Below are 144,179 nucleotides of genomic sequence, written 5' to 3'. Positions count from 1 at the left end.
TCAGAGCATATGTCGAGTGGCTAGAAATGTTTTTCACTGCAAATAGTTTCGTCGAAGTCCCCAATGATGAAAACCAGGTGGTGTTAGAAAGAAAACGGGATATTTTCTTGACTGAAGCAGATCCCAAGGTGTATGAAACCCTAAAAAATTTGCTTGTTCCAGTCAAGCCGAAGTTAGACCACTGATGGAGATTCTAGCACTACAGTCCAGAGCCCCTAGAAATTGCTGAAAGTTATAATTTTGGAATTCAAAATCAATTAACTGACAAGGGTATCAGTGAGTACATTGTAGTATTAAAAAAGCTATCCATTCACTGGCATTTTGGAAACTTTCAGGACCGAGCATTGCGTGACCACTTTGTTTGTGGGATGAAAAATGAAGTAATCAGAAGAAAGTTGTTGACAACCTCTAACTTGACTTTTAATATAGCTTGTCAGACAGCTATGTCGATGGATATAGCCGATCAATACTCCCAAGAATTTCGTGCCATTTCCAGTTGTCAGACATCCGAGGTGAATTGCCTGCAGATTAAAAGTAAAAAGCAGTTTGGCCCCAAGGCCTCAGCAACTGGCCAAGGCAACAGCGCATTGAAGTCGTGCTATCGGTGTCTGGGATAGCACATTGCTCAAAGCTATCCATATGTGAAGGTAGAGTGTTTTTACTGTAATAAAACTGGGCATCTTGCAAAGGCATGCTGACTGAACAGTAAACCGACTTTCACGGCTGTAAGTAGAAATCACCAGCGATTACATAACATTGAAGAGAAGCAACAGGACGAGGAGGTTCTGGAGATACACGTCATCAAGAGCATGAGGGTATCTAACAATGATTCGCAAAGTATTGTCATCCAAGTAGACATTGCAGGAACCAGGATACACATGGAAATCGACACTGGTGCATCCATGAGCGATGTACCGGAATCGCTATATCTCGACAAGTTGAGTGATTTTCCACTGGAGAAATCGAAGATAGAGCTGCGAGGCTACTCAGGGAACAAATTCCTGTTGTAGGACGTATCACCATACCAGTGAAATACAAGGATCAGTTTCAGAGCTTGCCTCTCATAGTAATGACAAGAGACAAGCCTGCCTTGATAGGTAGAAATTGATTGGGATCACTGAAACTGGATTGGAGTGAGATTTTTCGTGTTGAAATGAGATTTGCATCGAAGGATGATGTCATCAAGCAGTATCCAAAGGTGTTCCGTGAAACAGGCAGTTCGATCCAAGGCTTCAAGGCGAGTGTCAGAGTACAGAAGAACACTAGACCAGTCTACTGCAAGCCACGTCCTGTACCATAGGCACTCGAGGGGAAAGTTGAGCAAGAACTCAAAAGACTAGAAACTGAGAACAATACCTTTAAGGTCGATCAAGGTATTGTTGATCACTGTAATGCTGATGCTATGTCCAGGTTGCCATCTCCATTACAAGTTACACCCAATAGGGAAGAAGTTTTCAATTTTTCATACTTGATGAACTGCCAGTCACAGATGAAGAGATTGGTAGAGCAACCAAACATGATTCAGTTATGTCAAAGGTGTATGATTACATTGCAAATGGCTGCCCAAACCAGGTATCAGAGAAATATATTCATCCATACTTCGTTCATAGGAATGAGTGGATAAAGATTGTATCATATGGGGTACAAGAGTAGTTATTCCAAATAAGTTCAGGTCCAAATTGTTAGGAGAAAATAAGAACATAAGAAATAGGAGGAGTAGTAGGCCATTTGACCCCTCGAGCCTTCTCCGCCATTCAATAAGATCATGGTTGATTTGATCATGGATTCAGTGGCACTTCTCTGCCTGCTCCCCATAATCCCTTTATTCCCTTATCACTCACAAACCTGTCTATCGCTGCCTTAAATATATTCAATGACCCAGCCTCCACAGCTCTCTGGGCAGAGAATTCCATAGATTTACAACCGTCTGAGAGAAGAAATTCCTCCTCATCTCAGTTTTAAATGGGCGGCCCCTTATTCTGAGACTATGCCTCCTAGTTTTAGTTTACGAGATCATCTTGACCAGCACGTGGGAATGTGCTTGACCAAGAATTTTGCACAAAGTTACTTATTGTGGCCAGGTTTAGATAAAGTTACAGAGTACATCGTTAGTCAGTGTACAACATGTCAATAGGTAAGCAAGGAACCACCATCAGTACCATTATAGCCATGGAAATGGCCTCCCAGGTGTGGCAAAGGTTACATAATTAGATTTTGCTGAGCTAGAAGGACAACAATTGTTTATTGTGATTGATAGCCATTCGAAGTGGGTAGAGGTGTTTCCGATGCGGAAAGTAACAAGCAAAACACTAGACAATTTGCAAAGATTGTTTTCTTCATATGGCATCCCAGAAGAAATTGTGTCTGATAATGGGCTGCAATTTGTTTCAGAAGAATTTGCAAAATTCATGAGTAGAAATGGGGTGAAACATATCAAGGTTCCACTGTACCACCCTGCTTCAAATGGTGCAGCAGAGCGCATAGTACAAATTGTAAAATGTGCTCTCATCAAGCAAATGTTGGATCCAATTCCAAAGAAATGGCAGCTGTTGTTGGATCACAAATTGGCAAATTTTCTAATTACTTATCATAATACTCCTCATAAACCTACTGGTAGAACACGAGCAGAGTTGTTTCTCAAACGACAGCCACAAACCAGGTTCTCATTGTTAAAGTCAAACCTGGCACAGTCAGGAGAAGAGAAACAATGAAGACAAAAAGAGAATCGCGATAGAGGTAGAGTGAGAGAGAGAAGTGTGAAATTGAATCAGAAGGTTAGGGTGAAGACCATCACCATAAATGGTTAAAGTGGTTACCAGGAAGCGTGGTGAAGATATGTGGTCCTCGCACATATTTATCAAGATGTTTGATCATGGAAAGGTTAGGTTTGTTCACATTGATCATATTTTACCTACAGATGTGGAAGGAGTTGAAAGTTGGAAAGTTGGAATGATTGGAATGATTCAATTATTTCAAATGAATCAGATAGCTTTGTTACAAGTAGAGCACCAGTAGCAAATTCTACATCAGATGTTCTAGAAACAAGTCCAAGGGGATCTAAGTCTGAGTTGGAGTCAGGCAGACAAAAAGTCTGAAGTTCTAGAGAGTTCAACTGTAGATCAAGGGTTACCCTTGGAGAAAAATTCTCCTCAGGCTCAGCCTAGAAAGAGTCGAAGTTTGACACCAAGTTTGGAAAGCTCTGTTCAAGAGCAAAGGTATCCTCTTCGAAACAGAAAACCAGTGATTAAGTTTGATTTGTAAATATGGCAAAATAAGTCCATATCTTTTGTTGTGTATAACTATGCAAGTTATGTATAATGATTATTTCGTTATGATTACTGCTTCATTAAGGAGGGAGACATGTAATATAGAGCATCCCCCTAGTGGACTACTGTGAAAATGCAACTGCTGATGTAAATACAATAAAGGATCATGTGACAAGGTTACATGACAAGTTCCTGTAGAGCCATATTGTGTGTAGTATGCTTAGTGGGATGGGGTCGAGAACACTCGAGTCAAAGGCAGAGTCTCATAAGACCATAAGAAATAGGAACAGGAGCAGGCCATATGGCTCCTCGAGCCTGCTTCGCCATTCAATAAGATCATGGCTGATCTGATCATGGACTCAGCTCCACTTCCCCACCTGCTCCCCATAACCCCTTATCTCCTTATCGTTTAAGAAACTGTCTATTTCTGTCTTAAATTTATTCAATGTTCCAGCTTCCACAGCTCTCTGAGGCAGCAAATTCCACAGATTTACAACCCTCTGAGAGAAGAAATTTCTCCTCATCTCAGCTTTAAATGGGCGGCCCCTTATTCTAAGATCGTGCTCTCTAGTTCTAGTCTCCCCCATCAGTGGAAACATCCTCTCTGCATCCACCTTGTCAAGCCCCCTCATAATCTTACACGTTTCGATAAGATCACCTCGCATTCTTCTGAATTCCAATGAGTAGAGACCCAACCTACTCAACCTTTCCTCATAAGTCAACCCCCTCATCCCCGGAATCAACCTAGTGAACCTTCTCTGAACTGCCTCCAAAGCAAGTATATCCTTTCGTAAATATGGAAACCTGTTATGTATTTAGGCTTGGGGTCACCAGACACCAGGGGGCGCCACCGTCGGAGGTCATCGGGCTGTACGCGCGCGTGCGCAGTCACTGGCATATAAGCGTGGGTACCATGTCACGCGGGTTACTTTGGGCGCGAATAAAGTTGGATCAGGTTTGCACCTGAGGCAGTTTACAGTAACAAATCTTTCATTCATTACAAAATCAAAACTGCATGTATTGAGGAGATCTTCGAAGTGCTCCTTCCAGCGGGCCCTGACTGCCTCAGTGTCCTTGATGAGTGTTTCCCCGTTCTTGGCCAGCAGTGGGGTGGGGCCTTCAGTGTTTGGCCCATAGGTGGCTTTGACTGCGATGAAGAATCCTCGCACATCGGCGTGGCCCTGGACATCGTGGACCACTTCCCATATCTCGGGAGCCTCCTATCAACAATAGCGGGCATCGACGACGGGATCCAACACTGCCTCCAGTGCGCCAGTGCAGCCTTCGGCCACCTGAGGAAAAGAATGTATGAAGACCAGACCCTCAAAACTGCCACCAAGCTCATGGTCAACAGGGATGTAGTAATACCCGCCCTCCTGTATGGCTCAGGGACATGGACCATGTACAGCAGACACCTCAAGTCGCTGGAGAAATATCACCAACGATGTCTCCGCAAGATCCTACAAATCCCCTGGGAGGACAGTCGCACCAACATCAGCGTCCTAGTCCAGGCCAACATTCCCAGCATTGAAGCACTGACCACACTCGATCAGCTCCGCTGGGCAGGCCACATAGTTCTCATGCCAGACACGAGACTCCCAAAGCAAGTGCTCTACTCAGAGCTCCTTCACGGCAAATGAGCCAAAGGTGGGCAGCGGAAACGTTACAAGGACACCCTCAAAGCCTCCCTGATAAAGTGCGACATCCCCACTGACACCTGGGAGTCCCTGGCCCAAGACCGCCCTAAGTGGAGGAAGTACATCCGGGAGGACGCTGAGCACCTCGAGTCTCAATGCCGAGAGCATGCAGAAATCAAGCGCAGGCAGCGGAAAGAGCGTGCGGCAAACCAGTCCCACCCACCCCTTCCCTCCACGACTATCTGTCGCACCTGTGACAGAGACTGTGGTTCTCATATTGGACTGTTCAGCCACCAAAGAACTCACTTCAGGAGTGGAAGCAAGTCTTTCTCGATTCTGAGGGACTGCCTATGATGATGATGAGTATGCTGAGTGATTTTGTAAAGAATATATCACAACCACTGGCCTGAATTTCTATGCGACTGAATCTTTTCAAGCTGCAACAGCAGACCTATCGAACATTTCACAGTTTGTCATGCATAGCTCCATCCATCAGGTGACAGATGCTGTGTATGAGGAGGAGGGACATATCCTTTCCTATGAGCAGGGAGAAGCAGTTGGAGCGGCAATCCGGATTCATCAGGATTGCAGGCTTCCCCAAAGTTCAGGGCGTCATAGACTGCACCCATGTCACAGTGAGGGCGCCACAGAACAATCCCAAGGTCTTCCGTAACTGCAAGGGATTCCACTCCCTCAATGTCCAGCTGGTGTGCAACCACAACCGCAAAATCATGGCAGCAGATGCCCGGTATTCTGGCAAAGTTACGATGCTTTCATCCTGCGGCAGACTGGTGTGCCAATTATATTTGCTGCCCCAAACCAAGATTGCGGCTGGCTCCTTGAAGACAAGGGCTACCCACTCTGCACTTGGCTGCTGACTCCCCTTCGCCACCCCAGGACTGCTGCACAGCAATCTTATAATGACTGTTATTCAGCCACCAGGTGCATCATTGAGCAGACCATCGGATTCCTTAAACAGAGGTTCCGATGCCTGGATTACTCAGGAGGAGTGCTGCAGTACTCGCCTGAGCAGGTGCCCCTATTCATCGTTGTCTGCTGCATGCTTCACCACCTGGCAATCATGAGGGCACAACAATTGGAGGACGAGGTATCAGTACCACCTGAGGAGGAGGACCAGGAGGAGGAGGCACAGGAGCACGACGTGCCGGAGGAGGAGGAGGAGGCACAGGAGGAGGAGCAGGATGCAGGTCGTTGGCCACGCAGGAGCGGCATCACCATCTGGACCCTGCAAGGGAAGTCCTAAACTGTCTCATTGCTGCTCGTTTCCGCTGAGTTCATGCACACTTTAGCCTTCATCTGTGCATCTCCTTGGGCAAACCAATGAGCCCTTTCACACAGCATTCCCCACAGATATTCAAACCCAAAATAAAGATTTATTACACAAGAAATAATGGTGCAAAAAAACATCCACATGATCAATTCTCACCTTTGTGCATTTCCATATAACCCATCTTACGCAGACCTATTATGCCTTACGTCTCCCCTTTGGCTGCATCATGGCTCTGGGAAGGCTGCTGTGTTTCAGGTGTAGAAGCTACAGCTACAGGGAGGTCTCGGCTCCGGACTGGCGTGATCCTGAGAGAGCACATCAGGATCTTGGTCTGATGACCCGGCGCCACTCCCCCGGGGCAGCACCTCACCATCCCCACCAATCGGCTGGAGCACAGTTGGGTGGGGTGGCAGGACACTGGAAGGTCCCAGTGGACCGTTGTGGGCCCAGCCGTGATGGTAGCAGTCAGAGCTCGCGTGGCATCCAGCTGAGACTGCGTGAGAGCAGACACAGTCTCGATGCCACCACACACGACAGCAGTAAGACACTCTGTGGCCTGCTGCTGAGAGTGCATCAGAGCTTTCTGAGCTTCCAGGCCAGCAGCCATCCTGTCCAATACAGCACTGAGACGTTAATTCCCTTCCGCCTGTGCTGTAGTGGCAGCCACCACATCACCCACGACATGTCTCATCACATCTGGATCCACACGGTCACTCTGGGAGCACACTGGCAATGATGGGCTCCATCGTCAGCGCAGAGCTGTCCGCAATGCGGGGAGGCAGACTCCTCTATGCTCCTCACCACTTGTGACAGGCTATCGAGCTCCATTGCCATTGCCCCCAACATCTGCGAATGCATGGCTTCCATCCTTGCTTCAAAAGCCGCCGCATCAAGGGGCTCGTCTGAATCCTGTCCAGCAGAACTCATGTGCGACCTCGCCCCCGGAGAGATGGCACCCGAGGTTCCCTTTGCCCTTCACCATGCTGCAGCCCGCTAGACCCCGGTGCATCACCCAGTGCAGACCCCTCTCCTAAATCCAACGACCGTCTACTCTCAGTATCTGAACTGGCGCGTGCGAGTGTAGGAAGCAGTGGCATGGTGCTGGCAGCAGTGTCACCCTCTTCATCGCCCTCATCGGACACACCGCCAATGTTTGCACTCAGCTCAAGCGTATCACTCTCACTCTGGCTCACACTCGGCTCAAGCGTGTCGGTCTCACTCTGGCTCACACTCGGCTCAAGCGTGTCGGTCTCACTCTGGCTCACACTCGGCTCAAGCGTGTCGGTCTCACTCTGGCTCACACTCGGCTCAAGCGTGTCTGTCTCACTTTAGCTCACACTCGGCTCAAGCCTGTCGGTCTCACTCTGGCTCACACTCGGGGTATCATCTGCAATCATAAATGACACAAGGGTTCTGTGAGAGTGAGCTGGGGCATTGCACCACGCAGCAAGCAACTTCCACACAATCATCACTAATTGATTGGTAGACACTTGGACATTCAGGGAGAGATGGCATTAAAGGAAGGCCTTCATTTACCGATGCTGCCCCAGCAGTATCCACATTGCCGGTGGCCACAAGGAGGGCAACATGTGGGCCCACTAGCCGTTGCACGCCTCAGTGAGCTGCTGGATATCGCGTCGGAAATTAGTCCAAGTGTTGGTTCATTACATGCAGGTGTAACTGTCACATGAAAAAGACCCTTCATTGTGAGTATGCACACATAGATATAGATACCTCAGCAATCAAATGGTGTTTCAGTGACTATATAGTAAAGGTGGGAAATAAGAGTAGGTGAAGGAGAGGCTCAGAGATGGAAGGTCAGGAGTTGGGGGAATTATGTTGTTAAACCTTTTGACGCATTGGGTAGCAGTGCAGTCATGAATTCAGGGCCCCGACACCTCGACAGCGATCTCTCGCCACGCATTCACAAACACCGCACGACTGGGTCTTCCTGTGTTCGGATACAGTAGGAGCCTCCTTCCCTCCACAGCTTGGACAAGGGTCTCAATTTCAACATCAGAGAAGCAGCTGGCCCTCCTTAAAGCTCTTGCATTAGCCATTCCGTCAGAAGCACCAGAGACAAACTCAATGCTCAAGGCCTAGCTGCAAAACCTGCCCTTTAAGAAGGCCAGAGAGCAGTTGCCTCGCCATCAGTCAATGGGAATCAGCGGAATTTCTGAACCTAATCAGTCAGTCCGCTCCCACACCGCTGCAAGAGCCCATTCCCGCCACCAACGCCGCCCCACTCCTTTTTTTTCCTCTAAGTGCTGAATTTTGCTCTAATGACCTCCCCATCCATTGGGATGGTCGGTAATGCACGCCAAAAAGCAGTAGGTACGCCCCGTTTCAGGCGGAGGGCAATTTAGGCCCCTTAAGTTTCTATATTATCATCAACAGCAACAGTTTGCATTTATATAGCACCTTTAACATAGAACAATATCCCAATGTGCTTCACAGAAGTGTTATCAGACAAAAATAGACACCGTCAAAGAAGGAGATATTAGGAAGAGTAACTAAAACCTTCGTCAAAGTTGTAGGTTTTAAGCATCCATGAACACTTGTCCATTTTTGCCACTGAAAGAATAGATAACATATTTTGTTTATTAATTGGAATAAAATATTGAGCATATGGTAGGCCACATACCTGCTTGTTACTGGTTATTAAGAATGGCACAAAAAGGCAAGTTACTTGCCTAGTAATAGGGCTTAGCACAACAGTTTGTTATGTTTGGCCTGTAGACGATCTTGGCTGAAGAAGCTAGCCATTGAGAAAAAGAATATGATGTGAGAAGGTGCTGATAGTTAAGAGTTAATTGGCAAGGATTGTAATGAAAAAAAATTCTTCTAGCATTATGGTTATTTGGGTCTGTTGAACTATATTTTAATTATTATTCAAATTGAGGATAAATACAGATACATGGATTTACAACCACATAAATTTAATTTGGTACAGCAAAACAAATGTTATACAATCTAATTCAGCTTGTATAACAACAGGTCGCACAATTGGTTAGTGAAGGTGCACTGCTGTTACTTTGCAACCTGCTCTCAAGGCAGAAGCCCAGCCTGTCATCAACATCAACAACAACTGGTATTTATATAGCACCTTTAATGTAGTAAAAGGTCCCCAGGCACTTCACAGGAGTGTTATCAGTCACATATATAGCAAGTTTATGTTAATTAAAACTGGATCAAGCCATCAAACTTTACCAATGATTTAGTTAAATTGACATGTCAGTTTTATTCTTTAAATCAACAATTCATTCAATGTTTGTCAACCACTTATAAAGATAACTTGTTCCTACTTGTTCTCTTTCAGCCGGAGGGCAGGGTAGCCGCAACATGGATTTCTTCATAGCTGCTATCGGTACACCTATGCACAGCATTACTGGATGAGATGCACCTAGCTCACAAGCCTGTTAAGCACTTAATAGTTAGCCCCACACTCCTTATTCATCATCTGGGTCTCATGAGATTTGACCATTTGAAGGCTGCTTCATTTCAATATTTGCTTCCTTTCATTTTAGAACTCCGTGGCACAGTTGAGAGATTGGGCTGCTCACACTTTACTTTCACACCAACCGCTAGATGGTGCGCAACAGTGGTCAAGATGATTATTTTCTCCCCCTCACTTGCATTTAAGAAATACGTGGGGCAGCGGGGAATTGCGCAGCGCCCCGTTTGGGCCGGTAACCCCGAGGCGGGATTTCCTGCGCCAGGCCTGGAAGTCCCGCCCCGCGACCTAAATTCAGGTTACCGCCCCCGAGAATAAATGGAGTTCAAAATATCGCACTCCACTGGCTCTGTGGGGCGAGAGCGGGGCGGAAGGGATCAGTAAGGGCCGCAGCGCTCCGCGGTGGGACGCATAGCGCATAGCGCTGCCGCATGGACAGGGCCCTCCCCTTCATTAAAGGGAAGGGGCAAGCTGCTGACTCTGTGGGGGGAGAAACGGGTCCATGCCTGGACCAATGAGGAGCGGGGTGCCGTGGCTGCAAGATCACGACATACACCTCGCGATCCAACATGAACCAGGCCGCGACTGGTAAGGCAGACGATTTTATTTTTCAAAGTGCCAGCTCCCCTCTAAATTTCACCCCGCGAGTGGCCTACAGCCTGTTACGCATGCCCTGAAGCATTCCCTGGCATCACCCGGCACAGCTTCAAGGGGCGCTACCAAATGTTCGCTCCTGGGCAAAAATAGGTCGCTGTCGCTGTGTAGGGTGATGTTGTTGGCATCGGCAACGCAGCAGAGCGCTACTGGTTATCGCCACCACTAAACTACTGCAGAATTTCGCAGGAGTCGTTAGCACTGCCGTGCCCGCGCAAAAATTCATTTGCGCCCCGCTAAGGGGAGGCACAAATGTCCCAAATTTCTCCCCCTTAGCTTCCTATTACTGCTTCCCCCATAACAGTATAGTGAAGGCCACAAATGTGTGAGAAAATTATAATCACATCCTTCCATTCTGTGTCACACACATGCTGCACTAATGTACCACACACACATACAAAAATACTGTGCTTTTCCCACCCAGGTTAAGAACATAAGAAATCTTAAAATGAAAAAATTGCATTCAGCTCATGGAATCTGAATTATATTTAGAGTATGTTTAATCTACCCTATTATGCTATTTGTCTTACACATTTGATCCTGCAGTAAATATTCTCTGATTCCCAAAGATTATCCAGTATAACTCCACAGTATTAATTTTACTTCATTTTTTCACAATTATAAAGTTGTCATTGGAGGCTTGCTACCCTCCAGTTGCAACTTTCCCTTCCTCTTCGTCCCAGCAACACAGAAACCAACACATGGAGTATTTGAAAATCTCAGCTACTATATCCCAATCATTTTCCGTCACCTTCCTGACTACTTTATTTTTGAAAGAGCTACTCCATAGAACGGTAACAACTTTTGCTGGGTGTTTGTTCTATATCCGTAGAGGAAAATAAACTTTCTTCTGATGTTTAGTCTCAATTAGGGCTTCTAAATTTAAAACCATATCTTCTTGTTCTGTGCTTATGTACAAAGTCATTGAACCTTCTTATCTCCATTACTCTTTAATCTTTGTGGGTTCTGACCTATATTGTTGACATGGGCAGCCTGCCTGAAAATCTCTGCCAATGAATTCTTTGGCCTTTGGCAAGCTGCTGGAAAGAAAGAAGAAAGAACTTGCATTTATATAGCGCCTTTCAGATTCTCACCTCCCAAACCTGCGACCTCTACCACCTAGAAGGACACTTCCATGTTCCCCTCCAAGTCACACACCATCCCAGCTTGGACATATACTGCCATTCCTTCATCGTCGCTGGGTCAAAAACCTGGAACTCCCTCCCTAACAGCGCTATGGAAGTACCTTCACCAAACAGACTGCAGCGGTTCAAGGAGAAGGCAGCTCATCGCCACCTTCTCGAGGGCAACAAGGGATGGGCAATAAATACTGACCTTGCCAGAGACATCCATATCCCAAGATTTAAGTATGAAAAAAATGACAACTAATGAACTACTTCAGAAGTGTAGTAACTGTTGTTATGTAGGCAATTTGTACACAAGGTCCCACCATGATAATATGTATAGTAGTTTTTTTTTGTCTCGGCTTGATTTGGTAACAATATGGAAGTGCCTAGATTTTAACTGGAGTTATGGCATCCCTCCCCAGGGTAACTCGAGCAGGAAGAGTTGGAAGCTTCTTCGGGAGACATTTTGCTTGGTCCTCACTCACCCCACTGCTTGTGGGATTTTCTAAAAGTGATGGAGGACATATAATACATCCGCATTCAACAATATATTGCCTGTCATTTGAGCCGTAGCAACACTGTGTGTAAGGAACATCTGTTCATGCCTGACATTCATGTGTTGTTATGGAGGTGATGGGGTGTATTTCAATTTTAAAGAGCAGAAAGCCTGTGCAGTTGATCACAGGGTGATTAATTACGCAAGCTAAGGTTTTTTTTAAATTTAGCAAACCTAGCAAACTTCTCCACCAGCACAGGGTCAGCTGGTTACACTATGCTGCAGCCAGTCTCTGTCCACACGCCCCCCCCCTCCCCCACCCACCACCCCCCCCCCCCCACGCACCCCTACCCCCATCCCCCAATCCCTCTCCTGAACCGGCTCACAGGCTGACTCTCTGGCAGAGGGCAGAGAACTCACCAAAATTATACAAAGCGGCTGACCCCGGGAATTCAACCAGGGTCATAAGCATTGCCAGGGGTGGACAGAACTACCGCCCTGACACAGATGCACCAGAGTATTGCAAAAACAGAAATAAAAACAGCCCAGGAGTATAAAGCCAGCATTAGTTATAAAAGAACAAACCTGTGTCCCGGCCGAATGCAATACATATGCTAAAGAAAGAAGGACTTGCATTTATATAGCACCTTTCACGACCACCTGAAGCGCGTTTCAGCCAATGAAGTACGTTTGAAGTGTAGTCACTGTTGTAATGTGGGAAATGCGGCAGCCAATTTGTGCACAGCAAGCTCCCACAAATAGCAATGTGATAATGACCAGATAACCTGTTTTTTTGTTATGCTGATTGAGGGCTAAATTTTTGCCAGGACATCACTACTCTTTAAAATAGTATCAGGCGATCTTTTACGTCCATCTGAGAGAGCAGACGGGGCCTCAGTTTAACGTCTCATCTGAAAGACGGCACCTCCGATAGTGTAGCACTCCCTCAGCACTGCACTGGAGTGTCAGCCTAGATCTTGTGCTCAAGCCCTTGGAATGGGATGTGAACCCACAACCTTCAGACTCAGGCAAGTGTGCTACCCACTGAGCCACAGCTGACACTGTTGTAAGGTCGGATGGATGGTCCAAAAATAGGGGCCATAAATATAAGATATTTAGCAATAAAACCAACAGAAAATTTAGGAGGAACTTCTTTACCCACAGAGCGATATCTTCTACCACAAGGAGCAGTTGAGGTGAATAGCATAGATGCATTTAAGGGAAAACTTGATAAACACGTGAGGGAGAAAGGACTAGAAGGTAATGCTGATAGAGTTGAGGAGGCTTGTGTGGAGCATGTCATGTATGTACATTCTGTTTGTAGCCACCAGATGGCATCATTGTTGGAGGTCACTGAGTAGCACGCATATGGTGCTGCTCAGGTATAAAAAGCCAGCCATTTTGTGAGTCAGGCACTTTGGGTCTAAATAAAGCAAAGCCAAGGTTGTACCTTGCTTAGTTAAACAGTACTCAGTTTGAATCTTTATTGCATACATAACAAAGCATAAACACCAGCTTAGACCAGTTGGACCAAATGGCTTGTCTCTGTGCTGCACATTCTATTTAATTCTACTTTTTTTTGAACTGTGGGCTTGAGGGGCAGAACCAAAGCTACTTTGAACAAACAAACACAGACGGTATGAAGTGTTCTGTTAAATGTATAATAGCAAATTATTTTTGAATCTGAGGCTCAGTTATGAAAATCCACACAAGACAAGCAACTGGTGAAAGGTTAGCTAACTGGCTGGATCTGTATATTAAGCTGATTTGGTAGAAGGCAGCAAAATCAACAGAAATCTTCCCAGGAAAAGGTAAGGTAAACTAGCTGCTTCCTGCAATCAGAAAAGATTACAAGAAAGAACAGGACTATGTATATAAAAGTTAGCTATAAAACAGCTTAGCATTTTTTTTAAATTGTACACTCAAGGAGTTAGATAATCAACTTTCTACAGTAAATATCTAATTTTATTATATCAATGTTAGATTGTTCATTTGTTTCTTTGTTTAATTCATTTATTTAGTATTTTTTTATCTTAAAACGAGATGTGATGTGAAGCTCTACTGTTGTTGAAGGCTAGAGAGAGAAATTATAGAGGCAAAGGATAAATTCCAGTAACTTGAAAATATTTAGCCGACAAGGTTTGCTGTTCGTTATCTCATTACTGATAGCTTACCTCCATTTCAAGCTTAGGATAGACATGAGAATATGGGATTCACTCAGGAGAGTGATCTAAGATATGAGCTGAAATAATCGAGAGTATCAAAGCTGGAAATGACCCAGAAATGCAACACCCACAAACAGAAAATGAAAGAATGACCATATAATCTATCTGCGATGGTGTTGGTTGGGGATGGGGAATGTGGGCAGGACACCGGAAGAACTCCCTGCTCTTCTTCAAATAATGGGATCTTTTATTGGCGGGAAATTGTGTTAGGGAAATTGATGGGATTGAAGGCCGATAAATCCTCGGGGCCCGAAAGTCTGCATCCCAGAGTACTTAAGGAAGTAGCCCTAGAAATAGTGGATGCATTGGTGATCATTTTTCAACAGTCTACCGACTCTGGATCAGTCCCCATGGACTGGAGGGTAGCTAATGTAACACCACTTTTTAAAAAAGGAGAGAGAAAACTGGTAATTATAGACCAGATAGCCTGACATCAACAGTGGGGAAAATGTTGGAATCAATCATTAAGGATGAAATAGCAGCGTATTTGGAAAGCAGTGACAGGATCGGTCCAAATCAGCATGTATTTATGAAAGGGAAATCATGCTTGACGAATCTTCTGGAATTTTTTGAGGATGTAACGAGCAGAGTGGACAAGGGAAAACCAGTGGATGTGGTATATTTCGACTTTTAAAAGGCTTTTGACAAGGTCCCGCACAAGAGATTGGTGTGCAAAATCAAAGCGCGTGGTATTGGGGGTAATGTACTGATGTGGATAGAGAACTGGTTGGCAGACAGGAAGCAGAGAGTCGGGATAAACGGGTCCTTTTCAGAATGGCAGGCAGTGACTAGCGGAGTGCCGCAGGGCTCAGTGCTGGGACCCCAGCTCTTTACAATATACATTAATGATTTGGATGAAGGAATTGAGTGTAATATCTCCAAGTTTGCAGATGACACTAAACTGGGTGGCGTAGTGAGCTGTGAGGGGAACGCTAAGAGGCTGAAGGGTGACTTGGACAGGTTAGGTGAGTGGGCAAATGCATGGCAGATGCAGTATAATGTGGACGCATGTGAAGTTATCCATTTTTGGGGGCAAAAACACGAAGGCAGAATATTATCTGAATGGCGGCAGATTAGGAAAAGGGGAGGTGCAACGAGATCTGGGTGTCATGGTTCATCAGTCACTGAAAGTAGGCACGCAGGTACAGCAGACCGTAAAGAAGGCAAATGGTATGTTGGCCTTCATAGCTAGGGGATTTGAGTATAGGAGCAGGGAGGTCTTATTGCAGTTGTACAGGGCCTTAGTGAGGCCTCACCTGGAATATTGTATTCAGTTTTGGTCTCCTAATCTGAGGAAGGACGTTCTTGCTATTGAGGGAGTGCAGCGAAGGTTCACCAGACTAATTCCAGGGATAGCTGGACTGTCATATGAGGAGAGACTGGATCAACGGGGCCTTTATTCACTAGAGTTTAGAAGGATGAGAGGGGATCTCATTGAAACATATAAGATTCTGACGGGACTGGACAGGTTAGATGCGGGAAGAATGTTCCCGCTGTTGGGGAAGTCCAGAACCAGGGGACATAGTCTTAGGATAAGGGGTAGGCCATTTGGGACTGAGATGAGGAGAAACTTCTTCACTCAGAGGGTTGTTAACCTGTGGAATTCCCTGCCACAGAGAGTTGTTGATGCCAGTTCATTGGAAATATTCAAGAGGGAGTTAGATATGGCCCTTACGACTAAGGGGATCAAGGGGTATGGAGAGAAAACAGGAAAGGGGTACTGAGGGAATGATCAGCCATGATCTTATTGAATGGCGGTGCAGGCTCGAAGGGCCGAATGGCCTACTCCTGCACCTATTTTCTATGTTTCTATGTTTCTATACCCACCTATGCAGGTAGCTCAATGCCTCATCTGAACAATGGCACCGATGAGGAGGCAGTACTGCCCTGAAGTGTCAGCCTACATTTTGTCCTCAAGTTCTGTAGTGGGGCTACCTACAACCTTTTGCGCCTTGGAAGTGAGGGTGTTATCTACTGAACCAAGTTGATACTTAAGGAGATACAAGTTACCATCCAGATAACAGGTCCATGTCTGTCCCCTCCCTGCTCTCTTAAAGATGACAGGCCCCCCACCTTGTAAGGCTCAGTCTGAAAACTGAGAAGAAGCAGGTGCTCTGTGGCACTGAGCACTAGTGGTCGGATGCTCTGCCACATTGTTTTGTTTTTTGTGCCTCAATTATATAATGGATGTGGTTTCACGCTGTGTTGGGTCTGATGATGCTCTAATTCCACTCATGACCGCACTTAAACAATGCACACAGAAGTCTCAAAACACAACTTTAACTTTCTGGCTATGGACCTTTCCTGATGTCAGAGAATAGCCCACACAGACCAGCAATGTAGGAAAACACAGACAGTCTGAAAACAAATACACCTATGGCCAGGGCTATTTGGAGCCCAGTGGTATTAAAGAGTGAGCAAATGTGCTTTTCCTCCGGCATAGACCTGTTGGGCCAAATGGCCTGTGTCTGTGCCATAAACTCCAAGCACTAACCCAGCTGATGAGGTGTGTATCTGTACCAGAGCAACTTGTTTTTATTACAGTGCTCCATTCAGAATCAGTGCTATAACGTAAATGCAGCATTCATTCACATTCTTTCAGCTTGGGAACTTTTTTGTTTCTTCTGTGTTAGAGCTAATGCACTTAAGTCAAAAGGATTTGAGACAGCAACTGAAAACTTCTAAATATTATATACGAAAAATGGACACACTCATAATGTAACAGCAGTAATGAATGAGAATCTGGATTCTGGCACAGCAGACTCCCTTTTTCGTTCCAACCCTCATGTTATCCTAAAACAACCCCTGCTGTGCTAAAAGCTTTCTCTTTCATTATTGTTGCATTACTAACAAGTGCTGTGTCATAAAAAGTTTCTGTCTTGCAAGAGTAATACTCCTGCTTACAGCAGACTATTCTCAACTGTTGCCATGGATACTCATAAGAACATAAGGAATAGGAGCAGGAGTAAGCCACTTGGCCCCTTGAGCCTGCTTTGCAATTCAATAATGTCATGTATTCAACCAGCATTGTAACCCATGTATAATCTGACCTAAGTTGTACACTGTGAGAACACTGACCACTAGGTGGTGAACTTGTGGGAGACACTCCTAACCTGGACCTTCAGATATAAAAGGGGAAGCTCCACCCATTTCCAGCACTTGAGTGCTATGAAATAAAGGACAGGTCACAGACTGACCTTCTCTCAAGCATGGGCCTCGTGTGCATTTATATTGTATAGTAAGGACGTATCAAATAAGATCATGGCTGATCTGATCTTGGCCTCAACTCCTCTTTCCTGCCCGCTCCCCATAACCCTCGACTTCCTTAACATTCAGAAATCTGTCTATCTCCACCTTAACTCATCTTTTCATCCTACCCAGTTGAAAGGTATTGCCCTATCACAGCATCATACAACTTCACCTTTTAACTGTATCAATGAGATATTTAATCAACAAATACTTGAAAGGGAAGACACAAAAATACAATTCACACCATACGCGAGAGTAGAAGAGTTTTACCCCACAGTACCTGACATGTGGAATAGACTCCCAAATAAAGCAGCTAATGCCATATTGAGTAATACATTGTTACAATTCAGGCTAATTCCTAATGCTCTGCTGAAAAGTCAACTTCTATAGGCAAACCTGCACTTCCTATGAATCACAATTGACTGACAAAATACCTAGGATAGCAGACCCCAGTGTGAAGGATGAACACTTTCACTGTCGGAGTATGCAGTGGATAAAGAGTGCAATGGCACCCGTCCACATCAAACCTGCAGAAAATTGTTAAGCTGCCATCCGGCTCAGGCTCAAAGATTTTAAATTGTGTTTATTGAGAAGTAAAATTACAGAAACAATGTTAGATCAGCAAATTAGATAGAATGTTTTACTTAACTTTACACCCTCTGTTGCAAAATGATAAAAGTTACAAAGTCTTAGCTGTTCTTTGAAGTAACTTTTGATCATACATCGATAACAAAAAGCTTTATGTGAGAAATGGACCTCACCAAGTCCCTCATTGGGCCCTGAATCCACAGCAGCACAGTAAATTGAGAAACCGAAGAACATGGTACATCATCCAGTCTCTAAGTTTATCTTTCCTTTTCATATCCAAGCAGGTACAAAGAAAGATAAAACTAAACGTTATGGCCATATTTTCCTCTTTTTGAATAAAGAAGAAAAAGAAAGGCTTGCATTTATATAGTGCCTTTCACGACCACCGGAGCCCCCCAAAGCGCTTTACAGCCAATGAAGTACTTTTTGAAGTGTAGTCACTGTTGTAATGTAGGAACACTTGTAGGAAACGGTTAAATTACTTTCATAGATTTCATAAATTATAAGAAAACCAAATCGAAATAGCAGTGCAGACGCTTCTGCTGTGGACGATACACATGCAATGAAAGAAATCTGCCCAATCAGGATATGTCTGTAACAATTTTCCTTTGACTGTTCAAGCTCTCGGCTGCTATAGATGATGAAAGTTTTGGACATCCAACGGCAGGATGCACAAATCTTTAGAAAAATGGGCCAAGAGATTGGCTGGGAAGTCAATTTCACTGCCTGGGGACTGTAAGTTCCAAATAGACATGATGGTGGAAATTCAGTCGCGCCCATTTTGAGGCGTTAATCCAGGCGGAGCAGTGATTTTTGCGTCTTGAAAAAGTTTGCACCTCCTGCCGAGAAATTTGCTGTAATCGGACCAAGGGTTGAAGGGTCGCTAAATCAGCTGTTACACACTTGACCTGGGGGTGGGGTGGGGGGGGGGTGGCGGGTGCTAATGAAAATGCTGGCTCTAAAATTTGCCGAACCATTGCGCACGCTCCGAAGTCCGATTCATATCCCGGGAAAAGCCGAGTCTTAAAGGCGCGGCAAGGTAAGTATGCGCATGCGCAGCTCCGCCTCATCACTGACCTTAGAGCGGGAAAATGGAGGAGCAGGGAGGAAGGCGGAGTGCGCACTGTTTCTCGGCCATGGCCCTTGAGGCCTTGCTTGAGGCTGTTGAGAGGCGTTACATCCTGGAGGGGGACAAAGGCCATCACCAAGGGTGTTCAGGAGGCAGTGGAGAGAGGTGGCCCAGCACCTCTCTGCCCGCGACATGGTGGTCAGGACAGTGACTCAATGTCGCAAAAAATTCAACGACGTCACTAGAATCATCAGGGTGAGTACCCTTTACATTAACCTTTGCAATGCGCTCATGTGAGTCTCACTGTCTTATACAATGTAAAGGCTTCACACTGCCCACCCGTTCTCCATGTGTACCAGGCCATGCTCCTCTTTGCTGGAGATACCCTAAAACCTCTCTATCGTCTCACCAGACATGTCCCGCCCATCCAACCGTCTCTCACCTTCCAGCTCCCAACTCAGCCTGAGGGCACCCACCAATACCTTTTAACTCTTCATGTGTGGTCACAGGCCCTCCGGCTCATACTTACTCATAGCTCTTTGTCCCCAAATTCCCCCTTTGGCACATCCACTCTGCGCTGCCACGCAGGCTGAGATGCAGAGATTCACACCTCGCGACATTAGTATTGAATCAATTACTGTAGATACATGTGGTACACGAGTAGCTACCGAGCCAGTGACAACTTCTGGTTTAGGTCATTGCTGGCCAAACTCGCCCACAACAGGCGAGAGCAGCAACGGTTGGGAGGAGGGGAGCCAGACCTCCAGGACCTCACCGCCATCGAGGAGCGAGTGTCCGCCCTCATGGGCGCACCAGTCGGGGTGATGGTGGTCGGAGAAGCAGAGCCCCCACAGGACACTGACGGATTGTCAATGAGATGTCCGTTTTCTGTGAGACCCGATCCTTGAGCCCACGTGCCTTACAACATGTAGCTCCAAAATAACAATGTCCTCTCCTCCGTGCCTTCCTGCCCCCTCCTCAACTGCTACCCACACTTGTGTTGCTTTGTGCTTACAGATGATGAGCCAGATGAGCCGCAGCCTGCCCTTCAGCCACCGTCATCACACAAGGGGGAGGATGAGGAGGACGTGGCGACATGTGTGGCCACAGACCGGGACCCGTCCTCAGTGCCCGCGACTGGCGAGACCAGCTTGGTGGAGGAGCCCACGCTCCTGAGATTCCCAGATCCTGTCGCTCCTGGCTCCAGTGGCCTGCAGCAACGCACTGCACGAGGGGAAGCTCAGGGGCCAACTCTCTGGAGGGTAAGTCAGCCTAGGAGTCCTGCTCAGAATCAGGCAGATGAGGACCTGGATTTTGAAGCTATGTCCAGGGCGTCCAGGCAGATGTACTGTGAGCTTATGGGAGCATTGGGGAGGGTGCTGCAGGGCATGCATGCACTTGCTGTGAGTGTGGCAGAGGTCGCCTCAAGCATTGCCCATGCCTCTCAGCAGTGTACTGAGCCCATCCTTGCCCGGTCAAACCGGGAAGCAGCCTCAACGAGTGACAGTGCGGTGACAGCGCGTGCCATGGTTGACGTGATAGCAGCCATGACATCATAGTCCGAAGCCACGAAAAGTCTTTGTGATGTCATGAAGAGACTGGTTGCTGGCATGCGCTCTCAGACTGCCGCGTTTCAAGCGCTCCCTGCATTTATGCAGTCTCAGAGTGATGCCATGCAAGCAGTGACTGCTGCCATCCTCTCTGTCATTCCCCACAGTCGGACAGGGAACGGACGGTGCCGCAGCAGGTCAGCAATCTGTGGGGGTACATATTGCTCCTGATGCTCTGGCTCTGCTCTGGAGGAGTGGCAGTGAGCTGCTGGAAATGGAATGTGCTGTCCTTCCTCACGATGATAGCATTTTGGCTCCCACCACTGCCATTCCGCCTCTGCACCTTCCACGGCCTGTACCCCAGCCATCCAACACTGTTGCCACCCATCCTGAAGCAGTGCAGTCAGCAGTTGGGCCTTCCAGGCCCAGACCTGGTCCAGGGTGTCATCGTAGGCCATCTATCCTGTCTCCCTCAGACACAGAGCATCCCTCAAGCGGCCTCACTGAAGCCACATTGAGGAGGAGCAATAGGTATGGAAGGGGGTGTGAGGCAGAGGGGTGGGAAATGTGCCCCCATGCGACCTTTGTACATATGTTCTGCATGATAATGATGTTTTGTGGTCTTTGAAGGGGCAGCAGCTCTAGTTTTTATTATTTGAGATTTGGGGTTTTTGGGGTTGTTTGAGGGATGTTAATAAATAACATGTTACTTTGACCATCTCCTTCTGACCCTGGTGTCTGACTTGTAATGGAGATGTGGCATTATCGTTGCATAATGCGCAATCATTCTTAGCTACATCCCTCAGCTTCCTCCATTGAAGCAAACCGATGCCTTATGAGTCGCTGCCGAATAGCCCTGGTGCTGCCAGCATTTGCACACTTCTCCTCCATGGCTGCTGCTGGTCCTCGTCGTGTTGCTGGACATTCAGGGCATTGCCAGGCTCCTGTTCCTCCACCTCTACCTCCTGAGGTGGGTCTGCAATCGCCAATGGCAAGGCCTGGGCCCGCATGATGGCCAAATTGTGCAGTGTGCAGCACATCACAATGAATAGTGAGACCTAGTGAGGGGAATATTGAGAGTTGCCTGGCCCTAAGCTCTGGAACTTCCTCCTTAAACCTCTATGCCTCTCTACCTCTCTTTCCTCCTTTAAGATGCTCGTTAAAACCTACCTCTTTAAACAAGCTTTTGATCATTGGCCTTAATTTCTTCTGTGTTGTCAAATTTATCTGTTTGTCGGTAACACTGTTGTGAAGCGCCTTGGGACGTTTTACTACATTAAAGGCGCAATATAAATAAAAGTTATTATTATTATTAAAGCAGTCCAGGCATTGGAATCGCTGCTTCAGCACCCCTATTGTCTGCTCTATGATGTTGTGGATGGCGGCATGGCTGTCATTGTAGCGTTCCTCCGGCTCAGTGGTGGGGTTGCAGAGCGGGTCATTAGCCAGGTCGCCAGGCCGTATCCCTTGTCCTTGAGCAGCCAGCCTCGGCCTTCCCATGGTGGCTGAAACAGTCATGGCACAGTGTTCTCCCGGAGGATAAACGCATCATGTGCGCTTCCAGGACAGCGAGCTTTGACTGCGAGGATGCGCTGCGTGTGGTTGAACACCAGTTGCACATTTAGGGAGTGGTATCCCTTCCTATTTCTGAAGACCTCTGCATTCTGGAGTGGTGCTCGCAAGGCCACGTGCATGCAGTTGATTGCTCCTTGCACCCTCGGGAAGCCCACTATCCTGGCAAACCCACATTGCTCTTCATTTTGTTTCTCCCTGGTCATTGGGAAGTCTATTCTACGTGGGTAGAGAGCCTTTGTTACGTCGCGGATGCAGCGATGTGCTGCGAATTGTAAGACACTGCATATGTCCCATGATGCAGCCTGATGAACCATGACCTTCACTGCGACGGGCAGTGCAGTCCTGGTGCCGATGTGAGGCTGCAGGTCTTCCTGCAAGAGATAGCATATCTCTGTAACTATCTCCTTTCAGAAGTGCAGCCTTCTGCCACACTTCTCGTCAGACAGGTCCAGGCATGAGCATTGCTGCCACTAAAGCTGTGGGGGGGTATGGCCTCCTGCCCCGATGTCTAGGGGGCTCTCCTCCTTCGGCCGCCGACATGGCCAACAGCCCTTGTCTCTTCATGCCGCCATGCCAGAGCATGTAGAATGCAATGCTGGCGAACTAGTAATGCCCCCATTAAAATTTTCAAAATACTTTTTCTCAAGCTGTACTGTTATGTCTGTCTGTCACTGCAAACTCGGAGGCTCACCACTGTGCTGTGTGTAAATGTTGCACTGACTGTGACCTCCGAGGGGAGCACTTCCTCATCCCTTTAAGTAGCCACCAGTTAACGATTGTGGAAGGCTGTACCGACTGTTTTTTCAGATGTGATTAGTGGCGGTTGCTAAATGAGGTGGCCGCACCTAAGTTAGCAGCGGGGCACAAGCAGGGACGTTGCACCAGGACTGACTTGATGATCGGACTGATAGTCAGCAGCAGGCGCTAGCGTTTTGCGACCCCGGTAAACCTCAATTGGATTTTCCTTGGGGCGCTGAAAGCTGCGCACCCGGTCGGTGTCGGGACGCTATTACGCTCGCATTAACACCCCTTCTGGCCGCTAACTGAGGCGCTACACAACCGAATTTCCACTCCAGAATCTTTGAACGAATGTGATGTTTCAGTCAGGTGGGGGGCAGCCCACAGCCTCGGACTGGACAATAAAGGGTTACATTTTCATCTTCGCCTGGGCAGTAATCTTGGAGAGCGGATTGCCCGCCCGGAGTAAAACATGCCCGACTTTCATCCCATTGAAATCAAGTAGGTTCTATAAGGGGCAGGCGATCTGCCCAGGCAGGATTACCACCTGGGCAATGAGGGTGAAAGTTTATCCCAAAGAATGTGGCAAAAAATAACCTACTGGAGTAGCTCAGTGTCAACCACTGTGAGGACTTGGGTAAGGGTCCAAATATGCAAAAATGTCACCTGATCTTTATAAAGAGTGAAGAATATGTATGGGTGATGCATTCAAGTCTTAGTTGTTAAAGATGTCCATGAAAATTTATAGTAACTGCACAAAGAATGCTATGAATTTCCAACCGACAAATCAGCCAATATAGAAATAAAGGAATATATATATAAAAGTTGAAAGTGGGAATTGTTTTACATAAAAGCAAGACGTATTTTCCTTACACAGAGAAATATTAAGGAAGATAATACGATTTTAAATAATAGGTCAGCGCAAACCACATTACTTATGTCTGGGTAAGAGAACAGTTTGCAGGAAGGAATTTAAATCAGCCAATTTAATTTAAACTGCTCTTATGCTTAAAGGCCAAACTCAGACAGAACAGGAGAGCAAGGAGTGTAACAGGTATTCATAGGAGAAACTTTTAATCACACAAGATCTGAGAATAGTAAAGGGAAGCTTTGGAAAGCATTGTTCTAGAGCTTGAAAGAATGCATGGACCACCTGATATATGTTAGAGTTGTTACGTATTTAACCCCTTGTAACCTGCATCACACCTGTCCACCACAGGGCCTACCTGTTGGAGTCCCAAGGGATCCCAGCATCCATTGCGAGCACAGTATATAAGCAGGCCACCCACGAGGTACCTGCACTCTGGAACTACAATAAAGGAGCTAAGGTCACATTTGCTCATTGCACACAGTACTCGGTCTGACCAGTTATTATGAGTATAACAATTGGTGACGAGGTAGTGAACCGTGCAAAAATGCAAAGAACAGTTGGCATCCTGGAGAAGTTCTCAGAGGGGGATGATTGGGAGGCCTTCGTGAAGAGACTCAACCAATACTTCGTAGCCAATGAGCTGGAAGGGGACGAGAATGCGTCCCAAAAGAAGGGCAATCCTCCTAACTGTCTGCGGGGCAACAACCTATGGCCTCATGACGAATCTCCTAGCGCCAGCTAAACCAACAGAGAAATCCTACGAAGAACTGTATACACTGGTCCGGGAGCACCTAAATCCTAAGGAAAGTGTTTTGATGGCGAGATATCGGTTCTACACATGTCAACGATCAGAGGGCCAGGAAGTGACAAGCTACGTCGCCGAAATAAGGTGCCTTGCAGGACATTGTGAGCTTGAGGGATTCCTAGAACAAATGCTCAGCACTGTTTGTACTGAGCATCGGTCATGAGACAATCCTTCGCAAACTGTTGACTGTAGAAACTCTGAATCTGAGTAAAGCCATAACGATAGCCCAGGCATTTATGTCTACCAGCGACAACACCAAGCAGATTTCGCAGAACAAAGATGTTTCGACCAGTACTGTGCATAAAGTAACGTCGGTTTTGAGCAGAAATGCACATGGCAGAATGTACACACCGGCTGCTGTGGCCCGACCTCAATTGATCCAGAGTTCGCCATCATCTGTTAATGCGAGGCAGTTAACACCCTGTTGGCGCTGCGGGGGTGATCATCAGCCCCATCAATGCCGCTTTAAGCACTATGCGTGCAATGGCTGCAGAACAATGGGACACCTCCAACGAATGTGCAGGCGAGCTGCAAACCCTGCAAACCCTGCAAACCATCACTTTGCAGAGGAAGATCAATCCACTGTGGAAACTCGTACGGAGGAGGCAGAAGTGTACGGGGTACACATGTTCACGACGAAATGCCCACCAATAATTTTGAAAGTTGAACTGAACAGTATTCCAGTGTCTATGGAGCTGGACACAGGTGCAAGTCAGTCCATAATGAGTAAAACGGCCTTTGACAGGCTGTGGGGGAAGAAGGCACACAGGCCCAAGCTCAGCCTCATTCATACCAAACTAAGGACTTATACAAAGGAACTAATCCCTGTAATTGGCAGTGCTGAAGTCAAAGTCTCCTATGATGGAGCAGTACACGAACTCCCGTTGTGGATTGTGCCAGGGGATGGCCCCACATTGTTTGGCAGAAGCTGGTTGGGGAAAATCCGCTGGAACTGGGACGACATCCGAGCGTTCTCGTCAGTTGACGACACCGCATGTTCCCCAGTTCTAAGCAAATTCCCTTCGGTATTTGAGCTAGGCATTGGAAGTTTCTTAGGGGTGAAAGTGCAGATCCATTTGGTTCCTGGTACATGACACATCCACCACAAGGCACGGGCGGTACCGTACATGATGCGTGAAAAAGTAGAAATCGAGCTGGACAGGCTGCAACGTGAAGGCATCATCACTGGTGGAATTCAATGGCTGGGCCAGTCCGATTGTCCCGTTACTCAAGGAGGACGGTACGGTTAGAATTTGAGGGGACTATAAAGTAACGATTAACCGTTTTTCGCTGCAGGACCAGTACCCGCTACCCAAGGCAGACGACCTATTCGCGACCCTGGCTGGAGGGAAGACATTCACCAAGCTGGACAGACCTCGGCCTACATGACACAGGAGCTGGAGGAGTTTTCGAAAGCCCTCACTTGCATCAACACCCACAAAGGTCTATTTATTTACAACGGGTGCCCGTTTGGGATTCAGTCAGCTGCAGCGATCTTCCAGCGGAACATGGAAAGCCTGCTAAAGTCGGTTCCTTGCACAGTGGTCTTCCAGGACGACATATTGGTTACAGGTCGGGACATCATGGAGCACTTGAAGAATCTGGAGGAGGTTCTTAGTCGGTTGGATCGTGTGGGGCTCAGGTTGAAACGCTCAAAGTGTTTTTTCCTGACACAGGACGTCAAATTCATAGGAAGGAGGGTCGCAGCAGGCAGCATCAGACCCACCGACGCCAAGACGGAGGCCATCAAGAACGCACTGCGACCGCAAAACGTGATGGAGCTGCGGTCGTTCCTGGGACTCCTTAACTACTTTGGTAATCTCCTACCTGGGTTAAGCACCCTGATAGAACCCCTGTATGCGCTATTGCGTAAGGGAGACGACTGGGTATGGGGGAAGTCACTCGAGGCTGCCTTTAAAAAAGCCAGAAATTTACTTTGTTCTAACAAACTGCTTGTTCTGTATAACCCATGTAAACGATTAGTGTTAGTTTGCGATGCGTCGTCATACGGAGTCGGGTGTGTGTTACAACAAGCTAATGAATCGGGGATTTTGCAACCGGTTGCATATGCATCCAGGAGTTTGTCCAAGGCCGAAAGGGCCTACAGCATGGTTGAAAAAGAGGCTCCGGTGTGCGTTTATGGGTAAAAAAAATGCACCAGTACTTGTTTGGCCTCAAGTTCGAGCTTAAAACTGACCACAAGCCGCTCATATTGCTATTCTCGGAGAGCAAAGGGATTAATACCAATGCCTCTGCCCGCATCCAAAGATGGGCGCTCACGCTGTCGGCATACAACTATGTAATTCGCCACAGACCGGGCACAGAGAACTGCGTGGATGCTCTCAGTCGGCTACCATTGCCCACCACCGGGGTGGAAATGGCACAGCCAGCAGACTTGCTCATGGTCATAGAGGCATTTGAGAATGGGAAATCCCCCGTTACGGCCCGCCAGTTCAGGACCTGGACCAGCCAGGATACTTTACTGTCCCTGGTAAAAAAACTGTGACCTCCATGGGAGCTGGTCCAGTGTCCCAATGGAGATGCAGGAAGTGATTAAGCTATTCCACAGACGTAAAGATGAGCTGTCCCTGGAGGCGGACTGTCTCCTGTGGGGCAATCGCGTAGTCTTGTCCAAGAAAGGCAGATTCACATTTATTTGTGAACTGCATAGCACCCCCCAGGCATCATGATGATGAAAGCCATAGCTAGATCCCACGTGTGGTGGCTCGGCATGTGTGCGCCAGTGCAACACTTGCTCTCAGTTGAGCAATGCATCCAGAGAGGCACCGCTAAGTTTATGGTCCTAGCCATCCAAACCGTGGTCAAGGATCCATGTAGACTATTCAGGCCCATTCCTATGCAAAATGTTTTTGGTTGTCGTGGATGCTTACTCAAAATGGATTGAATGTGCAATAATGTCTGTAAGCACGTCCACGGCCACCATTGAAAGTCTACGAGCTATGTTTGCCACACACGGTCTGCCTGATGTCTTAGTCAGCGACAATAGGCCGTGCTTCACCAGTGCCGAATTCAAAGAGTTCATGACCCGCAACGGGACCAAACATGTCACATCCGCGCCGTTCAAGACCGCATTCAACAGCCAGGCAGAACGGGCAGTTAACACCATCAAGCAAAACTTGAAATGCCTGTTGGAAGGTTCCCTGCAGACCTGGTTGTCCCGAGTACTGCTCAGCTACCGCACTAGACCCCACTCACTCACAGGGATTCCCCCAGCCGAGCTGCTCATGAAAAGGGCGTTTAAAACAAAGCTCTCTCTGGTCCACCCTGATCAACATGATCACGTGTTGGACAAGCGGCATCAAAAAAGTGTGTACCATGACTGCGCAAACTTGTCACGTGATATTTAGGTCAATGATCCTGTGTTTGTGCTCAATTATGGACATGGTCCCAAATGGCTCGCTGGCACGGTCACAGCCAAAGAGGGGAGTAGGGTATTTCAGGTCAAACTGACCAATGGACAAACGCACAGAAAACACTTGGACCAAATTAAACTGCGGTTCACCAACAGCTACGTACAACCTGAAGAGGACACCACCAACTTTGACCTTCCAACACACACACAAGTGGCAACTGACATCACAGTTGACCACGAAACAGAACTCATCATCCCCAGCAGCCCGGCAAGGCCAGTGAAGAACTGACCAACCCAACCACACCAACATTTGTACCGAGATGATCGACAAGGGAGCACAAAGCCCAAGATCATTTCACCTTTTAAATAAGTGTATTGTTGACTTCACAGGGGAGTGATGTTATGCATTTAACCCCTTATAACCTGCATCACACCTGTCCACCACAGGGCCTACCTATTGGAGTTCCAAGGGATCCCAGCATCCCTTGGGAGCACAGTACATAAGCAGGCCACCCACGCGATACCTATACTCTGAAACTACAATAAAGGAGCTAAGGTCACACAGTACTCGGTCTGCCCATTTATTATGAGTATAACAAGAGTAATCATATGTTTTACATTTTTATCATTAAAATGTCCATATACATCAACATCCTGGGGGTCATCATTGACCAGAAACTTCACTGGATGAGCCACGTAAGTACTTTGGTTACAAGAGCAGGTCAGAGGCTGGGTATTCTGTGGCAGGTGTCTCAACTCCTGTCTCCCCAAAGCCTTTCCACCATCTACAAGGCACAAGTCAGGAGTGTAACTGTTGTGTATCTGTAAAGCATGCACTCCCATGTTCCGCCACCAGGGAGCGCATCCCCTGAAGTCCCAAGGGATCCCAGCATCCCTTGGGAGCACTGTATGTAAGCCGGCCCCTAAGGCATGTTCCTCACTCCGGTGTGTCTTAATAAAGACTGAGGTCACTGTTACTCCCTGGGTGCAGTCTCATCTGTGTTAGGAACACAATAACTGGCGACAGGTATATGAATCCAACGCAAAGTTGCAGCAAACTGTTGGCATCCTGGAGAAGTTCCCGGAGGGTGAGGACTGGGAAGCCTATGTCGAACAACTAGATCAGTACTTTGTAGCCAACGAGCTGGATGGAGAAGGAAGCGCTGCAAAAAGGAGAGCGGTCCTCCTCACGGTCTGCGGGGCACTGACCTACAGCCTCGTGAAGAATCTTCTGGCTCCGGTGAAACTGGTTCCGGTGAAATCCACACATAAGTCGTATGAGGAGCTGTGTACACTGGTTTGGGAGCATCTTAAGCCGAGGGAGAGGGTGCTGATGGCGAGGTATCGGTTCTACACGTGCCAGCGATCTGAAGGTCAGGAAATGGCAAGCTACGTCGCCGAGCTAAGGTGACTTGCAGGACAATGTGAGTTTGAAGGCTACCTGGAGCAACTGCTCAGAGACTTTTTTTGTGCTGGGCATTGGCCACGAGACCATCCTACGAAAACTTTTGACTGTAGAGACACCGACCCTCAGTAAGGCCATCGCGATAGCACAGGGGTTTATGTCCACCAGTGAAAACACCAAACAAGTCTCTCAGCACATAAGTGCTAGCAATGCTCATAAATTAACTGGAACTGTGTTTGCGAGCAGAAATATGCAGGGCAGAAATCATGAATCTGCAACTGCCAGCAGGCCTCAGGTGACCCAGATGACTCAGAGTCCGCAACAAAGGATGAATGCAAGGCAATTCACACCTTGTTGGCGTTGTGGAGGCTTCCATTCAGCCTATTCATGCCGCTTCAAAGGCATGTTTGCAAGAGCTGTGGAACAATGGGGCACCTCCAACGAGTTTGCAGATGAGCTGCAAGCTCTGCAAAGCCTGCTAACCACTACGTGGCAGAGGAAGATCGGTCCATGGTGGATCAAAGCAATTTCGAGCCTCAGAGAGAGGAGGCAGATGCTGAAGTACACGGGGTGCACACATTTCCGACGAAATGTCCACCTATAATGCTAAATGTAAAATTGAATGGCTTACCCGTAGCCATGGAACTGCACATTGGTGCTAGCCAATCCATCATGAGTAAAAAGATTGAGAGACTGTGGTGCAACAAGGCACTCAGACCAGCCCTGAGCCCCATCCACACGAAACTGAGAACGTACACCAAAGAGCTTATCACTGTCCTGGGCAGCACCATTGTCAAGGTCACCTATGAGGGCATGGAGCATGAACTGTCACTCTGGATTGTCCCGGGCGATGGCCCCACACTGCTTAGAAGGAGCTGGCTGGGCAAAATCCGCTGGAACTGGGATGACATCCGAGCACTATCACATGTCGATGAGGCCTCATGTACCCAGGTTCTTTACAAATTTCCTTCCCTTTTTGAGCCAGGCATTGGAAACTTTTCCGGGGTGAAGGTGCGGATCCACTTGGTCCCAGAGGGACGACCCATTCACCACAAGGCGCGAGCGGTACCTCACATGATGAGGGAGAGAGTGGAAATCGAGCTGGACAGGCTGCAATGCGAGGACGTCATCTCCCCAGTGGAATTCAGCGAGAGGGCCAGCCCGATTGTTCCAGTACTCAAAAGTGATGGCATGGTCAGGATTTGCGGCGATTATAAAGTAACTATTAATCGTTTCCCGCTACAGGACCAATACCTGCTACCTAAGGTAGACGACCAATTTGCAAAGCTGGCAGGAGGCAAGACGTTCACCAAGCTCGACCTGACTTCGGCCTACATGATGCAGGAGCTGGAGGAGTCTTCGAAGGGCCTCACCTGCATCAACGCGCACAAGGGACTGTTCATCTACAAAAGATGCCCGTTTGGAATTCGGTCGGCTGCAGCGATCTTCCAGAGAAACATGGAGAGCCTACTCAAGTTGGTACGGTGGTTTTTCAGGACGACGTATTGGTCACGGGTCGGGACACTGTCGAGCACCTACAAAGTCTGGAGGAGGTCCTCCAGCGACTGGATCGCGTGGGGCTGCGGCTGAAGAGCTCGAAATGCGTCTTCATGGCAACAGAAGTGGAGCTTTTGGGGAGAAAGATCGCGGCGGATGGCATTCGGCCCACCATTGCCGAGACAGAGGCTATCAGGAACGCGCCCAGGCCACAGACATCACGGAGCTGCGGTCGTTCCTGGGACTCCTCAACTATTATGGTAACTTCCTACCGGGGTTAAGCACCCTCTTCGAGCCCCTACATGTGTTATTGCGTAAAGGTGAGAACTGGGTTTGGGGAAAGAACCAAGTAATTGCTTTTGAGAAAGCCAGAAACATTTTATGCTCCAACAAGCTGCTTGTATTGTATAACCCATGTAAAAGACTTGTGCTAGCATGTGATGCATCGTCGTACGGAGTCGGGTTTGTATTACAACAAGCTAACGTTGCGGGGAAGTTGCAACCTGTCGCCTATGCCTCCAAAAGCTTGTCTAAGGCCGAGAGGACCTACAGTGTGATTGAGAAAGAGGCATTAGCGTGTGTGTTTGGGGTAAAGAAAATTCATCAGTACCTGTTTGGCCTCAAATTTGAGCTAGAAACCGATCACAAGCCCCTCACATCCCTGTTCGCTGAAAACAAGGGGTAAATACTAATGCCTCAGACCGCATACAAAGGTGGGCACTCACGCAATCAGCGTATAACTATACCATCCGCCATATGCCAGGCAACGAGAACTGTGCAGATGCTCTCAGTCGGCTACCATTGCCCACCATGGGGGTGGAAATGGCACAGCCTGCAAACTTCTTGATAGTGGCGCAGCCCGCAGACTTGTTGATGGTCATGGAAGCGTTTGAAAATGATAAATCACCTGTCACGGCCCGCCAGATTAGGACTTGGACCAGCTAAGATCCTCTGCTGTCCCTAGTAAAAAAAACTGTGTACTGCATGGGAGCTGGGCCAGCATCCCTGTTGAAATGCAAGAGCTAATCAAGCTGTTCCAGCGGTGAAAGGACGAGCTGTCCATTCAGGCAGACTGCCTGTTTTGGGGTAACCGCGTAGTGCTAAATAAAAAGGGGCAGGGAGACGTTCATCTCGGATCGCCACAGCATACACCCGGATATAGTAATGATGAAAGCGATAGCCAGATCCCACGTGTGGTGGCCCGGTATCGACTCTGACTTAGAGTCCTGTGTACGGCAATGCAGCGTGTGTGCTCAGTTGAGCAATGCGCCCAGAGAGGCACCACTAAGTTTGTGGTCTTGGCCCTCCAGACCATGGTCCATGTTGATTATGCGGGCCCGCTTCTCGGTAAAATGTTCCTGGTGGTGGTGGATGCTTTTTCAAAATGGATTGAATGTGAAATAATGTCGGGAAGCACCGCCACCGCCATCATTGAAAGCCTGAGGGCCATGTTTGCCACCCACAGCCTGCCTGACATACTGGTCAGTGACAACGGGCCATGTTTCACCAGTGCCGAATTTAAAGAATTCATGACCCGCAATGGGATCAAACATGTCACCTCGGCCCCATTTAAACCAGCCTCCAATGGGCAGGCAGAGCGGGCAGTACAAACAATCAAACAGAGCCTTAAACGAGTCACAGAAGGCTCACTTCAAACCCGCCTGTCCCGAGTATTGTTCAGCTACCGCACGAGACCCCACTCGCTCACAGGGGAGCCCCCGGCTGAGCTACTCATGAAAAGGACACTTAAAACCAGACTCTCGCTGGTTCACCCCAACCTGCATGATCAGGTAGAGAGCAGGCGGCACCAACAAAATGTAAATGATGGTCGCGCTATTGTGTCATGGGAAATTGATCTGAATGTGTATATGCTAAACTATGGGCATGGTCCCAAGTGGATCGCAGGCATAATGATAGCTAAAGAAGGGAGTAGGGTGTTTGTAGTCAAACTAGACAATGGACACATTTGCAGAAAGCACCTGTACCAAACGAGGCTGCGGTTCACAGACTGCCCTGAACAACCACAGCAGACACCACCTTTTCCGAGCCCACAACACACACCCAAAGGATCAACAACACCACCCCGGACCAGGAAATCAAACCGATCACGCCCAACAGCCCAGCAAGGCCAGGTTCACCCAGCAGCTCTGCAGGGCCAACAACACGCCAGCCCAGCAAGGGCACAACCAACACACCAGAACAGACATTGATACCGAGGTGGTCCACAAGGGAAAGAAAGGCTCCCGACCGCCTCACCTCGTAAATAGTTTTCACTTTGACTTTGGTGGGGAGTGATGTTGTGTATCTGTAAAGCATGCACTCCCATGTTCCGCCACCAGGGAGCGCATCCCCTGAAGTCCCAAGGGAACCCAGTATCCCTTGGGAGCACTGTATATGAACCGGCCCCTAAGGCCTGTTCCTCACTCTGGAGTGTCTTAATAAAGACTGAGGTCACTGTTACTTTAACCTCCCCGTGTGCAGTCTCATCTGTGTTAGGAACACAATAGTAACGGAATACTCTCCACTTGCTTGGATGAGTGCAGCTCCAACAACACTCAAAAAGCTCGACACCATCCAGGACAAATCCAGGACCATTCTGATTGACATCCCATCCACCACCTTAAACATTCACTCCCTCCACCACCAGCACACCGTGTCTGCAGTGTAAATCATCTACAAGATGCACTGCAGCAACTCGCCAAGGCTTCTTTGACAGCACCTCCCAAACCCGTGACCTCTACCACCCAGAAGGACAAGGGCAGCAGGTGAATGGGAACACCATCACCTCCCAGTTCCCCTCCAAGTCACACACCATCCTAACTTGCAACTATATCGCTGTTCCTTCTTTGTTACTGGGTCAAAATCCTGCAACTCCCTCCTTGGTAGCACTGTGGGAGTACCTTCACCACACAAACTGCAGCGTTTCAAGAGGGTGGCTCACCACCACCTTCTCAAGAGCAATTAGGGATGGCAATAAATTTTGGGCCTTGCCAGTGACGTCCACATCCTGTGAATGAAAAAGAAATTGCACAAATGGTTCCTATTTTATGTAATGAAAGCACAATTACACAATCACATAGGGTTAAAAATTCGTTCTAGCCCAGTTTGAGGTGGTGACATTGCCTGGGCTCACCTTAGCGCCGGGCGATGTTTACCGCCTCCAACCGGAATATTCACTATTAGCACCCCAAGAGAGGAGGGAAGCGTTAAGGGAAGCAATGCACGCTACTCTTCGGGCGCTACGGGGCAGGTGCGCTGCGGGATATTGAAGTTAGGAAATTGGCATCCTGGCACCTAAAGGGGAGGTCAGCTGGACCACCCGAACAATGAGAGAACGTTGAAGGGAACATTGGAAACATCCGCGGCAGTATGTCAGAGCTCACAGAATCACAGCAATGTTCAAAGATGTTACACTGAGCATCCATCTGCTCCTACTTTATAATATCGCCCCGGGACCTTCCACACAACGCCTGCTCTCCCTGTCGGTGATGACACCAGGCACTACGGCAGGTCAAAGGAGTGAAGTACATGTCACTAACGTGTTGTTGCACACTCACGTCGTCACCAAGTGGGTGGTGCTAGAGTGCACAGCGCTAATTGATAGCGCCGCCTATAAACCACCAATAAAGTTCGCGGCAGGCAAGTGCTTCATGGCCCGCTAGGGTCCCCTCTCAGGGGATAACGGGTGGTGTTAAGAAAACACATTTTTAGCCCTAGTATTTACAGAAAAGAAAAAGGCCATTCGGCCCAATTGGTCGATGCTGGTGTTTATGTTCCTCCTCCCACTCTTCTTCATCTCACCCTCTCAATATATCCATCTACTCCTTTCTCCTTAAATGCATCTATGTTATTCACCTCATCCACCCCATGTGGTAGTGTGTTCCACATTCTAACCACTCTCTGGTTAATAACCAATAACTGAATAGAAAAGTACATTGTAGATTGTGCTCAAGTGCTTCTTTGTTGGTGTCATTAAAACACAATACCCAAGGAGTGCTGACCACATATCTTTCTCCAGTTTCTCTCGATCCCCCCTTATGACCTTTGCGAGCTCATCCTGTCAATGAGACCCACTTCCTGCTCCCCCCCTTGACCCTATTCCCACCAAACTACTGTCCACCCAACTTCCTTTTCTGGCTTCCATGGTAGCTGACATTGTTAATGGTTCTCTCTCCTCGGGTAATGTCCCTGTCTCCCTCAAATCTGTCGCCATCATTCCTCTCCTCAAAAAAAAACCCTTGACTCCTCCGTCCTTGCAAACTACCGCCCATCTCCAACCTCCTTTTCTTCTCCAAAGTCCTTGAGCATGTGGTCACCTCCCAAATCTGTGCCCATCTTTCCTGCAATTCCATGTTTGAATCCCTCCAACCTGGTTTCCATGCCTGCCACAGTACCGAAATAGCTCTCATCAAAGTCACAAATGACATCCTTTGTGACTTTGATGAGAGCTAAGCCATTGTTTGACAAATTTGTTCGAGTTCTTTGAGGATTTAATGAACAGGGTGAGTAAAGGGGAACCAGTAGATGTCATGTATTGGGATTTCCAGAAAGCATTCGATAAAGTGCCACATAAAAGCTTACTGCACAAGATAAGAGATCATGGGGTTGGGGTAGTATATTAGCATGGATAGAGGATTGGCTAACTAACAGAAAGCAGAGAGTCAGGATAAATGGGTCATTTTCAGGTTGGCAAACTGTAACTAATGGAGTGCCACAGGGATCAGTGTTGGGGCCTCGACTATTTTCAATTTATTTTGATGACTTGGATGAAGGGACCGAGGGTAATGTAGCCAAGTTTGCTGATACAAAGATAGGTGGGAAAGCAAGTTGTAAGGAGGATACAAATAATCTACAAAGGGATATAGATAGGCTAAGTGAGTGCACAAAAATTTGGCAGATGAAGTACAATGTGGAAAAATGTGAAGTTATCCACTTTGGTAGGGAAAATAAAAAAGTAAATTATTATTTAAATGGGGAGAGATTACAAAATGCTGTGGTACAGAGGGATCTAGGGGTCCTTGTATATGAAACACAAAAAGTTAGCATGCAGGTATAGCAAGTAAGTAGGAAGGCAAATGGAATGTTGGCCTTTATTGCAAGGGAGATGGAATATAAAAGTAGGGAAATCCTACTACAACTGTACAGGGCGTTGGTAAGACCACATCTGGAGTACTGCATACAGTTTTGGTCTCCTTATTTAAGGAAGGATATACTTGCATTGGTTCACGAGGTTGATTCCTGAGATAAATGAGCTGTATAACCTATTTCCACCTGCATAACATCGCTCATCTCCACCCTTGCCTCAGCTCATCCACTGCTGCAGCCATCATCAATGCCTTCGTTAACACTAGGCTTGACTATTCCAATGTACTCCTGGCTGGCCTCCCACATTCTACCCTAAGTAAACTAGAGGTGATGCAAAAGTCGCCTTCCCGTTTACCAACTCGCACCAAATCCTGCTAACCCATCACCCTTGTGCTCGCTGACTTATATTGTCTCCTGGTTAAGCAATGCCTCAATTTCAAAATTCTCATCCTTGTTTTCAAATCCCTCCATGTCCTTGCCCCTCCCTATCTCTGCAATTTCTTCCAGCCTCACAACCACCCCGAGATGTCTGCGCTCCTCTAATTCTGCCCTCTTGAGCATCCCTGATTGTAATCGCGCAACCATTGGTGGCCATGCCTTCTGTTGCCTCTTGAACTCTCTTTCCTCCTTCAAGACGCTCCTTAAAATCTACCTCTTTGACTAAGCTCTTGGTCACCTGCCCTAATTTCTCCTTATATGGCTGGGTCTCAAATCTTTTTATCTCATAATATGCCTGTGAATTGCCGTGGGACGTTTCACTATGTTATAGGTGCTATATAAATACAAGTTGTTGTTGTTGTTGTAGAACATAATGGTGATACAGGGTTAGCAGTGATGGGCTTTTTCAAGGGCTAGCGGGTGCAATCCAGAGGCCTAGCCTGCTGCCTGCCCATTCTTGCATTATCTAGGATACAGATCTCAGTAGGCATGCTTTCCAATGGAACATGTCACAACTTACGGTGCTGAGCAGGCACTTAGCCCCACACCCACAACAGTGCAACAAATAGATGGCGAGTTGTCTGCATTGTAGTCTAACATTGAGCATGAAGCAACGCCAGTGGTCATACAGTGCTGCGCACAATAATGTGGGATATAGTCATAGCAGATAAATGTTCCACTGCTGCTTTGGAGGATTTGGGGGTCCAAAATTTAAAAAAACAAGCAAGGCTAGCTTTGACTCATTTGGCGAATGCTTTCAGAAAACCACCAGGGAGGAACTTAAGAACCTCATGCAGGCTTCTACACTCAGATAAATTAGTGGGTATTTTGAAGAGATGTTCTCTAGCAGTGGAAGGCATGAAAAAACACAGAAAGAGTTGAGTGACAGTGATTTTAGTGGCAGTTCGAGGGCATCAGCTAGTCCTGTACAAGTGGCTGTAGGCACTACCTCAGATAGCAACGATTGCACAGCCTTAATGGAGATACATTAGAGTTAGGTGGAGGTGAAAGTTGTGTGCTTACTGAATCACAGGCAGCTTGCTGCTTGGATCGACAGTCATCCACTACTACGATTAGTTGAGCTAGGGAAGCACTTAGAAGCAAGGCCCACACACAAGCGATACCAACAGAAGTATATGATTCATAAGAGGCAAACACAAAAAAAAAACACATTGAAGATGTACATCACTTATATTCATTTACAATATAAAATGATCTTACTTTTAATTTATATTGTATTATTTTATTATGTAGAAAAAGGAGCATTTTTTAAAAATGTAAATCGAGCAGTAGAAAAAGCAAAACAGTTAAAGGAACTAGCACTTCCCTGGCTGTAAATATGTCCAACAGAAAGCTATAATGACAATTGCAGCAAGAAGTGTATGCAGGTGGGTGCATAGTGAAATAGTGCTTCAGTTGTCTCCTTAATGGAGCAGTGAGCAGCATTCTGACTGAATCCTGTAATGTCCCCATGTAAGGATCCAGTGGATTAAAACCTGAGGGCAGTTGTGGCCTTTCCCACATTACAACAGTGACTACACTCCAAAAGTACTTCATTGACTGTAAAGCGCTTTGAGACATCCAGTGGTCGTGAAAGGTGCTATATAAATGCAAGTCTTTCTTTATTGCCACAAGTAATGCAGTGCAGGTGACTAACTGTCCTTGCAGGTCATTGTCGGCCAAGGGGCCCACTCAGCCACAGCCTTGCTGCTGACCCTGAGCACCATGTGATGTCCCTGCGGCCCTGTGATGTCGCCGTAGCTGCAACCATCACAGTAGTCCTGTTTCCTGTGGTAATTTGTTCGGCAAATGTGTGCCTCCTTTGCCCTCACTACTCCCAGATCGTCCTCAATTGTTCCTACTCTGGCAATGGCTGCTGCACCCCTGTGTTGGGAGATGAAAAATCCACAGTTCTATTCTGCTCTGTTGGCCCTTCAAACTTTAAAGTCTTTCCTTCCCTCAATATATGTAACTCATACATCTGAACGTGAGCTGAGGACTTAAGTTTTATTTTGCTCATTACCCTCCCCCGTACATTTCTCTTGGGTGGAATAGAATAGAACACGTGTACAAAGTTAAATTAGTCAAAAGTGAATTTAAAACAGATGTTAGAACAAATGCTTCTACTAAAAGAGTGATAAGCGTTTAGAATAACCTATCAGGTAAGTTAGTGGAGTCAAAGAGACTAGGAGAGTTCAAAGTGTAGTTTCATGCTAGGCTAGGTGAAATACTAGAGGGACAAACTTGATGGTCTAAATGGCCCTCTCTTGCCCTCGGCTTCTTTGTGTTCTTCAGGACTTAACAAGCTCATTTTTATCAACTCCTTTTAAAGTGGAAGCAAGATTGCAAGTAATGACAAACACTGAAGAAACGGTTGATATTATTCTCTACAAGTCTACTCTACCATTAAATTTAACACTAGGACAAAAATATTGGGCTAGAACCTCCACTTTTATTGCCTGCTTAATGCCCACTTAATGCCCATTTTACTGCTGAAATGACGTATAACGCCCATATATCGCCCATTCTGGCACAAAATAGAAAGGGCCGTTTTTTTTAGGAGATTTATCGCCGAGCGTTATTTTCCCAATGGGCTTAATGCCAAGAAAAAATATCACTGTCCGCCCACTTTTTGGGGGCGGAATCAGCAGAATGGGCGAATTCAACGCCCATAATATTGCCCAGCGTTACATTCTGCACGGAGTTAATGCCAAGATTCAATATTAACGCCCGCCCACTTTTTTGTCATAAAGAGCATATTTACCCAAATTAGCGGCCATGGAGATCGTCCACTGTCAATTTCACCACCTTGCACACATATCGCCCAATATATCGCTCGCTCAAAAAAACCACGCACAAAAAGTGGAATTAACTGGCACTGTTAAATCCCACTCTTACATGAGGAGCTTATATCGGAAAGATTTGCCTGAAAGAACGCTGATGTGAATGACAATGCTGACACACTGCTGTGTGTGTGCAGCTCAGACATCAATGGTGCCCATCATCTTGGTGCCAGTTAACGTTTATGTTGATTGATGTTAAGTTGTATTTAACCCTTTCATGGTAAGGAATCACCAGTGTGTAACGGTCCAGCTCTCTGAGACAATGCGCTCCAAGGTTATGTTCAATAACAAAAGTTTAATACCAACATTGGTCTGAAATCATAAGTGTCATGTATGTACTTTTGGGATCATTAGCCACTAGATGGCATCACTGTTGGTGCCCATTGGGCTGCACGCACGTGTGTGCAGCCTAAGTATAAAAGGCCAGCCATTTTGTATGTTAGTCACTTTTGGGCCTTAATAAAGCAGAGCCAAGGTCATACCTCTTGGAGTTAAACAGTACTCAATCTAACAGTTATTGCTTACACAACATTTGGCGACGAGGCAACAAGAACCATTGCCTACAAAACTGAGCACATTTGGATTGTTGGAGCGATTTGTGGAAGGAGAAGATTGGACAGACTTTGTGAGCCGTTTGAGCCAGTTCTTCATGCCAACAAAATGGAGGAGGTCGCCGATGCAGATCGGCACTGGGCGGTGTTCCTCACGGTCCAAAAATTTATGGTCTGATAAAGAATATACTCCTGCCTATGAGTACAATAGAGAAGACGTATGAAGACATATGAATGTATGATGGTTACGGGACCACCTTAAGCCAGACGAAGGCATCATCATCTCAAGATACAGATTTTACATGCACGTTCGCTCAGAAGGCCAGAATGCAGCAGAATTCGTTACCATCCTGAGACGTCTAGCGGTACCGTGTAAGTTCGGGGCTGTGTTGGCAGACATGCTGCGGGACTTCTTTGTAATCGGCATCAACCACGAGGTAATCCTACGTAAACTACTGGCGGTGGAGACACTGGACTTGAACAGGGCCATCACGATTGCTCAGTCATGCATGATGACGGATAGAAGTCTAAAGCAGATATCAGTGAAAAATAAAAACTCGGCAAGTACTGTAAATATGATTGATTCAGCGTTCGGCAGAGCAGCACATGGCAGGGCCTACCTGACTACGTACGTGAAACCTGTGGCTGCCCAAAGTCCACCAGCAGAAATGTATCCAATTTCTCTGTGTTGGCGTTGTGGGGGATATCATCGGCACCAGCAGTGCCGATTTAAGTAATATAGTTGCAAAGACTGTCTGAGAGTGGGCCATCTCCCGTGCAAGTGTCTGCAGATGAGCAAGCGTGCTGCGACATACCACGTGGAGGATGATGGTCAGACTAGCGCAGACCTGGATTCGCAATCCGAGATACCAGAGGAGGAAGTGTACTCATTCCCAACTAAGAACAAACCGAAAATGATCAACTTGAAATTTAATCAGGTGCCGGTATCGATGGAACTGGACACGGGTCGAGTCAGTCGATAATGAACCAGAGGGCATTCGACAAGCTGTGGGATACTAAGACTGTGAGGCCCAGATTGAGTCCAGTCAATGCCAAGTTCCACATGTACACCAAAGAACTCATAACGGTGATTGGCAGTGCCACAATTAAAGTGTCGTATGACGGTGCAGTTCACGAGTTACCGTTATGGAGTTACCAAGGCAATGGCCCAACGCTGTTCGGCAGGAACTGGCTTGAAAAAAAATCAGATGCAATTGGAACAACATCAAGGTGTTGTCGTCGGAGAAAGATACATGTGCCCAGGTACTGAGCAAGTTCCCCTCGCAGTTCGAACCAGGCATCGACAATTTCACGGGAGCCAAGGTGCAGATCCACTTGAACTCGGATGTAAGACCCGTCCATCATAAAGCTCGGGTATTCTGTATATGATGAGGGAGAAGGTCGAAATTGAACTGGACAGATTCCGGCGTGAAGGGATCATATCACTTGTTGAATTTAATGAATGGGCCAGCCCCATTGTTCCTGTGCTGAAAAGTGATGGCACAGTCAGAATCTGTGGAGACAAGGCTACGATCAACAGGGTTTCGAAACAGGATCAGTATGCGTTACTGAAGGCTGATGACTTGTTTGCAATGCTAGCCGGAGGGAAGTCGTTCACCAAACTGGACTTGACGTTGGCCTACATGACACAGGAGCTGGTCGAGACGTCGAAGAGACTTACATGCATTAACACATGTAAAGGACTGTTTATTTATCACAGGTGCCCTTTTGGAGTTCGCTCGGCTGCAGCAATATTTCAGAGGAACACGGAGAGTCTACTGAAGTCCGTTCGCAGAACCGTCATGTTCCAAGATGACATCCTGATCACAGGTCGTGAATCTGAGGGACATCTGAACAACCTGGAAGAGGTTCTACATCATCTGGACAAAGCGGGACTCAGACTGAAACACTTGAAGTGCGTCTTCATGGCACCAGAGGTCGAATTACTGGGGAGGAAAATTGCAGCTGACAGCATCAGGCCCACGAACGCGAAAACCAAGGCCATCAAGAATGCACCCAAGCCGCAGAATGTGACAGAGCTGTGTTCATTCTTGGGTCTACTCAACTACTTTGGTAACTTCCTACCTAAATTGAGCACCTTATTAGAACTACTGCACATGCTGCTAAGAAAAGGTGACAACTAGGTGTGGGGTACGTCTCAAGACAGAGCTTTTGAGAAAGCCACTAATCTGCTTTACTCTAACAAGCTGTTTGTACATTATATATATTTGGACTTTCAGAAGGCTTTCGACAAGGTCCCACACAAGAGATTAATGTGCAAAGTTAAAGCACATGGGATTGGGGGTAGTGTGCTGACATGGATTGAGAACTGGTTGTCAGACAGGAAGCAAAGAGTAGGAGTAAATGGGGACTTTTCAGAATGGCAGGCAGTGACTAGTGGGGTACCGCAAGGTTCTGTGCTGGGGCCCCAGCTGTTTACACTGTACATTAATGATTTAGACAAGGGGATTAAATGTAGTATCTCCAAATTTGCGGATGACACTAAGTTGGGTGGCAGTGTGAGCTGCGAGGAGGATGCTATGAGGCTGCAGAGTGACTTGGATAGGTTAGGTGAGTGGGCAAATGCATGGCAGATGAAGTATAATGTGGATAAATGTGAGGTTATCCACTTTGGTGGTAAAAACAGAGAGACAGACTATTATCTGAACGGTGACAGATTAGGAAAAGGGGAGGTGCAACGAGACCTGGGTGTCATGGTACATCAGTCATTGAAGGTTGGCATGCAGGTACAGCAGGCGGTTAAAAAAGCAAATGGCATGTTGACCTTCATAGCGAGGGGATTTGAGTACAGGGGCAGGGAGGTGTTGCTACAGTTGTACAGGGCCTTGGTGAGGCCACACCTGGAGTATTGTGTACAGTTTTGGTCTCCTAACCTGAGGAAGGACATTCTTGCTATTGAGGGAGTGCAGCGAAGGTTCACCAGACTGATTCCCGGGATGGCGGGACTGACATATCAAGAAAGACTGGATCAACTGGGCTTGTATTCACTGGAGTTCAGAAGAATGAGAGGGGACCTCATAGAAACGTTTAAAATTCTGATGGGTTTAGACAGGTTAGATGCAGGAAGAATGTTCCCAATATTGGGGAAGTCCAGAACCAGGGGTCACAGTCTAAGGATAAGGGGTAAGCCATTTAGGACCGAGATGAGGAGAAACTTCTTCACCCAGAGAGTGGTGAACCTGTGGAATTCTCTACCACAGAAAGTTGTTGAGGCCAATTCACTAAATATATTCAAAAAGGAGTTAGATGAAGTCCTTACTACTAGGGGGATCAAGGGGTATGGCGAGAAAGCAGGAATGGGGTACTGAAGTTGCATGTTCAGCCATGAACTCATTGAATGGCGGTGCAGGCTAGAAGGGCCGAATGGCCTACTCCTGCATCTATTTTCTATGTTTCTATGTTTCTATGTTTCTATGCAGCTCAGCAAAGCTGAGTCTGTGGTCATGGCCGTCTAAACCATGGTCCAGGATCCACATAGACTTTGCAGGTCCTTTCCTGGGGAAGATGTTTTTAGTTGTGGTGGATGCATATTCGAAGTGGATAGAGTGTATAATCATGTCATCCAGCACATCCACAGCTACCGTTGAGAATCTCAGTGTCATGTTCACGACACATGGTCTGCCTGACATCGTTGTTAGCGACAATGGATCGTGCTTCACCAGTCAGGAGTTTCAAGAGTTCATGAAACTCAATGATATCAAACACGTAAGGTCAGCACCGTTCAAACCTGCATCCAATGGGCAAGCAGAATGTGCTGTCCAAATCATAAAGTAGAATATGAAGTGAGTAACCCAAGGGTCATTGCAGACCTGTCTGTCATGCATACTGCTTAGTTACAGGACAAGGCCACACATGCTTACCGGGGTCTTAACTGCTGAACTAATGATGAAGAGAGGTCTTAAGACCAAGCTATCTCTTGTACACCCTGACTTGAATAATCATGTAGAATGTAGAAGACAAAGTCAGCAAGGATATCATGATCGCGTAGCTGTGTCACGTGATATTTCTCTAAATGATCCTGAATTATGGTCAGGGTCCCAAGTGGATTGCTGGTACTGTCATGGCCAAGGAGGGCAACAGAGTATTTATTGTCAAGCTCAAAAATGGGCAAACATGCAGGAAACATATGGATCAGACAAAGCTGAGGCACACAGATGAACCGGAACAGTCGGAGGAAGAGACAATCGACGACCAACCAACCTACCCCCAGTCATCAGAGGACTCAGTGCTCATCAGTGAATTGAGACTTTCAATCACTGACATGTTCAATGAAAATGGACTTTCAATCCCTGACATGGCCATTGCCACTCCTACCAAGTCAGCCACCCAGCCACCAGTCACAACAGACTCTGAACACTCACCCAAGGCTTGAGTTGAACTGAGATTGTCAACCCGGGAGCGTAAAACACCGGACCGTCTCAATTTGTAAAAGACTGTGTTAATATCTCAGAGGGGGGTTATTGTCATGGATGTATTTTTGGGATCACTAGCCACTAGATGGCATCACTGTTGGAGGCCATTGGGCTGCATGCACGTGTGTGCAGCCCAAGTATAAAAGGACAGCCATTTTGTATGTTAGTCACTTTTGGGCCTTAATAAAGAAAAGCCAAGATCATACCTCTTGGAGTTAAACAGTACTCAGTCTAACAGTTATTGCATACACAACAATATGTATCACAGCCAATAACACCCAACCCTTGCCCACACCCCACTTTTTCCACCAGTGACATAAATCACATGTTCAACATGTCCACCAACACAGAATGCAAAGCAGGAGCGTGGTCCCCAGCCCCCGTACATTGCAACAAATTGCATACACCCAGATGGAGATATAATACAGCCATCACCTGCACACATGCACCTCACTTTCCTTCCCCCCTCTCCTTCTTCTCCCCACCTCTACCCCTTCCCCTCCTCGCTCCACGGTGCCTGGCCGAGGAGCTTCTCGGGCGGTGCCTCATTAAGGGGGATGAAGGCAGATGCGTTGGTTGGACGGGTACAAGAATGGAGGGTGCCAAGGGGGCAACATTCCCTGATTCAGAACCAGGATCTTGGTCCTTGCTCTCATCTGGCGTTCGCAGTGGTGATGTGGAATCTGGGGGTGGAGTGCCGCGCTCGGGGACCACTGGGTGGCCTGTGGCAGCAGTGTTCCTGGCTATCACATCCAATGACTCTGCCATGGGCGGAATGTACTCGCTTATGGTGGCCAGGTGTCGGGATTTGCCCCCCAATGCTTTGATGAGCTGGTCACCAATGCCTACAGTCCTCCTGGACAACTGTACCATCTCTCCGCTGTCATGTCGCGCTCGTGGAACAGATCTGCCGCATCCACGAGGCCTCCGCGGGGTCGGCGCCATCCTGGGGACAAATGGGGTGCCCTGTGGAGAAATGCTTGGGGCCAGCACCTCCAGAGTGGAGGCGAGAATGATCGGAGGACCTTGGGGTGGAATGGGTTCTGGAGCGTGGCAATGCAATTTTTTCAAAGTCCGCCCTCTCATCCGTCGAGAACAGACCCAGCGGATTGACGGGCAACAATCGGAGCTCCTCAGCACCAGATGTAGTAGGATCGTCCGCCGACTCCTGCCCCGCGCCCCCACCTTCTGGCCTCTGTGGTTTTGCCTGGGGCCGTGCTGCTGGCTGAGCTGCAAGACACAAATGAGGTTATTAGAGGAGAAGGGGGTGCTAGGGTGACAAGGTGAGTCCAGCGCTACACACAGCATATGCACGACAAAAGCACCACCGCTCTCAAAATCATCGCAGACATCACATTTCATGACCATCAAAACATTGTGCATTGCAATGATTTTTAATAGGCCAGCATTATTTCTATGACACTTTTAGAAATCATCTATCATATATGATTGTTCGGATATGAGTTGGTGAGGCATCTATTGACTTAACATCACATAATGGTGTAAGCTTTACTCATGTGGCATCACTTCAGAGTCTGCAGATATGTCCGTGACTGTCCAGGGGTGCTTCCCCACGAGTGCTGGCACTCACTTTTCCATCTCTGTGATGTCACTGAGGACTGGTGGCCCCCCCCCACCCGTTTGCCTCTGCACGGGCCTCATCGTCGATAGCTTCTTCTGTAAAAGGTGCCAGGATGGCATGAGATCATTGCGTGATATCATTGCTAGGTACTGTCACAGAGACTGATACAACACATAACTGAAAGATGAAATCATGATTATTATGATTATTGTCATTCTTTACCTAAAGATGTATACCGTGACCACAGACTTTGAGTAAAAGTGCAAGACCTCACATCTGCTGATAGTCACTCATGACTGTTACAAATCAAATTATATAAATACATAAGTACATGTAAATCAATGCAATACTTACTCTTGCGGATCCTACAAGGTCATTCCATCGTTTGCGGCATTGGTTGCCCTCACGCACCTCTTTGGCCGCTGACGAGACCACCTCTGCTATCTCGGTCCATATCTTCTCGTAGGCTTTTGGGGTGGGCTTCCCACGCTCTCCCTGGGTCAAATCACCCCAGCGTGATTCGACCTCCTGCAGGAGGGAGACATTTGCCTCGTCCGAGAACCTCCTGGCTCTTTTGCGGCCTCCAATGTGCTCCTCTCCCACCTCAATGCTCTCTCCAGTGTCAGTCATCAGAGTGTGCTGTGATGCCTCCTCCTCTCCCTCCGTTACAGGGCAAATTCAGTCAAATATGTGGCTGGTAACAGCTACTTTTTGTTTGCCTACTTGCTGTGAAGCTCTAATGTCTCCTGCGATGCTGAGGATGTCGTGAATAGCACATTTAGTGAGTTGGTCACACCGCAGGTAAAGGTTACATATCCAGATAGGGAATGGGTGACCATCAGGCAGAGCAGTGGAAGGAAGGTAGTGCAGGCGTCCCCTGCAGTCATCTCCCTCCAAAACAGATACACCACCTTGGGTACTGTTGGGGGGATGGCTCATCAGGGGAAGGCAGCAGCAGCCAAGTCCATGGCTCTGCTGCACAGGAGGGTAGGAAAAAGAGTGGGAGAGCTATAGTAATAGGGGATTCTATTGTAAGGGGAATCAATAGGTGTTTCTGCGGCCGCAAACGAGCCTCCAGGATGGTATGTTGCCTCCCTGATGCAAGGGTCGAGGATGTCTCGGAGTGGCTGCAGCGCATTCTGGAGGGGGAGGGTGAACAACCAGCTGTCGTGGTACATATAGATACCAACGATATAGGTAAAAAACAGGATGAGGTCCTACAAGCTGAATTTAGGAAGCTAGGAGTTAAATTAAAAAGTAGGACCTCAATGGTAGTAATTTCAGGATTGCTACCAGTGCCACGTGCTAGTCAGAGTAGGAATTGCAGGATAGCTAAGATGAATACGTGGCTTGAGGAATGGTGCAAGGGGGAGTGATTCAAATTCCTGGGGCATTGGAACCGGTTCTGGAGGAGGTGGGACCAGTACAAACCGGACGGTCTACACCTGGACAGGATCGGAACCAATGTCCGAGGGGGAGTGTTTGCTAGTGCTGTTCGGGAGGGTTTAAACTAAAATGGCAGGGGGATGGGAATCCATACAGGGAGGGAGAGGGAAGTAAAAAGGGGGCAGAAGCAAAAGGTAGGAAGCAGAAAAGCAAGAGTGGAAGGCAGAGAAATTGAGGGCAAAAATCAAAAAGGGCCACATTACACCATAATTCTAAAAGGACAAAGTGTGTTAGAAAGACAAGCCTGAAGGCTCTTAGTCTCAATGCGAGGAGCATTCATAATAAGGTGGATGAATTGACTGCACAGATAGCTGTTAACGGATATGATGTAGTTGGGATTACGGAGATATGGCTCCAAAGTAACCAAGACTGGGAACTCAATATCCAAGGGTATTCAATATTCAGGAAGGACAGACAAGAATGAAAAGTAGGTGGGGTAGCGTTATTGGTTAAAGAGGAGATTAACGCAATAGTAAGGAAGGACTTTAGCGTGGATGATGTGGAATCTACATGGGTAGAGCTGTGAAACACCAAATGGCAGAAAACATTAGTGGGAGTTGTGTACAGACCACCAAACAGTAATAGTGAGGTTGGGGACAGCATCAAACAGGAAATTAGGGATGCATGCAATAAAGGTACAGCAATTATCATGGGTGACTTTAATCTACATATTGATTGGGCTAACCAGACTGGTAGCAATACTGTGGAAGAGGATTTCCTGGAGTGTATTAGGGATGGTTTTCTAGACCAATATGTTGAGAAACCAACGAGAGAGCAGGCCATCCTGGGTCTCGTGTAACGAGAGAAGAGTAATTAGCAATCTGGTCGTGCGAGGCCCTTTGGGGAAGAATTAACTGTGTCACTCTCCATCTTAATGAAGAACAGAGACTAGGGTTCTGAACTTAAAGAAAGGAAACTTCGACGGTGTGAATCGTGAATTGGCTAGGATAGACTGGAGAATGATACTTAAAGGGTTGATGGTGGATAGGCAATAGTAAACATTTAAATATCATATGGATGAACAACAACAATTGTACATCCCTGTGTGACGTAAGAATAAAAAAGGGAAGGTGGCTCAACCGTGGCTAACAAGGGAAATTAGGGAAAGTGTTAAATCCAAGGAAGAGGCATATAAATTGGCCAGAAAAAGCAGCAAACCTGAGGACTGGGAGAAATTTAGAATTCAGCAGAGAAGGACTAAGGGTTTAATTAGGAGGGGGGAAAAAGAGTATGAGAATAAGCTTGCAGGGAACATAAAAACTGACTGCAAAAGCTTCTATAGATATGTTGAGAGAAATACTGAAGACAAATGTAGTCAGTTAGAATCAGGTAAATTCATAATAGGGAACAAGGAAATGGCAGACCAATTGAACAAATACTTTGGTTCTGTCTTCATTAAGGAAGACACGAATAACCTCCTGAAAATACTAGGGGACCAGGGGTCTAGCGAGAAGGGGGAACTGAGCGAAATCCTTATTAGTCAGGAAATGGTGTTAGGGAAATTGAAGGGATTGAAGGCCGATAAATCCCCAGGGCCTGATAGTCTGCATCCCAGAGTATTAAGGAAGTGGTCCTAGAAATAGTAGATACATTGGTGGTCATTTTCCAACATTCCATGGACTCTGGTTCAGTTCCTATGGATTGGAGGGTAGCTAATGTAACACCACTTTTTTTAAAAAGGAGGGAGAGAGAAAACAGGGAATTATAGACCGGGTAGCCTGACATCAGTGGTGGGGAAAATGCTGGAATCAATTATTAAAGATGTAATAGCAGCGCATTTGGAAAGCAGTGGCAGGATCGGTCCAAGTCAGCATAGATTTATGAAAGGGAAATCATGCTTGACAAATCTTGTAGAGTTTTTTGAGGATGTAACTAGTAGAGTGGACAAGGGAGAACCAGTGGATGTGGTGTATTTGGACTTTCAAAAGGCTTTTGACAAGGTCGCACACAAGAGATTTGTGTGCAAAATTAAGGCACATGGTATTGGGGGTAATGTATTGACGTGGATAGAGACATGGTTGGCAGACAGGAAGCAAAGAGTGGGAATAAACGGGTCCTTTTCAAAATGGCAGGCAGCGACTAGTGGGGTGTCACAGGGTTCAGTGCTGGGACCCCAGCTATTTACAATATACATTAATGATTTAGACGAAGGAATTGAGTGTAATATCTCCAAGTTTGCAGATGACACTAAGATGGGTGGCAGTGCGAGCTGCAAGGAGAATGCTAGGAGGCTGCAGGGGGACTTGGACAGGTTAGGTGAATGGAAAAATGCATGGCAGATGCAGTATAATGTGGTTAAGTGTGAGGTTATCCACTTTGGTGGCAAAAACAGGAAGGCAGATTATTATCTGAATGGTGACAGATTAGTAAAATGGGAGGTACAACGAGAGCTGGGTGTCATGGTGCATCAGTCATTGAAGGTAGGCATGCAGGTACAGCAGGCAGTAAAGAAAGCAAATGGCATGCTGACCTTCATAGCAAGGGGATTTGAGTGTAGGAGCAGGGAAGTCTTACTGCAGTAGTACAGGGCCTCGGTGAGACCACACCTTGAGTATAGTGTGCAGTTTTGGTCTCCTAATCTGAGGAAGGACATTCTTGCTACACTTTGGGAGGGAGTGCAGCGAAGGTTCACCAGACTGATTCCCGGGATGGCAGGACTGACATATGAAGAAAGACTGGATCGACTAGGCTTATATTCACTGGAATTTAGAAGAATGAGAGGGGATCTCATAGAAACATATAAAATTCTGATGGGATTGGACAGGTTAGATGCAGGAAGAATGTTCCCGATGTTGGGGAAGTCCAGAACCAGGGGTCACAGTCTAAGGATAAGGGGTAAGCCATTTAGGACCGAGATGAAGAGAAACGTCTTCACTCAGAGAATCGTGAACCTGTGGAATTCTCTACCACAGAAAGTTGTTGAGGCCAGTTCGTTAGATATATATAAAGGAAGTAGATGTGGCCCTTACAGCTAAAGGAATCAAGGGGTATGGAGAGAAAGCAGGAATGGGGTACTGAAGTTGCATGATCAGCCATGATCATATTGAATGGTGGCGCAGGCTCGATGGGCCGAACGGCCTACTCCTGCACCTATTTTCTATGTTTCTATGTTTCTATGTTTCCTTCCTCCCAAAGCAGCCACACCACACCCAGCGACACCTTCAGTCCCTCTGAGCTCCCTCCCTCTCTGTCTCCTCTTCTGCACATATCATGGTGACCCTTGACCTCCAAAATCATGGGAATCGAGCGTTGCCATGCCGTTGCTAAGGATGGCCACACTTTGCGGCAGAAGGTCAAAAAATGTAACGCTACCGCCCATTTGACATCGCTCACGGTAACGCCCATTTTCAAAAATGAAAACTAGGTGTTTTGAGACTGGGCGATTAGCCAGCGATCTGAAAATCCTTTTTGACCGCCCACGCTGGAAATAATGCCCATTTTTGGGCGATAATTACAAAAATGGAGGTTCCAGCCCTATGTCCTTAATAAGTAACCCTGTTAGTGCTGGTCTCAGGTAAGGCCAGTTTCTCTCCTGGTGCTAATGTAGGAAACCTCGCACTATTTTGTAAATCTTAAGAGAAGAATTTACTTCTTCCCCCACCTTCAATCTGCTCCCACACTGATGTGAGTCGACCTCTAGGAAGCATGCAAGAGCAGGCTATGGACGTTTTCTTTTTCCTCCCACACCGACAGGAGCTGAGGGCAGGAAGGTCAGTCGAGTTCGGGGTCAAAGCTGTGTTCCTCCACCGCACGACACCATGGCTTTGAGCCCTCATTTCTGTGCAGGAAGTGGCCTGCCTGCTATCAGTTAATTTGATACGTGATCTGGCATAATTGGAAAGAAATGAAATTGTATTGATATTGTTAGATCAAGTGAAAATTACAACAAAGTGTTTTTCTGACACCACATCTGTTCGCTCAAGTAATTAAAACGTTTCAGCGCTGGTTAGAAAAGCTCTATATTTGTATGCATCATGGCAGATTCATATTAAGAAAAAGGTACCTGAGACAGTGGGAGGCATTAATCCTACAGATACTTGCAATCTGACTCAACAAATGTTAACAGTAAACATCAAGGTAGTGCACTAGTCTGGTTTAATGAATAGTCTTAAAGCTGGATTGACTGAAATGTGATCAGACTAGTGATGGTAATTACTATCAGTGGCAGCTTACCGCAAGCAGACCTTTTGACGTAGTTGACTTTTTGAGCTGCTCACACAATATCACTAAAAATATCTCAACCGGCACTTTCATTTAGAAACCTTCAATGATGCTGCATACTGTCCTCAGCTGGTCATCCTTGTGTTAAAATTTATTCTATTGTGTACGTTTTTTAAAGTAATATTTGAAATTAATTTTTACAATTTGGCAGTTCCTTAATTAGTTACTACAGCTTTAATATTAAAGAATTTCAATGGACACTTCTTCCTCACATACTGACCGCAATGAGTAGAAGGTACTGCACTTGTGTGAGTACATTTGACCAAGGCATGCTCATATGCGATAAAATTTGGCCTGCTGCAGGCGGGCAGACAATGTCTCAAGTATTGATATTAGCTGACTAATGCCCAGCCGGCGCAGTGTTGTGACTCATCTTATTCTTATCTCGGGTAGTTTTCATTGTGGTCATACTGTATGCTGCAGCCAACATGATTTGGATCTTTTTTTACTCGTTGAAGAAGCATTTTCTTCCCCCCACTTATCTTTCCACAGGTCAGGAACAACACAGCCAGATGCAGAGTAAAGCTCCTTCTATTCGTGCCCAAAATCATGCCTTAGCTCCTACTTCAGAAGAGCCAATAATATAGCAGCAGCAAAGAACTTTATTGCTTCTCTGAATGCACTTACCAACTTGTGCTGACTGAGTGCAGTTTTGTGTTGTGGCCCAAGCATAATAGGAACTACGACTGCTGTACATGGGATGGTTACAGCCAGCAAAGAGAAGAGACACAGACATTCAATGAGGTTCAATTCAAACCATTTTTTAAACATACATTTATTGCTCTTCAGATCTCCGTTGCTATCGCTTCCAGCCATGAGGTCAGGTTTAGGACAACCTCAAATCAGATTTGTGATTCATGAATGCAATTTTTTCCTTTTTTCTGTTTGTATCCCCCCCAATTTTCCTTACCTCTCCACTACTCTCCAATGCTCTCCATTCCATCCCTCTCATCTCCCCTCTTTTACACTTCTTTACCTTTTCTCTCCTCTTTTGTTCACCCCTCTCCTCTTGTCTCTCTCCTCAGTCCTCATTTCGGCCTTCCATCAGTTACACCAATTGCTGCTGTGTTGTGTAGCCCCTAATGGATTATGCAAGTCTACAATATCAAAGCCCCAAATTGAACTCATGGTGGGCGGGGAGCAAGGTGGGAGGGAAAACCCTGTGGAGAGTTCAGCATTGGGCCCAGGTCATTTTAACTCCTGGGCTTCAATTGAAGCAATGTCTCCCACTCGAAGCCGGCAGGAATGAAGTTACAGCCAGCGGATGAGAGTGGGAAATTGGCCGAGAGGCCAATGCCATCAGGGATCCATGGGACCGGTCCCTGGCCTAAGGTTAGTGCTGAGAGGGGGTGGAGTCTTCAAAGAGCTGCGGTTGTTGGGAGGGTGAGGGAAGCCCAGGGGTAAGTATGCTAAGTGGGATTTCCTATGGAGCCCAGAGGGCCGCTCCTGCTCCTTCGGGCTCACAAAGGAATTTGCACAAAAATCCGCCTTTTTGGGCCACTCTGCAGCATCCCACTAGATTTCACTGGCAGGTTTGGCGACGTGCGGGCATTCCGATTTCAGCAATCAAAATCGCATTGCGGCGTCGATTATATCATCAGGTTATAACTTGTGAATCTAAAGTAGGTGCCTGCCTTCCTGGGGCAGGCGGCCCTCCCAAACAAGTTAAATTAAGCAAAAAAGGCATTGAGCAGGAATGCGTTGGGAACGTGGAGCCAACCCCCAACCCTCATTTTAACTACACGCCCTTCCCATTTGGATGTTAATGAAGTTGTTGTAAGTTTTTTCTGTCTTCACAAACTGTGGCGATCTCCTGAAGGAACCTCTTTTAATATCGTCATGTGTGGAGATTCCTGTTTATTTTTCCGAGGAGAGATTTTTGGTTTCTCAAATATGGAAGTGAGACACTGGATTTTATGGGTTAATTCAGAGGTGCTAGTATCTTTTTTAACAGAGGAAAGGCTGGAGCCATGTGAACAATAAGGAACCAGTTGTCTCAATGGGCTCTCTCGAAAAGAATGGTGAGCCAGCAAATCTGTTATCTTTATCAGACTGCGACAAATGGAGAAGTTAGTAACACATTCAAATGATTGCAGAGTTCACAGCTGATATGTTGAAATAGTCGCCCTGCTTATGATCTTAGCAGGAGTTGTCTGACAAAAATCCACAGCCTGAAAGCTAGTAGCTGGTTCAATTGGCAAAACGACCGGCCAACCCCCAGACAGGGATGGAGTCAGAGGTCAAACCAGATAGGGAACTATTTAAGAAACACATGGTCCGGGGCCAGTTGCCAGATCTGCTGTGAGAAAAAGAAAGACTTGCATTTATATAGCGCCTTTCACCAGAGATCTCAAAATGCTTCATAGCCAATGAAGAACTTTTGGAGTGTAGTCACTGTTATAATGTGGGAAAGACGGCAGTCAATTTGCACACAAGCAAGCTCCCAGCAAACAGTAGATAATGACCAGATAATCTGTTTTTGTGATGTTGATTGAGGGATAAATATTGGCCAGGACACCGGGGATAACTTCCCTGCTCTTCTTCCAAATAGTGCCATGGGATCTTTTACGTCCACCTGAGAGAGCAGGTTTGACATCTCATCTGAAAGATGGCACCTCCGACAGTGGCAGATCAAAGCCCGTTAACCTCAAAAAGAGAGACCATCAGGCCCAGAGCAAGCCTTGGTGTGATCTGGTGAAAGGGCTGACCAAAATAAACTGTTAATTATCTCACTAACAAGGACAGTGTGGCATGTTTTAATATTTTTGTAATCATGAGGAGGGAGTCAAATTAAGTTTATAAAGGTGTGATTTGTTATAATTGTGTGTTCACTTACTAACTGTAAAGTAAAGCAGCTTAATGATTCCTATCTGGCCTTGTCTGACTGAAGTGTTTATCGGTCTACTTTTTGGAAGATAGGAGAAACACACATGAGGGCACGTGTGTGAATTATGATATCCAATTCCTATAACAAAAGGGTTTCATTGTTACAATCCCAGTTCATGCTATTGTATAACTATTTATTGAGCAGTACTGACAAACTCGTGATTTTAAGAGACACGAGGTCTGTTTACAGGAGAAACTAGTTAGGCCGAACCTCAGAGAATATCTAATCTTCCCCAGAAATATCACAGGAGCACTAATCACTAATCTGTCTCCAACCCGTTTATGGAAGCAGTTTCCGCGATCCTGCTTCGATCTCAAATGGAAGTATCTCAGGTGGAGAGGTGAACTCAACTGTTGAAATGCACCCACCACTCAGGAATCTGCCAGCAGCCCCAGTCATTGCTCCCCAAACATAGCTTTAAAAACTTATGAATTCTACCAAATACATCCAAATCCTGCAACTTTGTTTGACATATGCTGATTACTCAACATAATTCAAACTCTTTGGGAGTAAAAAGTTATTGAACGCAGATTGCTAACACAAAGGGCCATGAACCCCAATCCATATGCGAAGTAATGGACAGCAACTAGTCATCCAGCGAGCCAAACAGCGGCATTGGGTGTGACTAGGTAAAGGCTAGCCCCACCTCACCACCCAGATTTCAACAGGGGATTTACCCACTGTAATGTACTTGCTTCCTGGGTTCTTTGCTTAAGAATTCATAGCAACACATTGCTTTTTAAGAACTAATTGGTTTATTAACAAAGGTTTAACAATCACACTACACATTATCAGTTCATCCACTAGGCTCACAACTGCATACCTCATCGTGGATGACCGAGGCCCAACTGACTGGGGTTTTATTGAGTCTTGTGAACATCACGTGACTGGCTAAGCCACTCACAATGCAACAGCTCTAAAAACCTGTGAGCATACTCACAGGTGCATACATTACACCCACAGGATGCAAATTGCAATCTCAAAGGAGGGTGAAATTGTGAAGGGGAAGGAGAACTTATTTTAACTATGGACACAGTTATACATATTGTTGCACATGTGCAAAAAGTGCAATGAACCCTACATAGAACACTTCCACTGCAGAAAGCAGAAAGGAATCGCCCCAGTATCTGGGGGCCCCCTACCAAGGAAGGCACAGCTGGAGCCCACAGCAAGCCACTGAGTTAGACACAGTTAGCTCTGGACATCCAGAATACCAGCCTATCTCCACCATAGCTGAACTCAATTCATGTGTCCCTACAAGTGCAGCTCACCCACTGTATAAATTAAATGGGCCTCCAATATATCACCTATGCTACTGAGAAGCCAACGAGGCAATCTGAGGGGCCACATTAGTACCCAGAAATACTCAGAGCAAATGGAAATGTACAAGACAAAAGACACCAATTGGAGAGCAAAGACTGAGGGGCTGAACTTCAGGTGCACCATAAAGCTGGCGCACCTATGGGTTTTGGAATGGTACTTACCGCTGGAACTCCTGGTACGGTAAGTAGATCCATTTTTAGGACAAAGTCCTACAGGAAATGGATGATGATGGGGGCGGGCCTTAAATTCAAAGCCAGGCTGACTGGCTGAAAATGGATCGGTCGGGGCCTCTGGCACTGTCAATCAGCGGTGGAGTTGTGGTGACGTCACAGCTCCGTTAAAGGGGAGAGATTCTATCATTTTTTAACTTTGGTCACTGGGTCACCAGGGAGGGTGTCAGCCAGGCCAGTGGCCTGGCACCCAAGAGGATGTGCCAGGCTTCCCATTGGCGGTCCAGCTGAACCCGGAGGCAGTATTCTGCCGGCCGATCGGCAAGTCAGCTGGCAAACATTTTTCCATTGAGGTCGTAGCAGTTGGCTCCCCCTTTAAGGGCGGCCATGTTGCCGGTCCGTACACAGTGCGGAGATGATGCACCGGCAGAAAAACCAGCCGGGGGCACCGCGCGGTGGGGAATCGACGGATTCAGGAGAAAATCGATGGGTAAGTATTTTTGTTGCTTTTTTATTATTTTAATTGGTAGTGCAACCACTCAGGCAGGATGTGGTCCAGGCCAAAAAATCCCCGACCTGAATTTAGGTCGGGTGGGCCTGTTGACCCCAAAATGGCGGTCATTCAATTTTTAGGAATGGTTGCCGCAAATGGGCATTAACGGGTCTCTTTGAGACCCTGAATTTCGGCCCGTGAGTCTTGATACAGAGCAGAGGCAAACAAAATAGTTAATTGTCAGTAGGATGAGAAAAATTCCTCAGACACATCAGGGTAAAACGTTACAAGCAGGGGGACAAACCAGAAAATCTCCTAGCACACATCCTGCAGCACCACCCACAGAACAGAGCAGTTCCATCAATTAAGAAAGTATGGGGCAAACTAATCTTCCCCGGAGAGCAATTTTCAGACCTCTATGCTTTGCTGGATACCGCAGAGTTCCAGGCCATAAAAAACATCCCAGCATCTTACCAACCTCCTCCTCTCCCAAATCACCCAGGAAGCAGCACATTCACTGTGCTCACCAGTCTTAGCTAAGGTGATTCAAACAGCAATTCAAAGACTCCAATCCAGAAAAGCCCCTGGACACAATGGCTATTCAGATATATTCTATCCAACTCACCAGTGTCTCTCCAACTGCAACTCTTTTGTGACACTTTCATGACAGCCTCAATCACAGTAATACGTTAAAAAAGACTGTAGTTTGTGGGGATTATAGGGCTAGAACCTCCACTTTTTTTGCATGCTTAACGCCCACTTAACGGCCATTTTACTGCTGAAATGACGTGTATCGCCCATATATCGCCCATTTTGGCACAAAATGGAAACTGGTGGGCATTTTTCGGAAAACTATCGGCAAGCGTTATTTCCCCATGTGCTTAACACCGCTAAAAAATATTACTGCCCGCCCATTTTTTGGGGGCGGAATCAGCAGAATGGGCGAATTCAATGCCCATAATATTGCTCAGCGTTACTTTCTGCACGGATTTAACGCCGAGATTCAATATTAACGCCCACCCACTTTTTTTTGTCGTAAAGAGCATATTTATCTGGCCATGAGATCGTCCAGCGTCAATTTCACCACCACGCACACATATCACCCACAATATCGCTCACCCAAAAAAACGCCCAGAAAAAGTGGAACTAACCGGAATGAATCACAGCGTTATGGACACCATGTTCTAGATCACATGTAGCGTCCTTTAAAAGGCTGCTGTGTTTCAATCTCAGCGGAGTTCGGATGTACTCTGCAGGTCGTTGGAGTTGATGTGAATATCTGTAAAAACATCCTGACCATTCCGATTGGAATTGAAGAGGTGTCTTTGTCAGGGCATTCCTTGTTTGTGACCAATCTGTGAAAAACAGAGAGCTACTACAATGGGGCCTGTCCTTTGTGCGCGTCACCCGCGCCATGACAGGAGCTGACAACTGCTGGATGGCCCACCGCCTGATCCGCTCCATCATCGACATTAACATAGCCCCAAAGCAGAGGAGACAGCAGAAGCAGTGCCGCAAAAAAGTCAATGCCGAGGCACTTAAAGACCCAGCTAAGAGAGCCCTGTACAGCCAGCGCCTCACAGCTAACCTGGTGTGCCTTGATGACCCTGAGATGCTGAATGCCCACAGTGCTTGGTCTGCCATCCAGGCCTCCATAACCAGTGCCTGTGAAGAGACACTTGGTCACTCAACCAGAAAACATCAGGACTGGTTTGATGAGAATGATCAGGAGATCCAAGAACTAATAGATCGCAAGCGCAGGGCATTTCTGAGCCTCAAGCAACAACCCAACTCGGGAGCAGCAAAACAACATTACTGGCAGCTCAAGGCTGAGGTCCAACAAAAAACCCGGGACCTAAAGAATAGGTGGTGGATGGAGAAAGCACAAGAAATACAACAACTGGCCAACAGCTATGATGTGCGAGGATTCTTCATTGCAGTCAAGGCCACCTACGGTCCAAACTCCCAAGGCCCCACCCCACTGCTGGCCAAGAATGGGGTAACACTCATCAAGGACACCGAGGCTGTCAGGGCCCACTGGAAGGAGCACTTCAAAGATGTCCTCAATCGAGACTCTGCCTTTGGCTCGAGTGTTCTCGACTCCATCCCGCAGCATGCGACCCACCACCACCTCAGTGAAACCCCAAAGTTGCACGAGGTAGGAAAAGCCATAAGACAGCTCAAAAACACCAAGGCTACGGGAGCGGATGGTCCCTGTTGAGGCTCTAAAGTATGGCGGAGAGGCGCTTTTGGCGCGGAAACATGACCTCATCTCTCTCATCTGGAGGGAGGAGAGCATGCCGGGAGATCTCAGAGATGTAGTGATCGTGACCATCTTTTAAAAAGGGGACAAGTCCAACTGCAGCAATTACAGGGGAATCTCCCTGCTATCAGCCACTGGGAAAGTTGTCGCTAGAGTCCTCCTCAACCGTCTTCTCCCTGTGGCCGAGGAGCTCCTCCCGGAGTCACAGTATGGATTTTGTCCCCTACGGGGCACAATGGAGATGATCTTTGCAGCATGGCAGCTGCAGGAAAAATGCAGGGAGCAGCCCTTATACATGGCCTTTTTCGACCTTACAAAGGCCTTTGACTGTCAACCGCGAGAGTCTATAGAGTGTCCTCCTTCATTTTGGATGCCTCCAAAAGTTTGTCAACATCCTTTGCCTCCTCCACGTCGACATGCAGACTGTGATCCTTACCAACGGATCCATTACAGACCCAATCCATGTCCGGACCGCGGTCAAACAGGGCTGCGGCATCGCTCCAACCCTCTTCTCAATCTTCCTCACTGACATGCTCCACCTCACAGTCAACAAGCTCCTCGCTGGAGTGGAACTAAACTACAGAACCAGTGGAAAGCTGTTTAACCTTCGTCGCCTCCAGGCCAGGTCCAAGATCACCCCAACCTCTGTCGTTGAGCTACAGTACGCGGACGACGCCTGCGTCTGTGCACAAACAGAGGCTGAACTTCAGGACATAGTCGATGTATTTACTGAGGCATCCGTAAGACAAAGGTGCTCCACCAGCCTGTCCTCGCCGCATAGCACTGCTCTCCAGTCACCAAGATCCACGGCGCGGCCCTCGACAACGTGGACCATTTCCCATAGCTCGAGAGCCTCTTATCAACAAAAGTAGACATTGACGAGGAGATTCAACACCGCCTCCAGTGCGCCAGTGCAGCCATCGGCCACCTGAGGAAAAGAGTGTTCGAAGACCAGGCCCTCAAATCTACCACCAAGTTCATGGTCTACAGGGCTGTAGTAATACCCACCCTCCGGTACCATGTACAGTAGACACCTCAAATCTCTGGAGATATATCACCAATGATGTCTCCGCAAGATCCTACAAATCCCCTGGGAGGACAGGTGCACCAACATCGGCGTCCTCATCCAGGCTAACATCCCCAGCATTGAAGCACCGACCACACTCGATCAGCTCCGTTGGGCAGGCCACATAGTTCGCATGCCAGACACGAGACTCCCAAAGTAAGTGCTCTATGCAGAGCTCCTTCACGGCAAACGAGTCAAAGGTGGGCAGTGGAAACGTCACAAGGACACCCTCAAATCCTCGCTGATAAAGTGCGACATCCCCAGTGACACCTGGGAGTTCCTGGCCAAAGCCCGCCCTAAGTGGAGGAAGTGCATCCGGGAGGGCGCTGAGCATTTTGAGTCTCAATGCCGAGAGAGTGCAGAAATCAAGCGCAGGCAGCGGAAAGAGCTTGCGGCGAACCAGTCCCATCCATCCCTTCCCTCAATGACTATCTGTCCCACCTGTGACAGAGTCTGTGGCTCTCGTATTGGACTGTTCAGCCACCAAAGAACTCACTTCAGGAGCGGAAGCAAGTTTTCCTCGATTTCCGAGGGACTACCTATGATGATGATGATGACTTGTTTAACAATGAGCCACAAGGTCAATGCTGGATGCTTGGTGACAAAGGATATGGCCTCGCCACCTGGCTGATGACGCCCCCACCCCCCCGCGTGACACCCACACCGAAGCCTAGAGGCGACACAACGAGAGCCACAGAGCAACTCGCAATATCATGGAGAAAACCATTGGAGTGCTGAAGCAGCGCTTCAGATGCCTGAACCACTCAGGAGGCGAGCTCCAATACCACCCTGAGCAGGTAGCTAAATTCATGGTGGTGTGCTCCATGCTGCACAACTTGGCTATCAGGAGGGGACAAGAATTGCCTGATGAGTCTGACAGTTCACCTCACCAGAGAGAAGAAGAGGAGGACGAGGAGGCGGACGCTGACATTGGCCCAGACAATCAGGCTACGCTGAAGCCATGCCCTCGCTCCCCCTGTAGACCACATGAAAGGGCCCATGGTGGTACGATAGCTGTAAGAGCCTTACGTCAGGAGGTCATCAATGATCGCTTTGCTTGAAAGAACGTTGGTGTTATTTACAAGGCTGACACACTGCTGGGTGTGTAGGTCATACATCAATGGTGGGCATCACCTTGGTGGCAGTTAAAGTTTAAGTTGATTGAATTTAAGTGTGAGTATACCCCTTTGATGTAAAGGAATCACCAGCGTGTAATGGTGCAGCTATCTGAGCCAATGTGCTACAAGGTTTTGTTAAATAAAAAACATTTAAACCGAACATTAGTCTGAAATCATCAGTATTTCTGTACAAACCAACCCTTCCCCCGCCCCCCCCTACCCCCGCTTCTCCTCCCCACCTCTACCCCTTCTCCTCCTGACTCCAAGCCATCTGGCTGCTTGGAAGGATACGAGAGAGGACGGTCCCAAGGTGGGAACGTGCTCCGAGTCAGAAGCAAGATGTTGCTGCTGGCTCTCATGTGTGGTTGGCAATGGGGGTGCGGCACCTTGGGGTGCAGTGCAGCGCTCCAGGACCACTGGGAGCCCTCTGCCACCAGTGTTCCTGGCTACCAGCTCCAGAGCCTCCTCCATCACTTCCATGTTATATCTTATTTGTTGGACAAAAACTCGGTGACAACTGTATCCTTGGTGCTTAGTAGGCTTTTTGATACTGGTGAATCTCCGTCGTTCCTCCCACAACAGCCAAACAAGCACATACCACAGCCACATATGCTTTCAGTGCCTCTGAGCTCCCTCTCTCTCTGTCTCCTCTTCTGCGCATGTCATGATGACCCTTGACCTCCTGAATCGTGGGAATCAAGCATTGCCATGCCATTGCTAAGGACGGCCACACTTTACGGCAGAAGGTGAAAAAGATTTAACACTACTGCCCATTTGATATCGCTCGCGGTAATGCCCATTTTCAAAAATGGAAACTGGGTGTTTTGAGATTGGGCGAGAAGCTGGCGATCTGAAAACCGTTTTTTAAGGCCCACGCCGGAAATAAAGCCCGTTTTTGCACACAAGTGGAGGTTCTAGTCCCAAGACTCCATTGTTGATCGAGAGGGCACTGTGAACATTTCTTTTACAAGACAGCAAATGTGTACCTGAAAGTGCAATATCTCCTGAGTAAATTAAGATTTTTTGGGGGCCGTTTGGTACAAATATTGCAGATTCCACAGGTGGATTAATGAATCTTCCAACATTTATATTGGTTAAGTGGTTTCTTCACTGTTTAAGGGGCATTAAAAAAATCATTGTTACAGAGGCATTGTGGCTGGAATTTTGGCTTTCTCACATTCGCAGGAAGCACACATTTCAAAATTGCCCATTCCTACAATTTCATTAACATAGCGAAAATAACAAACTACTACCTGTACCTGTACTACTCTTTTTCCATAGGATAATTTCAAATGAATGCAGTTGGCCAGAAATCTGCATAAAAACAGTCGAAAAGCATGTAGACGGACTCCTTGACCTGAGTATCTCCTCTTCCTGGTGCGGTGGTGTCTCATCCCGCCAATACTTTCTGACGCACTCACCTTCTGCTCCACCAAGAAGCATACAGTGAGCATGGAGTTTTATGTGGTAAATGAACAAAACAGAGGGCAAAGGACAACTCTTTCAATCAGAAGTGTCCATTAAAACTGTGCTAGATGGTTGCATTATAGGGCAACTTTATTCAACTATAGGTATTCTTCTCAAGCCTCATTTTTGGAAAGCGCAAGTAAAATTATATCAGAGGCTTTGTATTGATCAAGACTAATTCAGTAGGTGCATTCTTCCCTAATGTAAATGATTGTATCTCCAAGTAATACAAGGCAATCAGAGATTTCCCTTCTGTAAACAATGTAAGTTTGATCCCAGTGAACAATTTTAAACCACTTTTAAGGACTGATAATTCATTTTAACAAGGTTATGGAAAATTCTTATAATATGCAAATTCACACCTTCGTTCAGTTTTAAATTCAGTAGCTGCTCATGTCTTTCAATATATGGTGAGTTATGAGAATAATTGTTATTAATGCCCAAGTGCTAGTGGAGTCATTTACAATATCATATCATATTGAAGGAGCTGAGCTTCTGGCTTTAAATCAAACTTTCTCCAATTATTTTTCTTTGCATATTTTTTACATTTTTTTCTTTGTAACAGCGGGAACAACTAAACTACCCCCCATCTTATTATCTCTGCAGAATGTCTTCATTTGACAGGACTTCCAATGGGAGTATAGATACAAGTAATTCATTTCCAAAATAGTATTAATATCTCTAGGATCCTCTGAAACTAGGAAAATGGGCATCAAGGTTCTCAAAACGAATACACAAATGTCAGCCATTGTGTTGCATATGCAGCTTTTCTTAAAATCTGGAGAACTGGCCCAAGAGAAAGGAACCAAGAGGAAAACAGTAATACCGAAACCGAGCACACGGAGGAATTTGGTATTAAGCTCAATATTGAAAACATAAAGAAAAATATTGGGCCAGTTTCACTGACCTTACATATTTAACTTTAGTGCATTGTATCTATATAGGAGAAAAGGAGGGGTGGAGAGTGTAAAATAACTTAGAAAGAAGAAGAAAGACTTGCATTTATATAGCGCCTTTCACGACCACCGGAGGTCCCAAAGCACTTTACAGCCATTGAAGTACTTTTTGATATGTAGTCACTGTTGTAATGTAGGAAACGTGGCAGCAAACTTGCGCACAACAAGCTCCCACAAACAGCAATGTGATAATGGCCAGATAATCAGTTTTAGTGATTCTGATTGAGGGATAAATATTGGCCAGGACACCAGGAATAACTTCCCTGCTCTTCTTTGAAATACTGCCATGGGATCTTTTGCGTCCATTTGAGAGAAAAGACGGGGCCTCGGTCAAGAACAAGAATCAAAGCTTTTTGACCAATTTATGATTAAGGATAGATACTGAAAACATTAACTTGTCCTTTCATAAGAAGATAAGAACATAAGAACTAGGAGCAGGAGTAGGCCATTCGGCCCCTCAAGCCTGCTCCGCCATTCAATGAGATCATGGCTGATCTTCGAGCTCACCTCCAGTTTCTCGCCTGATCCCATTTTCCCTTGATTCCCTTAATATTCAAAAATCTATCAATCTCTGACCTGAATATACTCAACGATTGACTATCCACAGCCCTCTGGGGTTGAGAATTCCAAAGATTCATCACCCTTTGAGTGAAGGTATTTCTCCTCATATCAGTCCTAAATGGTCTTTTTATTCTTTTTACTGATGCTGATTGACCTAGTCCATATTTCCAGCTTTGCAGTTTTTTTATTATTTGATCCATCAAGTCTGTTCCTTGCACAGATTTACACAATGTGTTGAACATTGACTTCAACATTGTCAGACCTTCATTGTCTCCTCTGTTTTCCTGTTGGAATTCTCCCATTGTTTTCCCATAGATCTTGGGCTGTTTCTGACTGTACCTTTCTAATGCTTTTGTCTTTCAATTGCTTGCATGCCTAACCTATGTTGAAAAGTATATCCTTTGTATAGTGTACAACACTTTACACCTCTTTCCAACATGTTAAAAATCTGCTAATAACATATCTGAAACATTAGCTGGATTTTTTGTAAGTAGTCAGCAGATTTGAACTTTACCTTGTTAGCCCTTCCACTTTTTAACTTTCTTGGACATGTCCAGGCATGTCCTTGTCAGCCCTATTTCAGGGGCTTCTGCAGTCTGATTGTGCCAGTTCTGATGAAGGTTTACAACCAAAATGTTAGCACACCAACTTGGCTCATTTTGTAACGATATTGGCTCCAACTCAGAAGATATGGCTTTAATGCCCACTCTAGGACTTGAGCCCAACATAGGCTGATGCTCCAGTGCAGCACTAAGGGAGTGTTGCAATGTCAGAGGATCTGTTCTTTACATGAAATGTTAAATCCAAATTCTAACTGGCTTTTCCAGTGGTTCAGACAGGTGTGAAAAATCTTACTCCTACTAATTGAAGAACAATAGAAGTTCTCCTGGAGTCCTGGCCGACTTTTCTCCCTCAACCAAAGACAGATTAACCGGTCATTCAACAACAACAACTTGCATTTATATAGCGTCTTTAAAGTAGTGAACCAAGGCACTTCACAGGAGTATTATGATATAAAAACTTTTGACACCGAGTGGCATAAGTAGAAATTAGCGCAAGTGACCAAAAGCTTCGTCAAAGAGGCAGATTTTAAGGAGCGTCTTGAAGGAGGAAAGAGAGGTAGAGAGGTGGAGAGATTTAGGGAAGGAATTCCAGAGTTTAGGGCCCAGGCAGCTGAAGGCACGGCCGCCAATGATTGAGCGATTATAATCAGGGATACTCGAGGGCAGAATTAGAGGAGTGCAGACATCTTGGGGGATGTGGGGCTGGAGGAGATTACAGAGCTAGGGAGAGGCGAGGCCATGGAGGGATTTGAAAATAAGGATGAGAATTTTGAAATCGAGGCATTGCTTAACCGGCTGCCAATGTAGGTCAACGAGCAAAGGGTGATGAGTGAACGGGACTTGGTGCAAGTTAGGACACGGACACCCAAGTTTTGGATCACCTCTAATATACGTAGGGTAGAATGTGGGAGGCCAGCCAGGAGTGCATTGGAATAGTCAAGTCTAGAGGGAATGAAGGCATGGATGTGGACTTCAACAGCAGATGAGCTGAGGTAGGGGCGGAGATGGGCGATGTTATGGTGGAAATAGGCGATCTTAGTTATGCAGCTGATACGTGGTCGAAAGCTCATTTCAGGGTCAAATATAACACCAAGGTTGTGAACAGTCTGGTTCAGCCTCAGATAGAAATTGGGGAGAGGAATGGAGTCAGTGGCTAAGGAACGGAGTTTGTGGCAGGGACCGAACACAGTGGCTTCAGTCTTCCCAATATTCAATTGGAGAACATTTCTGCTCCTCCAGAACTGGATGTCGGACAAGCAGTCTGACAATTTAGAGACTGTGGAGGGGTAGTGAGGTAGTGCTGGGTGTTGTCAGCATAGATGTGGAAACTGACACAAGTTTTCGGATGATGTCACCAAGGGGCAACATGTAGATGAGAAATAGGAGGGGGCCAAGGATAGATCCTTGGGGGACACCAGAGGCAATGATGTGGGGGCGGAAAGAGAAGCCGTTGCAGGTGATTCTCTGGCTCATTATTTTTATAGGGTCTTGTTTTGTACAAAATGTCTGCCACGTTTTGCCTGCATAGCAAGATGCAAAGTATTTCAAATTAATTCATTGCAACTGAAGCACTTTGCGATGTCTCTGAGGCATTTTATAACTGCAAGACTTTTTTTCGTTTGCAGTACATTCCCATTATTTTCTGCTTTATTTAAATCCTTAAACTAGTGTCATAGGGGCTAATCTTGACTTTAGATGCTAGTGTAAAATGTGCAATGTCAACTCAAGATACCCATTAAACACCTCTCTTGATTTTCGCTTCCATTGACTTCTATTGTGTAGATGGGACCATTAGCATGTTCAGGTGGGTACCTCAGAGGTGCCCACTCCAATCTGCCCTCTAGGTTGCCCCTGAAGCCCTTTCTGGCTGCTACATATTCTACATTACAAAAATGACTACACTTCAAAAGTACTTCATCGGCTTCAAAGTGCTTTGGGATGTCCTGAAGTCATGAAAGGTGCTATATAAATGCAAGTCTTTCTTTGTTTCTTTTCTCTTCTTTACCTTCTCTGCTCTAAAGGAGATGAGGTTTACCACAGACTCAGCTGTGCATCTGCTGGTGCTTCCCCAGGTTGGACGAATTGTCCAAGGCCGTGTGGCACATGGGGCAAGAGTATTTGCCAACAGAATGCTAACTACACTTCAAAGTAATTCATTCTGAGATGTGATTAAGTGCAATATAAATGCAAATCGTTTTATTGGGAGCACAAAGATTTGGCAGTATAGTGGGGTATCAACAGACAAATCGCAGGATGCCTCACTATTTAAAACACACATACGTGCACTTTAAAACTCCTGGGGATCCTCCACACATACAATTATTTTTGCAACAATTCTTTGTTGCATGGTCACATCAGCAAAAAAAAGTAAGCTTTGCAAACTATCATTTGGAGTGGGAACTGTCTCACAAGTTTCACGCACTGAGGTCAAAACTGCAAGAATTCCGTTTTGACAATAAATATTTTTTTCCTCGATCTGATGCAACTTGATCACAACCATCGAATCTGATGAAATTCCCATTGCTGATTGGATGATCAGCCTCCAGCTGCTTGCATGTTGATTGGCCAGCTCGGCCCCCTTCCTCCTGGAGACAGGGGCGGGGGCGGCTGATTGGCCAGCGGTGACGCGGAGCCAAGCAGAAGCGCGTTGGTGATTGGCCGAGGGGCGGGGAGGTGGGCGGAGCCCCGTCCCCCTGCCGGGCACGGGCTGAGCGGCGATTGGAGGGCAGCCGTTTGAGCGGCAGGCCGGCGCCTCCTCCCGAAGGAGGTTGTGTCCTGACTTGCACGGAGCAAAAGACCGGCTTTGCGGGACAAAGCCCCCGGCTCCAGTGAGGCAAACAAGAGAGAGAGAGGGAGGGAAAAAAAAGGGGGAAGGAGAAAAGGAGGAAAAAAAAGCTCAATGCAAAGAAAATGATCATCAGCATCAGTGAAGAAAACGACAGGAACCCCGAGAACATGGCAGCGGGGGAATATTTAAACCGCTGTCAGAGGATCTCCAGACAGGTAACCGTGCAAAAAAACCCCAATATAGATAGGAACAAAAGGAGCAGGAGAAGCAGCGGCAAGATCCTGCTTTCTGTTAGATTGGGACAGTGACAGGCTGGCCACCAGCCACCCCTCACATTCTGATCTCATTTATTCGCACATTTCTCTGTGTTCTCGCAAATCTTTCATTTGCACTCTTTGAGTCCGGCGACTTGCAAAAGCATTCATTGAAACTTGTTTTGTCCAGTTGCATTGGCGTTTTCTTTCTCTTCTTGCTCCCCCTCTCCTAAGTTAACATTAGTCTTCTTCCTCCTAATGCAGTGTTCCTTATTACCTACCTCCCCCTCCTCTTTTTTATTTTTCGTCTTTCACAATCACAATGAAAAAAAAAACCAAGGTGCATTTTTATGCATTTTCCTACTAAATCGATCTCGCTATTGAATTATGAAATGAATGTTCGATTCAGTACGGTTGCAAACTTTGCAAAAAATTATTTTTTTTCTGAAGGCATTGTAACTGTTTTTCTTCCTCCTTCACACCCCCCGCAAGTCGACATTAATTGTGTATAAATTTGCAGAATCTTTCCCATTAAGTGCAATCACTTTCCTCGATTGCATTTTGCATTACGTTGGCCAATTAAAGTGTGATTGCAAAATGTAAAAATAGTCATTCTAAAATTACAGCACTGCAAATTCCACCGCATCGAAGTGTTAACTACTGCTCGAGATAGCAAACATGTCTTATGTGTTGCTTATTTTAAATATTCCAATTCCATTTGGTTCAGGAGCATGATCCCCCTCTCCCGGGTTGTAATGCGGTGGTCCTATACGAATCGATTAAAATGCAATCTGTTTGCATCATCTTTCCCCCTTTTTTCCTCCTTTTTCTTTGCAATTTTTTTTGTCTCGCTGTTCGCTGTAAAAGAAAGCATTTGGCCAACGTCGATGCCAATCAAAGTTGTTTTTCTCTTTGAGCCGTGCCGGCAGTGCGAGTTCTGCCAGTGCAGGGGGCGCTGTGGTCGAGCTCTGCTTGTTTACATCATTGCTGGATTTAGTCCAGTGTCCTTTGTGATTTCATTTAAAGCTGCAGTGCCCCCCTTGCAACCTGCCAAATTCTGCAGTTCAGAATCACCCACTGACAAATGCTTGTGTATTCAGATTGATTTGCAAAGATAGACAAATAGATTTATTGTTGCAATACAATTGCATTTTTTTTGTAGAAAAGAGGAAAAATTCCTGGAATGAGATTTAAGCTGCTGAGAAGTGACACCAGTGAGACAAAGCCTTATTTTTTTCCACTGTGTATATTTTAAATTTCTATGCTCAGGAAAAAAGGCATGCATCAGTTTAACACATACCATTCATTAGTGTGTGCTTTTTTTTGTTAAAGTTACTTTCCGTTCTGCAGTTGCTAATGCAACTGTCTTTCATCTTACCCTCTTTCCTTATTCATTTTCTCATCCTTTGTGCACTCACTGTGATTTCTCTCTCGATAGTTTTTCTTGCAAGCTTGTCACAGATGGAATCCAGGGTTTAAAAAAATATCTTGGACTGTTTTCTTATTGAACTGAATCCATTATTTTTTTCAGTCACTGTTTCTGTGTTTTAATTAAATGCCTGGTGCAGAATTGTTATGAAGTGTTGCTGGAACAAAGCTCTGGTGAAATGTTGAAGCCTCATTGCCTGTTTACTAGGTCATGCTGATTAAGATTACCACCAATCCTGTTTTGAACTGAGCGGTCCAGTTTTTGAGCTGACAGATCCAATTTCTAAAATGGAAACGGGACGCCTAAAATGTTTCTTATTAAAAACAGTAATTTTCCCACTTATTTAGGACTTGGGAGCATTAATTATTAAGGCCATTAAAGTTTTCATTGAACTTTCATCATAGCAAACATCTAGCCACCCACTATGTTACATCTTGTCCAGTTTTGGACTGCGTGGAAAGTCATAATCGTAACAGTGCTTCAGGATTCTAGGTTTTGACCATTTAAAAGGACAAAAGCACCTGAGGGGAAACACCACTCGGTAAGGATGTATGCATTTTGGTTTCAGACCTGGCACCCACTGCACTAAGCTTGGGGTTTGAACAGTCCTTGTGCTGTTTGAAGGTCACCGGGTGCAGTTGAAAAGATGGTGGCAGAATCATAGTCTTAGATACCGTGGAGTGAATTCCATCATTAATGGAAACAGCTTATGAATTCCTTAGCTGTAAACAGAATTGCACCACTATTGTCCCCTTAGACACCACCACCATTCCCCTCCCTTTTCTATGTTTCCCCACTGACCTACACTAGTACTGCATCTTTTAAGAAACAAACTCGATGCCCAGTTTTCTCCTGAAGATGTTGACTCTTGCTGCTAATTGGTTCTATGGGCTCCAGAAACTTCTGATACCTCATGCAAATTGAGTATTCGTTATACATGAGTTTTGACGTTCAGCATTGGCAGGCTTTTTAAATCTGCGGATGACATCACAACCAATCCAATCCTCGCACAGCATTCACATATGTAAACGTTACTGCAGGGTCATCGAATGGCAATCAGGGCCACGGAATCTGGCAAATCTTTTCACTGTGCCCTGCTTAAAGGCACTCAAACCAATTGTAGTGCCCTTACAGCCACCCCATCATCTAACTCAGCACAAAAAAGGAATGGAATCTTGGGCCTAATGTGGCTCTGCACTAAAGTAGGCAGTGTGTTTATCACCCAAGCTATTGGGGGTGCCCTTGGCACCAACATCATCACGATTATAGCCCTGATCTGAGGGATTCTTGTCATCCCACTCTTTTGTGCTGATCAAGACTATGCTTGTCATGTGTTCATTGCTGTTCTCAACTAACAAGAACCCCAAATCCAATATTCCAATTACACATTCATTATTTGTAGTGAGAATATTATCTACTGTGGTGATGTAAGTTTTCCAAAAACCTTGGGTAGGATCTGCTTGCCTGCTGTGGCAGTAAGTACTTACTAATCAAATATGGCTATTACCAAACCATTATCATGGGGGTAATCACATTCATTAATAATAATTAGCATTTATGATCAAGGCAAAACATTAGGAATATTTAACTCCCTCCTCCCTCTTGAATATATCCAATTAACTGGCATCAACAACTCTCTGCGGCAAGGAATTCCACAGGTTAACAACTCTCTGGGTGAAGAAGTTTCTCCTTCTAAATGGCCTACCCCTTATCCTAAGACTGTGTCCTCTGGTTATGGACTTCCCCAACATCGGGTACATTCTTCCTGCATCTAACCTGTCCAGTCCCAGATCAAGGGGTATGGAGAGAAAGCAGGAAAGGGGTACTGAAGGAATGATCAGCCATGATCTCATTGAATAATGGTGCAAGCTCGAAGGGCTGAATGGCCTACTCCACCTTTTTTCTATGTATGAATGTTCAAAGTGAGGCTGGATGCTGTAATGGGAGATTTAGGGGACTAGAGAGACAAACATTGATGGGCTGAATGGCCTATTCTCATCCTTGACATTTCTTGCGCTCTTTAATGTAAGAAATGCATTTGACAGTTAATAATATATGATTTAAACAACTTAACTAGGAGTGACCTACCAACGAGAATAATTTGATCCCCACCAGAAGTAAATGTAGGAAAGTGCCATGGAATAGCAGATGTACAAGCCATATTTTCTAGAGGAGAAGCATCATATTTTTAACAATTTATTATTAGAAGGATAAAAAGTAAGCGATTTCCTCTTTAAAAACAATTTACCCAGCCACAGCTGAAGTAGGTCAAATCAAATGAATACAAATCCAGAAGTATAAAGAGGAATACAGAGCCATCTCAGTGACCTTCAAAGCAGTCCCTTAATAAAGGTTTATGAAAAATGGTGGATATATGTCACACGTTTGTGAGCGGGGTAGGAAAGAACTGATTACTGATGGAAAAAAATGAAGCAGTTTTCAACGTGATGAGCAAGGAAGACAGCATGTCCAATACGGCTTCCAATTCTGGTAAGTTTTCTTGACAAATTATTACACCATGTAATTCACTGTCCCAAACTTTCAACCACAAATAACATCGGTTACCATGATATGAATAACATTAGGATAGGATGTAAACATATTTATAATCATGATTGTCAGCATTTGACTTCATTTCACAAAATTTGGTCATCAAAATTAGTTCGATATCTTGCTGTTTTAATTTTCAAAAATAACCCTCAAATCACACACAATCAAAATCATATATTCATAAGTCATACGTTCATATCTACACAGATCATCCACATTCCCGAACTCATCCACTACTGAAACTTCATAAGAAAATACTATCATCAGACAAAAGGAAAAATTGAAAGAGAGGAGGGACACTACTGCCATTTAACCTCTTCACCGCCCAAAGGAGCCAGGAAAAGACAATGTTGGGACATTGTAAGCTTAGTTGCAGGATCCTCGTCCCAACCACCTCACTAAAGGATGGGGCCTTCTCTTGGGCACCTTGGAAACGTGAAGCGACACATCAGCCACGGGGGTCAAGAGTTCTCCCGTTCAATTTCAGCCACCCACCCACATCTTGAGACAATGAGGGGCAAGGAGCGTCTCAAAGCCTGAGGGCTGTGAATGTTTGGAATGTTGTGTAGATCTTATGCTAACTGCATCGCAACATTACATAATTGTATCATATTATGCAAATTTGCAAGGGCACAGCTAGCTGAACAGGCTTGGCTTTGGGTCAGTCTGTTGACTGCATTAGTCTGCACCAGGCGTGCTACTGTGTCCAGCTCCGGACTGTCGCCTTTCAGAGATCCTTGAAGTCCTCTGATGGTCAGAATGGCTGGATTGTTGAGGAACTTTGGATCATATGCAGCTCATCTCCCTGTAGACAATCTTTGTAGTGATGTCTCTCTTCCCAATGTTGTAATGTAGTTGACCACCAACTTTCTGATACTTATGTAAAAGTCTCAATTATAGCTTATTTACTTTTTTCAGTGACTTCATTAAATAAAATAATTTTTGTCGTTGATATGTTTAGGCCTACTCAATGCAGAAAAACTGGTTACTATATAAAAAAAAAACCTGGAAATTTGCTGTTGGGATGAAGGGCAGAAAATAAGTATTCTAGCGACTTCCTTTCTGCCGTAAAATCTGGTAGAAAAGACTTAATTATACCTTTTCCATCTACCCCAAAGGCATAGTGGATAAATGCATCAATAGGTGTAGTTCTTAGTGACACAAATCAGGAAGGTCTCTGGAGAAGCCCCTGGTCTGTGCTGATAAGCAAGGAAATCACCCTCCGCACCTCCAAGGTAGGAGAGGAAAATGGGGGTTTTCACACCTGGTCGCCATTCAGTGACTCTTGCTGGAAAGTGTGACTGCAACGTACTCCATGCTCCAAAAGCCTGCCAACGTTGAGTCTAAACTCAAATGTGAAGAATTGGCAATTGGGTGAGGTGCAAGGTGACTACTAGTGCCGGTGGTGTTGTACTCCAGCAAGAGCTAGCTCCTGGAGGAGGAGGAGGAGGAGGAGGAGCAGATGGTGGGGGAGGAATCTTTCTCCAGCAAGGAAATGCTTGTATTGCTGCATATCAAAAAAGAAGCTCTTACAAGATCCTCGTTTGGTTAATTATCTCTGCATCCTTTTTGATCGCTGATTTTTGAGGAGCGTCCATACTGACATCTTCCTTGATGCTGGTGTTAAAATGCAAGTTAAATGGGATAGTTTTCTAGCCAGTATTGAGTCTGCATCCAGAGTGGGAAGAATGTCCATTTTGGTGATATCAACTCGGCTGGATGGTGATTGGCTGGATCTGTCATCCGAGTGGATAAGGGGGATCTTCTAATCGGGCTTGACATTTTGGGGTTGTCACTAAATCTTGTTATGTTTCTTCCCCCCCCCCCCCCCACCACCTCAGTCACATTCCCCATTTGAAAAAGAATCTGTTATCCTGAGTCCTGCAGTTTTGGTTTCTCAAGTGCTCTGACAAATGTATTGTACCTTTTTGTCTTGGTTCCTCCTTTCCTTAATGTGCATGGAAGCGGGATTACTGGGACATTGTTGCACAATGGATAAATGCATCACTAGATATAGTTCTTAGTGACACAGACCAGGAAGGTCCCAGGGCAAGTTCCTGGTCTGTGCTGATGTTAAGCAAGGAAATTATCCTCCGCACCTCAAGGTAGGATTATATGATTGGCTATATACAGTGCACTTTCTATTTGTCATATTTTGTAAAGCCCCTTTAAGCCAATATTATTGGGGCCTTTAGATACATTATTCTACCTTCAAATATCTTCTATTGCACCATAGTTTGTCAGTGAATCTGGATCGTTCCATAAATCCCAGCTATTTTGTATATAGCAGAACATATCACAGCAGATTTATCTAATGTTGGTCTAACTGTGTGGGAGATACTAAACATAGATGCTGCCGGACCTGCTGAGTATTTCCAGTATTTTTCAGTTTTTGTTCCATTTTAGATGTGCTGTTTAGCGCATGGAAATAAAATGCAGAAAATGGCATTTTGCTTTATCTTCAGCAAAATCTACTGACTTAATCACTGACTTAGCCACTATGCAGGTATTCGTTATAACTGCTTCATTTTTTTTTTACTCGTTCACAGGATGTGGGCGTCACCGGCAAGGCCAGCATTTATTGCCCATTCCTAATTGCCCTTGAGAAGGTGGTGGTGAGTCGCCGTCTTGAACCGCTGCAGTCCTTGTGGTGAAGGTACTCCCTCAGTGCTGTTAGGGAGGGAGTTCCAGGATTTTGACTTAGCGACGACGAAGGAACGGCGATATATTTCCAAGTCAGGATGGTGTGTGACTTGGAGGGGAATTTTCAGGTGATGGTGTTCCTATGCACCTGCTCCCCTTGTCCTTCAAGGTGGTAGAGGTCGCGGGTTTGGGAGGTGTTGCCAAAGAAGCCTTGGCGAGTTGCTGCAGTGCATCTCGTGGATGGTACACACTGCAGCCACAGTACGCCGGTGGTGGAGGGAGTGAATGTTGAAGGTGGTGGATGGGTGCCGATTAAGCGGACTGCTTTGTCCTGGATGGTGTCGAGCTTCTTGAGTGTTGCAGCTGCATTCATCCAGGCAAGTGGAGAGTATTCGTTCACACTCCTGACTAGTGCCTTATAGATGGTGGAAAGGCTTTGGGGAGTCAGAAGGTGAGACACTCGCCACAGAATACCCAGCCTCTGACCTACTCTTGTTGCCACAGTATTTATGTGGCTGGTCCAGTAACGTTCCTGGTCAATGGTGACCCCCCCCCCCCCTAGGTAGTTGATGTTGGGGGATTTGCGAGGTAATGCCATTGAATGTCAAGGAGCAATGGTTAGATTCTCACTTGTTGGGGATAGTCATTGCCTGGCACTTGTGTGGCGTACATGTTACTTGTCACTTATCAGCCCAAGCCAGAATGTCGTCCAGGTCTTGCTGCATGCGGGCATGGACTGCTTCATAATCTGAGGAGTTGCGAACGGCATTTAACATTGTGCAGTCATCAGTGAACATCCCCACTTCTGACCTTATGATATTCAGTGCATAAATGCAAACTTGTTCTAAGTATACCAAAATAACTGCAGTGAGACTTATAGCAGATTGTTGCGTTGTTAGGATTTTGAAACAGTCCATTTTACCAGTGTGTCCAATTTTCAGCACTCCATTATTGGAGACAATTTGGTGCAGTAACAGTTTTCTGCTTCTAGATTTCTTTAGCATGTTTTGTGGATAGTGACTATTATTGCTGGTTCTGAAATTCCTTTTGCGGGCGGGTTTGGCTAATCTCACGCCTTAACTCTGCCGACATACCAGCGGAGACCCAAGGTCAATGGCAGAGACCCGCAATTGTAAAGAACAACCACTTCACCGCCATCTTCTCAGGACAACTAGGGATGGGCAATAAATGCAGTCATGCCAACTTCACTCACATCCAGAGAACAAATATAAAAGAAGGCCTCAGATTTTCTCCAGGGTCGTGATACTGGCGGAGTTTGTGGGGTTAGTGGGAGGGCATCTCATTTGCACAGGACAGGTGGACACAAGTATTATTTTGGCTGGATTTCTGGCTCTCACCTGGCCCATGCTGCAGGAAACTCCAGTACCTGTCAGCAGGGTGGGGAGTTGACCAGGCCTCTTAACCTTGGCACTGGTATAATCAGTCAGCTGTTTTTTTTTTAAAAGAAAAATATTCTTTAGGGATGAAGACTGCTTGCACCAAGTCCCCACTGTTGCCAGGAGTTTCCCTCGTAACCCATATACCTGCCCCCTTACAAGGCAATTGACAGGCCAGGGCAGTGACTCACTAAGCCAGAGATTCCCAATGTTGCCCACTGCACTCCATGAGTTGAGGCCTCAAGGGCACATGTAAGCCCACATTAGTTTCCATTGTCATGTTTTTTCATACCATTTCACACATTATCCAGATTTCTTTATTTTACTTTCACGGCCCAGTACCATAACCACGATATAATCATTACTAAATGCCCTAATGGCACGATCCTTGTTTTATCTAATTGCTATGTCAGTTAACCACTTGACAGTTGGACAAAAAATAATATTTTCATGAGCTTTGCAAGTACAGGAGAGTAATTGAAACAGTGGTGTAATTTGTACACCAATGTGTCCTTATTTATATATATCTGGTGGAGAATTGAATTGGTGGTTTTGGTTTGGATGTAGACTGAGATGATCAAGTGCTTAGAGCTCTCGGTCTCCTCGATAGCAATTACTTAACACCGTCCCATATTTTGCAGGTTGTCATTTTGCAACAATATGCCACTAACTAAAAGAATCAAGGGGGCTGCTGTGTCTTCCATACATAATATGTGAACAAATGTGCATCTCCATTCACCCTCTGAGTGCATCCACCAATCTGCTTATCAGGGCATGGACTATTTTTTAGGCAGATACTTTTAGTTCACATTGTATTTGTAAAGGTTTACTAACGGAATCATTGCATATTATGTATCATCAGAGCTAAAGCGGAGCACATGAAATATAAGTTGTATAAAATGAAAATTGAAAAATTACCTAATGTTATCCAGTTCACTATTCAGTGTTTTGTAACGTTACGATGACCACTTTGTCCACACTTTCTTTGGCTCTGTGCAATGTGTCTTTGCATGCTTATAAGCTACATTCAGATATTTGTGCTTTCTAATTTCTAGTAACAAGATTATTCTATCCTTTGGCTTTCCGTTGACTACTTGACTTTCAAAGGATGTTGCTCTTGTGATAATCTGGTACAGGTTCATGGCTGTACATTATTCCTTTCTGAATCTGATGGAGACTTTGAAGAGCATGTTAACAAAAGGCATCTTTCATTGGTGGCAGACATTGAAATGCACCATTGTGATTTCAGTCCAATGTGCTTGAAAATCATTTAAGGTTGCCCTCAAACTCTGGCCTACCTTGCATCCGTCAAAGAAACATCTTGCAGCTGTAATAACCTGCGCATTCTGTTGAGGGTTTCACCAAGTTTCCATATTGGGCAATAGGAAACATTTCGGCAGAAATGACAAGTGCCAGTTTCACAGATTGCTTCTTGCCTTACTTGAACAAATATTTAACAATTCATAACCATTTAAGATGTATCCAATGAGAAGAATAGAAGTGATGAGAACGTTTGGGATTACTTCCCTTCGCTAGAGGCATTATAATGTCATGACTGGGTAGGAATGAATCACTGGTTTGTAAGAGTTGCGGGTGCGAACAGTTAACACATTTACTTTAGCAGACATACATCAGAGTGATATCTGTTTGCGTGAAGACTCTTGCATACTCATATATGTTTGCTTCCTCGTGTTCTTGAAACAACAGTCAAAAATACAGAGGACACCAAAGGTTTTATTTCCTTCTGTGGGGGGGGGGGTGGGGGGTGGTGTTTGCTGTTGGAAAGTATGGGGTGAGGAACTTCATGGATGAAATAAGGTGATGGGCTTCATGGATGAGATAAGTGAGCTGGGGTGGGGGGGTGGATTTGCTGAAAATACAAAGATAGGTGGGAAAGCAAGTTGTGAGGAGGATGCAAATAATCTGCAAAGGGATATAGACAGGCTAAGTGAGCGGATTAAAATTTTGCAGATGGAGTATAATGTGGGAAAATATGAGGTTATCCACTTTTTGGTTGGCAAAATAAAAAAGCAAATTAATATTTCAAATTGGGAAAGATTACAAAATGCTGCAGTACAGAAGGATCTGGGGGGGACCTTGTACATGAAACACAAAGTTAGCATGCAGGTAGAGCAAGTAATCAGGAAGGCAAATGAAATGTTGGCCTTTATTGCAAAGGGGATGGATTATAAAAGCAAGGAAGTCTTGCTACAACTGTACAGGGTGTTCGTGAGACCACACCTGGAGTACTGCATACAGTTTTGGTTGTCTCATTTAAGGAGGGATCTACTTGCATTGGAGGCAGTTCAGAGAAGTTTCACGAGGTTGATTCCTGAGATGAAGGGGTTGTCATATAAAGAAAGATTGAGCAGGTTGGACCTCTACTCATTAAAGTTTAGAAGAATGAGAGGTGATCTTATTGAAACGTGTAAGATTCTGAGGGGGTTTGACAGGGTAGATGCAGAGAGGATGTTTCCCTTCGTGGGGAATCTAGAACTAGGGCCATAGTTTCAGAATAAGGGTTTGCCCACTTAAGACAGAAATGAGGAGGAATTTCTTCAGAGGGTCGTGAATCTTTGGAATTCTCTGCCACAGAGAGCTGTGGAGGCTGGGTCTTTGAATATATTTAAGGTGGAGATAGACAGCTTTTTGAATGATAAGGGGTCAAGGGTTATGGGGAAGTGGAGTTGAGGCCAAGATCAGATCAGCCATGATCTTATCAAATGGCGGAGCAGTCTCGAGGGGCCAGATGGCCTACTCCTGCTCCTATTTCTTATGTTCTTGTGCAGAGTGGGCTCTGAACAGCATCTTTGCTATACCAAGAGATTGTGCGAGGGATTAAAATTGGACAATGCCAGAAGGAGCCATCATTTAAAGAGGGCAGAAGCACCCTTTAAGAATTAAAACTAAAATAAAAAGGCTCTCCAAGCGCTGTGGAATCTTTGAGATTATGGGGGGAGATGACCACAACCAGGTCCTCCTTCTCAACAGGGCAAGCAGCAGGATTTCCGCCACAGCCTTGGAATGTACCACCAGCCCTCTACTGGTACTTGGGATCAGCGGTACTTCACCGTGAATGTAGGGAAATAATTCTGGTTTCCCTAGTTCCACCAGCCCACTGTCATTTATATGCAATGGGGCAGTCAAAGGTCTGGCAGCTGAGTTCCTTGCTGCAGGGAGCACAATTATCAGGGACAAAGATCTAGCATCAAGCCTCCCCACTTTGTTTTACTCGCTACTCTGCTTCCTGGGATATATATCAGTTGTGACCGGGTGAGCAGAGGAAAAGACTGGCAGCAATCTAGTGCCTACAATGAGTCGGTTAAAGTGGAATCAGGAGAGAGTAGTGCCTACAGGGGAGAGAGATTTGGAGGAGAATGGAATAGTCCTCTATCGAAGGCAGCATAATGGATGAAGAAAGATAGGGAGTCATAGTTATAGACATACATGACGTCATGGATTTGGCTTAGAAGGATTTAAATAAGGAGTGGTGAGAAACGTGAGTGCATAGTTGCTATGCAACAGCACATTGCAGGAACTTGGAGAAAAGGGGAAGGTTTGAGATGAGGCAATAGTTGGAGAGAGTAAGATAGTTTAAGGTGACGAAGGGAGTGATAACCGCAGTTAAGAAGGAATGGGTTTGGTGTTGGATGAGAGAAAGATAGTGTTTGCCAGGATGGGATGAGGAATTGAGCAGGTGGTAGGCTTCATGGATGAGATAAGTGAGCTGCGTCATAGGGAAGGGGGCGCCTGCAAAAATTGGGCAGGGTGTGGGCATGATTAGAAGGTGGACAGATATGTAGGAGAATAGATATAAAGAAGTGTTCACTGAGTCAGAAGATTGTGGGTTCCAAGTCACACTCCAGCGACTTAAGCACATAAATCTAAGCTGACAATCTAAGTGAGTGCTGTGTTGTCGGAAGTGCCGTCTTTCAGATGAGACGTTAAACTGAGGCCCCGTCTGTCCTCTCGGGTGGATGTAAAAGATCTCGTGGCACTATTTCGAGGAAGCAGGGGTGTTATCCCCAGTGTCCTTACCAATATCCCTCAATCAGCATAACAAAAACAGATTATCTGGTCATTATCGCATTGCTGTTTGTGGGAGTTGCTGTGTGCAAATTGGCTGGTGCGTTTTCCACATTATAACAGTGACTACATTCCAAAAGTACTTCATTTGCTGTAAAGCGCTTTGAGACGTCCAATGGTCGTGAAAGGTGCTATATAAATGTAAGTCTTTCTTTCTGTTCGGAGAGACCATGGCGGTGTCAAGATAAAAGCAAAATGCTATGGATGCTGGAATCTGAAATAAAAACAAAAAATGCTGGAAATCTTAGCGGGTCAGGCAGCATCTGTGGAGAGAAAAACAGATAACGTTTCAGGTTGATGATCTTTCGTCAGAACTGGCGAATGTTCGAAAAGAACATTCTTAAGGAGCACTGAAAGGGGGAGGGAAAGAAAGAACAAAAGGGAAGGTCTGATAGAATGGAAGGTAGGAGAGATTAGAGAGATAAAAGGGATGATGGGCCGAATTAAAATGGTAATGCCAGGAGTTAGAAAAAGGTTAATCCACATTGGGTGTGAATGGTGGAATAATGACCAGCTGCCATTGGAGACAAAGAGAAAAGGGGGGGGGGGGAAGGGAAGGGGAAAAGGGAGCCAAAGATGGGCAGAGGTTATGCTCTGAAATTTTTGAACCATGTTGAGTCCAGAAGGCTGTAAAGTGCCTAAACGAAAGATGAGGTGCTGTTCCTCGAGCTTACGTTGAGCTTCATTGGAACAGTGCAGGAGTCCGAGGATGGAGTGGGAGTGGGAGTGGAGTGGAGTGGAGAATTACAGTGACAGGCGACAGGAAGCTCAGGGTCACACTTACGGACTGAACGGAGGTGCTCCGCAAAGCGGTCACCCAATCTACACTTGGTCTCCCCAATGTAGAGGAGACCACATCGTGAGCAGCGAATACAGTATACTAAATTGAAAGAAGTACAATAAATCACTGTTTCACCTGGAAGGAATATTTGGGGGCCCTGGATAGTGGGAAGGGAGGAGGTAAAAGACCATGTGTGATGGTGAGATTGGGGAATGGCTGTGAATGTGGGTGGGGAAGTTGATGTGGAGGGTGAAATTGAGGTAGGCAAGCAAGACAATAAAGTCGATGAGGGAAGGGTTGTTGGATAAGAGTGGTCAATTTCAGTAAAGGGTGGTGCCGGGAAGCCCAGCAGAGTAATGAATGAGGAGAATCTTGGGGGTTTGAAATGGGTAGTAGATAATGAGCTGTTGAAATGTCAATAACATCAAAATGGCTGGTATATCACAGCAGTTCATTATAGGTCCTTCCATAATACTGTTGATGAGCAAACTGAAGGTTTGAATGGCAGCTGCTGGAAAGAAAGGCACCAGGATGCAGGTTGTGAGAAAACATCATGTACTCAGTGCATGATTGGGCTTCAGAAAGGGACACAGTTGCTAGTGAACCTTCACCCCTCCTAATTGGTGAAAACAGCAAGTTATAGTGCTTTGTCTTTGCTATGGCAATATATTCACATAATTTATAGTTAATTGCTCACCATATCATTTAAGAAGAGTCGCTTATACATGTTGGTCACCTATAAAAAGCTCAAATACATGCTGTCAGTTAACTACTGATCAACTAATGACCCTCCTCCAGTGGGGGCCGGGGGGGTGGAGGGAAAGAGATTAATGGGGTCCAATTGATTCTAAGATTACACACTTATGGGAAATAGGAACCCAGTCTGTGGCAGACTTGGTAATCTAATATCTGAGCCAAGAGGTCCACAGTACTCCAAGATGCCATTAATGATTGACACCTAGCCTGGCACATTGACAGGACCTGGAGGGGTAACAACTCTTCTCAGTCATTTCCAGGTAACATGTAAGCCAAATGCCCTAATGAGTAGGTTAGTCCTAACTGGATAAGCACCATGAAGCTTACCAGTTTTCTGTGCTGGTAAACTGTACAGGTTTAGTTAATTGAACCAGCAATATCCCTGTGTCATTTGTGACCCAAAGCTATGGCTTCTGCCAACCTGCACCTGAGCACTCTGCTTGGGTTAGTGGAATGTTTCCTAATGAGGAGTGAGTGTCCATTCCCTTGTGGACAAATGGGATCTACTTATGTAGGTGTCTCTTTCTCAGTAGTTTTGAGCAAGGTGATGGGTTTCTGCATGTGTCAGATATCTGAGGCTAAGAAAAGGAACATCTCAACTCGGAAAACTTGGTAAATCAACTGCAAAAGAAAGATGAGAACCAGGCATGGTACAAGAAATAGGCCATTTGGTCCATGAAGCCCATGTGTTAAAAGACCATGTACAACCAATCTTATCACGTCCAGCTATTGAATCTCCTACAAAGGAAAGTTCTGTATAAATACAATGCAGAATAACATTTCCCCTGCTATAGCACAAGTCTGTCTTGTCTTGTAAAACATGTATACTGTTTCCCTACATTGCACAGTGACTACACTTCAAAATTAATTCATTGGCTGCAAAACACTTTAGGATGTCCTGAGGTCATGAATGGTGCTCTATATATGCCAGTTCTGGTGTTATCCTGTATGCAAGTCCCTAGCCACCAGTATATACTGAACAGATAGATAGTCTCCAAATTACTTCTCTCTCGGGTGTTGGTAATGATGGCCCAAACAAATTAACACCACTGCCTGTGTCAGTGACGTACTGTTGGCTGTCTGCTTATTTGAAATCAGCTTTCAAAATAATTAATTTGGAAAAAAAACCTCTGTTAAAAATGGTTAGTTAAGAATTTAATTGCACACATACAGTGAAACCCTTTAGGGGTGTGTATGTATACTATATATTTGATAACATTTCAGTCCGAACAACGTTTGCGATCCACTCAGGCTTTGATTTTGTGGTTTGCTGCATTTTCTGACCTCCAACACATTCTTAACAATGTTGTATCAAGACATTTCACATTTTGGTCGCAGTACGCCATGAGACAAATTGCACTTGTGGTGATCTGTTTTTAATATGTGACGCTCTGAATTTATTCCATCAAAATGCTTCCAGCGCCTTCACCAGTGGCAGACCTGTAACCATCAATAATTCATCCTGGTGTTTTGTAGCTCAAAACACACACTCCAGACATAACCCAAGCTTGGAAGGTGAGCAGAGGAGGAGAGAAATTAGAGTTAACCGCCGAGGGCTTTGAACTCTGGTCCTGTAAACCCATCCAGTGTAATACACTGGTATTTAGAAGGCCCGTGTAAGATTACAGTCAGCAGATCACACTGAATATAGCATCTAAGTGAGTAGGCTGTGCCTGGTGTAATTCTTAAAACTAGCCATGTTTCTTCTAAGTCCTGGTGATGAACTTGCATTTTCGTAAAGCAACCAAGGGATGGGTTCATTACCCTCCGCCAGTGAAGTGTAAGTGTGCCACAAGTTCGTTCTTGAGCCATATCCCTTTCCCCAATGTTTGCCTTCCGTTGGAACGAATAATAATGGAAAATGAGTAGATATATTCATTGCGGAAATGTTACTGGGAAAGAAATCTGAAAAGGTGGAGGAGAAAGTTTGTGAGTGGCAAAGAGAATCTGTTCTAAATTTGTGCTTTCTTCTGATAGCACCATTTTGCTGCTGGCTAACTATTGTACGGGGAAATGTGGGGAAATAGAAAATGTCATGTAGCTAGCCATTCGTGGCTCAAATTGGTTGAGTGCCCTGGGCATACCGACAGCGATGAGGAGGTGAGATGCAGATCAAACGTGTAACTATTCCTGTTTGAACTCTGTTAGATAATCTAGATTTACATCAAACTATGAGAGTGAAGGAAGTCAGACTACTTCGCAAATGTAAGAATATGAAAGAGCCACTTGGGTCAAAAGTCTGTTGCTTCCACTTACCACGTACAATATGGTCTCTGTCCAATTCATTTAATTTCCCAAAGAAAGACCATTCCAACTTTCTCCCTGTCCCTTCAGATACCTATCTAACCTTACACCCTATATTGTTCATCCATGGATAACATGTGAATAGTCCCTGCGGCTCAAGAGCTCTTGTAGCATTTGATTATCTTGATCTGTACTATCCTTGCAACCATCAATTCCAATCCTAAGCAGATATTTATTCAGCTCTTTTTCAAATGTACTACTCAACATAGTATCAGCTGCTTTATCTGACAGCCTGTGCATTATCCATTACTCTGCAGGAGAAAATGCTTTTCTCTCTAGCATTAGTTGAGGGATTTTTAATTTTCTGTTAATATCTTTTAGTTCTGCACTCTCGATTCAAGTTATGTAACCTGCTTACATCTGCAATATCCACTTCTCTGAGCAATATGGGACTTGGTTTAAATCATGTGTGGGAACCACGTGATCTATCGCCATAGGGATGGCTTCAGTTGAACTTAAAGCTAGCAAGACTATCCCAAAATATTATTAAAGTGGGAAAAGCTGATTCCAGGGCCAGTACTGTTGTACTTATGGGAAGTTACCTAACTCCGATCCTGGAACAACCTATTCCAGAGTCGCCATATTAGCTGCTGGGGAAAGGGGGAAGGTTTCTGTTCCATATTTTTATGGAGCTTTTTCAATTTTTAATTTACCCCTAAAATGTTACCTCTGAATATTCTGGCTGAGCCTAATTTTTTTTCCCCTCAATTTTCTCCTTTGCTCTCCTATAGGCGTCGACTCGTGTTAGCATACCCCTCCACGAGTCTCTGCAGTTCTCTGGTACCTCAACCCAATGGCCACCCCTCGTGTGAGGCTTAAGCATTAGGTGTTGGCAGGCTATTTGTTATTGGGGGCAGCATAATCCTGCCCTTGTCCCATATCTACAGGTGTCAGCTGTGAATCAGTGGTTAGCACACTCACCTTTTGAGTCACAAGGTTGTGGGGTCAGGTCCCACTCCAGGAACTTGAGCACGTAATAAATCTAGGCTGAGACTCCAGTGCTGCACTGTCAGAGGTGCCGTTTTTCAGATGAGACGTTAAACCGAAGCCCCGTCTGCCCCCTCAGATGGAAGTAAAAGATCCCATGGCACTATTTCGAAGGAGAGCAAGGGAGTTATCCTTAGTGTCCTGGCCAATATTTATCCCTCAATCAACATAACAAAAATAAATGATCTGATCATCATCACATTGCTGTTTGTAGGAGTTTGCTGTATGCGTTTCCCACATTACAACAGTGTCTACACTCCAAAAGTACTTAATTGGCTGTAAAGCTCTTTGAGACCGCCGGTGGTCGTGAAAAGCGCTATATAAATGCACGTCTTTCAAGTCTAATATGCAACATCCGCAGGAGTTACTGGATTCCAACCATGCCTGTCATAGCACATATTGGTTGGTGAGAAGCTATGATTTGCTCATTGGTACCCAGCAAAATTTCTCCCTTTTTGTGCTCCCAGCAACCCAGTAAGATGAAATTAGTGAAACAGCGCTCCTGGTTATGGCTGTCTGCAGCTGCACGCTGTTTTTCTGCCTCCCTATTACCCTCTGAGCTGGGTTTCCCCAGTGATGTAATCGGCACTCTTTACTTCCAAACGAAAAGATCAATAACACTAAGTGACCAAGTGAGAAATAAACAGAACATCAATTCTAATCTTATTGTTAAAAGTGATACCGAATGAGAGACCCTCAAACTGAAATAAAATCATTTCCTTCTTTCTTTTCAAATCCCTCCATGGCCTCACCCCTCTATATCTCTGTAATCCCCTCCAGCCCCACAACCCCCGAGATATCTGCGCTCCTCTAATTCTGCCCTCTTGAGCATCCCTGATTATAATCGCTCAACCATTGGTGGCCTTCTGTTGCCTAGGCTGTAAGCTCTGGAGCTCCCTGCCTAAACCTCTCCGCCTCTCTACCTATCTTTCCTCCTTCAAGATGCTCCTTGAAGCCTACCTCTTTGACCAAGTTACCTTCCCTAATTTCTCCTTATGTGGCTCGCTGTCAAATCGATTGTCTTATAATACTCCTGTGAAGTGTCTTGGGACGTTTCACTGTTAAAAGGCGCTATATAAATACAGGCTTTTGTTGGTCTTCTTTCTATTCCTCTCATTCTCTTTTGCTCTTTGACTTTCACGCTCTTGGCATCTCTTTGTCAAAGTATCCTTCTATTTTCCTCTTCTTTGCCTTTCTTCTCCCTCTCCCTGAACTCTTCTAAGAACACTAATGACTGTTGTAAGTAGGGTTGTGATCTCGGAGAGAGTTCAGTAGCTGGTCGTGGCATCCGTGGCGATTTAGCACATTGTGACAGGATTCATAGGAGGTTCTGTAAAAGAAAAGATTGACATCCTAGAGGATGTCAGCAGAGTGGCTTCTCCACTTGTATAAAGCATGCTCTGTAGTTAGTGACAACTTTTAAAACTTTTTATTTTTGTAAATTTTTTTAATTGTATTTTTGTTGTGGGTCTGCACGTGTACTGTAACACTGTTGAGAATGAATGACTTTGTTTTTGCCTGATTTTAATCAGCTGTGGACTCCTGGGAACTGCAGCAAAGAGGTGCTAATTACTACTCACAATCAAAATTCTGCGGTAAATGGAAAATAAGTGCTGCAGCAGATTAAAGACACATTATTACCACCGCCCCCCCCCCACCATCCCCAAATCCCACAAGTGCCTGGAGCACAGTACTGAGAAAGTCTTTGATAAATTAGCATTCAAACACGAGGTCTTTCTCTCGCCAAAAATCAAATGATAGTTCCACCTGCTTGGACCTGAACATGATCTCAGTTTGTTTATTTTTGTGCAAATGAATATGTTTGGTAATATTCCAATATCCATACCAGAGTCCACACGTGCACTTTTCAGCAGAGATAGGGATCAGAAGCAGGAATTCTCTTAGATCTTTTTCCTTTTGCTATCCAAAGCATCCCAAATAAAGTTTGTCTTTTCTCTCAGCTTTTCCTGAAGGTGCAGACCCAATGTGAGCCCTGATTCCACAGGCAGCCCTCTGGTATCTCCTTGTTTTTCATTTGTGAGCCGAGTGTCAGATGGCGGTTTGAAAAGGGAGCTCATTATAGCCAAATCAAATGTTGTCCACATATACATATACATACCTTCTTCATCTTGGGCGGTCCCTCGTATCGAGGATGACTTGCTTCCACTAAAAAGGAATGAGTTCACGGGTGTTTCAATGAAGGACCTGATATTTGTCCTGAACTGCATATTGAAGGGTGGAAGATGCCTGTGGGTCTCCTGGGCCCTGATCATGTCGCTCTGCAATCTCTCGCCATTCCTTTGCCCCAACCTCGCCGCTCCTGCTGTACCTGCCCATGCTCCAATCAGCGACCTGGATTATGGTGACTTCCAATCCAGTCGCCCTCTTCACAGTCGTCGTCCTCCCGGACTGGATCGCGCTGTACCTTGCAGTATATACACAGACACACACACACCTTTTTTTATTTATATACATGCACATTTATATACACACGCACAAACTTTCTTAACCGATAAGTGGTTATGGGGAGCGGGCAGGGAAGTGGACCTGACTCCATGATAGGATCAGCCATGATATTAAATGGCGGAGCAGGCTCGAGGGGCCGTATGGCCTACTCCTGTTCCTATTTCTTATTTATGCAGATACCTACACACACACACACACACTTTTTATACATACATACACACACACCCCTTATTTATTTAGATATAATATACACACACCACATTATTTATTTATTTATATATATATATATACACATTTTTTACATATCTATATACACACACACCACTTTTTTATATGCACGCATACACACACACTTATTTATATATATATATATATATACACACACATATATATACACACACACACACACACACACGCGCTCTCTCTTTCTAGCAGGAGTCACTGAATAGTAATGCGGGAACATAGGCAGATTTCTCCCCTCCCTAGCCCATGGACTCTGAAGCCAGCCGTTTGGCTGACATCAGCCAACTCAGCTGGGTTTCAAACGCAAGGGTGCACAAGCTTGTCGTTTTTTTTTAATTGTTATAAAATATGGGGTATGACGGCATAGTGATTGTTACTGGACTTGTAATCCAGAGACATGAGTTCAGATCCCACCACGGCAGCTGGGGAATTTAAATTCAATTAATTAAACAAATCTGGAACAAAAAGCTAGTATCAGTAATGGTGACCATGATTGCCGTAAAACTCCATCTGGTTCACTAATGTTCTTTAGGGAAAGAAATCTGCCGTCCTTGCCTGGTCTGGCCTATATGTGACTCCAGACCCTCAGCAATGTGGTTGACTCCTAACTGCCCTGTGCCATGCAGTTAAAGTCAAGATGGTGGCTCACCACCAACTTCTGAAGGGTAATTAGATGGCCACTAAATGCCAGTGACATCCACTTCCTGTGAATTAATTTTTTTAAATTCCAATTGACTTGGAAGATTTTGTAAAAGAACGAGTGGCCGATGACATTGCCATGGGACAGCCAGGAAGGACTCGCCTAAGATCTTTTGGGTGAAGGCGTTCCGTTAACATATAACGGATGCCATGATTCTGCACTCCCAGTGGGGAGCTGTGTTCGCAGGGTGTGCAGGTTGGGATTGGGACTAATGTTGTAGACGTACCTTTTTTGTAAACAAAAAAAAAAATCATCATTCTTGCGACATGGGTGTTGGTAGCGAAGCCAGTATTTATTGCCCATCTTTGGCTTTCCTTGAGAACGTGGTGGTTAACCTACTTCCTGAACCGCTGCAGTCCATGTGATGAAGAGACTCCTCCAACATGCATTTCCTGCAAGCACGAATCCTGCTAGGAGCACATATCGTGGAATTTGAAGGTGTCGAGTAGAGAAGGCAGTTAAAAAGGCACACGGGATCCTTGGCTTTATAAATAGGGGCATAGAGTACAAAAGCAAGGAAGTTATGCTAAACCTTTATAAATCATTTGCAAGGCCTAGCTGAGGCATTGTGTCCAATTATGGGCATCACCTTTTAAGAAAGATATCCAGGCCGTGGAGGAGTGCAGAGGAGTTTTTACTAGAATGCTATCAGGAATGCGGAACTTCAGTTATGTGGGGAGACTAGCGAAGCTGGGATTGTTCTCCTCCTTTAGAGCAGAGCAGGATAATGGGAGATTTGAGAGAGGTGTTCAAAATCATGAAAGGTTTTTAATAGAGTAAATACGAAGGAACTGTTTCCCGTGGCAGAAAGGTTAGTAATCAGAGGACTCCGATGAAAGTTATCTGGCAAAAGAACCAGAGGCGCAACACGAGGGAAAAAATCTTTACGCAATGAGTAGTTAAGATCTGGGATGTACTGCTTGAAAGGGTGGTGGAAGCCGATTCAATAGTAACATTCAAATGGAAATTGGATAAATACTTGAAAAGGAAAAATTTGTGGGGCTATGTGGAAAGTGCAGGGGAATGAAACTAATTAAAAAGCTCTTAAGAGCCTTTACAGGCACGATGGGCTGAATGGCCTCTTTCTGTGCTATATCATTCTGTGATTCTATAATAAAATGGCAGCAATGTTGGCAACAAACTTCCTAAATTTGTTCCACAGAGCCCCCTAGTGGCCAGGGCCTGAAATTACACAAAGTTGACATAATAAAGTTATAGAAACATAGAAAATAGTTGCAGGAGTAGGCCATTCAGCCCTTCGAGCCTACACCACCATTCAATAAGATCATGGCTGATCATGCAACTTCAGTACCCCATTCCTGCTTTCTCTCCATACCCCTTGATCCCTTTAGCCGTAAGGGCCACATCTAACTCCCTTTTGAATATATCTAACGAACTGGCCTCAACAACTTTCTGTGGTAGAGAATTCCACAGGTTCACAATTCTCTGAGTGAAGAAGTTGCTCCTCATCTCTGTCCTAAATGGCTTACCCCTTATCCTTAGGCTGTGACCCCTGGTTCTGGACTTCTCCAACATTGGGAACATTCTTCCTGCATCTAACCTGTCCAATCCCGTCAGAATTTTATATGTTTCTATGTGATCCCCTCTCATTCTTCTAAATTCCAGTGAATATAAGCCTAGTCGATCCAGTCTTTCCTCATATGTCAGTCCTGTCATCCCGGGAATCAGTCCGGTGAACCTTTGTTGCACTCCCTCAATAGCAAGAATGTCCTTCCTTAGATTAGGAGACCAAAACGATACACAATATTCAAGGTGTGACCTCACCAAGGCCCTGCATAACTGCAGTAAGACCTCCCCGCTCCAATACTCCAATCTATTCGCTATGAAGGCCAACATGCCATTTGCCTCCTTCATCGCCTGCTGTACCTGCATGCCAACTTTCAATGACTGATGTACCATGACAACCAGGTCTCGTTGCACCTCCCCTTTTCCTAATCTGTCACCATTCAGATAATATTCTGCCTTACTGTTTTTGCCACCAAAATGGATAACCTCACATTTATCCACATTATACTGCATCTGCCATGCATTTGCCCACTCACCTAACCTGTCCAAGTCACCCTGCCACCTCTTAGCATCCTCCTCACAGCTCACACTGCCACCCAGCTTAGTGTCATCTGCAAACTTGGAGATATTACATTCAATTCCTTTGTCTAAATCATTAATATATATTGTAAATAGCTGGGGTCCCAGCACTGAACCTTGCAGTACCCCACTAGTCACTGCCCGCCATTCTGAAAAGGACCTGTTTATTCCTACTCTTTGCTTCCTGTCTGTCGACTAGTTCTCTATCCACATCAATACATTACCCCCAATACCATGTGCTTTAATTTTACACACTAATCTCTTGTGTGGGATCTTGTCAAAAATCTTTTGAAAGTCCAAATACACCACATCCACTGGTTCTCCCTTGTCCACTCTACTAGTTGCATCCTCAAAAACATTCTAGAAGATTTGTCAAGCATGATTTCCCTTTCATAAATCCACGCTGACTTGGACCGATCCTGAGACTGCTTTCCAAATGCGCTGTTATTACATCTTTAATAATTGATTCCAACATTTTTCCCACTACCAATGTCGGGCTAATTACCCGTTTTCTCTCTCTCTTTTTTAAAAACGTGGTGTTATATTAGCTACCCTCCAATCCATAGGAACCGATCCAGAGTCTATAGAATGTTGGAAAATGACCACCAATGCAGCCACTATTTCTAGGGCCACTTCCTTTAAGTACTCTGGGATGCAGCCCATCAGGCCCTGGGGATTTATTGGCCTTCAATCCCATCAATTTCCCTTGCACAATTTCCTGACTAATAAGGATTTCCTTCAGTTCCTCCTTCTCACTAGACGGGAAATGTTGACATAACCGTTTACTAATGGTAAATGTTGAGACAAAAACATGATCAAAAACTGTGACAACAGAAAATACGGTTTGAGGACAGGAACTGTACAGCCTAACACAAAACTTTTAGTAATGCATTGTGATTTGTCTGCCTTCTGTTAATTCTACCAGTGGACCCGTACAGCTAACCCTTCATAGTTGCTAATGAACACCTTTTGATTTTTTTTCATAAATCACACCCTTTCACATGGAAACCACAGACCTCTCTGTAGCTCCTCAACCTAACAGCACAGAAAAGGTCTGAAACTTGGCATACGAAACTGAGTCCAACCACTGTGCAGAATGTAGTCATTCACCATTATGCCCAGACAGGAACAACATCACCAGGCCAATACCATCGGGCCATCGGGTGCTAGGAGGAGGGCGCATAGCTCACTTACCACATGGAAATGAAATCTTACCACTTAAAGTGTATATTTTTCTCTGTTTTCTTACTCTGAAATGTATTATTTCATATTGAACTGCATTTGCCACCTACCTGCTCAAGCTGCTAGATTACCTATGTCCTTTTGTCATCAGAAAATGTCATTATTGTTCTTCAGTTCCAGAGTAGAGATATTTATGTATATATAGTAAACCAGATTGGTCCCAATATGGATCCCTGTGAATCCCAACTCGTCCCCTCCTTCCAGTCCAAGAATCTTCTTTTTACCCCTGCCTTTTTTATTTTGCTCTTGAACCATCTCTGTTGTGTTTAAGTGGTCACATTTCCCTTAAGGTCATGTTATATATCGTAGCACTCAGTTACTCTAATGGGAGAAACTGGGCACTGAGATAAATGCCACAGAATAGTTAAGGCAAGAAAACACTCGCAGCTTTGTACCATCCTTCAGTCAGCTGCTTTGGTCACCTGAGGCGTGTGACCCAGTGAAGACCCAATGCGCTGACATTCCTGTCTCTGTGCCACACTATCATCTCTGACCGTCTTGCACTACAAAAAAGATTGATTTATTTTTGTGTTTTTCATGTGATTTAGTTTTGTCAAAAACAACTCCATTTGAGAAATGTTAAATATAAAAGCCATTTTTTGTGGAAACCAACACACAAAAGGTTAGTGTCCCATGGCCTTCGCTTCCCATTTTCTTTTCAGGATCCTAGTGAAATTCTGAAGATTCGATTTAAGCCCAGCTTAAAATGCATGTAGTCTATTTGGTTTGATCTAAGCCAATGTAGACCACAGGTGAGTCTATTTTAAACCTTTTTGAGGCTGGAATCTGCCAGTGAAGAATTGATTGGAGTTTGGGTAGTAAAAGCAGCAAATCTCCTTGGAAGCGAATTGAAAAAAAACATGTTTTTAATTTGCTTTCCTCATTGGCTCCAAATAGATTGTTTAAAGACTGTTAATGATCAGCAAGAGGTTGGGAGGGGCCAGTCTTGGGATAGGAGCTGATGGGTAATCCACTGCAGTGTCAGCTCAAGTCAGTGACAGACGAGGCTTCCCACGGGTGGGCAGCTGTTGTGTCTGTCAGTATCACGGTCAGTATGTGGAGGTGGTCACGTTTCAATGCTGGCAAGGGTTGGCAATAGTTGAATAGGATATCAGATGAGCCTGTTAACCCTTTCTTCTTTGACTGTGTGCCAGTTCCTTCGGGTAAACCATAAACTATTAAATGGTAACTTAACTTCATAAGCCATCAGCTCTTAAATGCGTTGACCTCCGATCGGGTAGTGTTTCATCAGGAGTTGACACTAGCAGACATTTGAGGGCAGGTGCTAAGTTTGCCCGTTTATTGAGTAATACAGTAGCTTTGGAGATAGCATTCAGCCTGTTCACACTGCTAAAGATTTACTGAATCAAACTTATTTATTAAACAGAAAGTGCCACAGAACAATCCCCAAGATTCATTTAACTGAAGCTTACCCAAAGCCTTTGGCCATCCTGGGTGTGAGAATTCTGTTAGTGTTTTAAAGGGGCACTGCCTTTAGCTCCACTGAGGTCACAGAGGTAAGCCTCTTGTCTTTGAGCTATGGAGACCACCACGATCCCAGTCCAATCCACGGTCTGCACTCTGTTATCTTTGCTCAGCCAGGGCAGCAAAGGAGGTGCGCCATTAGCCGCAGTTTCATTAAGGAAGGGACAGCTGGCCAGGATTTCCACACACCAACCCCTACTGGAAGTGCCTGTGTATGGATGCCAGATGGGAACAAGAATAGGCTCAGCTGTGTCAGGTAGACTCCCAGCACTCGATTCAAGGCTCACCCATGATTTTTTTATTAACAAAATAACTTGTATTCGTACAGTTATAGTGTATAGAAGAATAGCTCCAAGCACTTTGGGACACGGTCAAAGAAGGAAGACAGAGAGTATGGGATGGAAAAGATGATTTATGTCAAATAAGAGGCTTTTGAAAGAAATGAGATGGATATCGAGGGTAGTTTTGAGGGTTTAGACAAACTTCCATCCGCTAATGTTTTTCTGTGAAGCAACTTATTCCATAGGTCCATGAATCTCTGCAAAAATAAGTACCTCCTGAGATCTAACCTAGTTCTATGCTTACGTAATTTATACTCGCGTGTCCTGGTCCTTCCTAACTATCTAACTCAAATAGCCTATCCACATGGACCGAATCTAATCATTTCACTATATAAAGACCTCAATCAAATCTTCTACGTTTTTCTAGAGTTAGAAACTCAGCTCTCTAAGTCTATTCTGGTAACTAAGGGCCTTAAAACTAGGAATCAATCTAGTGGCCCACTGAACCTTTTCCAGAGCCTCTATCGCTTCCCATGTGAGGGGACCAACACTGATCACAGTAAAAGAAATAAAGGCTTGCATTTATATAGCGCCTTTCATGACCTCACAACATCCCAAAGCACTTTACAGCCAATGAAGTACATTTTGAAGTGTAGCCACTGTTGTAATGTAGGAAACACAGCAGCCAATTTGCGCACAGCATGCTCTCTCAAATAGCAACGTGATAATGACCAGATAATGTTTTCATGATGTTGGTTGAGGGATAAATATTGACCAGGACACCAGGGATAATTCCCTTGCCCTCATTCAAAATAGTGCCTCTGTTCCATTCACCTGAGAGAGTAGACAGAGCCTCGGTTTAACGTCTCAGCCGAAAGATGGCACCTCCAACAGTGCAGCGCTCCCTCAGTGCTGCAGTGGAACGTTAGCCTAGATTTTTGTGCTCCAGTCTCTGGAGTGGGTCTTGAACCCACAACCTTCTGACTCCAAGGTGAGGGTGCTACCAACTGAGCCACTGGCTGGGACCTAACTAAGGCCTTAGACAGTATAGTATTTTTTGTTTTATATTTAATCATCCTGGCAATACATCCTAATAAGCTATGTATATGCACACCAAGTTCCCTCTACTCCTCTACTTGAAATCTCAACCATGTAAGGTATATTTCCTTTCCCTATTACTTTCAGAATATATTGCTTCACACTTTTCTACATTAAACATTATCTGCCACCTACCAGCCCATACTGCTAGACCATCTGTGGCTTCCTGCAGTACTTCACAATCTTCATTATTTGGTGTCATCAATGTTTGGTGTCATACTGTTCCCTCAGTTCCCAAGTCCAGATAATTTTACTTCATCAAAATGCTTCTAGCATATCTTTAAACAAAAGTTCTTCCCTTTTTCCATCCTCACAATCGTACTGAGCGAAGACATAAAGGACTTGAAATGTGACCCAATCCCCGAGTAGCACTGCAGTCAATTTGACCTGTCTTATGGCATTCTAATATACGAGGATCATTGCCCTCCGAAATAAGGAATCCATCCTTTCCAACACATACTTTATTATTTTGCTTCTCATTTCTGTGGCTTGTGTATTATTGAACCTTATTTGGTGATGGGTGTCTAATGTATAAATTGTGTAAAGTTTTGCTTGAATTCTCCGAGATAGTGTTTGTGTGTGTGTGTGTGTGTGTGTATATGTGTGTGTATTAAAGCTATAAAGTTGATGAAAGAAACTAATAAAAATACAATGTAAATATTGCTGCAAAGTTAGCGAGAAAAAGAAAAGCCAATGTAGAACTGTGCACTATGGAGATCCAACTGCTTGCATAGATAAATGAAGGAAAGGACATCTTTCAATTTAAAAAAAAAAAACCTTGTGCTCATAGCAAGAACAATATAAAGATTTTTTAATTGAAGTATAAACACATAGCATTCACAATTAAATTTCTTTTTAATGTAGGGCACCAGTAAAGTTGAAAAGAGATAGACACCAAGCTTTGGTTACAGGCTGCAATCTAATCTCTGGGTCAGATAGTGTATTTTTAAAGAAAAATCTACCAAGTCGACTTGTATAGCAACTACTCGTCACACTTTCCCCCTCATATTTTTGATAATACCAGTATTGTTCTAAAACAGCATATCTTCCAACTTTCCTTCAGCTACGTCACAGGAAATCTCTTGCAATTAGCGCGCATCTGTCACACTCCAGATGTCATGCCTTAAAGTGCCATACCTTTTTCTTAAAAGATTGTCTGGCAACTGTAAGAAAGAGGGAAGAGAAGACCGGACATGTCATGATGGGAACTTCTGGCCTTGAGGTAGAAATGTATAAGTAGCTGCAAACCATCTTCCAGATGAGACGTTAACCCGAAGCCCCGTCTGCTGTCTCAGGTGGACAAAAAAGATCCCATGGCCCTATTTCGAAGAAGAGCAGGGGAGTTATCCCTGGTGTCCTGGACAATATTTACTCCTTAATTAGCATCACTGAAACAGATTATCTGATCATTATAACCTTGCTGTTTGTGGGGGCTTGCTGCATGGAAATTGGCTGCTGCGTTTCCCATGTTACAACAGTGACTACACTCCAAAAGTACTTCATTGGCTATAAAGCGCTTTGGGACATCCCAAGTTCGCGAGAGGTGCTATATAAATGCAAGTCTTTTTATTGGATCCAGTAATTAATAAACACCTAAAATTACTTGTATTTGACAATTCAGACAACATCCTTGCAGGCGGAGGTGGGAGAGCAGTATTGAAGTTTGAATTAGCTGGTTTGTTAATAGCTGCTGAGTGCAGTTTCTCAAATTCAGCCATTTCTGTGTTCCCTGACCCGGGATTGGGAGGAGTCAACCTTTGAGTTGACTTTGTACTTTTGGTAAACCCATGGCACAAAATAGAGATTTCAAACAAACTATTGTTGGCCCTGGCACAATGAACATGCGATGGCCTGGCATCACTGAATATCCGCCAACTCCATTATCTGTAAGTGGCACCAACTAGTACAGCACATTCCACCAAAGTATCCTTAGGAATAGGGGAGAGAAACACAAATTAACCTCAAAATTCAGGTGTATAATGTGTTTATCAGAAGTACATTTTTATGAATATATATATATATCTCTTATCTCAAATTGAATGTTGTGCTATAGGGCCCAAGTTTCCACACGCGCCTAGAATGGCGCAGTCCCGACCTGGACGCCCGTTTTTCGCGCCACAAAGTGCGCCCTAAAAAAAATCCTCGGTATTCTCCACCTACTTGCAGGTCCTCTGGCCCTTGGCGCAGCCAGCACGAGCTGTGAGGGGGCGGAGCCAGGTCCCTGCGCTGAAAACAGTGCCGGGACCTCTGCACATGCGCGCTACAGTCGGCACGCAAGTGCAGTAGCTCCAGGCGCCGAACTGTGTGGGAGGGGCCCGAAGCACGCAGCCCCTAGCCCTGGCTGAATGGCCTCACTGGGGCTCCTCCCACGGCCAGCTCCTGCTTCCTCCCGACCAGACCCGACACTCGCTCCCCGCCCTGCCTCCGGACCAGACCCGACACCCGCTCTCCCCCCCCCCCCCCCCCCCCCGCCTCCGGACCACACCAGACCCGACACTCGCTCCCCGCCCTGCCTCCGGACCAGACCCGACACCCGCTCCCCCCACCCCCCGCCTCCGGACCACACCAGACCCGACACCCGCGCCCCCCCCCCCCCCCCCCCCCCGACTGGACCCGACCTGACCCGCGCTCCTGTTCCCGCTCCCTGCCTCCCCGACTCGACCTGACCCGCGCTCCTGTTCCCGCTCCCTGCCTCCCCGACTCGACCTGACCCGCGCTCCTGTTCCCGCTCCCCGACTCGACCCAACCCGACCCGCGCTCCCGCCCCCCCAACCCGCCCCCCCCCCCCCCCCCCCCCCCTATGGACCCGACCCGACTCCCGCTCCCGGACTGGATCCGACCTGACCTACCCACCCCCCCCCCTCTCTCCCTCTTCCCCGCCCCCCCCCCCTCCCCCTCTCTCTCTCTCTCTCTCTCTCTCTCTCTCTCTCTCTCTCTCTCTCTCTCTCTCTCTCTCTCTCTCTTTTCCCCCCCCCCCCCTCTCTCCCTTCCCCCGACCCGACCCAACCCAACGCCACCTACCCGTAAATCTGGTGCTGAGGACGGGCCGGCAGCCTTCGGTCCCGATAGGCCTGCCTGAAGCACTTTCACACAGGTCGGAAGATGGTTTATTTAGTCTTTTCTTTGCTTATAAATGTTTATTCAGGTTGGATTTATTTGTATAAGTATAAATAAGGATTTATTATAGAATTTAATGACTTCCCTTCCCCCCCCCCCACCTCCTTCTGGACGCCTAATTTGTAACCTGCGCCTGAATTTTTAATGTGTAGAACAGGTTTTTTCAATTCTACAAAAATCTTCACTTGCTCCATTCTACTTTAGTTTGGAGTACGTTTTCACTGGAAACTTTCAAATCAGGCGTCAGTGGCCGGACACGCCCCCTTTTGAAGAAAAAATTCTGTTCCAAAGTAGAACTGTTCTACCTGACTAGAACTGCAGAAAAAAAAATGTGGAGAATTGCGATTTCTAAGATAGTCCGTTCTCCACCAGTTGCTCCTAAAAATCAGGCGCAAATCATGTGGAAACTTGGGCCCATAGTGTGTAATTGTTGACCAGTCTTTCAAGAATGGGAACTATTTGGATAGAAGCCCAGAACAATCTGGGTAGATGCTCCAAAGCAGAACATGACTTTCAAGGAAACCTAAAGGGTCTTCAGAACTGATGAGGTGACCAAGTCTTGCCTTTGGCATTTACAGGCTTGACTAGTGCTCCTAAAGACTTCTGCTGGAAACATGTGGTCCAAATTTAAACTGTTTTGTTATACTGGGCTTTTAACAAGTGGGGCTACATTTAGTGTTTCACGGTCACCTTCTCGCCCAACATTTACATTTAGCTGGAATCACAACGTTGTAACAGTTGTGTGAAATGTTCATATTGTGTCCACTGGGTTGTAACAATAGCATCTCCTTGTGATGTATCTTTTTGTACGTATTTTTCTTCAATCTGGCGAACTGAGTTACCAACAGGCGAGGCTTTATCTAAAATGCTTTTATTTCACAGTAGGCTGAACATAAGAAATAGGAGCAGGAGTAGGCCATTCGGCCCCTCGAGCCTGCTCCACCATTCAATAAGATCATGACTGATCATCTACCTAAACTCCACTTTCCTGCACCATCCCATATCCCTTGATTCCCTTAATATCCAACATACAGAGCAACAGTTAATTATGGTAACTCTCATGTAACGATATAGAAATAATGAATACGCTACACTGCCCCCGCTTTTCTAACTCCTCTCTCCTGTGTTCCATTCTTCTCACAGCACTTTGCTGGCTGACTGCCTCACAGCTTATCCTGGCTGTTCATGCCTGGGGCTTTTGTTCATCTCTTCCCTGTCCCTACAGGAAGTTAGGTCTCGATTCCTGCCCCCCCCCCCCTCTGGGGGTTGGTCAGAAGAACTGCTAATCAAGCCTGCAAATGCATTCCCTCCATTCTCTTTTTTTTTAAACTAGCTTCATGTGAAGCTCAATAAGTGTCAGCCGTGGCTCAGTGGGTAGCACTCTTGCCTCTTGCGTCAGAAGGTTGTGGGATCAAGTCGCACTCCAGAGACTTGAGCACATAATTCAGGCTGTACTGAAGGAGGGCCGTCTTTAGGACGTGACATTAAAGCGAGGCCCCATCTGCCCCCTCAGGTGAACATAAAATATCCCACAGCATTTGAAGTGCAGGGGAGTTCTCTCTAGTGTCATGGCCAATATTTATCCCTCAATAAGGATCAGTTAAAAGAAACAGATGATCTGCTCGTTTATCTCATAGATGTTTGTGGGACCTTGCTATGTGCAAATTGGCTGCAACGTTTTCTACATTACAACAGTGACTATACTTCATAGAAAATAGGTGCAGGAGTCAGCCATTCGGCCCTTCGAGCCTGCACCACCATTCAATAAGATCATGGCTGATCATTCAGCTCAGTACCTCTTTCCTGCTTTCTCTCCATACTCCTTGATCCCTTTAGCCATAAGGGCCATATCCAACTCCCTCTTCACAAAGTATTATATTGCTGTAAAGTGCGTTGGACATCCTAAGGTTGTGAAAGGCGCTGTATAAATGTAAGTTTTTTCTTTAACAGGCAAAGATATTCCATTCGCCTCACTTCGCCCACAGGATGAATATTTATTAGGAGCGCTTGGGATGCGGTAACAGTTCCCCTATTGTTTCCGATAGTCCTTGATAACGCTGTCCGTGTCTGACTTTAGTACACATTTGGAAAATGCCTGTGGCCCTCCTCTTTTTAAACCTGTGTAAATCCACTTTGTTTGTTGAAACCCAATATTTTAAAGTAACTATTTTTACATATCCTTTCAGTGGAACAATTGTCCAAAAAACAAATCCTGAAATGTGACCGTGGGTTTCAAACTTGAGAGAGAGGGTCCTGCTCAGCTAGGCCAGATTGAAAGGTTAAAGGGAAAGGAACATCTAGGGAGAATACTTGCCGATCAAAATACTCCCTTAGCATCTCTCTGGAGAAAAGGATAGCTGGGGTAAATTTGTTTACATATCTATTTTGTAAAGGGAGAAGATTAACAACAATGTATGGCTGTTTTATTCCTTTGGGAAAGAAAGGGTTAACTTAATTTATTTCTACGAGAGAAGAAAGTTTTAATATTTAAACAAAACTCCTCAATACAGGAAACCAAGACATGTTTCCTCTCGAACTGTAAAAAAACGAAAGAGAGCTGTCAGCTGCAGGTTTAAGACTTGATGTCAGGCCAAGGTGGTGATTCATTTAATGCTGACATGCGGTAAATTTCATGATCCAAAATTACTCTTTGTGGAGAACCTTTCTGTATCGTTGCTTTAAACCGATCACAGTGATGCATTGCATGGCCAAGATGATACCAAGCCACTGAGATTATTGCATTGGTATCGGATTTTCAACTTCTTGCATTGGATTGGAGACTCACAGAAGAAGTCTGGCTGACAGATTTTAAAGGAAACATTAAAATGTATTCTCCATATAGTTTGTGTGCTCGTCGAGGAGGGGATGTCGGTGCTGGGGATTAGAACACGTTGCCATTTCAGCCGCCTAGTGCCAGCATCAAGCAACTCGTGTCAGTTATAGCACACCTCAGATGCAACGTGAACAAACCTCCGAAGAGCAGTTCCAGCTCAACAATGAGTGAGATTGCCAATGTAATGTCAAAGTGTAGCTCATTTTTGTACTCCACTCTATCAGCCTGGACTGAAGGTCTCCTCTGTCTACTGACTGAAATGGTCCTACATGAAGTTAGTTCCCATGGGTATGAGCCCGCAGCACAAAACTACCTTCTTCTGTAGTGAAATGGCACAGCATTAGCAGTCTCGCTCTGACTTCAAAGATGGTTGATGTGAGAAGAGGAAAAAAACAACTCAGTGCTGCAGTGAGTTTTACTCTTTTTGCAGATGGAACTGCAACACAATTTTTGGGTCAGATTGCTCACCACCTGACCTGTGAATGCTTGATGCTGACTGCATGGCAAAATTGACAAGAAATACTGTACTCCCCTGCATGGAGACCTTTCACCTTGATCACAAGAAAACTTGTACGGTAAACATTCTCCAACATCAATAGTAGGAAGCACTTGGGCTGTCTGTCTTCGGTGCACCAAATACTGAGCCAAGATTGAAGAAGCACATTTCATAAAATTGTGTGTGTGTGCGTGTGCACATGTGTACGTACATGCAGGGGCTGATGTGATGGCAGCTGCCCAGTGGGCTGAAGCAGGACAGCGGTGCAGCACCCAGGCTGCATTACTGGTGGGGAAAGACAAAGGGGGAGAAATTGCCCGCTGCCCCAATTGGGGGCGGTAATCTGCTCGGCCTCTGGCCAGCGTAGAATTGGCCTTGCCGCCCCTCGGAGGATTACCCCCCTCCCATGAGGTGTGATCGGCAGCGCTACGTGGATGCTCCATGTAGCACTGACCATGTTTCAACGCCTATCCCCCTTCGCTTAAAAGGGAGGGTCCCTACGCATTCTGCATGGCTTCCATTAGGCCGCCAGGGACGCGTGGTCCCAGGGCTGCAGCCCGGCACCCAAAACGGAGTGCCAGGCTGCACGATGGAATCATTTTGCCATTTCAGCCGCCTAGTGCCAACGTTGAGCAACCCATGTCAGATAGAGCACACCTCAGATGCAACGTGAACCAAGCGTGCAACCTCAGAAGAGCAGCTCCAGCTCAAGCCTCCACAAGTGAGATTGCCAATGTAATGTCGAAGTGTAGCTTGTTTTGTACTCCACTCTACCAGACCACGCAAGGGTGCAAGAATTCGGGCCGACCTGTGAGCCGGCAAAACCGCCAAGATGGTGGCACAGGGCGCTCTCGACCTCCCCTTTAACTTCCGCCCCGCGAGCAGATGTTGGCCCGGTTCACAACCCATGAGGCTAGCGTTGATACCCGCTCCCGCCAGCCTTGCGGAGCAATATCCGCCGAGGGGCGGGAAAGGGAGTCGGCACGTGCCCCCTAGAGGCGCTAACGGGCGTCACAAAAAGGGGCAAGTTCGACCCCAAAGGCCTAGAAATTGGACCACGTGTTTCAGGTGCTGCTCTGTGTCTATATAGGCCCCAATATGACGGGCAGGCGGTGTGAGCGCTTAGCCAGCTGGAAGTGCGTTGTCCGCCATATTGTGCAAGGACAAACAAGAGGCGACCGTTACCCATGCCTAAAACAGGCTTTGGGCACTTTGCCTATGCAAATAATGGGCCTATTTATGGTCCCCTCTTCACAATTCGCCATGACGTTGAAATGAGGCCCGAGGCCCAATATCTGGAGAGTCTCGGGCCTCCCCAGTCAGGCACAGGCGAGGCACAAAGTACGACCCCTGCCTCTAGCCCAGTCAACCAGTTTCTATGCCAAATATTTCTGTAAGCCAAATCTGCAATCCCACGAGAGGCTGGTGTGGGAAATGGAAATATTACACTAGTACTGTAGATTGGCATAGCATTGAGACATGTCATTGCAGCACAGGAGAGGCAGATTCACTGTGCATCTAACTGAGCTAAAGCTGACTTGGAGGTTCTTGTTGCTGATGTTGGATTCCTGAATTTGGAAAGTGTTCCATTACCCGATATCGATTGCTTGGGAATATGGTTGGGATTTTTGATGGAATTGTAGTGGTGTAAGGGGGCTGACTTAATACTTGCCGTCAGTGTGTTTGTATGTGTGTAGGTGTGTGTGTGTGTGTGTGTAGGAGAGGGTGGGGTGACTGCACGAAGTACTGTTTAGACCAGGTTCAATGTCACTTATGTTAATGTGCTGAATGCCCCTTAATGTACCTTTGCAAAGAGAACATGGAACCTCTGAGTTGAAAGGGGTGTCATTGGCCTGACCAACGATCTTGCAAGATACCTTGTAGCGCATCTAGACACAGACAGATGCAAAGATGCAGTAATTTCATCATCGGGTTCATGCTATAAATTATTTTCAAAGGGTTCTTCTAGTGGCCAGTTCCTTAGGGCCTCCCGTTGTGCCTACAGTTTTGATAAATGCAGCGATATCTATCTGCTCTGAAACACATTTTGTGGTTACTGACTGAGACTGAGGCTGTGGCAGTGCACACCTTCCCAGAGGCTACGGTGGGCCGTGATAGTGCCTATAAACACTGCAAAACTGGGCCACACTCCTTTAGAAAGTTGCCCTGATTTTTTTTTTCCAATGTGAGTAATAATTGACCGTTGACCATTAATAACCATTCTGTTGTGGCCAACATTTATTTTTGCTTTCTCTGCCTTAATTTTGTGTTTTTCTCTTGGTCTGCCTCTCTCTCTAGTGCTGTTTGTATGTTCACACTTCAGTCTTTCATTTCTCTATCTTTCATTCTTATGTGTCTGGCCCTGTGTATCACCCCTTTTTCTATTGCTCTCTGCTCCCTTTTTCTGTTCCTCTTAGTCATTTTTTTCCTCTTCCTGTTTTCTCTGCCACTCTCCCTCTGCCTGCTTTCTCTGTTGCCTGCTTCTGTTGTTCTGTTCTCTGTCTCTGCTTGTGTTCCTCCCTGTACTTCTGTATTTCGCTCTCTCTCCGCCTCTGTGTATTTCCTTCTCTGCCTTTGTGCCTTTCTCTATCTGCCTTTCATGCCTTTCTGCCCAGTGTAACATGATAGATGCAGTTCAGAATACCCTGATAGATTATCACTTCAGTGTTGTGTTGACACGGCCTAGATACGAGCACCACTCCTGTTCCACATTTCACTCTGCAGACACATATTTGCAGATCTCTACAGTATGAGCTGAACGTGCTTTTCTGCACCCTGGGTTATTTTAAACCCCCTCATCAATCTTGTGTTTATTGTAAAGCTTTTCAGAGCCAGAATTTTAAGTTGCTTTGCCTGGCACACAATTGTTGGACTGATTGATTTGTTTGTAGGCTTGGGTATAGTTCCATAATCGAGGACTATCCAGCAGTGAGTCATCCCCAAGTAGTTATCAATGTGTGAACCTAGTGATTGTTGGATGGCTATTTCATCATGGAGGGCATCATATCTGAACCTGATCATGTCATCACCCAGTGCCCTTACACCCAACAACAGCGATTTGCATTTGTGGTGTCCCTACAAATTCACACGAGGCATGTACTGCAGACACAGACACTCCGTGACCTTAACCTTTATTCCCAGGACCAAGGAGTGCTGACCCTGGGTGGGACCTCCCCTTTTATACCTGAAAACCCAGGTACCTGGAAACAAGTTCACCCCCTGTGGTCAGGGTGTGCATTTCTAGGGTATAAGTACAGTGTACAGGAGTTGCATGAAGGTTACAGTTGCATGATTGGTACATACATGACAGCATTTATATAGCATCTTTAACGTATAATCAAGCAAAATTTGACACCAAACCACGAGATATTAGGACAGATGGCCAAAAGCTTGGTCAAAGAGGTAGGTTTTAAAGAGCGTCTTTTTAAAAAAAATATATATATTTTTTAATTCTCATCATCTCCCCCTGGGTTTTTTGCCAATCATCTTAAATCTGTGTCCTTTTAAGAACATGCGTTAAAATGCTGACAGTAAGATTCCCCTTCAAACAGAGCTTACGGGAAGAATTTTTCCTTGGACACGAGTGATTCAAAATTCCCGCACTAGCAGCGAGTCACTGGTCGGTGCTTCCAGAGATACGGATTCTCCACTGCTTCTCCTGGCACTTTTGGGAACCTCAGTGTTTCTCTGTTGCTACATTTCCACCATTTTTCCATTATAGTTAGCGCTGTCATGAACATTCCTCCCTTGTTTCTTCTAAGTTCCAAATGCACCACTCTTCCTCCTCCATACAGCCACACGTTGCTGAAATCCAGAGTCTGCACACTGTCCACTGCTTCAGCTCATTCATCCCCAGCACCGTCAAACTGTGCGACTCCTCACTCTCCTCGGGGTCTCTTTCCTCTGATTCTCTCGGTTTTTAAAACCTCACCTGGCCTTGTCTAATCGCTACATTCTGATTTACCTCCTCTTATTTCCTATTCTCTTTAACCATGGCAGTGTTCTGTACTATGGGTCTTGAACTTTTAAATATGCAAAAAAAAGGAAATTAATAACTGAAGTGTGTCCTTGAATGCCTGGATGTGAAAGGAGCATTGAAATGTAGTGAAATGTTACATCAATCCAGTGTTTAGTAACCATTCCTTTCCTGATTCCCTTACAGGAGCGGGCAGGCAGGGTCCCTCGACCATGCGCCAATGGGCAAAATCCATTGATACCAGAGCATGAGGTAATCTTCAAATTAATTCTCTCTTCTGCAAATAAATTTGGGAAATAAGCCATTTTATTAGGAAGAAAAGTTGTACGGGCTGATTTTAGAGATGCCTACTGCTGGCGAGAGAGTATATCGGGAAACTGCGGAAACATGCCTGCACTCCCAGCAGGCCAAACTCCCCACCGATAGCGTGCGTTCATAAAATTGGCTCACGAATCTTTTCACTCACTGCAGTTACCTCCTGTTTCTCTTCTGAAAGTGCAACGTTATACTGAGGTATGGTTCCACAGGCACATTCTGCCCCCAGTATCTTGTCCATTGGCAATTCTGCAAATGAGCCTGGGACCTTCAACCACAGGGACATCATTGCCAAGCCTGGTTTTATCCTCTCGATGTCCCGCAGGCCACTGGATAAAAATCAGAAATGGGAATCCAACCTGATTTATTTTCCAACGCCCAAGCCTAGTTGCCTCAAAGTGTGTCCTGGCCCAGATTGAACTGGGCCCTTGGAGTCCACTCTTGTGGCTTAGTTCCACTCTTGAGGAGTTTTGAAAAGACATTTCTAGAGCAGTCAATAGAAAGGTTTTAATTTATTTTCCTAACAATTTATGATTGCAGGCTTTCAGTTTATTTTTTTTTCTTATAGAATCATAAAATGGTTACAGCACAGAAGGAGGCCATTCGGCCCATCGAGCCTGTGCCAGCTCCCTGCAATAGCACTTCAGCTAGTCCCCTTCCCCATAGCCCTGCAATTTTTTTTCCTTCAGGTACTTATCCAATTCCCTTTTGAAAGCCACAATTCAATCTGGCTTCACCACCCTTTCAGGCAGTACATTCCAGATCATAAGCACTCGCTGCGTAAAAAAAAGTTTTTTCACATGTCACTTTTGGTTCTTCTGCCAATCACCTTAAATCTGTGTCCTCTGGTTCTCGACCCTTCTGCCAATGGGAAGTGTTTCTCTCTGTCTAGACCCCTCATGATTCTGAACACCTATCAAATCTCCTCTCAACCATCTCTGCTCTAAGGAGAACAACCCCAGCTTCTCCAGTCTGTCCATGTAACGGAAGACCTTCATCCATGGAACCATTCTTGTAAATTTTTTCTGCACCCTCTCTAAGGCCTTCACATCCTTCCTAGAGTGCGGTGCCCAGAATTGGACACAATACTCCAATTGAAGCCGAGCCAGTGTTTTATAAAGGCACATAATAACTTCCTTGTCACGAACATTGGACAAGAGAGTAAACGTGCAGTCTTGCTCCTAGACCTCTCGGCCTGTACTGCTGTGTAACTAGCTATCTCGCATGTATTACAGCATCTTGAGATGACTCTTCCCTGCAAGTTTCCCTCACTCCTGGTGAGAAGGCGAGTGTTTTTCCACTTGATGCTCTCCACCAACAGCACAGCTTAGCTTGTGTTAGCACAGTGGGCATACAACCTGTCATCCCCACCATGAAAGGGGGGCGGCGGGGCGGGGGGAGGTTAAAAGTTGCAACAATCTATATTGTTACTGCAGCAATCTTGAATCTCATCTTCCTTTTCCACATTTGGAAGCAGAATATTTGGTGTAGGCAGAGCTAAGGAAAGAGCTTGTGAGATTGATGAACTTCTGGCTAGCCTGACCTCCTTTGTAGTAAACAGATTTTGAGAAACAATATTGACTTTTCTGTTGTGCTTGTTTTTAATGTTAGATCAATAAGATGGGCGCAGAGAATGACCGAACCCACCTGTTGTTTGTGAAGGCACTAGGCAGCAGGAGCTGCCTGGATGGAGTGGTACAGCTCATGGGATGCCACCCTCAGTACTTGGAATCATTCCTGAAAACCCAACACTACCTGCTGCATATGGATGGACCCCTGCCCTTCCACTACCGACACTACATCGCCATCATGGTAATGTTTATTAAACAATAATAACAATCATCATCATAATTCCTGAATGGGCATTACATTTGCGAGTTTCCAATCTGCTGGGACCTTTCCAGAATCTAGGGAATTCTGGAAGATTACAACCCAATGCATCCACTAGCTCTGCCGCCACTTCTGTTAAAACCCTAGGATGCAGGCCATCAGGTCCAGGGGACTTGTCAGTATCAGCTGTGGCTCAGTGAGTAGCACCCTCCTCTCTAAGTCAGAAGGTTGTGGGTTCAAGTCCCACTCCAAGGGCACACTGCACTGTCGGAGGGTACCGTCTTTCAGATGAGACGTTAAACTGAGGCCCGGTTTACTCAAGAGGACATAAAAGATCCCATGGCACTATTTCGAAGAAGAGCAGGGGAGTTATTCCCGGTGTCCTGGCCAATATTTATCCCTCAACCAACGTAACAAAAAAACAGATTATCTGATCATTATCTCATTGCTGTTTGTGGGAGCTTGCTGTGCGCAAATTGGCTGCCGCATTTCCTACTTTACAACAGTGACTACACGCCAAAAGAATGTCATTGGCTGTAAAGTGCTTTTGGATGTTCGGTGGTCGTGAAAAGCGCTATATAAATGCAAGTCTTCTTTAATGTCATTGTGCTTTCACCGCTGAGCATTAGAAAGTAACGTAGTATGGTGTGACATTAATGCACAGCACCCACTTCACCGAGTTCCAGATTTTGGCCTCCCAGCACAGGAGAGAAGGACATCCAGAAGTGGCATTCCTACTGGGGTGCGACATAACACCTGCTGGTGGCGGCCCTTGGGGCAGGCCGACCTGCGCAGCCTCTCAGTCGCAGACCTCATTGGCCCACGGGAACACCTGTGAAGGGAGCGGCCTGCCCTTTAAGAACATAAGAAATAGGAGCAGGAGTAGGCCATTTGGCCCCTTGAGCCTGCTCCGCCATTCAATAAAATCATGGATTCAGCTCCACTTCCCTGCCCACTCCCCAAACCCTTTATTCCCTTATCGCTCAAAAATCTGTCTATCTCCGCCTTAAATATATTCAATGACCCAGCCTCCACAGCTTTCTGAGGCAGAGAATTCCATTAATTTACAACCCTCTGCATGAGAGAAGACATTTCTCCTCATCTCAGTTTTAAATAGGCAGCCCCTTATTCTAAGACTATGTCCCCTAGTTTCAGTTTCCCTTATGAGTGGAAATATCCTCTCTACATCCACCTTCTCAAGTCCCCTCATTATCTTATAAGTTTCAATAAGATTACCTCTCATTAGGCCCAACCTACTCAACCTATCCTTATTAGTCAACCCCCTCATCTCCGGAATCAACCTAGTGAACCTTCTCTGAACAGCCTCCAATGCAAGTATATCCTTCCTTAAATACCGAGACTAAAACTACACGCAGTACTCCAGCTGTGACCTCACCAATACCCTGTACAGTTGTAGCAGGACTTCTCTGCGCTTGTACTCTATCCCCCTTGCAATAAAGGCTAACATTCCATTTGCCTTCCTGATTACTTGCTGCACCTGCATACTCATTTTGTGTTTCATGCAAAAGGTCCCCCAGGTCCCTCTGTACTGCAGCACTTTGCAATTTTTCTCCATTTAAATTATAATTTGCTTTTCTATTATTTCTGCCGAAGTGGATAACCTCACATTTTCCCACATTATATTCCATCTGCCAAATTTTTGCCCACTCACTTAGCCTGTCTATATCCCTTTGCAGATTTTTTGTGTCCTCCTCACAATTTGCTTTCCCACCTATCTTTGTATCATCAGCAAACTTGGCTACATTACACTTGGTCCCTTCATCCAAGTCATTAATATAGATTGTAAATAGTTGAGGACCCAGCACCGATCCCTGCGGTACCCCACTAGTCACTGTTTGCAAACTGGAAAATGACCCATTTATCCCGACTCTCTGTTTTCTGTTAGTTAGCCAATCCTCTATCCATGCTAATATATTACCCCCAACCTCGTGAACTTTTATCTTGTGCAGTAACCTTTTATGTGGCACCTTATCGAATGCCTTCTGGAAATCCAAATACACGACATCCACTGGTTCCCCCTTATTCACCCTGCTCGTTACATCCTCAAAGAACTCCAGCAAATTTGTCAAACATGATTTCCCTTTCATAAGCTGACTCTGCTTGATTGAGTCATGCTTTTCCAAATGTCCAGCTACTGCTTCTTTAATAATGGACTCCAGCATTTCCCCAGCAACAGATGTTAGGCTAACTGGTTTATAGTTTTCTGCTTTGTATTTGCCTCCTTTTTTAAATAGGGGCGTTACATTTGCGGTTTTCCAATCTGCTGGGACCACCTCAGAATCCAGGAAATTTTGTTCTAAGAAGGAATGGAATGAGATTTTATTAAAAAAATGGATTTTCTTTTATCGTTTTCATTTTTTTTGCTGCGTATCTTATGTTTTCAACTGTTAACACTCAACAACAACTTGCATTTATATAGCGCCTTTAATAACATCCCAAGGCGCTTCACAGAAGCATTAGTAAACAACATTTTACACTGAGTCGCAGAAGGAGATATTAGGACAGGTGACAAAAAGCTTGGTCAAAGTGGTAGGTTTGAAGGAGCGTCATGAAGGAGAAGAGCGAGGTGGAGAGACAAAGTTGTTTAGGGAGGGGATTCGAGAGCTTGGGGCCACGACAACTGAATGTATGGTCTCTAATAGTGGGCGAAGGAAACCGGGGATGCTCAAAAGGTCATAATTGGAGGAACGCCGAGATCTCTGAGGGTTGTAGGGCTGGTGGGGGTTACAGAGATAGGGAGGGGCGAGGTCATGGAGGGATTCAAACACAGGAAGAATATTTTTAATTTGAGGCATTCTCTACAGCAGATGTTAGTTGTTCTGCAGTAGAGAATTCTCACTGTAGTCAGCTCGACATAAGTGGAGTTTTCTGGACAGTTTGCCCACTGAAGTAATGGCACATCCTTATCGGGACTAGACTATCACATATCCTCTAGTGGTGGAGCTGGAGTACTACAATAATCCAACACAATGAAGTGTATTTAAACAAATATGTCTTAAGCAAATATCCTGCTTTAACAATAAGGATCCCTATACAAGACTATTTCATAGGGCTCCCACTGATATTGGGTCCTTGTGCCTATCTTGAGTCTCTGGAGCGTGAGATCCATTGCTAGCTACAGTGTCCATTAGCAACACTGCACTGAAATCACAATGTCTCCAACCCCAGCCTTTATTGCAGCCTCAAGCTGTTTTGGGGAATTTTTGTTTGTGCTATTTTCCTATAGCTTGCCTGATACATTTCCAGGCCACAAGGAGCTTTTTCTTCCTCTGGGGAAATCCCTGTCTGTCAGTTTTGGTCAATGTTTCCAGTATTTTTATTGAAAGAGTGCTTACTGATTACATCAGGAATACTGATTGATGGGTTAATGTAACAGTTTGAGGGAGCTCAATTAATGAGACTCAGTTGGTGCTGAATTATCTCTGTGTTAGTGATTGATGGGAGGGGGCGGAAGAGAATTTCTCTGTTCACTGTAGTAAAATTGTAAACATAAGGGGGAACCAATGGATGTGGTATATTTAGTTTTTCAAAAGGCATTTGATAAGGTGCCAGACAAAAGGTTATTAAACAAAATTAGGGCTCATGGGATTGGGGGTAATATGCTAGCATGGATTAAGGATTGGTTAACAGACAGAAAACAAACAGAGTAGGAATAAATGGGTCCTTTTCAGGTTGGAGTAACTAGTGGAGTACTGCAAGGATCGGTGCTTGGGCCTCAGCTATTCACAATCTATATCAATGATTTGGATGAGGGGATCAAAAGTAATATATCCAAGTTTGAGTAAAGAGGTCTTACTGCAATTATATAGGGCCCTGGTGAGACCGCACCTCGAGTATTGTGTACAGTTTTGGTCGCATTACCCAAGGAAGGATATAATTGCCATAGAGGGAGTGCAATGAAGGTTCACCAGACTGATTCCTGGGATGGAGGGATTGTTCTATGAGGAGAGATTGAGTAGACTGGGCCTATATTCTCCAGAGTTTAGATGAATGAGAGGTGATCTCATTGAAACATACAAAATTCTTACAAGGCTTGACAGGGTAGATTCAGGGAGGATATTTCCTCTAGTTGCGGAGTCTAGAACCAGGGGTCACAGTCTCAGAATAAGGGGTCAGCCATTTCGGACTGAGATGAGGAGAAATTTTTTCACTCAGAGGCTGGTGAATCTTTGGAATTCATTTTGGTTATGCTTTAAAGACAGAAACTCATGGGTGCCTAAATCCCATAGTTACTTGTTTTTCCTCACATCATGTCTCCCCTTGTATCACAATATGGTGGTTAGAGTATGGAGACCATTACCTTCTCTCAAGTAGAGTGAGCAATTGATTGTTTCTTTCCCAAGTGACCTACATTCAGTGATGTGTTTGAGAATTCTGTTACTCCCTACCTGTCCTTAGTTCACTGACTCTTGCTGGAGTTCCATTCCATGGGTGCCAGCTGCCCTCTAATACTTCGATCAAGTGGTTGACTGTTCCACACAGTAGGAGGCTCAAGTGATTGGCTGTTTAAAGAAAGACTTGCATTTATATAGTGCCTTTGATGACCATCGGACGTCCCAAAGCGCTTTACAGCCAATGAAATACTTTTTGAAGTGCCATCACTGTTGTAATGTTCTAGAAGGGGGAGGCTCAAGTGGTTGGCTGTTCCAGGCAGCGGGACCTTATTCACGCATAGATGCATCACAGCTTACCTATTCCTGCCTTCAACCTACACTGACACACGTGCTTTTCAGCAAGAGTTACTGGATAGTGCTTGGGAATGGAAACCCTGGCTGATTTCCCCCCCCCCTCCCCCTCCCTTCCACCACCACCACTCCCACAACAGGGCAGGGGCACTGAGGCCAATTAGCATCCTTACCACCACCCTTGTTGAGATCAGCTAACTCAGCACAGACAGGGGATCAAACAAGTGTATTTGGACTTCCAGAAGGCATTTGACAAGGTGCCACATAAAAGGTTACTGCACAAGATAAAAGTTCACGGGGTTGGGGGTAATATATTAGCATGGATAGAGGATTGGCTACCTAACAGAAAACAGAGTGTCGGGATAAATGGTTCAATCTCTGGTTGGCAACCAGTAACTAGTGGAGTGCCGCAGGGATTAGTGCTGGGACCCCAACTATTTACAATCTATAATAACGACTTGGAAGAAGGGACTGAGTGTAATGTAGCAAGTTTGCTGACCATACAAAGATGGGAGGAAAAGCATATGTGAGGAGGAGGACACAAAATGCAAAAGGATATAGACAGGCTAAGTGAGTGGGCAAAAATTTGGCAGATGGAGTATAATGTTGCCCTTTTGGCAGAAAAAAAATCAAAGAGCAAGTTACTATTTAATGGAGAAAGATTGCAAAGTGCTGCAGTACAGCGGGACCTGGGCGTACTTGTGCATGAAACACAAAAGGTTAGTATGCAGGTACAGCAAGTGATCAGGAAGGTCAATGGAATCTTGGCCTTTATTGCAAAGGGGATGGAGACTAAAAGCAGGGCAGTCTTGCTACAGCTATACAGGGTATTGGTGAGGCCACACCTGGAATACTGTGTGCAGTTTTGGATTCCATATTTACGAAAGGATATTCTTGCTTTGGAGGCAGTTCAGAGAAGGTTCACTAGGTTGATTCTGGAGATGAGGGGGTTGACTTATGAGGAAAGGTTGAGTAGGTTGGGCCTCTACTCATTGGAATTCAGAAGAATGAGAGGTGATCTTATCGAAACGTATAAGATTATGAGGGGGCTTGACAAGGTGGATGCAGAGAGGATGTTTCCATTGATGGGGGAGACTAGAACTAGAGGGTATAATCTTAGAATAAGGGGCCGCCCATTTAAAACTGAGATGAGGAGAAATTTCTTCTCTCAGAGGGTTGTAAATCTGTGGAATTCGCTGCCTCAGAGAGCTGTGGAAACTGGGACATTGAATAAATTTAAGACAGAAATAGACAGTTTCTTAAACGATAAGGGGTTATGGGGAGCGGGCAGGGAAATGGACCCAAGCCCATAATCGGATCAGCCATGATCGTATTAAATGGCAGAGGAGGCTCGAGGGGCCGTACGGCCTACTCCTGCTCCTATTTCTTATGTTCTTATGGAAGCTGCCTGGTCCCTTTGCCTCAGTGACACACAATGTGGTGCCTTTACCCACTGAGGAACTTTGTTTAATTTACTGTTGCTTCAGGACCTGGCTATTGTTTTTTGTTAAACTTTCTCCCTCTTTCTCACCTTTCTAGGCGGCAGCCCGACACCAGTCCTCTTACTTGGTGGAGGTTCACGTTAATCAGTTTTTGCAGGTAGGCGGTGACCCACAGTGGCTGCAGGGGCTCGACTGCATCCCCCAGAGGCTGAGGAACCTCAATGAGATCAACAAGATCCTGGCGCATAGGCCCTGGCTCATCACCAAGGAACACATTGAGGTGAGATTCATCCTTCTGGGAACTGTACATTCCATCTGGGCTGAGGCTGATGTTGAGCCACCCATCAACCACATCCTACATGTTTGCATTTCCTCATGATGTGATCATTTTAACGCAAATAAAGAGATGAACTTAAACGGGAAGTCGATTATAAGTAATTGTTTTTTCTATGAAAAGGGTAATTCAATTACTGTGTCTGTGTATCCCAGATCCAATTTAATTCTGTTTTCATAGAATCACACAGCCCAGAAGGAGGACATTCGGCCCATCATGTATGTGCTGGCTCTTTGAAATATAGACATAGCTATCCAATTAGACTCATTCCCCATAGCCCTACAATTTTTTTCCTTTTCAAGTATTTTATCCAATTCCCTTTTGAAAGTTACTATTGAATCTGCTTCCACCACCCTTTCCGGCAGTGCGTTGCAGATCACAACAACTCGCTGCGTTAAAAAGATTCTCCTCCTCCTCCCCTCCCTGGTTCTTTTGCCAATTACCTTAAATCTGTGTCCTTTGGTTACTGACCCTACTGCAACTGGGAACAGTATCTCTTTATTTACTCAATCAAAACCCCCTCATAGATAAGTAGTGTAAGATTAGGATCATAGGTCACATACACATTACCCAAAAGGGTCTTAGGAGTCATTGGTCATCACCCAAAAGGAGTTATAAAGCATTTTATTAAAGAGCGGTAGTTCAAATATAGTCAAACACAACACACAATCAGGATAGACATAGTAGAGATACGATCATAACAAGTAGCTGGTATTAGTCCCGATCGGACAGACAGCTCGTGACGCAAACAGCTCTTCTCTGCACCATCTGCCCTAAAAAGCTCTTTCGCTATCTCTTTTTTTTATTTTAATTTTTGGGGTGGGCCTGGCATATAATAATGGACAGGACCGTTTAACCTATGATATGTCAAGTTCTTTGTCTCAACTCTTCGGTGAAAAACCCTCCCCTTCCCATGATATCTCACCTTCTCTTGGGATAGTTTTTTAAAATCTCTAGGCTCCTTGCTAGACCTCTTATCAAGGCCTGTGTTTGCGTTATGCTCTTGTGACACAGCCATCTTTACAATTCCTTGTTTCTTTGTAGTAGGGAGCAGTAGCCAAATATTTCTCCACTGAGCAAATCTGAAGAAAATCTATTCACTGGCAGATCTTGCCGGCTCCTTGTGGTCAGTTCAGAGCGCAACATTAGCAGAGACAGAGGGCTGGGAGCAGGTTCCACCCCTCTACCCCTCTCAACTGCGAAGAATGAACAGAAAAATAAGCGATGAAGTAAATAAAGCGGAGTGGGGGTGGGGGGGGGATTTAAAAAAAAAAAAATGTCGTCACATTTTTTAATATTCTGAATTTTCCATCCACCTAGAACCTGCTGAAGATTGGAGAGCACTGTTGGTCACTGGCAGAGCTGGTACATGGGGTTGTGCTGCTGGCTCATTACCACTCGCTGGCGAGTTTTGTTTTTGGCTGTGGGATAAGTGCTGAGGGAGGACATGAGGGCGGCCATGTCCTAAGGCCATCGTCGATTAACAACCAGTGCTCCGGCGATACGGCGAACGGGAATGGCAACATCCCGGACTCCTCACTGGCACATCGCAGGCGAAGGGTGAGCAACGGGTGGTTTGGTGGGCAAGGCGGAGTGGGAGGGGTAATGTTATGTCATACAGAAAGCTGCAGTACTAGTTCAGAGGAGCCCTGGTTAAATTTGTACAGGAAGATTCTCTGATCGGGCAGTGAATTGCTGTTTATAGCAGTGAGCCTATTTCGGAACAGCCCTGCATTTTCGAGGCGGTGTTTGATTAAATCACTCTAATTTGAATTGGGGCTGGGGGTGGTTTTACCAATAAAATTTCACAGTCAACATGGCTGCTACCAGCCTGACTGGATAAGCCAACTCCTCCCACTGAGTGCAGCAATTTACTGGCAGTACATTTCTTTTTATCTTTTTAAACTTAGATTTACATTCATTGGTGCGTGCATATGCAGACTTTTGTAAAGTTAGATGCACGGTAGCAGTAATCACAAACAAAACCACTGCGCTACACTCCTGCATTACATCAGTGACTACACTTCAAAAAGTACTTTAATTAGCTGTAAAGCACTTTGGGATGTCTGGTGGGCGTGAAAGGCGCTATATAAATGCAAGTCTTTTTTCCTTTTCTGAAAGACTGCTGCTGAAGTACAGCTCCTCTAGTACCACATCCAAATGGCCATTGGTCGTGCGTGAGCCTATACAATGAGTTTCAGAAGGCTGTTCAACTATTTTAGTTGTGCATTTTAAACAAATGCCCAGAAGGCTGTTCAACTGCAGTTGGGTGTCACAGCTGAGCCCAATCTTGTCTTCTTCCAACATTCAAGCACGAATACTTTCCTACACAAGTCACTGGACTATGATCAATTTGATACCATGGGTGTCTTATCCACTCCTTAGCCTTGTGGTGCTGGGACCTATTGTAGCATTCCACTATCCTGAGATTAGCTAACCCAACACTAACCATGAATCAAACTTTACTTTCCTGGTCTCTGTGGCTCAGTTCCGCATTGCATTTGCCCACTAAGCTGTTGGGAAAACTGTCATCCCTTCAAGTCTCCTGCTGTGCTTCTGACTGTGTCGCTATCCTCTTTACATATGAGCTGATCCATTCTCGTCAGTTGAAAAGATTAACACAAGGAAAGTGGCTGGAATTGAATCTACACAATCAGTAGAACAGGGAAGGAACATAAATATTGGCTAGTTGGGGATACTTTGTGTCCAGGCTTTGGTCGGCCCTGAACTTGCTGCATGAGTACATCAACACCATACTTCAGTGGGAGGTGATGGAAAATTGTGGCCTTGCTTTGTCAAGGTGTGCAGGGCGAAGAGGGGTTGGATTCTGAATGTCCTAACCTTGCTGCATAAGAAGTGTTATATATGCAGACTATAGATATGCTCCCTGTGTAGTCACTGTATAGTTGCATAAGATGGAGACTTGTTTACCTGATGTATTATCATTAAGGCTTACACTGTGTATATACATGCTGGCACCACTAGAGGGTGCAATTGGTGGAGAACGGGGTTTCCTGCCCTGGTGGCAAGGGCTGTATAAAAGGGGCGCCACCATGCAGCTGTCTCAATCTGGAGTTTGGAATAAAGGACCAAGGGCGCTACAGTTTGAGTACATACAACACATTGTCTCGTGGAGTCATTCATGGGTACAGACATAATAAGAAGGAGGTGGACGATTCTGGTAGGTATGAATCGAGTCTTGTGTTCTTGGGGGACAGCCTATGAAAGACCAGTGCTGAGTGATTTTATTTCCATTTCTTCCAGTCAGTGGATTATTCCAGTGATTCCGAATGTTTGGCAGACAGGATGCAGAAATTGCAGGCAGAGAAAGAGAATGAAGAGGAGATGCTGCGGGAAGAAATATGGATTGGATTGGAGACAGAAAAAGATACGAGTCCACCAACAGTGACCAGGGGTAAGCAAAATTCCCTCCAATTGGCTTTGTATTTATATTCTCCTTACTAATCCCAGCACATGCACTTTTGTGAGTTTTGTTTTAATTGCATGTCCAGCAGAGAGACAAATACCCTCTCCTAGGCCTGTTCCTGTGCTGCTCTTAAAACCCCACACACCGACCTGAGAAGATGTCTACCTGCTGCGAACTTTCACCAGGAAGTTGAGACTACTATCTTTGATATCTGCACGGCTCACACATTTAGCGCTAATGCGAAACGATCGGTAGTGAGATGGAAAAGCATCTTGGAGCACCAATGTATCGCACCATGGAATGGTGGCATCTACATTCGATCTCTATGACCATATCTCAGCCACACCATTCTCGGAGGAGAGATGGAGAGTCATTGCTGGGCTGCTCCATCATATTGCCCAATTGGTCAGCACAAGCGCAGCACAGGCAAAGGCCTTGGTTCAGGTCGCCCTGTTGATCGCTCACAGACTCGGTGAGACCAGAACAGGGGTGAAAATAGGGATCAAGAACCCTCGAACAGAGAACCAAAGTGGGATAAGAGGGAGAAGATTTTTCCTTTGCGATACCTTTTAATCTCCTCTCTCTGACATCTTACACTTTGATTACACAGCTCCGGAAGATAAGCCTGTCACAATTCCTGACTTGTCCTGTTACGTAGAAGACCCTGAGTTTGGTTACCCAGAGTTTGCCCGAAGAAGTGGGGAGCAGCTGCCTGTTTTTCGAGCTCAGGTATAATCTCTGCCGTAGAATGTTCAGCTGTGGCAAAGGATGCTTGTACCCCACCATGACATTAAGGCTGTGGGTACCCATATTTGAAACTTGAAATTAAGGCAGACTTGCACCATAGATGAACCTAAAAAATGGGGGTGGGTGGGAGGAGAAATTCCTACATTCTGGGCTTATCTTCAGGCCTCTGCTCCAGGATTGTAATTAAGACTGATTTACAAAGTTGTGAAGTAGGAGTGAAAGCAATATGCCAAATTTGACACTGAAGTTAACTTAGTCCATTTCTTTGCTTACTTGCATCCTGTTCTCTGCTTGTTGCCCTTCCTCTACTGAACAACAAAAGCTGACATTCTGGGCTGGGCTCTGAGACTGATTAACGCAATAGAGTGGTCACTGGATTCAAGGATTAGGACAGGCTAACTTGCAAGGATCATCTATTTCAAGCTTGGTATTAAAGTCGACTTAAACCGTGGGTGCAGGTGATTGGTTTGATAATGATTTGTATAATAAAGGGAAGGACCCTGTGTTCTAACCTTGACCCTTAGTTGGCTTGTACAAAGGGAACCTAAATTCTGAGGTTGATGTACAGGCTGACATGGACAATGAGGGAAGGAGCTATCATTCCAATGCAAGGCTGAATTACACCTGACCAGGGAGGGGTCCATGCATAAGGGCCACGACCCATAAATCAGTGCTTATGAACTGTGAAGTTATAGTGCAGATGTGATACCGAGGGTTGATTTGTACAATGAAGGCCAGTGATGTGGACAATGAATAGTAACCAGTCTCCTTCCCTTCTTTGTCCCCCTCCCCACCCCTCCCAACTGTTTGTCTACAGGCCACTCTGTGTTAAAAGATTGACTGCAATTGCTATTTCCTCTACAGGATTATTCCTGGGAAGACCATGGGTTCTCCCTAGTGAACCGGCTGTATTCGGACATTGGCCACCTCCTGGATGAAAAGTTCCGCACGGTGTACAGTCTGAAGAATGGCACCATGGCCAAACAGCGGGGCTGTGACTTCTCTGTGCTCAAGAGGGGCATTTGGAACTACATCCACTGCATGTTTGGTATTAGGTAACTGACTGTTATTTGTACAATACTGTTTTTAACAAAAGGATGTAGATTTTTCTCAAGTTTTAAAACTCTGATGGAATGAAGATAACAACAACAACAACCTGTATTTATATAGCACCTTTAACATAGTAAAATATCCCAAGGTGCTTCACAGGAGCGTTTGAAAACAAAATTTGACGCCGAGCCACATAAGGAGAGATTAGGACAGACGACCAAAAGATGGTTAAAGAGGTAGATTTTAAGGAGCGTCTTAAAGGAGGAAAGAAGGATAATTTCAGAGCTTACAGCCTTGGCAGCAGAAGGCACGGCCTCCAATGGTGGAGAGATTAAAATCCGGATACTCGAGGCCAGAATTAGAGTAGTGCAGATATCTCTGGCTGTGGCGAGGGTTATGGAGCTAGATGAGATTACAGAAATAGGGAGGAGCGAGGCAATGGAGGGATTTGAAAACCAGGATGAGAATTTTAAAATTGAGGTGTTGCTTAACTGGGAGCCAGTGTTGCTCAGTGAGCACAGGGGTGATGGGTGAACAGGACTTGATGTGACTTAGGACACGGGCATCAGAGTTTTGGATGATCTCGTTTATGGAGAGTAGAACATGGAAGGCTGGCCAGGAGTGTGTTGGAATAGTCATGGATGAGGGTTCGAACAGCAAATGAGTTGAAGCAGAGCGGAGTCGAGAAATGTTACAAGTCCATTTACACAGATGCACTGGAGATTGTTTACTCTATTCACGGAAAAGGTTTTTTTCTGTTCCGATTGACAGGTACGATGATTATGATTATGGTGAGGTGAATCATTTCTTGGAGAGGAATCTGAAGGTTTACTTGAAGACTGTGACTTGCTACCCAGAAAAAACAAAGCCTCAGATGTTTGAGAGGTACTGGAGGCAGTTTAAATATTCAGAAAAGGTGAGAGCTATTCCAGAAAAGCACTGGCAACAAAACCCAACCGAGCCCAAGTGAGATATAATAGGGAATGGGTCCTCTAAGTAATTAGTAATAACTTGTTAAAGCTGACAGCTACAAGAATTGCTGCATCAAGTATATTGGAAACAGCATGTTTTGCTTCCACCACTGTATGTAGGAGTGCCTGTGAGCATGCAACGTGTATGTTCACATGCACTATTCCCTTGGTGTATGATTGTGCACTATTCCTGTGTGTATGCGTGTGCACTTCCACTGGTGTGTACACATTTTTTTAATTCATTCTCTGGATGTGGGCATCACTGGCAAGGTCACATTTATTGCCCATCCATAACTGCCCTGAGAAGGTGGAGGTAGGTCTTTTTGAAACGCTGGCGGCGGGTTTGATGTAAATGAGTGGTTTGCTAGACCACTTCCAAGGGCAGTTAAGTGTCAACCTATCGGCCAGAACATCCAACAGCTTCATGGTCACTTTTACTGATGCCAGCTTTTTATTTCCAGATTTTCTTTTTAATTCAAATTCTTAAACTACCAGGGTGGGAGTTGAACTTACGCTCTTTGGATTATTCGTCCAGGCTCTGGATTACTGGTCCAGTACCATGCTACCATAACCTTCTCTATTCTCCATGTGTATGTCTATGTTCATATGCATATGAACTACTCCCCTAGTGTATATGTATGCATTCATGTACATATGAACTATTCTCCTGGTATGAATGCATGTGCACATGTACAGTTCCCCTGCTGGGAAATTGTTTGTGTGTGTGTCTGTCTGTAGACATGCATATAAGGTGGTGTCCGCCTTGGTTCAGAGGGAGCACTCTTGCCTCTGGATCAGAGGTTGTGGATTAAAGCCCCACCCCAGTGATTTGAACACAATCTAGGCTGACTCTTCATTACAGAACTCGGGGAGGGAAGCAGTGTTAGAGGTGCCACCTTTCAGATAAGACGTAAAACTGAGACCCTGTCTGCCCTTTCAGATGGTTATAAAACATCCTATGTCACTATTCGAAGAAGAGCCAGGAGTTCTCCCAGTGTCCTGGCCAAAATTTATTCCTCAACCAACATCACTTAAAAACAGGTTGTCTAGTTACTTGTCTCATTGTCACCTTGCTGTGTGAAAATTGGCTGTTCCTTACATAGCAACAGTGACTACACTTTAAAAGTAATTCATTGATTGTAAAGCATTTTTGGACATCACATAGTTGTGAAAGATGCTTTATAAATGCATATTCTTTATTTATATGCACTATTCCCCTTATGCGCATGGGTGTACACATGCATGATTCCCCTGGTGAGTGTGTGTATTGGTGTATATCTACATACATTGTTCCATGGTATATGCACATGTTCTATTAACTTGGAGTCAACTTGGCTCATTGGTAGTGGACCTGATCTAAATGAGAAAAATATTAACAATTAGCTCATTTTAAACCACCAAAAATACATAGATGTCATGTTGTAACACACACACACTTCTTTTCATCTTACTAACCTTCCAAAATTAGGTGACCAAAATGTGATTCCAGAAGGGGTGTGATAAATACTATCGGCCTGAACTTGCTTGAGCAGGGCATCTTGCCATTTAGTTTTCTTGAACCCTGCAGCTCAAAAAATATTTTGCACCCTAACTTGCTGGAAGTGCAAGCTAATAAAGGAGTAGTGAGGGCAACAGGGAAGCTGGGATCTTCGTGAACAGTAGGACCAACAGTGTATCTCCTTAAACAATGAGATTCGAGGATTGAGAAATGAACCAAGGAATGACTTGAAAAGGAGTGTGAATTAGAGTCAAATCAGGAACAGCAAGAGAAATAGAAATAGAGAGAGGGAAAGAAAGATTGGATTAAAAGAGAGAGAGAGAAAAGGGAGAAATAAAGGAAAAGTAAGAGAAAAAAGTTTAAAATTTGACATTTTAAAAAGCTCCCAACAACATTCACTACCTGAGATAACGAGATTCCACAGTTTAAACTGTTCACCTTCTGGGCTAGAGAGGTTGATTAGCAGACATTAACAATTATATTGTTAAAATGGTACTTGCGCTATTACATCGAGTCTGCATCACAGAAACAGACCATTCCAGCCCACTAGTCCATTCCGGCGTATAAGCTCCATATCAGCCTCCTCCCACCCCTTTTCATCAAACCCTATCAGCGTACCCCCTTCTATTCCTTTCTCCTTCATGTGCTTATCTAGCTTTCCCTTAAATGCATCTATGCTACTTGCCTCAACTATGTTTCACATTCTAACCACGCTCTGGGTAAAGACGTTTACCCTGAATTCCCTATTAGATTAATAGTAACTATCTTGTATTTATGGCCCCTAGTTTTGGTAGCATTTCTCCACGTCTACCCAATCAAACCCTTTCAATACCTCTATCAAGTCACCCTCGGTCTTCTGTTTTCTAGAGAAATGAGCCCCAGCCTGTTCAATCTTTCCTGATAGCTATAACGTCTCATCCTTGTGAATCTTTTGTGCATCTTCTCCAGTGCCTCTATATCCTTTTTATAATATGGAGACCAGAACTGTGCATGGTAACCTAACCTAACCTAATCTATACAAACCATCCTTGGCTCCGAGGGACTGCCTATGATGATATGTTTAACATGACTTCCCTGCTTTTCAACTCTAGTCCTCTAGAAATGAACGGCACTGCTTGGATTGCTTTTCTAAGTTCTTATTGACCTGCGTCGCTCCTTTTAGTGATTTGTGTATCTGTACCCCCTGTTCCCTTTGCTCCTCTACCCCATTTAGACTCTTATCCGCGTAATATGCGGCTTCCTTATATTTTATTTACCTAAATGCACCATCTCACTTAACCATATTGAAATTCATATGCCAATTAAACACCCATTCTGCAAGCTTATTAATGTCTTGTATTTGGTTGCATACCTTTGTATTCACTAGATCCCCCAATTTAGTGTTGTCCGCAAATTTAGAAATTGTGCTTCCGATTCCCGAGTCCAAATGTAAATTGTGAACAACAATGCTGCCAGCACCAATCCCTGTGGAACACAAAGTCCAAGATGTCACACAGAACACTAATCCATGACTTTTTACAGTCTGAATAACAGACTAGTATTACTCTAGTATTAATTATTAGGCTTAAAATCAGCAATTAATGTACAAATCCAGCAAGCTCTTAAAAATAATGGGGCAGCAAAGAGCGAGCAGCTGTTTGTGCGAAGCAAGTTCTGGAGATTCGCAAGTCACGGCGCATCTCGTAATCTTGAACATGCTGGCTGATTGGCAAATTAATAACTGTGCATTGTTCACACACTTATTTTCTTCACGTTCCAGCCCAATAACTATAACTAAGTAAAAACAGAAAACTCAACATCGGAAAGGAAAATAGATTAATGGTTTTGGGGGTGGGGAACAATTGAAAAAATCCCATCAATTCTCCTGAACAGTCCTTTCTGAACCATTACTCTGTCTTTCCCTTTCAGCTGCTGACTGCCCTGCTCTACATTTGCAACATTGCCTATTTGTACTTCCAACTTCCAATGTTTGACTTTTCATTTCAATCAGTGACCCCTTTTTGATTTGTGTCTGTGTTTGCGTATTACTGAAGAGAGCAGGATTTGTACTATATTTACACTTCTCTCTCTCTCTCTCTCTCTCTCTTGCTAGGTTCGTGTGAATCTGTTGATCCTGGAAGCTCGGATGCAGGCAGAGCTTCTCTATGCACTGCATGCAATAACCCACTACATGATCTCTTAAGAAGATCATAAAGAAGGATCGCCTCACCTGCGGAGGACTTTTTAAAAAAAAAAAAATACTGGACTTAAGCTTAAGGACTTGAACGTCTTCTTGGATGGAGGCATCGCAGGCAGCTGGTACCCTGTCGCAGTGTCTGCGGCAGTTAATGTGCAATTATTGACAATGACACAATCGAGCATTGTGACTGTGTACAGAGCGTGATGTAACTTCACAAAAGTGTTTCATGCCTCAACACCAAGTATTCACTTGAGGTTCTTCAATCTCTCCCAAGTTTTCAGAAGTCAAAAGGCTATTGCATCAGTGGTTTGCGTGACTACCATCAACGTACAGAATATTTTCAAGCCTTGATGTTGGGACAGATGAGCCCCCTTTTTTTTGGAAAAGAAAGACTTATTTTTGCTATGAATAGTAATAACAGATAATATGTTTGACACGTGTTGAGTCTGTTTCATATTGGAATGGCGTTTCCAAATCCTTGCCATATTACTTTTGGTTTTATGACTTATCCAAAGCCTTGTGTGTGTGCGTGTGTGTGGGGGGGGGAGGGGAGGGGAGGGGGGAAGAGGTTAACTGTGCCAATGAGCTGTGAATTTAGTAAATCTCGGGTGACTGAATAAGGGAAGAGAGGAAGGACAGTGAGCCAATGGGACTCAACATTTCTTGAGCTTGCCCAAAAAAGGCACCAATGAATCATGTGAATTTTCTTCCCTGCCCTAGTCAGTGGTTATAGAAGGATGCACTGCCATAACGCGGTGTGCCAACTGAGCATGGTTGACTTACTTAATTCTACTGAACAGTCAATGACAGGATTCTCATTATGTTGGCCAATGTTAAATGGGTTCTGAAGCCAAATCTACACAGGTCAACATTAACGACTTAAGCTGTTGATTAGTCTAATGGCCTCCAAACCTTCAAATATCTCGAGGCAGTTTTGGGTCTCCTTACCTGAAGTTCTCTCATACCCTTTGCATGTGCAGTTAGTTGGTTGACAGCACTGCATGTCTGTGCTTTTCTAGTCTTTTAAAAAAAAACAAAACACCTCTTAAGGTCTCAGACAGATTCTTGATCTTGGTATGAGAATGGAAGCCATTGGATTGGTCACTCTAACTTAACTGGAGTTGGATCACTGTTGAAAAGTATTTTATTTAATTTTTTTACATTCTATCCAGTAACAGTGTTACATTACAGGAAGGAGAAAGAAATGGGAAATCAAAAAGATAACCCTATCTTAAAAAAAAAGTGTATATCACCAGTAATTGGCTTGTACAACAATTGCTTCTGTAGCTGGTGTTCACTGTGCATGCAATATGGTCCTTGCCACTACAACCAACAGAAGGACAACCATCATTATCCATTTACTGTCAGACAGTGAAATATGGAGGATGCCAGGACCTTGTGGGAGTACTTGCGGTATCAAACTGCAATTGGTCGTAGGCTCCAAATCAAGCCTGGCTTCTCCGCTTGTTACCATGCAACCAACCACACCCCTCCCCAATTTAAAAAAAAAAGAAAAAAAATTGTTGGTGCTGGTCTATCACTAGGTATAACCAGTTTAAAAATACTAAAATAACACTTTTTTTTCTTCCTTTTTAGTGGTATAAATGTGACTGTAAAAAGTTTTTTTTAATTAAAAAAAAAAAGAATATATTGTAAATGGACACCATTTTGGAACCAGTGGTCCTGTTACTAATCATGTGTGGAACAAGATAGTCTTGCTGTGGTCACGATCTGGATCATCGCCTTCATCGTGATTAGAATCCTTTTACATGACTTGTTCTAATTGTGCAATATGTTTACGTGGGGACTATTGGTTTAGCGATTGACGCTCGTTCCAAAATGGAGTATCCTTCAGTCATCAATCTCAAGCCTCATGTTCATACATGGGCTTTTCTGTTCTTTTAAGGATTCTCTTACGAATCTAAGAATAAAGAAAAGTTCAGAGCTATTGCAACATATCTGTCGCTGCTGTCATTGTCTTTGATGTAACTTGAGAGTGTCAAAGCTCTGCAGTGGCATTTTATTTGCACCAAAATAAAAAAAAATAACTTTTTTTTAAACTGTGAGAAAAAAGGCTGTCAGTTATGCAATTATCTCTGGCTCTGCTGATTTCTGAGTGCATAAGTTAATTTTCTGCCTCCTCACTCCTACATATATTTTGCCCTCCTCATTCGGAAGCAGTGACGCATGATGGGATAGGATTCCAGAGCACCAGCAGCCCTGTACCTCAACCAAATGCCCATCTTTAATGGGTGAGCCCAGATAACCAAGCCCATTAAAGCACGCATTCCATCAGGGATTATTAAAAAGCAATCCGGAGCAGGAAGCCTGGCTGAATTTCCATCTCGATGATCTTCAGCCCAGAGACTGAGGCCAATTGGAGACCCCCAACCCAACCAACTCCTCAATTCATTACAGAGCATGAATAGAACTTGGAACATCCTGGTCTGCGTGGCTCAATATCATCTGGAACAATTACTCAAAAGGCCATTTGAAGAACCAGTTTGTAAATGTATTTCATTCCAGATAGGTATTGTTTACTGGTTGTCTGTAATGGGTTTTAATCGTTCATAGAATCGTGGAAAATTACAACAGAGAAGGCTGCCATGCGTCCGTGCTAGTCAAAAATGAGCTATCCAACCTAATCCCACCTTCCAGCACTAGTCCGTAGTCCTGTAGATTACGGCACTTTAAGTGCACATCCAAGTATCTTTTAACTGTGGTGAGGGTTTCTACCTCTACCACCCTTTCAGGCAGTGAGTTCCAGACCCCCCACCACCCTCTGAGTGAAGAAATGTTTCCTCATCTCCCCTCGAATCCTTCTACCAACTACTTTAAATCTATGTCCCTGGTTATTGACCCCTCAGCTATGGGAAATGGGTCCTTCCTATCCACTCTAGGCCCCTCATAATTTTATACATCTCAATTAAACTCCCCCTCAGCCGCCTCTGTTCCAAAGAAAACAACCCCAGCCTCTCCAATCTTTCCTCAGAGCTAAAGTTTTCCAGTAATGGCAACATCCTCATAAATCTCCTGTACCCTTTTCTAGTGCAATCACATCCTTCCTGTAATGGGGTGACCAGAACTGCACGCAGTACTCCAGCTGTGGCCTAACTAGTGTTGTATACAGTTCTAGCATAACATCCCTGGTCTTGTATTCTATGCATCGGTTAATAAAGGAAAGCATTCCGTATGCCTTTTTAACTACCTTGTCGAACTGCCCTGCTACCTTTTAAGAATCTGTAGACATCTACTCCAAGGTTCCCCTGTTCCTCCACACCTCTCCGTATCCTCTCATTTATTGTGTATTCCCGTGTTGCCCCTCCCAAAATGCATTACCTCGCACTTTTCTGGATTGAATTCCATTTGCCATTTTTCTGCCCAACTGACCCAATTCATTGATATCTTCCTGCAGCCTAGAGCTTTCCTCCTCACTGTCAACCACACGGCCAATTTTTGTATCATCTGCAAATGTCTTTACCATGCCCCCTACATTTAAGTCTAACTCATTAATGTATACCACAAAAAGTAAGGGACCAAGTACTGAGTCCTGTGGAACCCCACTGGAAACAGCCTTCCAGTCGCAAAAACTCCGCTCAACCATTATACTTTACTCCCTGCCACTGTGCCAATTTTGCATCTAATTTGCCACTCTCCCTTGGATCCCATGGGCTTTTACTTTTTTGATCAGCCTACCATGTGGGATCTTGTCAAAATCCATGTAAACTACATCAAACACACTGCCTTCCTCGCCCCCACCACCATCTCCTCAAATCAAGTTAGTCAGACAAGGCCTTCCCTTAACAAATCCATGCTGACTGTCCTTGATTAATCTGTGTCTTTTTCTAAATGAAGGTTTATACTGTCCTTCAGAATTGATTCCAGTAATTTGCCCACCACCGAGGTTAAACTAACTGGCCTGTAATTGCTCAGTTTATCCCTTCCTCCCTTTTTAAACAATGGTACAATGTTAGCAGTTCTCCAATCCTCTGGCACAACAGCTGTAGCCAGGGAGGATTGAAAAATGATGGTCAGAGCCTCCGCAATTTCCTCCCTTTTAGTAGTCTCGGATATATTTCATCCGGTCCTGGAGATTTATCTACTTTCAAGGATGCTTAAAACTCCCTTTCATACTATGTTTATCCCGTTCAATATTTCACCATCTTCCTCCTGAACTTCAACGTCGGCATCGTGCCCATCTTTTGTGAAGACAGCTGCAAAGTATTCATTTAGTACCTTACCCACATTCTCCATCTTCACACAGATGACCATTTTGGTCCCTAATAGGCCCAACTCTTTCCTTCGTTATCCTGTTGCTCTTTATGTAACTGTAAAACATCTTTAGGTTTTCTTTGATTCTTGCCAGTATTTTTTCATGCTCTCTTTTTGCTTTCCTAATTTCCTCCTTCTTTGCAACCCTGCACTTTCTATACTCTTCTAGCTTTCTGCAGTATTGAGCTTACGATAGCTGATATAAGCTTCCCTTTTTGCCTTATCTTACCCTGTATGCACCTTATCACCCAGGGGGCTCTAAATTTGGCAGTTCTACCCTTTTTCTTTTTGGGGACATGTTTACCCTGAACTCTATGTACCTTCCTCTTAAATGCCTCCCACTGCTCTGGCACTGATTTGCCTTCAAGTAACAGTTTCTAGTCCACTTTTGCTAAATCATGTCTCAGCCTAGTAAAATTCGCCTTCCCCCAATTTAGAACCCTTACTCCTGTTTTTTCTTAGTTTTAGCATAATTATGAATAAAGAACAAACTGAATTATGATCACTACCACAAAAATGCTCTGCCACTGCTACTCCTTCCACCTGCCCAGCTTCATTCCCGAACACTAAATCCAGAACAGCACCGCCTCTTTTTGGGCTTGCTATGTATTGGCTAATAAAGTTCTCCAGAATGCAATTTAGGAATTCTGTGCCCTCTACCCTTTTACACTGATAGTATCCCAGTTAATATTAGGGTAATTGAAATCCTCCACTATTACTGCCCTATTGTTTTTGCACTTATCAGAAATGTGCCTGACTATTTGCTCTTCTATTTCCCTCGGACTGTTTGGGGGTCTATAGTGTTGTGTATCTGTAAAGCATGCACTCCCATGTTCGGCCACCAGGGACACTGTATATAAGATGGCCCCGAAGGCCTCTTCCTCACTCTGGAATGTCTTAATAAAGACTGAGGTCACTGTTACTTTAACCTCCCTGTGTGCAGTCTCATCTGTGTTAGGAACACAATAACTGGCGACGAGTATACAAATCCAATGCAAAGATGCAGAAAACTGGGCATCCTGGAGGAGTTCTCGGAGGGTGAGAACTGGGAAGCCTATGTTGAATGGCTAGACCAGTACTTTGTAGCTAACGAGCTGGATGGAGAAGGAAGCACCGACCTACAGCCTCATGAAGAACCTTCTAGCTCCGGTGAAACCCAAAGATAAGTCGTATGAGGAGCTGTGTACACTGGTTCGGGAGCATCTTAACTGAAAGGAGAGCATGCTGATGATGAGGTATCGGTTCTACACGTGCCAGCGATCTGCAGGTCAGGAAGTGGCGAGCTATGTCGCTGAGCTAAGGCAACTTGCAGGACAATGTGAGTTTGATGGCTACCTGGAGCAAATGCTCAGAGACTTTTTTGTACTGGGCATTGGCCACGAGACCATCCTACGAAAACTTTTGACTGTAGAGACACCGACCCTCAGCAAGGCCATTGCGATAGCACAGGCGTTTATGTCCACCAGTGATAACACCAAACAAATCTCTCAGCCCACAAGTGCGAGCGATGTTCATAAATTAATTGGAACTGTGTATGCGAGCAGAAATGTACAGGGCAGAAACGGCGAGTCTGCAACTGCCAGCAGGCCTCAGGTGACCCAGATGACTGAGTCCGCAACAAAGGATGAATGCAAGGCAATTCACACCTTGTTGGCGATGTAAAGGCTTCCATTCAGCCTATTCATGCCGCTTCAAAGGGTATGTTTGCAAGAGCTGTGGAACAATGGGGCACCTCCAACGAGCTTGCAAACGAGCTGCAAGCTCTGAAAAACCTGCTAACCACCACGTGGCAAAGGAATATCGGTCCATGGTGGATCAAAGCAATTTCGAGCCTCAGAGGGAGGAGGCAGATGCTGAAGTACATGGGGTGCACACATTTTCGACGAAATGTCCACCTATAATGCTAAATGTAAAATTGAATGGCTTACCCATAGCCATGGAACTGGACACTGGTGCTAGCCAATCCATCATGAGTAAAAAGATGTTTGAGAGATTGTGGTGCAACAAGGCACTCAGACCAGCCCTGAGCCCCATCTACACGAAACTGAGAATATACACCAAAGAGCTTATCACTGTCCTGGGCAGCACCATAGTCAAGGTCACCTATGAGGGCATGGTGCACGAACTGCCACTCTGGATTGTCCCGGACGATGGCTCCACACTGCTTGGAAGGAGCGGGCTGGGCAAAATCCGCTGGAACTGGGATGACATCCGAGCGCTATCACATGTCGATGAGGCCTCATGTACCCAGGTTCTTAACAAATTTCCTTCCCTTTTTGAGCCAGGCATTGGAAACTTTTCCGGGGCGAGCGATACCTCACATGATGAGGGAGAGAGTGGAAATCGAGCTGGACAGGATGCAACACGAGGGCATCATCTCCCCAGTGGAATTCAGCGAGTAGGCCAGCCCAATTGTTCCAGTACTCAAAAATGATGGCACACTCAGGATTTGCGGCGATTATAAAGTAACTATTAATCGTTCCTTGCTACAGGACCAATACCCGCTACCTAAGGCAGACGACCTATTTGCGACGCTGGCAGGAGGCAAGACGTTCACCAAGCTCGACCTGACTTCGGCCTACATGACGCAGGAGCTGGAGGAGTCTTCGAAGGGCCTCACCTGCATCAACACGCACACGGGACTGTTCATCTACAACAAATGCCCGTTTGGAATTCGGTCGGCTGCAGCGATCTTCCAGAGAAACATGGAGAGCCTACTGAAGTCGGTACCACGCACAGTGGTTTTTCAGAGCGACATATTGGTCATGGGTCAGGACACCGTCGAGCACCTACAAAACCTGGAGGAGGTCCTCCAGCGACTGGATCGCGTAGAGCCGCAGCTGAAGAGGTCGAAATGCGTCTTCATGGCAACAGACGTGGAGTTTTTGGGGAGAAAGATCGCGGCGGACGGCATTCGGCCCACAAATGCCAAGACAGAGGCTATCAGGAACTCGCCCAGGCTACAGAACGTCACGGAGCTGCGTTCGTTCCTGGGACTCCTCAATTATTTTGGTAACTTCCTACCAGGGTTAAGCATCCTCTTAAAGCCTCCATTGCATAAAGGTGAGAACTGGGTATGGGGAAAAAAAAACAAATAATTACTTTTGAGAAAGCCAGAAACATTTTATGCTCCAACAAGCTGCTTATATTGTATAACCCGTGTAAAAGACTTGTGTTAGCATGTGATGCATCGTCGTACGGAGTCGGGTGTGTATTATAACAAGCCAAAGTTGCGGGGAAGTTGCAACCTGTTGCCTATGCCTCCAGGAGCTTGTCTAAGGCCGAGAGGGCCTACAGCATGATTGAGAAAGAGGCATTGTGTGTGTTCGGGGTAAAGAAAATGCATCAGTACCTGTTTGGCCTCAAATTTGAGCTGGAAACCGATCACAAGCCCCTCATATCCCTGTTCGCTGAAAATAAGGGGATAAATACTAATGCCTCAGCCTGCATACAAAGGTGGGCACTCGCGCTATCAACGTATAACTATACCATCCGCCACAGGCTAGGCACCGAGAACTGTGCGGATGCTCTCAGTCGACTACCATTGCCCACCACGGGGGTGGCAATGTCGCAGCCTGCAAACTTGTTGATGGTGGCGCAGCCCGCAGACTTGTTGATGGTCATGGAAGCGTTTGAAAATGATAAATCACCTGTCACGGCCCACCAGATTAGGACTTGGACCAGCCAAGATGCTCTGCTGTCCCTAGTAAAAAAACTGTGTACTGCATGGGAGCTGGGCCAGCATCCCCATTGAAATGCAAGAGCTAATCAAGCCGTTCCAGCGGCGAAAGGACGAGCTGTCCATTCAGGCAGACTGCCTGTTGTGGGGTAACCGCGTAGTGCTACCCAAAAAGGGCAGGGAGACGTTCATATCTGAATTCCACAGCACACACCCGGATATAGTAATGATGAAAGTGATAGCCAGATCCCATGTGTGGTGGCCCGGTATCGACTCTGACTTAGAGTCTTGTGTACGGCAATGCCGCTTGTGTGCTCAGTTGAGCAACACGCCCAGAGAGGCACCACTAAGTTTGTGGTCCTGGCCCACCAGACCATAGTCGATGTTCCATGTCGACTATGTGGGTCCGTTTCTTGGTAAAATGCTCCTGGTGGTGGTAGATGCTTTTTCAAAATGGATTGAATGTGAAATAATGTCGGGAAGCACCGCCACCACCACCATTGAAAGCCTGAGGACCATGTTTGCCACCCGCGGCCTGCCTGACATACTGGTCAGTGACAACGGGCCATGTTTAACCAGTGCCGAATATAAAGAATTTATGACCCATAATGGGATCAAACATGTCACCTCGGCCCCGTTCAAACCAGCCTCCAATGGGCAGGCAGAGCGGGCAGTACAAACAATCAAACAGAGCCTTAAACGAGTCACAGAAAACTCACCTGTCCCGAGTACTGCTCAGTTACCGCACGAGACCCCACTCGCTCACATGGATGCCCCCAGCTGAGCTACTCATGAAAAGGACACTTAAAACCAGATTCTCGCTGGTTCACCCCAACCTGCATGATCAGGTAGAGAGCAGGCGGCAGCAACAAAATGTAAACGATTGTCGCACCACTGTGTCACGGGAAATTGATCTGAATGACCCTGTGTATGTGCTAAACTATCGACATGGGCACTGTGCTATCTAAAGAAGGAATAGGGTGTTTGTAGTCAAACTAGACAATGGACAAATTTGCAGAAAGCACCTGGACCAAACGAGGCTGCGGTTCAGATTGCTCTGAACAACCCACAGCAAACACCACCTTTTTCGAGCCCACAACACACACCCAAAGGATCAATGACACCACCCCGGACCAGGAAATCGAACTCATCATGCCCAACAGCCCAGCAAGGCCAGGCTCACCCAGCAGCCCTGCAGGGCCAACAACACGCCAGTCCAGCGAGGGCACAGCCAACACACCAGAACAGACATTTGTACCGAGGCGGTCCACCAGGGAACGAAAGGCTCCCGACCACCTCACTTTGTAAATAGTTTTCACTTTGACTTTGGGGGGGAGTGATGTTGTGTATCTGTAAAGCATGCACTCCCATGTTCCGCCACCAGTGAACGCATCCCCTGAAGTCCCAAGGGATCCCAGCATCCCCTGGGAGCACTATATATAAGCTGGCCCCTAAGGCCTGTTCCTCACTCTGGAGTGTCTTAATAAAGACTGAGGTCACTGTTACTTTAACCTCACTGTGTGCAGTCTCATCTGTGTTAGGAACACAATATATAGTACACTGTTATTACGTCTTATTGAAATCAACAGGAACACATATACCCATAATAATTCATTTTACACTATTGAATTGCTTCCATTGGACAGTAATATGTGCTGGTTTCTGTTGTACTGAATCTGTCCCACTTACACTACAAGGCAGATTTAGCAACAATAGGGAACTGCTTATGACCATGTGCTGGTTTACCCAGGTCACACACAAAAGGGGTCACTGGTGCAAACGGTGTATATTTGCTGCCCATTCCCAGAGATTTTTGCCACCTCTGCCAGTGATATCATTGGGTAATGCTGTACTATAGTTTTGCCTTTGGGATTCTTGCAGGAAACCCTGAAATAAAGAGGCAAGGTCCCACAAACAGTACATTTAAGCAGAAAAAATAGCAGGGATATGGGGAAAGAGTGGGGGAGTGGGACGAACTGGACTGCTCTTTGAAAGTGCCGGTGCAGACTCGATGGGCCAAATGGCCTTCTTCTGTGCTGTACTATTCTATGATTCTGTGATTAATGAATATGTGACCCTTCTCATTCCAGAGTCAAATGGTGTTTTGCCGTCCCACAGTGCACACATGCTACACCCACAGAGATTGTCTGCAGCATTGTTTCCGTGGTGCATCTTTCCTTGCCCCCTTGTCTCCCACTATTTCTGCCATTGTAGAGCACATGCAGGAGTCTTACACAATTAAAATGAAACTGCACATGAATTTTTAATCACAGGCCATTCTTTACATTCTTATTAAAGTTTATTGGCCTGCTCCATGAAATTAGTAAAAAATGTAATTCTCCAGTTTGCAGTCACTTTTTTAAAAACTCATGTCTCATTCCACATCATTGCGCTCTTTATCAATTGCTATGTGAAGTATTGTAGTGAGGCAGTCAGTGCAAAATGCAACAGCACCTTTCAATGGTAGAATGTATGTACTACACCCCTAACCTGCTATCACTATCCAAAAGTGACAGCACAAGTTATATTTCAGCCATTGCAGAATCTTTCATTTTCCCTAAAATGTGCCATTGAAAATTGTGGTCGATACATCCCCCACCCCTCCCCCCCCCCTTTTAAAGTTTGCCATTAAAGCTCAATGAATGGCCAAGTGTAATGGTAAAGAAGGCAAATGGTATGTTGGCCTTCATAGCTAGGGGATTTGAGTATAGGAGCAGGGAGGTCTTACTGCAGTTGTACAGGACCTTAGAGAGGCCTCACCTGGAATATTGTGTTCAGTTTTGGTCTCCTAATCTGAGGAAAGACGTTCTTGCTATTGAGGGAGTGCAGCGAAGGTTCACCAGACTGATTCCAGGGATGGCTGGACTGTCATATGAGGAGACTGGAAAAACTGGGCCTTTATTCACTGGAGTTTAGAAGGATGAGAGGAGATCTCATAGAAACATATAAGATTCTGACGGGACTGGACAGGTTAGATGCGGGAAGAATGTTCCCGATGTTGGAGAAGTCCAGAACCAGGGGACATAGCCTTAAGATAAGTGGTAGGCCATTTAGGACTGAGATGAGGAGAAACTTCTTCACTCAGAGAGTTGTTAACCTGTGGAATTCCCAACCGCAGAGAGTTGTTGATGCCAGTTCATTGGATATATTTAAGAGGGAGTTAGATATGGCCCTTACGGCTAAGGGAATCAAGGGGTATGGAGAAAAAGCAGGAAAGGGGTACTGAAGGAATGATCAGCCATGATCTTATTGAATGGTGGTGCAGGCTCGAAGGGCCGAATGGCCACTCCTGCACCTATTTTCTATGTTTAACCTTGCAGGATACATTGATTTCTTCAAACACCATTGTTCACATAATGACTTCAACATCTTTTGGATGAGATATTAAGCAAGACCCTATCTGCTCCCCTGTTGAACATAAAAGATTTCATTAAAAGAGAGCAGGAAGTTCTTCTAATGTCCAGGTCAACACTCCTCCCTGATCAAACATCACCAAAAACCACATTATTGTCATTCATTAAGTTGCTGTCTGTCTAATCCATTGGGTGTGAAGTATTTTGGGATGTCCTGAGGACTGAACAAATACTATCTAAATGCAAGTACTTCCACATACTGAAGAGACTATGTTTTCAAAGGCGAGTGGAAATTGGAGGAACACTCATTTTCAAGATCTCTCCCTATTGACTGACATAGTATATAACCATTCCCATTCTCCTCTCAGATGGTGCTCTTCAGTCCCATAATACACAAATAACCTGTTTACAGATATTGTCTGCGGCACTGATTTGCTATTGCTCACTATTTTAAAAACAAATCTTTGCTTTTAATTCTAATTTATGAAGCTCTGGCGACATCATCGTCTTGGAGCACTCAGAGAAGTTTCAGTGTTGATGAGTAATCTTCCCACCGCAGCATTTTATTGTTTTTGCTCAAATTAAAAGCCCATTATTTACTTCAAATGTTGTATATCCTGTCATGGAGCTTTTTATTGAAGAGACAATGCCTTTTCTCAATCTGCCTCCACTGACTCGGAATCAATCGTTTAAATTGTGTCTGCTCCAACAAACACAAGGTTGCTAGCATAGTGTTGAATTCTCTGTCTTCAGTGAGGCTTCCAGTTGAAGTTCCAATGTGAGAAAAAACTTCCAGTCCACACTGGTCACTCTTGCATACCTTTTGATAAAAAAAGACTTTCCTTCCCAAAATCCAGTAATACAGATTTTTTTTTAAACTTTCCCTGCAGCCGTTCCCGCCCAACCTAAACAAGCCTCAGCTTTGGCTCAATTTTGATTTAAGATAATGGAGACTGCAGGGTCTGTATGATTGCGAATTTCCACAATATGCACTACACAAAGGATGTCAGTGTGCAGTCCTTCAATTAGGCATCTTCATTTTTAACGTAAGTATAAGCAGCAGAATGAATAAAAATAGTAAATAATCAGAAGAATCCTAACCACCCTGCATAGCCTGCTCTAAAAGATTGGAAGCATTTTCTGATCCAAAAGACGGTTAAGAATGCAGGTTTGAAACAGGCCTTAAGTCAAAAGAATTGTTCATTTTTGTCGCTTCCACTGTCCCTGACGACTACATGTGTGGGAAGTGCATCCTCCTGCAGCACCTGACAGACCGCTGTGCGGCACTGGAGCTGCGGGTGGATTTACTCTGGAGCATCCATGATGCTGAGAAAGACGTGAATAGCACATTTAATGAGTTGACCACACCATAGGTAAAGGATACACAGCCAGATAGGGGATGGGTGACCAACAGGAAGAGCAGTGGAAGGAAGGTAGTGCAGGGATCCCCTGCGATCATCCTCCTGCAAAACAGATACACCGCTTTGGATACTGTTGGGGGGGATGATTCATCAGAGGAGAGCAGCAGCAGCCAAGCTCATGGCACCATGGGTGGCTCTGCTGCACATGAGGGCAGGAAAAAGAGTGGCAGAGCTTTAGTGATAGGGATTCTATTGTAAGGGGAATAGATAGATGTTTCTGCGCCCGCAACTGAGACTCCAGGATGGTATGTTGCCTCCCTGGTCAAGGATGTCTCGGAGCGGGTGCAGGACATTTTGAAGAGGGAGGGTGAACAGCGCGTTGTCGATATTGGTAAAAAAACGAGATGGAGTCCTACAAGATGAATTTAGGGAGCTAGGAGCTAAATTAAAAAGTAGGACCTCAAAAGTAGTAATCTCAGGATTGCTACCAGTGCCACGTGCCAGTCAGAGTAGGAATCTCAGATGAATATGTGGCTTGAGGAGTGGTGCAGAAGGGAGGGATTCAAATTCCTGGGACATTGGAACCGGTTCTGGTGGAGGTGAGACCACTACAAACCGGACGGTCTGAACCTGGGCAGGATCGGAACCAATGTACTAGGGGGAGTGTTTGCTAGTGCTGTTGGGGAGGGGTTAAACAAATATGGCAGGGGGATGGGAACCTATGCAGGGAGACAGAGGGAAGTAGAATGGGGGAAGAAGCAAAAGATAGAAAGAATAGTAAAAGTGGAGGGCAGAGAAACCCAAGGCAAAAAGCAAAAAGGGCCACATTACAGGATAATTCTAAAGGATAAAGTGTGTTAAAAAGAAAAGCGTGAAAACTCTGTGCCTCAATGCCAGGAGTATTCGTAATAAGGTGGATGAATTAATTGCGCAGATAGCACTTAATGGATATGATGTAATTGGCATCATGGCGACATGGCTCCAGGGTGACCAAGGCTGGGATCTCAACATGCAGGGGTATTCAACATTCAAGACGGACAGACAGAAAGGAAAAGGAGGTGGGGTGGCATTGATGGTTAAAGAGGAAATTAATGCAATAGTAAGGAAGAACATTAGCTTGGATGATGTGGAATCGGTATGGGTGGAGCTACAGAATACTAAAGGGCAGAAAACACTAGTGGGAGTTGTGTACAGACCACCAAACAGTAGTAGTGAGGTTGGGGACAGCATCAAACAAGAAATTAGGGATGCGTGCAATTAAGGTACAGCAGTTAGCGTGGGAGACTTTAATCTACATATTGATTGAGCTAACCAAATTGGTAGCAATGCGGTGGAGGAGGATTTCCTGGAGTGTGCTAGGGATGGTTTCCTAGACCAATATGTCGAGGAATCAACTAGAGGGCTGGCCATCCTAGACTGGGTGATATGTAATGAGAAAGGACTAATTAACAATCTTGCTGTGCGAGGCCCCTTGGGGAAGAGTGACCATAATATGGTAGAATTCTTTATTAAGATGGAGAGTGACACAGTTAATTCAGAGACTAGGGTCCTGAACTTAAGGAAAGGTAACTTCGATGGTATGAGACATAAATTGGCTAGAATAGACTGGCGAGTGATACTTAAAGGGTTGATGGTGGATAGGCAATGGCAAACATTTAAAGATCACATTGATGAACTTCAACAATTGTACATCCCTGTCTGGAGTAAAAGTAAAATGGGGAAGGTGGCTCAACCGTGGCTAACAAGGGAAATTAACGATAGTGTTAACTCCAAGGAAGAGGCATATAAATTGGCCAGAAAAAGCAGCAAGCCTGAGGACTGGGAGAATTTTGTAATAAAGCAGAGGAGGACAAAGGGTTTAATTAGGAGGGGGAAAATAGAGTATGAGAGGAAGCTTGCTGGCAACATAAAAACTGACTGCAAAAACTTCTATAGATATGTGAAGAGAAAAAGATTAGTGAAAACAAACGTAGGTCCCTTGCAGTCAGATTCAGGTGAATTTCTAATGGGGAATAAAGAAATGGCGGACTAGTTAAACAAATACTTTGGTTCTGTCTTCACGAAGGAAGACACGAATAACCTTCCGGAAATACTAGGAGACCGAGGGTCGAGGGAGAAGGAGGAACTGAAGGAAATCCTTATTTGGCGGGAAATTGTGTTAGGGAAATTGATGGGATTGAAGGTTGATAAATCCCCGGGGCATGATAGTCTGAATCCCAGAATACTTAAGGAAGTAGCCCTAGAAATATTGGATGCATTGGTGATCATTTTCGAATAGTCTAATGACTCTGGATCGGCTCCTATGGGCTGGAGGGTAGCTAATGTAGCACCACTTTTTAAGAAAGGAGGGAGAGAGAAAATGGGTAATTATAGACCGGTTAGCCTGACATCAGTAGTGGGGAAAATGTTGGAATCAATTACTAAAGATGAAATAGCAGCGCATTTGGAAAGCAGTGACGGGATCGGTCCAAGTCAGCATGGATTTATGAAAGGGAAATCCTGCTTGACAAATCTTCTAGAATTTTTTGAGGATGAAACTGGTAGAGTGGACAAGGGAGAACCAGTGGATGTGGTGTATTTAGACTTTTAAAAGGCTTTTGACAAGGTCCCACACAAGAGATTGGTGTGCAAAATTAAAGCACATGGTATTGGGGGTAATGTACTGACGTGGATAGAGAACTGGTTGGCAGACAGGAAGCAGAGAGTCGGGATAAACGGGTCCTTTTCAGAATGGCAGGCAGTGACTAGTGGGGTGCCACAGGGCTCAGTGCTTGGACCCCAGCTCTTTACAATATACATTAATGATTTGGATGAGGGAATTAAGTGTAATATCTCCAAGTTAGCAGATGACACTAAGCTGGGTGGCGGTGTGAGCTATGAGGAGGACACTAAAAGGCTGCAGGGTGAGTTGGACAGGTTAGGTGAGTGGGTAAATGCGTGGCAGATGCAGTATAATGTGGATAAATGTGAGGTTATCCACTTTGGTGGCAAAAACAGGAAGGCAGAATATTATCTGAATGGTGGCAGATTAGGAAAAGGGGAGGTGCAACGAGACCTGGGTGTCATGGTACATTGAAAGTTGGCATGCAGGTTCAGCAGGCGGTGAAGAAGGCAAATGGTATATTGGCCTTCATAGCAAGAGGATTTGAGTATAGGAGCAGGGAGGTCTTACTGCAGTTGTACAGGCCTTGGTGAGGCCACACCTGGAATATTGTGTACAGTTTTAGTCTCCTAATCTGAGGAAGGACATTCTTGCTATTGAGGGAGTGCAGCGAAGGTTCACCAGACTGATTCCCGGGATGGCAGGATTCACATGTGAAGAGAGACAGGATCGACTGGGCCTTTATTCACTGGAGTTTAGAAGGATGAGAGTGGATCTCATAGAAACATATAAAATTCTGACGGGACTGGACAGGTTAGATGCAGGAAGAACGTTCCCGATGTTGGGGAAGTCCAGAACCAGGGGACATAGCCTAAGAAGAAGGGGTAAGCTATTTAGGACTGAAATGAGGAGAAACTCAGAGAGTTGTTAACCTGTGGAATTCCCTACCGCAGAGAGCTGTTGATGCCAGTTCATTGGATATATTCAAAAGGGAGTTTCATATGGCCTTTATGGCTAAAGGGATCAAGGGTATGGAGAGAATGCAGGAAAGGGCTACTGAGGTGAATGACCAACCATGATCTTATTGAATGGTGGTGCAGGCTTGAAGGGCCGAATGGCCTACTCCTGCGCCTATTTTCTATATTTCTATGTTTCTATCTGTTAAGAAATCATTTATCCAAGGAGCCCTATCTTTTGAAGATAGTTATTAGTATCTGCTCTCTCAGTTCATAAATTAGTGAATTAGGATGGGCAAGTTAAAGGTCTTCCAATGTTTTGTAATTTACAGATACCCAACCCGAAATAAATTTTACTCAAATGACAAAATCATACCTAAGTAAGCATGACCTGCCCCGATGACTTAAATGTGCCCCCAACTGTGGATGACAAGGAAAAGTCCAGCCTTAGAAATATAGAAACATAGAAAATAGGTGCAGGAGTAGGCCATTCGGCCCTTCGAGCCTGCACCGCCATTCAATAAGATCATGGCTGATCATTCCATCAGTACCCCTTTCCTGTTTTCTCTCCATACCCCTTGGTCTCTTTAGCCGTAAGGGCCATATCTAACTCCCTCTTGAATATATCCAATGAACTGGCATCAACAACTCTCTGCAGCAGGGAATTCCACAGGTTAACAACTCTCTGAGTGAAGAAGTTTCTCCTCATCTCAGTCCTAAATGGCCTACCCCTTATCCTAAGACTATGTCCCCTGGTTCTGGACTTCCCCAATATCGGGAACATTCTTCCCGCATCTAACTTGTCCAGTCCCGTCAGAATCATATACGTTTCTATGAGATCCCTCTCATCCTTCTAAACTCTAGTGAATAAAGGCCCAGTTGATCCAGTCTCTCCTCATATGTCAGTCCAGCCATCCCTGGAATCAGTCTGGTGAACCTTTGCTGCACTCCCTCAATAGCAAGAACGTCCTTCCTCAGATTGGGAGACCAAAACTGAACACAATATTACAGGTGAGGCCTCACCAAGGCCCTGTACAACTGCAGTAAGACCTCCCTGCTCCTATACTCAAATCCCCTAGCTATGAAGGCCAACATATGATTTGCCTTCTTCATCGCCTGCTGTACCTGCATGCCAACTTTCAATGACTGATGAACCATGACACCCAGGTCTCGTTGCACCTCCCCTTTTCCTAATCTGCCGCCATTCAGATAATATTCTGCCTTCGTGTTTTTGCCACCAAAATAGATAACCTCACATTTATCCACATTATACTGCATCTGCCATGCATTTGCCCACTCACCTAACCTGTCCAACTCACCCTGCAGCCTCTTAGCATCCTCCTCACAGCTCACACCGCCACCCAGTTTAGTGCCATCCGCAAACTTGGAGATATTACACTAAATTCCTTCATCTAAATCGCTAATGTATATTGTAAAGAGCTGGGGTCCTAGCACTGAGCCCTGCGGCACTCCGCTAGTCACTGCCTGCTATTCTGAAAAGAATGGTTCCTCATTTATGCTTAGTTTGCCAATCTATATATTTAAAGGACAGGCCTTAGTACTGCTGGGCTAGGGAAGGCAAAATAAACAGTTGGATCCTTATTACTCCAAAGTGACTAGATAAAATGTGGACACGGGCAGGATCGGGTACCATCTGTCCCGAATAGCCCAAGATTCACCATCTGGGCTGACAGATGGAGAATGGCTACTTGGGCAACAGAGAAACATAGAAACATAGAAAATAGGTGGAGGAGTAGTTCATTCAACCCTTCGAGCCTACACCACCATTCAATAAGATCATGGCTGATCATTCCATCAGTACCCCTTTCCTGCTTTCTCTCCATACCCCTTGATCCCGTTAGCCATAAGGGCCATATCTAACTCCCTCTTGAATATATCCAATGAACTGGCATCAACAACTCTCTGCGGCAAGGAATTTCACAGGTTAACAACTCTCTGAGTGAAGAAGTTTCTCCTCATCTCAGTCCTAAATGGCCTACCCCTTATCCTAAGACTATGTCCTGTGGTTCTGGACTTCCCCAACATTGGGAACATTCTTCCCGCATCTAACCTGTCCAGTTCAGTCAGAATCTTATATGTTTCTATGAGATCCCCTCTCATCCTTCTAAAATCCAGTGAATAAAGGCCCAGTTGATCCAGTCTCTCCTCATATGACAGTCCAGCCATCCTTGGAACTAGTCTGGTGAACCTTCGCTGCACTCCCTCAATAGCAAGAACATCCTTCCTCAAATCAGGAGACCAAAACTGAACACAATATTCCAGGTGAGACCTCACTAAGGCCCTGTACAACTGCAGTAAGACTTCCCTGCTCCTATGCTCAAATCCCCTAGCTATGAAGGCCAACATACCATTTGCCTTCTTCACCGCCTGCTGTACCTGCATGCCAACTTTCAATGACTGATGTACCATGACACCCAGGTCTCGTTGCACCTCCCCTTTTCCTAATCTTCCGCCATTCAGATAATATTCTGTCTTCGTGTTTTTGCTCCCAAAATGCATAACCTCACATTTATCCACATTATGCTGCATCTGTCATGCATTTGCCCGCTCACCTAACCTGTCCAAGTCACCCTGCAGCCTCGTAGCGTCCCCCTCACAGCTCACACCGCCACTCAATTTAGTGTCATCTGCAAACTTGGAGATATTACAATCAATTCCTTCATCCAAATCATTAATGTATATTGTAAAGAGCTGGGGTCCCAGCACTGAGCCCTGCGGCACTCCACTAGTCACTGCCTGCCATTCTGAAAAGGACCCGTTTATCTCGACTCTCTGCTTCCTGTCTGTCAACCAGTTCTCTATCCACGTCAGTACTTTACCCCCAATACATAGAAACATAGAAACATAGAAAATAGGTGCAGGAGTAGGCCATTCGGCCCTTCTAGCCTGCACTGCCATTCAATGAGTTCATGGCTGAACATTCATGAACATACCATGCGCTTTGATTTTGCACACCAATCTCTTGTGCGGGACCTTGTCAAAAGCCTTTTGATAGTCCAAATACACCACATCCACTGGTTCTCCTTTGTCCACTCTGCTAGTTACATCCTCAAAAAATTCCAGAAGATTCATCAAACATGATTTCCCTTTCATAAATCCATGCTGACTTGGACCGATCCTGTCACTACTTTCCAAATGTGCTGCTATTTCATCCTTAATGATTGATTCCAACATTTTCCCCACTACTGATGTCAGGCTAACCGGTCTATAATTACCTGTTTTCTCTCTCCATCCTTTTTTAAAAAGTGGTGTTACATTAGCTACCCTCCAGTCCATAGGAACTGATCTTGAGTCGATAAACTATTGGAGAATGATCACCAATGCATCCACTATTTCTAGGGCCACTTCCTTAAGTACTCTGGGATGCAGACTATCAGGTCCTGGGGATTTATCAGCCTTTAATCCCATCAATTTCCCACCTAATAAGGATATCCTTCAGTTCCTCCTTCTCACTAGACCCACTGCCCCCTAGTACTTTCGGAAAGTTATTTGTGTCTTCCTTCGTAAAGACAGAACCGAAGTATTTCTTCAATTGGTCTGCCATTTCTTTGTTCCCCATTATAAATTCACCTGAATCTGACTGCAAGGGACCTACATTTGTCTTCACTAATCCTTTTCTCTTCACATATTTATAGAAGCTTTTGCAGTCAGTTTTTATGTTCCCTGCAAGCTTCCTCTTGTTCTCTATTTTCCCCCTCTTAATTAAACCCTTAGTCCTCCTATGTTGAATTTTAAATTTCTTCCAGTCTTCAGGTTTGTTACTTTTTCTAGACAATTTATATGCCTCTTCCTTGGTTTTAACAGTATCCTTAATTTCCCTTATTAGCCACGGTTGAGCCACCTTCCCCGTTTTATTTTTACTCCAGACAGGGATGTACAATTGCTGAAGTTCATCCATGTGATCTTTAAATATTTGCCATTGCTTATCCACCTTCAACCCTTTAAGTCTCCTTTGCCAGTCTATTCTAGCCAATTCACGCCTCATACCGTCGAAGTTTCCTTTCCTTAACTTCAGGAGCTTAGTTTCTGAGTTAACTGTGTCATTCTCCATCTTAATAAAGAATTCTACCATATTATGGTCACTCTTCCCCAAGGGGCCTCGCACAACAAGATTGCTAATTAGTCCCTTCTCATTACACATCACCCAGTCTAGGATGGCCAGCTCTCTAGTTGGTTACTCGACATATTGGTCTAGAAAACCATCTCTAATACACTCCAGGAAATTCTCCTCCACCACAACCAGTTTGGTTAGCCCAATCAATATGTAGATTAAAGTCGCCCATGATAACTATACCTTTATTGCACACATCCCTTATTGTTTGATGCTGTCCCCAACCTCACTACTACTGTTTGGTGGTCTGTACACAACTCCCACTAACGTTTTCTGCCCTTTGGTATTCCACAGCTCCACCCATACCGATTCCACATCATCCAGGCTAATGTCCCTCCTTACTATTGCATTAATTTCCTCTTGAACCAGCAATGCCACCCCGCCTCCTTTTCCTCTCTGCTTATCCTTCCTAAATGTTGAATACCCCTGGATGTTGAGTTCCCAGCTTTGGTCACCCTGGAGCCATGTCTCCATGATGCCAATTACATCATATCCGTTAACTGCTGTCTGCGCAGTTAATTCATCCACTTTATTCCGAATACTCCTCGCACTGAGGCACAGAGCCTTCAGGCTTGTCTTTTTAACACACTTTGCCCCTTTAGAATTTTTCTGTAATGTGGCCCTTTTTGTTTTTTGCCTTGGGTTTCTCTGCCCTCCAATTTTACTATTCTCCTTTATATCTTTTACATAGAAGCATCGAAAATAGGTGCAGGAGTAGGCCATTCGGCCCTTCGAGCCTGCACCACCATTCAATGGGTTCATGGCTGAACATGCAACTTCAGTACCCCATTCCTGCTTTCTCTCCATACCCCTTGATCCCCCTAGCAGTAAGGACTACATCTAACTCCTTTTTGAATATATTTAGTGAATTGGCCTCAACAACTTTCTGTGGTAGAGAATTCCACAGATTCACCACTCTCTGGGTGAAGAAGTTTCTCCTCATCTCGGTCCTAAATGGCTTACCCCTTATC

General features: G+C 45.3%; 1 protein-coding gene across 1 annotated transcript; it reads left to right on the top strand.

Moving 5' to 3' along the window:
* Positions 1–67,077: 67,077 nt before the first annotated feature.
* On the top strand, positions 67,078–123,373 carry LOC139265630 (sestrin-3-like). Its single transcript, XM_070882787.1, has 10 exons — positions 67,078–67,339; positions 104,541–104,606; positions 106,281–106,481; positions 112,745–112,927; positions 114,302–114,541; positions 116,246–116,396; positions 117,019–117,137; positions 118,020–118,210; positions 118,977–119,121; positions 122,767–123,373. Exons 1-10 carry the CDS (start codon positions 67,247–67,249, stop codon positions 122,854–122,856), a joined length of 1,479 nt encoding a protein of 492 aa, XP_070738888.1. The 5' UTR covers positions 67,078–67,246; the 3' UTR covers positions 122,857–123,373.
* Positions 123,374–144,179: the final 20,806 nt, after the last annotated feature.

Source organism: Pristiophorus japonicus, chromosome 6 (genome assembly GCF_044704955.1).
Source record: "Pristiophorus japonicus isolate sPriJap1 chromosome 6, sPriJap1.hap1, whole genome shotgun sequence".
Lineage (NCBI taxonomy): Eukaryota > Metazoa > Chordata > Chondrichthyes > Pristiophoridae > Pristiophorus > Pristiophorus japonicus.
This window is presented reverse-complemented; position numbering and strand designations above follow the sequence as displayed.

Bases quoted from the DNA above. Each gene is read 5' to 3' on its own strand.
- LOC139265630 (XM_070882787.1), top strand. From the start codon at position 67,247: ATGATCATCAGCATCAGTGAAGAAAACGACAGGAACCCCGAGAACATG. The intron at 104,607-106,280 runs GTAATCTTCAAA...TTTTAATGTTAG, and splicing joins CATTGATACCAGAGCATGAG to ATCAATAAGATGGGCGCAGA. The intron at 117,138-118,019 runs GTATAATCTCTG...TTTCCTCTACAG, and splicing joins TGCCTGTTTTTCGAGCTCAG to GATTATTCCTGGGAAGACCA.